Source organism: Eumetopias jubatus, unplaced genomic scaffold, assembly GCF_037043125.1.
Source record: "Eumetopias jubatus isolate StellerSeaLion01/CBP00866 unplaced genomic scaffold, mEumJub1_p1.0 scaffold_17, whole genome shotgun sequence".
NCBI lineage: Eukaryota > Metazoa > Chordata > Mammalia > Carnivora > Otariidae > Eumetopias > Eumetopias jubatus.
Window position 1 is genome coordinate 6,470 of NW_028274823.1, and position 141,928 is coordinate 148,397.

The 141,928-nt window shown below is 52.7% G+C and overlaps 5 protein-coding genes across 6 annotated transcripts; all 5 read right to left on the reverse strand.

The window, feature by feature from the left end:
* Window positions 1-21,753: 21,753 nt before the first annotated feature.
* On the reverse strand, window positions 21,754-38,558 carry LOC148162123 (voltage-dependent N-type calcium channel subunit alpha-1B-like). Its single transcript, XM_088020178.1, is given in 11 exon segments — window positions 21,754-24,934; window positions 24,937-25,066; window positions 25,471-25,715; window positions 25,951-26,158; window positions 27,543-27,659; window positions 27,892-27,964; window positions 29,320-29,447; window positions 30,453-30,565; window positions 31,070-31,177; window positions 37,104-37,212; window positions 38,469-38,558. Coding segments are annotated over 11 exon segments (1,638 nt in total). The 5' UTR covers window positions 38,478-38,558; the 3' UTR covers window positions 21,754-24,536.
* LOC148162124 (voltage-dependent N-type calcium channel subunit alpha-1B-like) lies at window positions 38,525-61,429 on the reverse strand. The gene is made up of 6 exons (XM_088020179.1): window positions 61,372-61,429; window positions 60,373-60,574; window positions 48,406-48,508; window positions 47,044-47,236; window positions 45,956-46,013; window positions 38,525-38,631 (listed from the first exon to the last, which is right to left on the reverse strand). The coding sequence occupies exons 3-6, from the start codon at window positions 48,477-48,479 to the stop codon at window positions 38,612-38,614; spliced, it is 345 nt and encodes a 114-aa protein (XP_087876305.1). The 5' UTR covers window positions 48,480-48,508; window positions 60,373-60,574; window positions 61,372-61,429; the 3' UTR covers window positions 38,525-38,611.
* LOC114203915 (histo-blood group ABO system transferase 2-like) lies at window positions 54,365-83,538 on the reverse strand. Its single transcript, XM_088020103.1, has 5 exons — window positions 83,351-83,538; window positions 83,061-83,194; window positions 82,683-82,801; window positions 82,518-82,582; window positions 54,365-54,419 (listed from the first exon to the last, which is right to left on the reverse strand). Exons 1-5 carry the CDS (start codon window positions 83,536-83,538, stop codon window positions 54,365-54,367), a joined length of 561 nt encoding a protein of 186 aa, XP_087876229.1.
* A 14,120-nt stretch (window positions 83,539-97,658) lies between these two features.
* On the reverse strand, window positions 97,659-110,791 carry LOC148162125 (voltage-dependent N-type calcium channel subunit alpha-1B-like). Its single transcript, XM_088019827.1, is given in 11 exon segments — window positions 97,659-98,056; window positions 98,059-98,189; window positions 98,598-98,838; window positions 99,074-99,281; window positions 100,667-100,783; window positions 100,833-100,850; window positions 100,971-101,088; window positions 102,444-102,571; window positions 103,576-103,688; window positions 104,193-104,300; window positions 110,188-110,791. Coding segments are annotated over 11 exon segments (1,677 nt in total). The 5' UTR covers window positions 110,285-110,791.
* Window positions 110,792-111,523: 732 nt separating this feature from the next.
* Window positions 111,524-134,898, reverse strand: LOC148162126 (uncharacterized). Of its 2 annotated transcripts, XM_088019826.1 has the most exons (7): window positions 134,740-134,898; window positions 133,741-133,942; window positions 132,849-132,965; window positions 121,770-121,872; window positions 120,408-120,600; window positions 119,320-119,447; window positions 111,524-111,714 (listed from the first exon to the last, which is right to left on the reverse strand). In XM_088019826.1, the coding sequence occupies exons 4-7, from the start codon at window positions 121,841-121,843 to the stop codon at window positions 111,588-111,590; spliced, it is 522 nt and encodes a 173-aa protein (XP_087875952.1). In that variant the 5' UTR covers window positions 121,844-121,872; window positions 132,849-132,965; window positions 133,741-133,942; window positions 134,740-134,898; the 3' UTR covers window positions 111,524-111,587. The 2 variants fall into 2 exon arrangements, with proteins under 2 accessions (XP_087875952.1, XP_087875951.1); XM_088019825.1 differs by lacking the exon at window positions 132,849-132,965.
* Between the last annotated feature and the right edge of the window lie 7,030 nt (window positions 134,899-141,928).

Sequence of the window (141,928 nt, forward strand, 5' to 3'; positions counted from 1 at the left end):
CAAAACCTTGAGGCTCCTACATCCAGAGCAGATAAGTGCTGTCAGGTGGGGATAAGTAGGTCCTCTGACCTATGGCCTGCACACCTGCTTCAATTTCTGGGAGAAGGGGAAACACACACTTGTTTTTTAAGTGGTCATTATTTTCATTCTAAAGTAGACCAATGACTTTGACCTTTTTGGAAAAGCGAAATTACTCTTCCAAATGAACACCTCAACTCATCTGTTCCTCATGCAACTTGAGTGCGATCTGGTTGACTCCAGCCTCCAGGCCCCCACCTGGAGGATCCTCCTGTACCATCTTGACAGCCCGTGACCAGCAGCCCCGGGGGCACAATGCTGAATTGGGGGGAGGCCTCTGGGGCTTCTTGCCACCGCACCTGTGCCTGGGGAAGCGGAAACCTGGAGGATCCTCCCAGATGATCTTGATGGACCATTACCACCATCCCTGAGGACATGGGGCACAATGCTGAAGTTGGAGGACTGCTCTGGGGCTTCTTGCCACCACACCTGTGCCTGGGGGGACCAGGAACCTGGAGGGCCCTCCCAGACAATCCCAACGGACCATTAGCACCATCCCTGGGGAACATGGGGCACAATGCTGAAATTGGGGGATGGCTCCGGGGCTTCTTACTACCGCACCTGTGCCTAGGGGAGCAGGAACCTGAAGGACCCTCCCAGACAATCATAACGGACCATTACCACCGTCCCCCTGAGGACATGGGGCACAATGAGGAAGTTGGAGGATGGCTCTGAGGCTTGTTGCCACCACACTTGTGCCTGGGGGAACAGGAATCTGGAGGACCCTCCCAGACGATCCTGATGGACCATGACCACCATCCCTGAGGACAGGGGGCACAATGCTAAGTTGGAGTCCCTTGGTCCTGAAACCAGCAGGAACGGAGCTCCAAGTGCAGAGAGGAGACTCCAGGAGGATTTCCATCCAGGGAAAGGGTGCCCACTGGAGGGCACAGAGGCAGCAAGCCCCACCGACCCGCAGGCCATTTGAACAGGATCGCCTCCTGCACTTACTTAGCACGTTGTCCGTCTTCGTGTGTGGACAGTGACTGGCCCACTCAGGGCTGGTGCACTTCCAGAGGAGGGCTAGAAACTTTTCAGTGCTTGCTCATGGGTCAGAGCACCAACGCCCAAAGAAGCAGAGGATATCCCTCTTTCTCTGGAGCTGGGGAAGGCAGCCACCATCCTGGGGCGGGACCGGGTCCAGGAGTGTGTTCTTTCTGAAGCCCCTGCCTTCCGTGGGTGTTGCTATGCCTAAAAAAGGCCCACTCAGCCCCAGAGTCAGGAGCAGTGACAGGCTGTCTCCAACCCAGGCCCAGGACCACGACCCGAAACCATCCTGTCTTTGGGAGGACAGGTCTCCTGCAGGAGCCAGGGAGAGGAGTGGCCCCTCTCCCCTCCCCAGGTCCAGGATGCCCGGGACCTGCAAGAGCTCTTCATCTGAGGAGGAGTCATGGAGAGCAAGTGTGTCTCATCAGCCCAGCAAGTGAAATAACCAAACCCCAATGCTCAGGTTCTAACACAAGCAGAATTTCAATGTACTGTTTGGGGGAAGCTTCCTTCCCTCTTATGTGGCCTTGGGGCACCCCAAGGAAAGCCTTCTTTGTTCTCCTTCCCTCAGAGAGAGAAGCTGGCCCCATGTCCCGGGGTCCCCACCGTGTCCCAGTGCTGAGGAAGAGCCACACGCAGGGGCCTGGTGTCAGGAGTGTGGTCGGCCACTGCTCCTGGGATCCCACCCAGGGGCCTGGCGGCTGCATGGAAGAGCTGAATTGCTTTTGGGGGAAGGAGTGCTCACTGCCCACACCGCTCACCATCCCCCTCTGCACTCTGCAATCCAGGCTCTGTGCCCAGCTTACGTCAATCACCAGCACTCCACATGTTCCTGCCATGGGAGGGATCATTCAGCATCACCCCATTGCACAGAGGAGGAGAGCGAGGCCCAGAGAGGGGAGGTAAATGGCTCCAGTCCCAGAGCTGGTCAGCAGAGAAGCTGGAAAGCCAGCCCTCCAGAACCCCTGCTAGACCAGCCAGAGACTCCCTGAGTAGAAAGTGAGCCCTCGCCTGCCTGACCAGATGCGCACTGGCCCCTGACCTTCATAATGGCCTGTTCTTGACCTTGAAGGTGAGCTGGCCGACTAGGAGGGGGAGTTCAGTTGGTGGGACAGGCTGTAGCTACAGGACAGAGTGACACATCTGAGCTAGCAGGAGCCACACTCTGGTCTCCCTCCCGGAGCCTGACCAGGAGCTGGAATCTGGGTGCCCTAGGGGCCAGCACACAACAGGGTCTGCACTGACCAGGGAGCCATGGCCCCCAGGGAGAGTCCACTCTGCCCTCTCCCCGCTCCTGCCTGGCCTCACCTCTCCTCACTGTGGGGCTGCAGGACCCGGAACCAGGCCCCATAGGGATGGCTCAGTTCCAGTTTATAATGATTTCGCAGCCTGTGGAGCCCCTGCGGCCGGAGGGAGGACTGGCTGTGTACCAGGACTGGGCTGGGGAGGATGCAGGGCCTTGAGGAGAGTGAAGGATGGGGCAGGGGCCGAGTCCTGGGGCCACGGCTCATGTCTAAAAAGGGCTGAAATCCCTGAATGTCCATGGGGCCCCTCATTACAGTAACGACCCCCTTCCCACTCAGGCATCCTGCTAGCGGGCCCCTCCTCCCCGGCCTCCTTCCCGCCCCTCTGACTCCAGCCGGGGCTGCCGCCAGGGACAGGCTGAACCTCTGTCCCGGCTCCTGCGAGGAAGACAAGGCAGAAGGAGGAGAGGAGAAGGGGAAGGGGCAGACTGATCTTCTCCCTGTCCTGAGTCGGCCTCCACTGATGCCTCCAGGTCCTCTGGCCCAGCCCTGCACTTAGCTGGACCCTGAGAGGGAGTCTGCATTCCAGGGCAGCTGGGTGGGAGGGGTATTCAATGACCTGTGCGTCCCCAGATGTCCTACCCACCTGGCCTTGCACCCTAAGGCCTGCCGCCCAGGGTGGGTGTGATTGCGGGGCCCAGTGGACTTTGGGGCCATAGAGCAGTTGGCTGTGGTGAGGGGATGTGGGGGACTGGTCAGGTGCAGAGCCATGGGGCTCATGTACATCCACTGCAGGGCTGGTTCACCATACAGGTGCTGCGTGCAGGTCTCCTTTACACACCTGGCCATGACACACCTGGCTGGCCCTCTCGGTGGGGAGGCCTGGGTGCCTGGTGCACCTGTCCCCCACCTACCCCTGGAGGAGCGGCCACGTTCAAGCGTTTCCATGTCCAACCCTCACGGACAGTTGGGAACCTGGGTCAAGAGAGGCAGGCACTGGCCCAGGACAACTGAGGGGTGCAGAGCCCAAGGAGCAGGGCTGCTCTCCAGTCCTGGGCCAGCCCCAACCCTCCCATGAGGGTCGCTTTGGGGGTGAGACCCCCTCAGATCCTCGAGGAGAGCTACCCACCATGTCCCATGTGGGGACATGACCTTGGCATCCCCAGGCATGTAGAGGCATGCGCACCTGCAAACCCACCCACACGCACCACTGTGACTGCCCAGCTGGGGGTCAGAAGGGGAGGACACCCCGGGAGCGAGGTGGGGAACAAGGGGGAAAGAAGAAAGAGGTTGGAGACAGCTGGGCCATGGGGCAGGGCATCAGGACTCCTGGCAAGGACCCGGATCCAGAGCATGGGGAGGGGAGACAGGCCAGGCTGATGGTCAGGGGTCCCCAAGAAGCCCGGGGGGTTGCCAGGGCACTGGGAAAAGACAGGGTCTGGGTTCCGGTGACCACCACCACCCTGGGCACTTGGGAATAGGAAGAGATACCCACCCCCAAGTCCAGAGGGCTATAGCACAAAAGGCCTCAGCTTCCTCTGCTGTCACTTGGGCTGCAGAGATGCAGTGTCCCAAGGGTCCCATGGGCTTGTAGAAGAGACTGTTGGCCTTGGATCTCCATCCCCGACCCCCTGTGATCCCAGTCTGGGGAAAATGTTTTCTACCCCCTCGAGGTCCTTCTCAGCAGAGGACAGACTCAGGGCTTGGGAGGCTGAGGACCTGGCTACGCAGAACGGGGCAGAGCACAGGGCCACCAGTCTGGATACCAAGGTCAGGGCCCTCCTTGTTGCAGCCTCAGGGTCCCCATGTGGAAGAGGATCCAGAATCACTGCTCTGGTCAGGGTGAGGAGGCCTTAGGAAGGACTGGAGCACCGGGACCGGAGAGGGAAATGGGGACAAGGGAGGCTTCTGAGGTTTCTCACATCGCTCATGGAACCCACAGATCCTGCTCCTGGGAGAGACACAGACACAGAGACAGAGAAGGAGACAGAGAATGAACACAGGACAGAGGGAACCAGGAGAAGTCATAGACTTTCCTCCACCAGCTTGGAAATGACATCCCGGCATTTTGTGCCATTCTATTCCGGAGAGCGCCGTCACATAGGCCATCCACCCTGGAGGGGAGGGGATTCCACAGGGATGTGTGACCAGGATTCAGGGGTATTAGGGGCCACTGTGGGGACTGCCCAGCACACGGGCATAGACGAGGCCCTGGGACCTGAGACTAACCCTAATGGGAGCCCCTGGAAGTCTGAGTTGTGAGAGGACAAGGTCAGAATCAGTTCATTACTACCTTCCCACGGGGGCTGGGACACAGGCAGGAGGGGGGTGGCTTTGCCTGGACCCCAGAGCACACCCAAGCCCCACTGAGCTGTGCCCCATGCCAAGCCCAGCTACTTGGCTCATCCTTGCATTGCCAAGTATGCACCAGCCTCCTGTGATAGCAGGCACGGAACATGTGTAGAGGTCCTACCCCTGATGGCATCCCTAGAACTAGAAGCCAGAATACCCCGATGTGCAGATGGGGAGCCTGGGGAGGCCCTGAGAGGCACGGGGTCTGTCCAGGGTCATAGCCCTGGGCATGCGCAGGAGTCTGGTCTGAACCCAGCTCTGTGTCCTCACAGCAGGGACACCGGCTGCACCCAGGCCTCCCGGGGCTGTGGGTGGGCTGTGAGGGTGTCACTGTATGGATGGGGCATGGGGGGAGGGTGAGCATTCCGCAGTGGGGGAGGGGGTCCCTCGGGGGGCTCTTGTGTGAGGAGGAAGTTGGGTAAGGGGACCCCAGGCAGTGGTGACCTCACTTCCCTGACAACAGAGCCCAACAGAATTTGGAACCCCGGTAACCAGGCACCCACATTCCACAGACAGCCCCCTGCCCAGCTCATTTCATTGGAGATCTTAATGGCAAAATGTTCACGTGTTGCCTGCCAAGGTCCCGAGGCTGCAGGTGGAAGAAGGCGCACCTTGAGGACGCTGTCCCCCGCTGGGGATTTCATGTCAGGACTCCCCACCGCCTCTGGCCATTTGGTCGGAAGGACAGAAAGGTGACAGCAGGAGGCCCAGAGCCGGCCACCCAGCCCCACTTGCTCTGATGACCTGTGTAGCCCCAGGTGCCCTCCCTGTGTGTGTGTGTGTGTGAGTGTGCACATGTGTGTGTGCGTGTGTATGTGAGTGTGTGTGTAAAGAGGGGTCATGGGGGTGGGGACTGGGTAGGAGGACAGTGCGGATGGCCGGGCAGGGCTGTGATGCCTTGGGGCCGGCTACCGGTCCCTGTCTTTGCAGAAGGCCACGGAGGACACGGAGAGGCAGCTGGCGGACGTGCCCTCCTCCCTGACAGAGGGGGTGACCCCAAAGGCATCCCAAGAAACAGGTGCTGGGGATTGCGAGGCAAGACCTCCGACACCACGCGGACCACCGTCCCAGGTGGTCGTCCACTGGACAGTGGTCCAGGAGCCGGAGCCCATGGAGGCCGAGGCCGAGGGTGAGAAGGGTGGGGCTGGGTGTTTGTGGTGTGTGGGGACGGGTCGGTGCAGCCCCACAAGGGAGGAGCTCCCAGAGGCTGGTGTGGGGCCACGAGCAACGACTGGGCACAGAGCACACAGCGGGTGGACTGCAGTTGGGGAGACGTCCCCGTGAAGGTTCCTTCCCGGCTGTGGCTTCTCTGGGAGACCCTGGGCTGGGCTCTCTCTCTGCAAAGGCCCACGGAGAGCAGGCATATGGGTGAGCTTTTCTCCTCTCACAGCTGCTCCACCACCTGAGGAGCCAGAGCCCGATCTGGAGGGAGGGCTGGTGCCTGCAGTGACTTCAGGAGGAGACCAGGAGCCGGCAGGTGACCCGGCACCTGCCCACGGAGAGCCTGGGGCTGTCCAGGAAGAACTGGCACCTGCTCCTGCCCCAGCCCCTGCCCCTGCCCCTGCTACAGTTCCTGCCACTCCCCCTTCCCCCACCCCAGCCCCTGCCCCTGCCTCGGACCTAGATCCTGACCTGGCTCCTGCCCCTTCCCTTACCCCTGCCTCTGCCCCTACCCCAGCCCCTGCCTGTGCTCTTGTTCCTGCCCCTGCCCCTGTTCCTGCTCCTGCCCCTGCCAGAGCCACTGTCCCTGACCCAGATCCTACCCTTGCTCCTGCCCTTGTCTGTACTCCTGCCAGAGCCACTGCCCCTTCCCCTGCCCCTGCCAGGGGTCCTGTTCCTCCCCCTGAGCCAGATCCTGTCCCTGCTCCTGCCCTGGATCCTGCACCTGCCACTACTGCTGACCCTGTCCCTCCCCTTGCCCCTGCCCCTGTCCCTGCCCCTATCCTGAGCCCTGCCCCTACTCCTGCTCCTGCAGGGCTCCCACAGCCACATCCAGAGCCCACAGCCCTGCAGGGAGAGCTCCTTGTACAATCACCCTTAGTTCCATCCCTGGAACCCGAGACCCCGCCCGATTGTTTCATCCCCTCCCCCTGTGTTCTTTCTCTCTGGTACATATTAACTGTTATTTTATCCTTCCATGTCCTATATACTGTTTATTATTTGTTTTAAATAAAATTACTTGTTTTCAATTGAACACGTCTTGAGCATTAAGTACATGCCCAACGCTGTGCCACCACACCCCAGAACATTGCCGCAGGATATCTCATTCCCCAAAGGAGTCCCCGAACCAGAAGCCCTCCCTGCCCATTTCTCCTGCAGCCCAGACCCCGGTGACCCCTAAGCTGCTTTCTCTCTCTGTTCCTTTACCTATTCCTGATGTTTCTGTAAGTGGAATCACACAATAGGGGCCTTTGTGTCTGCCCCCCTATTTTCAAAGGGGACTCGTTTTCTTCTGTGTTTATTTGTCATAAAATTTCCCTTATTTGATATTGAAATCCCCGAAGGATGACACATCAGATGGAATCATAGAGACCACTTTAGGAATTATGGGCACAATCTCGGGGCCGAGACCCCTGGTCCTGCTGGGACACCACAGCCTGAACCCAGACAGGACAGGGCTGGTTCCTCCTGAGACCCACACAGAAACCAGGGAAATGCAGAAAGCTGGAAGACACACCACAAAGGGCAAAAGCATTGCTCACAACCCAAGGCCAGAGAAAGGGTTCACCTGACTCTGGTCCAAACCACGCTCCAAGTCACTGGGTTCCACAGGGACGGAGACCAAACACATGCAAGTCCAAGGCGGAAGGATAGGCACGCAGGGAATATGGGTCAGAGATGCGGGAGCTCCTGGGGAAGGACTCCGGCAAAGGAAACCCTATGGAGGCAGCGCTGGTCACCCTCAGACTGGCAGGTGTCTGGTCTGGGGACCAGCAGCCCTGGGGAGAACATGAGGAAGTAGAGGTCCCCTGGAGAGAAGGGTGACGGGCACCCCTGTCTGGGAGAACAGTGAGCAGCACCCATCCCAGGCCACAGGTGCACCCATCCTCAGCCTCGGCCTCAGCCCCGGAAACTCTGCCTCGGTTTTTCACACACGTATTGTCAGGATTGTTCATCACAGCGGTGCTGGAGAGAGCAGGGAATGGAACAGCACTAATGCCCAAGGAGATGGATGGGATCCACGGTCCCAGTCCTCATGATAGAATGCCCTGCAGCTACTGTCCCGGTGTCATCCGGGGCACAGGATCCGGGAAGCCCCTCCTGAGACCCACCCCTCCCGCCACCCTGCCCCTGGGAACATTGGGAATTGTTTGAGGAGAAGGGGGAGAGGATCCAGGATGACAGCGGGTCCAAGCAGAAGGAAGGTCAGCACTGGGAGGACAGATGGACGTGCCCTGAGCCACCATCCAGGGCCCAGGCTGTGATGCCCTCGGACTTCACCCCAAATAAGGACTCCTGATTTATGGACCCAGCTTCTGTGGTTTTACTCCCTCCCTCATTCATTCTCTCCCTCATTCATTCCCCACCTCCAACTCTCCCCTCCCTCCCCCTCCCTCCCTCCCTCCTTCCTCCCTCATTCAGCAGAGGATCTGGGGTCCCTGCTGTGTACTGAGCACTGGGGCTTCATCAGTGAGCACCCCCCAACCCACATGGTCACGTCCACTGTGGGAGGTGACGGGGGCAGTCCTCAGGGCTAGCACTGGTGATGAGCACCAGGAATCTGCTCCTGAAAACACCGGCCAGTTGCACAAAGAATGGAGAGACCCATGCTTAGCACTTCCTCTAGAAAAATCTAGTCCTGAAAAGTGATGAAAAGTAAGTATATCCTAGACTTCATGCGATGTGAGTTCTAATGGCAGGTACCTACTGATTCCTAGAACCAACAAAGAGTAAATCATCCAGTGTGGACTGGGGTGTTGTGACCCAACTTTTCTGACCAAATGACACGTTTCAGCCAACATCTCCAGGGCCTCTGAGTTTTCCCAAGGGTCTCTGCGGTTCTCTGATCCTTCCATCAACCTCCTTGGGAAGCTCTATCCTGTCGTCTTCCTTGTCTCCTGCCTCTTCTGGGACCCTTCCATGGCCTCCCCACCAGGGCCACCCCCACCAGGACTCCCTGTGCCCCCTGGCCTGATGCCCACATCCCACGCTGGGTCCCGTGAGCCCAGTGCTTTTTGCAAGGACTGTGTGCTCCCTCTGGGGTCACTTGGCATCTCTCTTGCAGTGGCCTGCATCTTCCTGTGCTGGGTCTCCTCTGAGCAGTCTGTGAGGCCGGACTCTACCCATGTCACGGGCATGGAAGCGAGAGTCCAGAAGGTCCAGACGACCTGCTCCCAGTCCCAGCATGTGGAGCCGGGGTCAAGGATGGTCCGCGAGCAGAGGAAGACTTGGGCCCAGGGAGACTGAGGGAGGATGTGGCACAGTGAGCCTGCAGGAGGAGAGTGAGCACTATGTGGGCCTGGTGCTCAGACCTGCTGGGAGACCGCATCTCACCCACAGCAGCTCTGTCCCCAGGGCTGGAGGGTGTCAGGGTAGCCACCCTCCGAGGCTCTAGGCTGACAGTGACTGGCAGGAGAGGAGGTGCACCTGATGCAGGAGAGAACCCTCAGGCAGAGAGGAGGGGGCAGGTGCTTCCCCAGCAGCTGGAGGAACTCGGGGTAGCCACCCTCCCGGGGTGCAGGATGGCAGTGGCCAGCAGGGGAGGAGGCACCTGGTGCAGGAGAGAGCCCTCAGGCAGAGAGGAGGGGATAGGCTCTCCCCCAGCAGCAGGTGCACTGGGGCAGGCTGAGGGGGCATCCGTGGACAGCAGTGCCTGCAGCTGGGGTCTCCACACAGACCCCCTCCTCAGGCTCAGCACAAGCTTGTCTGGATGGCCTTTGTCCCCCAAATACAAAGTCTGGCCCAGGACCCTCCTCAAGCCCCGACTCCCAATCCTTTGACCTCAGCTCAAGTGACAAGAAATGGCCAATAGTTTAGGTGGGGTTGGGTGCACAGGGACATTTGCTTTTCTGGCCCATGCTGTAACATTGCTGGCATTTTAAACATCTCAGGGCTTTGATTCAAAAACGGCAGGATGCCGGGGACCCCAGTCGGCTTTCGGGAAACCTGCCTCTGGGCCTTGCAGCCCTCCCATCCCACCAGCTCTGCTCAGAATCCCTCCAGGTCACAGACCCACAGTCTTGGCTCCTCAGATGGCCCGGACGATGCACCTTCAAAAAGCGATCCCGGTGGGGCAGCAGGACACACTATGGATTCCAGCAAATACACCTCCCAGAAACTGAGGGTGCTGCTGGACGAGCTGTCTGAAAACAGCCATGTCAGGGTTCCAGGAAGATACCAGAGGCACAGGAGTAACTGAGGAGCATCTGAAGGTCAGGTAGGGGCAGTCAGAGCTTCCAGACCCTTCTTCCCTAAAGCTCCTCATTCCTCAGCCTTTCTTCCGGTGATTCTGCCTGGTTTCTATTTGCCCCAACTGTTATCCATTGCCTTAGGCAGCAGAGACTCACGTATGCCTTTAAATGTTTTGGACATTGAATGTCCTCCAGTAGCCACTTCACTACTGGGAAAGTTGGTAGCAAGCAAGAAGTCCCAGAGGACTCCAAGGGTCTGGACTTGGTGTTTCCCTCTCCTGAGATGGGGACACCTGTGGGAGGTGCAGGTGGTCAGCTGGGGGAGGGGGGCAGGCACCTGACGTGGACAGATGGGGCATAGGTGAGGCCCGAGGCCCCTGGGGTATGTGCCTGGCATCCGGACTGAACAGGTCTTCAGAGCTGCAGACTGGCTGGGATCATCTTCAGGCTGAGGAGGAAGGTGAGGGGAACAGAGGGGACTGAGGAGGTTCGGCTCAGAGAGGAGAGGGCTGAGCCACACTTTTGGGGGAAAAGCGGGGTCAGGTTCAGGCTCACAGGGACAGACCTTGAGGCCATTATGCCATGTGAAATAAGCCAGTCCCTAAAGGACCGACACTGGAGGACCCCACTTGTGAGGGATGGAGAGCATTCCCATCAGAGAGGTGGAAGGAGCTGCTGGGTGCCAGGGCTGGGGAAAGGGAATGGGGGGTTAGGGTCTCATGGGTAGAGGTTCAGTTGGGGATGATGAAAACATTGTGGCAATGGACCGGAAGTAGCCGGTGCAGAACAGGGAATATACTTATTGCCACTGAAACGCGCTTCATGGTATCAACTGTATGTCCATTATACCACAATACAAAAGAAGTGAGTCAGGACGTCGGGGCCGTCACAAACCCCTGGAGGGCCCAGGAGCAGGGAGCCTGTATCTTAGTTCTCGCTCTCACGCTCTGCCCCTTGTTGGGTGACTGAGCTCAGTAAGTGCTTGCTAAGACACAGTGCAGGCAGCTGGTCCAGAGAAAGTGCACAAGTGCAAACCCACTGGTGGGCACTGAGGAATCCCAAGGGGACGTGCATCCAGACGGAGCGAGTGCCCACATTTCACAAATACCAGCACGGAAATAGCAATTTTTTTTTTAAGATTTTATTTATTTATTTGAGAGAGAGGGAATGAGAGACAGAGAGCACGAGAGGGAAGAGGGTGAGAGGTAGAAGCAGACTCCCTGCTGAGCAGGGAGCCCGATGTGGGACTCGATCCTGGGACTCCAGGATCATGCCCTGAGCCGAAGGCCGTCGCTTAACCAACTGAGCCACCCAGGCGCCCAGAAATAGCCATTTAAAACCAAAGCAGGAACCTTATATAGCCCAGAGGGCTCCACGCTCCTGGAGGCCGAGCTAGTGGCCACGGCCAAGGCCTCTGGTAGTGAGGGCACTGGGGGGTCTGAGAGGTGGCTCGGCGCACCCTGACCCTGAAGCCCCATGGCTGCGGTGAGGTGTAAGGACTGGGAGGGAAGACCCGGCCAGCACCTGTTCTGACTCCATGGCTGCTACAGGGCTGCTCCCAGCCCCAACAGGCAATGTCTGTTTAGAACCAGAGAGAAAACCTTTTCCCTCAATTTTTCTTTTTAAAGATGGTTGCTCAGCATTGACACAAAAAAACCTCTGACATAAAACTGGAGCCGCTCACAGTTGCAAATGACCCCGAAATGATCAAAATGTAGTGACCACAAAGAGAAGAACGTGTGCCCCCAGGCAGGCCTCCTGTGCACAGGGGTGCCTGGGGCATTGGCGTGCCCGTGCAAGCAGTGCTGGGCTCCACAGTTTCCCTCAAGGGGACAGAAGTAGGAATCTGCTCTGACAGCTCCGCTCAAGGCAGCACCCCCTGATGGAGACGGGGGCAGCCCCTCGTGACTTCCAGATGTCCTGGTGATTCTTGGGCACAGCCATGGATCTCAGCTTCTTCGTGACCCAGGGAATGATGGGGGGCCAGCCCAGCAGCCTCGGGTCCCGCAGATCCTCCAGGGGACAGCCCAGCAGCCGCGGGTCCTGCATGGCCTCTGGGGGCAGCCCCTCATGAGTTCTGTGTGTCCTGGTGATTCTTGGGCATGGCCCGAATCTCAGCTTCTTCATGACAGGGGCCAGCCCAGCAGCCGCGGGTCCCACAGGTCCTTCAGGGGACAGCCCAATACCGTGTGTCCCATAGCTCCTCTGGGGACAGCGCCTCATGAGTTCTGGGTGTCCTGGTGATTCTTGGGCACAGCCATGGATCTCGGCTTCTTCATGACCCGGGGAATGATGGGGGCCAACCCAGCAGCCGTGGGTCCCACAGGTCCTCCGGGGAGAGCACTTTGGTGGGCTTGTGCAAGTCCCATGCGCTCCCTCTAGGGTCACTTGGCATCTCCCTTGCAGCGGCCTGTGTCTTCCTGCGCAGGGTCTCCTCTGAGCAGTCTGTGAGGCTGCACTGTGCCCATGTCACGGGCACGGAAGCGAGAGTCCAGAAGGTCCAGATGACCTGCTCCCAGTCTCACCATGTGGAGCCTGGGCAGGGAGTGGTCCCTGAGCAGAGGAGGACTTGGGCCCAGGGAGCCTGAGGGAGGATGTGGCACAGTGATCCCACAGGAGGAGAGTGAGCAATGTACGGGCCTGGTGCTCAGACCTGCTGGGAGACCACATCGCACTGGCTCTGTCCCCAGGGCTGGAGGTTGTCAGGGTATCCACCCTCCCAGGCTGCAGGCTGGCAGGGACTGGCAGGAGAGAAGGCCCCTGGTACAGGACAGAGCTCTCAGACAAAGAGGAGGGGGCAGGTGTTCCCCCAGCAGCTGGAGGAACTCTGGGTAGCCACCCTCCCAGGCTGCAGGCTGACAGTGACTCGCAGGAGGAGGCGCACCTGGTGCAGGAGTGAGCCCTCTGCAGAGAGGACGGGGCAGGTGCTCCCCCAGCAGCAGGGGCACTTGGACAGCCTGAGGGGGCATCAGTGGACAGCAGTGCCTGCAGCTGGGGTCTCCACACAGACCCCATCCTCAGGCTCAGCACAAGATTGTCTGATGGCCTTTGTCCCCCAAATACAAAGTCTGGCCCAGGATCCCCCCTCAAGCCCCAACTCCCAATCCTTTATACTCAGCTCAAGTGACAAGAAATGGCCAATAGTTTAGGTGGGGTGGGTGCACAGGGACATTTGTTTTTGTGGCCCATGCTGTACCGTGGCTGGCATTTTAAAGATCTCAGGGCTTTGATTCGAAAACGGTAGGATGCCGGGGACCCCAGACAGCTTTTGGAAACCTGCCTCTGGGCCTTGCAGCCCTCCCATCCCACCAGCGCTGCTCAGAATCCCTCCAGGCCACAGACCCACAGTCTTGGGTCCTCAGATGGCCCAGACGATGTGCCTTCAAAAAGCGATCCTGGTGGGGCTGCAGGACACACTGCAGATTCCACCAAATCCCCCTCCCAGAAAGTGAGGGTACGACTGGACCAGCTGCCGAAAACTGACAGGTCAGGATTCCAAGAAGACACCAGAGGCAGCATCTGAAGGCCAGGTAGGGACAGTGAGAATCTCCAGTTTTGCCTAGGGGCAGCTCCCGTCCCCCTAAACCCTCAGTGGGATGGCTTTACTGGGGGATTGGGGGGGACCATGCCTGGAGGACCCATGGCTCCACTGTTAGAGGTCGCCGACTTGATCAGTGCACAGGTGGGGAAACCTGGCCACACCCAAAGAATTTCTAGAAACAGTAGCCATCTCAGTGGTAGCTGACCTGGGAGGTCAACCTTCCAGCTGCCTGAGGTGGGATCGAGCCACAGACCAGCACACTAGCCAGAAATGGAAGAAGGAGAACAAGTTCTTCATTTCATAGTTTCTAAGTCACCGGTTTGTTCCTACGGTCAGTATACTTTGCATCCTGGGAAATCTCTGCCTGTCTAAGGTCATGAAAATGTTCTCCTCATGTTCTCTGCTGGAGTTCTTAAAAAATCTCTGGTTTATAGGTAAAAATCATCCGGAATTGACTTTGGTTGGCACAGCCATGCTGGGAAAAGGATGGATTTTCCCCAAAATACTAAAAATAGAACTCCTGTATGATCCCACTGTCAGGTAGACCTTTTGGCATCAGCACAGTGGGTCGGTCCTGAGGCCTTGGAACACCTGTCCTCGCCCCGGAGGAGGAGGGCTGAGCGCGCATGCCCCGCACGGGTCGCGGGGCGGGACTCGGGCGCCTCCCGGCGGGAGGTGGGGGCAGTGCAGGATGAGGTGCACTCAGTTGCGTGGAGGCACCTGTCCCTTCTGGGGTCCAGCTGAATCCATTACATTTGGGAAATTCGAACTGAAATGGAGTCCAATTATCCCCTGACTTCTCCAGAAATAGAAACTATTAATTAGAAACCGTACGGAATTAAGTGAAATGCAGACACAGGCTTTACAACTTACACCAAAATTCATTTAAAATTGTAGATAAATTTAAAATGTAAAACTATCAAAATAAAGGGGGCTCCTGGGTGGCTCAGTCGGTGAAGCGGCTGCCTGCGGCTCAGGTCGTGATCCCAGGGTCCTGGAATCAACCCTCCGTCGGGCTCCTTGCTCAGCAGGGAGCCTGCTTCTCCCCTGCCTGCTGTTCCCCCTGCTTGTGCTTGCTCTCTCTCTCTCTCTCTCTGTCAAATAAATAAATAAAATCTTTCAAAAAACAAAAAGTAAAAAAAAGAAAATCCACATGGTCTTGGGTTCAGTGATGAGCTTTAACACACAACACCAAAAGCCAATCCACAAATGAAAAAAATTGATAACATGAACTTCCTAAAATTAAAACTTTTGCGGGGCGCCTGGGTGGTTCAGTCGTTAAGCGTCTGCCTTCGGCTCAGGTCATGATCTCAGGGTCCTGGGATCGAGCCCTACATCGGGCTCCCTGCTCAGCAGGGAGCCCGCTTCTCCCTCTCCCACTCCCCCTGCTTGTGTTCCTTCTCCCACTCCCCCTGCTTGTGTTCCCTCTCTCACTGTGTCTCTCTCTGTCAAATAAATAAATAAAATCTTAAAAAAAAAAAAAACTTTTGCTCTGTGAAAGACCTTGCTCAGAAAACTAAAAGACAAGCCACGAACTGGGAGGAAATATTTGCAAAGCGCAAATCTGGTAAAAGATTTGTATTCAAAAAATACAAAAGACTATCAGAACTCAATGATAAGGAAACAAACATCCTAATTGATAATGGGTAAGGATCTGAACAGATGCCTGGACAAAGAAGATATTCAGATACAAAATAAGCATACAAAATTATGTTTGACATCATCATTAGGAAAGTACAAATTTAAACAACAGTGAGACAGCCAGTACTGCACACCTATCACAAATACTAAACTCCAAAAACAAGAACACCAATTGCTGGAAGGTGAGGAATGGCAGCAACTGTCCCTTCAGAAGACATTTTGGCCATTTTTTCCAAACCTAAGTTAGTCTCATGTTAAGATCCAACAATTGCACTTCTAGTATTTAGCAACTGCTTTGAAAAACTATTTCCGAACAAAAACTCACATGCAGTTATGCACGGTAGCTCCATTCATAATGGTTACAAACTTAAAGAAACCAGGATGTCCTTCCATTAGTGAATCCATAAGCAAACTAAGTGCATCCATGTGAAGGAAGCAGAATATGCCATGCAAAATATACCTCTTTTGCACAAGGGATATTTGCGCTGATTAATTTTAAGAAACGCCAGACATGGGAGAATCTCTGAAAACTGGGTAAAAGTTGCCATTTGGTGAGTGACATGTACACTTATAAAGGAACACCCCATTTGTAAGCCTGTCTCCCTCTGTATCAGGAACAGAATTACTAAATCTCAAGAAACGCTTACCAAAAGAGAAGGCACAGACTTAAAGCTGTGTAACAACCATACCCTCGTTTACTGTGCTCACCTGATAACATCCCTTAACTGGCCTTCCCACCACCCAAAATCTTTTGGTCTTTAGCTGAAGATAGCATTTAGGGTGAGGGCTGGGCCACTTCAAGGAATTACACCATTTTCCTGGGTATCTCCCATGAATACAGGACATATGCATGATATTAAACTTTGACTTGTTTTTCTCCTGTTAATCTATTCAGCAATAAAAAGAAATGAACCATCACTCCATACAATCACATGGATGAACGTTACATGTGTTTTTCTAAGTGAAAGAATCCAGTCTGAAAAGGCTGCACACTGAGTGACCCGATTTGTAGGAGATTCTGGAAAAGGCAAAACTAGAGATGATATAAGGATCTGGGAGTGAATTCCATGATATTTTCATGATTTATACCTGCCATTAAGCATTTGACAAAACCCAAACCTTTTGGGGCACCTGGCTGGCTCATTTGGTGGAGCGTGCAACTCTTGATCTTGGGGTTGTGAATTCGGGCCCCATGTTGGGTGTGGAGATTACTTAAAAATAAAATCTTTAAAAAATACAAACATTTCTACATCCCAAAGAGTAAATAATAATCTACAGAAAGTAAGTTGTTTAGGATGTGGGAGTGTCACAGGATGGTGTGGGGGCCAAGGGCAGGCTGCCCCAAATCTGCCACTTTGACATACAGATCATTTTAAATAAAAGTTACTTAAGAGACAGCCTATGCAATGAGGACACTTAGACCCTCCTCTGTCCCCCTGCAAAGGAAATCAATCTCCCATGTGAAGGTGTCCCTATACCAGGAGGTAAAGAGATTTTGACATCACCAGAGATGGGAGATTTGGAGCCCATAAGGCTGTATAAACAACCCTTGTTACTTTTTACTAATTTACGACCCCAGCCCAAATTTTGTTTAGAATTCCTTACTAATCGAAGCTCCCAAGGTTAAGTTTTCTTTGTCCTGTGATGTCTTCACAGGTGTAGTTACTCTTTGTCCAAAAAGTATAAAACCTGGCTTCCTTGGTCATTTCTTTAGACCTCAGGTTCATTATTGGGTCTCCATGTGCACAGTATTGCACTTTAGGTTTTTTTCTCCCACTTATCTGTTTCATGTCAATTTCTTTCCTCATCCCACGATAAGAACCTTGGACAAAGGAAAATTTCTTCCTCCCCTTCAATGGAATACAGAACGTGACACATAATCTAACTGTATTAGAAACATATGGGGGGAAAAAACCCTCACTGTAGGTTGTATGACAAAAGGTGCTGACCTAAGTAACTTTGGAAATGAATGGAATCTGTAGATTAAAGAAAAAATGTACTGTACGTACACAGTAGACTCCATTTGATAAAGTTCTCTGCCATCAGAGTGGTAGCTAACAGTTCTGAAAACACCACATCTGTAATCTGGAATGGAGCAATGAATTAAATAAAGGGCCGGTGGTGAGAGCCAGGTTTGTCACTGTTAGAGTAGGAAGTTACAGATCAGCAAAGGGAGTAGATCACAATCTCCATGTGGTGGCGGACCAGGTTGGAGACATCAGTATAAACTCATCCTTAGCTTAATATGGACGCAGACGGTTCCACACAGAAATCTTTATCATTAGATGTGTCGACATAGGTGGGAATACAGGCATATATTGCCTTGCATTGTCCGCTGAGCATGGACATTTAGCTCCCCCGTGTAAGACTTTAATACCGTTCTCTACTACCCAGAGCTCCTTAAAGAACTTGCTGATGCTAGAACTTGGACAGTAAGTATAGGAGCCAGGATAATCTTGACGTATCAGAAAGTAAGGAAGTACCAAGAAAAGAGCCACAGAGATGGAATGATGTCAATGGAAAGCAGGAGCCGATGGAAAGTGCTCTCCATCACCAAAGGAGGAATGAGCCAGCGACCAAACACTGAGGTGCTGGAACATAACCTACCCTGGTGTCCACGCTGGTAAAAATAAATGATTCTTTTTAAGATTTTTACTTATTTATTTGAGAGGGAGAGAGAGTGCATAAGCAGAGGGGAGAGACAGAGGGAGAGGGAGAAGCAGACCCCCCACTGAGCGGGGAGCCCGACGTGGGGCTCGATCCCAGGACTCTGAGATCATGACCTGAGCTGAAGGTAGACACTTAACTGACTGAGACACCCAGGTGCCCCCAAATAGACGATTTTTTAAAAAGAAACCACAGGGCCAAAATGGAGTCACTTACGTCAGGAGACCCAAGCCAGCAGACCAAGACTTACTACCTGACCTAACTGCAGTTCCACACACCCTCACCTCCACGTAAACTTTAACCGGTCAACCTGGAAAATGAACTGAATGGCCCCTTCTGTTCCCCTTAGGAGGGGGACATTGCCTAAAATAGTGCATCCTTTTCTAGTAATTTCTTTTTTTCAATGCCCTCTCTGCCTTTAAAATCCTTCCCCTCCCTGCAGCTCAAAGGAGCCCCTTTCTTTTTGCTAAATGGGATGCTGCCTGTTTCATGAATTGTTCAATGAAGCCAATGGGACTGGGATCTTTTAAATTACTTTGTTGCCTTTTTATTAACAAATTACATAGCTTTTTATAAGCGGGACTGCATAGACCTCTCCTATAAGAATTCCAACTAATAGATGTAGATAACCATTCATCAAGTAAATGGAGCTAACTCTCCTCTCCTAAAGTGGGGGCTCAGGGCAGTTGTCTTCCTGCACATGGGAAAGAGTAACTTCCTGGTGGGGAAGCCTGACCAATGCTGCCTCAGCCAGGTGACCAGCGTTACATGGACAGTGACAAGTGTTCCCTCGTTGTAAAGTAACGACAAAGCACTTTACCTCCCTGATCTGCTTCCTCAAAACCCATAACCCCAGTCTAATCAGGAGGAAAACAAGTAAATCCCAATGGGGGACTTTCTACAAAATGCCTGACCGGTCCTCCTCAACACTGCCAAGGTCACTGAAACAAAGCAAGACTGAGAAAGTGTCACAGCCAAGGAGAGCCTAAAGACACATGATGAGCACATGTCACGTGGTGCCCTGCATGGGATCCTGGAGCGAGAAAAGGTAGAACAGAGGGAACCTGAATAAAATACGGACTCCCGCTAAAAACAACATATCAATATTTGTTCACTAATTGTGACAATTTTGTAGAAAACTAGAAAAAGAGGAGAAATTAGGGGCACCTGGGTGGCTCAGTCAGTTAAGCGTCCGCCTTCGGCTCAGGTCATGATCCCGGGGTCCTGGGATCGAGCCCCACGTCGGGCCCCCTGCTCCGCGGGAGCCTGCTTCTCCCTCTCCCTTGCTGCTCACCCTGCTTGTGCTCTCTCTCTCGCTCGCTCGCAGTCAAATAAATAAATAAGATCTTTATTAAAAAAAACAGACATTAAAGGTCAAATAAGGGAAACCTATTGCATCGGACTGGAAGTCTAGAGGAAATGGGTGATTTCCTAATAAAAATGCACAATAATAAAATGGACGCTAAAATAAGGAAAAAACAGGCAGACCAATGAGCCATCCAGGGCCTCATCTTACTGCTGGTTCTCCTCTCACTGTTCTGGGGTTTTCCTCTCCTAGGACAGAAAAGGAACAGGGACAGAAGTGTTCTGGAGCTGCCCTTAGACCCGACCCCACTCACTGTCTTCCTCTCCCCCAGCCATACCCTGCTCAGCGAGGACACTATGCACAGGGAGTCTCAGGGATTGTGGATCCTGATGTGTCACCCAGTTCTTTTTTGGATGGCAAGGGACTGGACACACTTACTAAAGTAAAAGAAGTTAATATTTTTTAATGGTAGAAATACCTTAATACTTGCAAGAGACAAGAGTGGGTTTGGACCTGGCAGGCCCAAAGGCTCACACTCTCACAGTGTGACCTAGACACACTCCAACACTCCATCCTGCTAAGCGCTCTGGGGTGGCCCCATTCATAGGCACAGTCTCTCTCACTGCATCTGGGGCCTCCCACAACTCCAGGCTGACACCCACTCACCATCCATTCTACTGGGAAGGGTTTCTCTTTCCCTTGGGTTCCATGAAAAGTCATGGCTTTAACTGTCTTTGGCCCGGCTTGGGTCACACTCTCATCCTTGAAGCCATCAGAGCACCCAGAAAATAGAGCAAGGGGTTGGGTAGACTTGGATCATACACGCATCTCTGAAGTGGGTGGAAAGTGGGGTCTGCCCTCTGGAACTGTCTGGATGGTAGGCAGGTGACATGGGGTTCCCAAAGGCAAGCTGAGATGCTGGACTTGGACGTGAGAAGAGATGCCAGGCTGGGAAAGCAGCAGACTCCGCATCACTGGTGACTGACTGCACGGCTTTGGAATCTGAAGCCCAAGGAAGGAAGGGGTCACTTCATTAGGGTCACGGGCTGCAGCCGCCCATCCAGTGCTCTTGCTATTTTCCCATGACGGCAAGGCGCTCTCCTACTTGCTGAAAAAGCAACTTTGCTGTTGGTAGGAAACTCAAGGCTCCTGCCTTGGATATTGGGTCCTCACATCTCAGAGACTGGAAGGCACACAGACCTCACTCTTCTCCCTGGGAGGAAGGAGCCCCGGAGTCACACCTGCCCCCCACATTAATCGCTCCTCCCCAAAGAACAAACTGGCTCATTCTCCAGTCTCTTCTCTCTCCTTTATGAAGAACAGAGAGCAAATGTAAGGATGATAAGGAAAGTATCGCTCATTGAAACAGTGGGAGGCTCAAGGATTATTCCACACCACAAATCCACACATGGCAGACTTTCTGGGGGCCACAGTCCCTGAATCATGCATGTGACTCTCTGAAACCAGGCAGCCTCACTGAGAAACTGCCTGCTGGGAGGCACAGTTACTCCCATAACCTTAATTCTTAACAAATACGTATGTCAAAGGTTTACATCACAATCGGGAGGCCAAAGGACTGCAGGGTCAGTCTGCCGAATGGCTGTATGGCTGCTGTGGACAGGGCCACATCCAACACTTGGAGGGTTAAGAGACTGTGAAGGAGGAAGCCCTTGTCTCAACCACACAGACGTTGGGAATGGAAACATCCTGTGGGGCTGTCTACACTGCCCATGGGCCTGTTACACTGCCAGGAGCACAGTCAGCTCAGTAATGGCTGTGGGGGTTGTCAGGACCCTTTCTGGCCTGAGCTGGAGGGCCACAGATGGCTCCCTGGATGGTCAGAGGCCAAGGGCTGTCCTGTCTACTGCCTGTTTCCTGCCGATCACTCAGATGGGATGAAGGATCTAGCCAGCGCCAGGGGGGGGCCCCCCAACAGCCTGCAAGAAGGCTGTACATGGGGGCGGGCAGGCCACGGCAGTCAGTCCTATATGAATCCATTCGTGTCTACAGAGTGCCCTCGTGGGGTGGGGCCGTGCTGGAACTTGCGGCTGCCCAGGCAGAGTGGGGCCAGCAGCACCCTTCCCAGGTCGGAGGGTGGAAGAACCCTTTATAACCTCTGAGTCCCCCTATAACCCCTGACTGGGGATGAGTTGGATCTCAAACTGTCAGGAATCAGGTGGACATTTCACTTTTCTTCTGTCTGAGCCCAGGAGTGAAGGGCTGAAAACCAATGCTCCAGCTCACCTCTGACTCGTGTGTGACCCTGGGTGAGTCCTGTCCACCCTGGAGGCCCAGGGAGTTGGAGGAGGGGGAAGAAAGCCAATTATGCTTAAACCTAACCCCGATCCAGACCCTGGCCCTGACCCCAACCCATGACCCTCACCCCAACCCCACCCAGATTCTCAGGCTGATCCACACTTGCATCACGAACAGGCCCAAATCAGTTTTAGGGGGTTATTTTCTCCAGAGAGCTGCTCAGCTCTGCACTCCTGCCCACACGCCCATGGAGGTGGCCCTGCCTCCTGAGGACGCACAGGTTGCTGACTCCCACACCTCTTGCATACATCACCCAGCAGCATGGTGGGGTTTGTTTTGATTTTTTGCTAAGTTTTATTTTAATCCAAGGACTTTGATTCATACCAAATGTCATTGTAGAAACAATAGCAGAATCCAAAGTCTGGGTGATCAGTATTACTCAGGCAGCAAACTCGTCAATCACAGAATTGTTTTAAAGCAGGTCCCAGTTGTGTTGCATGGTTGGGACTTCTTTTTGGGTTTTTTTTTTTAACACTGTTCTTAAATATAAAGCTTTGCAACAAACCTTTGACTTATGTCAAATATAATTAAAAATTAACAAATGAGTACATTGTATCAAAAAGTACGAAGATATACATTTCATGCACATACTTGTATATATGTATATATGTATATATTTTACATGCACACATAACTTCATCAAACTACAGCCACTGCTTGACTGGTCCAGATGCAGACAACTGGTTAATGCATTTCAAATTTGGCAACTCACTATGAGATCTCAGTGGAAACATATGATAGCTGAGAAGAGACGATACAGAAACAAAACCCAAAGTCAGGAAAACAAGACACAGTATCTCTTCCCCCACTCCCTGTAGTTTTCACCAATTCCAGTGTCTAGAAGAATCCAGACAGACTGGTGAGGCCGTGTGGGGCTAGAACAGTGATTCTCCACCCAACATGGCCTGGGAAGCAGCTGCGGTTCTGCACAGAATGGATACATTCACAATAACGTGGGCCAGAGATGAAACATCAGTATCAAAATACACATCCTTCTGCTTTGCAACAGGAACAGAGCTATCTCATGCAGAGTCTGAGATACCATTCCAGTTATTATTTCCTATTGCATGTAAAATACTCTGTAATCTTAAAGTTTCAGAGTATTGTGCCTTCCAGTAAGGAGGTTCTATAAAATGGTTTGGTCACAATCATGCTGAAACCCTAGAACAGGTGGTGGTCTTACGTGATTTATTTCTATTGAATGTGTGTCCTTTGTTGCATAGCCCTGTGGGTTAACGACATCCACTCACTGGGACACACCTCCACACAGAGAAACACACACACACGTCACAGGCCAGGTTTCTTTAAGGTGAGTCATGGGGCAACAGCCAATGGGAACACTCAAATGATCCAGCGAAGAGATCATCTTACATTTCCAAACACGGAGGATGCACCAAAATCTAATCATCTAAATATTCCTTTTGTTCACAAAACAAAGGGTCTCCCGGCATTTTATGCACAGCCTCCTACCTACGGTGTTTCCCTTTTGACAGTGGCCATGAGGTTGGATTTCCCTTTCGCTTCCTGCTTTCCCGTGTCTTGTGCCACAGTGCTGGGCTTCAGATGGCTCCTACCTGAGCCTCAGTCGCCAAGCTTCTCCTTGCCCCATCGCTTCCTCTGAGTTTTGGCCTCATTTCAGTCGGGCCGTCCCAAGTGCCCACACCTGCACAGACACAGGCCCTCCCTCCTGCCCGCCGGGTCCATCTCCACTCCCCCACCTCTCCCTCTTCCCACGACCTCTCCCTCTCTCTGGCCTTATCTGAAAAGAAACTTTCACAACAGATACCATGCCCTCTTTGGCAGGCATCCTGTCCCTGAGATTCAGACGTAGAACAGACTGAAAACACCCCATACAAGGACACGCTCTACACTGCTCTGTGGCTTCCCAGGGAACCCTTCCACTTGTGGGAGGAAAACAGGGAAATGGTCACTTCGTTTCCAACTACAACCGTCCCACTGGATGTTATATGAGTGTTCTCCATGGACACCAGCTTTCTACTTGGTTGATATTTGGAACTGGAAACAGTTCCAAGGATTCACCCACGCTTCACACAGGCTTCACATCACCGCCCCCAGGAGCCTGGCACGAGAGGGCTCGGAAGTCAGGCACTTGGTCGAGAGCAGCAGAAGCCAGGGGAGCTGGGGGGCCACCCAGGCTGGACGCAAGAGCATCTCCTCGCACGAGAGAGAGAGAGAGAGAGAGAGAGAGACACCACCCCCCCCCCACAAAAAGCTGAGAGCTTCCTCCAGGTTGGATTTTTTTTAAGTTCTGTTACTATTTCCTTCCCCATTTTTCTGTTTTTCTCTTCTTTCTAGATCAAGTATATGGAATTGACAAAAGAGGGAAGGGTGTTTCAATTAAAAACCAAAACCAACAGCAAGAATGTTTTCCAGATTTGGTCCCTGTCAAGGTTGACAGCATCTGGGAGAGGACAGAGTGTGTGTGAGTGTATTTCTGGTGTCCACCTGCTGTTTCAGTACAAAGAGCCACGCTGGATGTGTTTGTGTTTGTGGGCGCCGACAAGAATGCACGGAGCCACAGGCCGGGCTCCTGAGGTTACTGCTGTTGACCATCCACTCTGTCTTATCTGGCCAGGCGTGTAAACATGCCGGGCTCCGTACCACACACGTGGATAAAGGATGGTCTCTACCAGATCCAGACCTCCTAAAAGTGGCCCAGGCACACCCCCCAGACGCTGGGAGCCATCACACAGGATTCAGACTGACAGGGTCCCACTCAGCACATGCAGTGACTTCCCGTGTAGGGTCTGTGGCACGAGACCCAGGCAGGCAGCATACAAGGGGACAGAGAGAGCCACGTCCCTCTCCGAAAGGGCTTTAGGAATTGGTCCAGCGTGAAAGAGAAGGTGGGGGCGGGGGGGTGGGGGGGAGCCACGGGGCCTCCCCTCAGCTGGCCCCAAAGGCGGGGTCGCTCCAACCAGGGGCTGCTGCCCCTGCCTCAGTGCCCCTGCGCGTCCCTGGGAGCCCAGCGTGGATGATAAAACTCATCGGCTGGAACGCGCCCACTGAGCAGGCATGAAGCGGAGGTGCGGCTAGCACCAGTGGTCTTGATCGGGGTGGTGGTAGCTATGCTGAACCCGGCCGCCCGAGCTGAGCCCCAGAGTGCAGTGGTAGCTGTTGGGCACGCGGCGGAGGGGGTGCGACTGGGAGGTCAGGGAGGACACATAGGAAGTCCGGGAGGAGCGGCCTGAGTTGGTGGCCACAGCCTCCTTGAAGGTAAGCGTGTCCTCAGGCTGGGTGCTGGCAGTGTCCTCACTGTCCAGACGCTGCCCCAAGTAAGGGTCAGAGCCGATCCTAGAGCCGGCGGCCAGGGGCTGGCTGAGGGGGTCTCTCTGGAGCAGAGCGTTGTGTTCGGAAAGGCCACGGCTAAGCCGGCCCGGGGAAAAGGTGGGGAGGCTGGTCTGTGCCCCAGCAAAGTGGACAAGCGAAGATTGGCCATCTTGTAGGTGACACTGGGAAGGGGGGTCAGCGAAGTCTGGGGGAGCTGCCTCCGCCCACCACGGCCAGGGGTGCTAGCACCGGATGTTGACAACAAGGGGCTCCCATTCACTGAACCACCACCCTACAAGAAAATAGAACAGAGAAAAAAAAATCAAAGTCCCAGACCAGAGGCCAATGCAGGTGAGAACCATGGAGGTGGGGGGTGAGGCATGGAGAGAGGCAGGCACCCTGGGAGGGGACCCGTAGGGTGTGTGGTGGAGGGGGGAAAGCCGCTGGTGCCGGTAGGCCTGGGGAGGTGGTTGGGGACCAGTGGGGAACAAAGGGACAGGCACAGCTCAGGGAGAAGGGAGACCAGAGGCCAGTCCAGGGCAGTTGGGAGGGGAGGATCGGGCTGGTGCGGGAGGAATGGAGCAAGGAGGGGGGGAGCACAGACTCGGGCCTGGGAACCAGGACATGAAGGAGGATTCAGAGCATGGTGGGGGGGGGGGCTCATAAGGAGGGACAGTGAGGGGGGTCCTGTCTTACCGGTCTTGGGGGTCCTGGCTCCTGCCCAGCTGTTGGTGACGTGGGGTGGCTGCTGAGGGAGGGTTTGGGCTGCGAGGGCTCCCGGCCCCCAAAGCGGTCACAGGAGTAGAAACGCTGCTTCTCTGAGGAAGAGGAAGAGGGCTGCCTCCGCTCTTGGGACCGGCCCCGCTCCTGTCTGCGCTCCGTCCGGCAGCCTGTGGGCCCCTCTTGTGGGGGTGGGCCTGGCCCTGCAGCACTGCTGGGTGCTGGCCAGGAAGAGGGGAAGTCAGCACAGCGAGCCAGGTGGGGAGACAGACCCCCAGCCCAGACCCAGTCCCCAGGGCCAGCAGGGGGACCCAGGGGGAGAGCTGAGGTGCGTGGGTGATCCTGCCTGGTCCCCAGACCTGGGCCTCACAGCCCCCTACTCAGGGCCGTTTGGATGGTGGAGGCACAGAAAGGAATGCCTCAGGCCCTGGCCATAGGAGGGACCCCCACACGCACCGCCATCTGTGTCTGCGGACAGGCTGGGCCCCTTCTCCAAGGACTTCTGCTTCCTCTCCCTGCGGCAATGGCAGCGGTGGTGGTGATGGGGCGCAGCCTGGCTGGCTGGGGCACGGTCCAGGGCAGCGCTGCAGAGATGAGCCGTGTGGGGACGCTGGGGCGCCAGTGTGGAGATGGAGCACTTCATGGGGCTGGCGTTGGGGGCCGGCTGCGGGTGGGATGTGGGTTGGCACACAGTCTGAGAGAGGGGCCTGGGGCAGGCTCCAGGGTGGCCCTGAAGGCCTGGGGCTCAGGAACCACCAGGCCCCTCCCTCTCCCCAGAAAGCTCTTCCCCACCCAGGCCCACCCTTTCTCCCAGAGCACGCTGCACAAGGTGCTGTCCGTCTCTGCCAGCGGGGCCCAGAGAGCTGTTGGCCTCAGTGTCCCTGGGGGACAGGGAGGATGCCAGGAAGAGGGAGGCTGCGGGCCTGGCTGGGAGAACCCTGAGGGGTGGCTGCGTGTGATGGCCCTGCTGGGCCAGGGCCATGGGGCTCCTGCCCTGGGCTGAAATCGGGACCTGCGGAAAGGGGCCCTCCCAGGGGAGCTGACCCACAGCCTCCACTCGGCGTCCTCAAGCTGGCCGCCCAGCGGGCCAGGCTCGGGAAGGGGAAGAGGGCGGGAGCCACCACCAATGGGAGGCAGAGACAAGTTTAGAGAATGAAGTCATTGGAATGTGCAGAACCAGGAACCACAAAAGGAGGCAGGGACAGGGCCAGCCCCAGGCAAACACTGAGGGTCCCCGGCTGGAGGACATGCCCCTCTAAAGCCCCTCACCATCCCAGGAAGTGAAAGCAGGGCCCCCTGACACAGCCTCAGGTCTGCAGGCCCCTCTCTGAGTCCTTGTGAATGGGCCCACAGCCCCCTTGCCCTGGAGCTTCCTGCTCGGTACTCAAAGCATCCCCGAAGGAGCAGGGGATGGAGGTGGTGCCGCCTCCAGAGTCCAGAGAAAGAACAGGGCAGGTCGGGCGCCTGGGTGGCTCAGTTGGTTAAGCAACTGCCTTCGGCTCAGGTCATGACCCTGGAGTTCCAGGATCGAGTCCCGCATTGGGCTCAGCAGGGAGTCTGCTTCTCCCTCTGACCCTCCCCCCTCTCATGTGCTCTCTCTCTCAAATAAAATAAATAAAATCTTTAAAAGAAAAAAAGAACAGGGCAGGTCCTCCCCAGAGCATCGATGGGGGAAAGGGAGGACCAAGCTGTGAGGCACCGTGTGCATGGCGGGGGGGCTGGGAGGGGCAATGCAGGCTGGCGTGAGGAGGGGTGTCCTAGAGAGAGGGAGAGTCTGGGTCAGGGACACTGGGCTGGGAGATGGAAGCCCCAGGGCCACCGCAGGAGGCTGAGCACCGGTGGGTGGTGGGGATTCCTGGCAGGCCTCCGAGGACTCTGGCTGCACCTCTTGAGACCATCGTCCTGGGAGCTCCCAACAGGGCTGACAGTGTCCAGGCCGCCGTGCAGGTAGGGAGCCCTCACGCGGGACACAAGCCCTCCCCAAGCCAGGACTCCTCATCCCCCACGCCCCCACCCTCCCATGACCCTGGCCCTCCCAGGCCACCCACCTGAGTCTCTGCAGCCGGGCGAGGCATGGAGGCCGTGCGTCCCTGGCTCTCCAGTCCGGGTTGGGGCTCCCCGTCCGGACCTCTCAGGGCCATGCTCTGCATCTGGACGTCCACAGCCTGGGCACACAGCAGCCCGCAGTCACACCGGCCCCCACCCCACTCTCACCTTCCCCCCCATCCTGGGCTCCCCGCCACACTCCTGCCATCTCCCACCATCCCTGTCTCACCCCAATCCTTATCTCATCCCCCATCCCCAGCCTGGCTCCCCAGCCCTGGGAGCCCTCCCCGGGTTTCCTGGCTGCACCACTGGGATCTCTGTAGAGTGGCCACGCTCCAGGGGTGTCCTTGCCTCATAGGGTACCTCCTGGGTCCTCTGAGTACCCCAGGAAACAGACTCCTTGATGCCACTCTCCTGGGTTTGTCTGTAGAGAAGAGAGGATTGTGCTGTTGGCTCAGAGGTCTGTGGGCCTTGGAAGGCCCACCAAGGACCTGGCTCCAACCTGCCAGGAACCTACACTGGCCCCTTCTACTCTGGGTTAGAAGCAGCCCAGATGCATGAGGCCCTTCAAGTACAGGCTCTCAAGTGGCCACAGAGCAAGGGATGTGGACCCAGTACCAGGGCTCAGAGCAGATGGGCAGAGAGGGCCCCGGACATGAGTCCGAGGGAGGTCTGGGCCCACCGCTTGCTGGTCTAGGGACACCCGGCAGGTTCCTCGGCCCTAGACAGGGCCTCCCAGGAGTAGTGGGAGGCCACATGTGCACAGCATGCATGACGCAGAGGGCAGACATCCTGTCTACGCTGGTGCACAGCAAGCCGTGACCACTACGTTAGGGGCAGTGTAGTACTCAGGAAAACCTACCTGATTAACAGTCCAAGACCCACAACCAGGCTGCAGAAAAGAACATCCAAACATGTACAGATGAGGAGGAAATCAGGAGCCCTAAACATGCATGCTGTGCCCAATCTGGTACCAGGCCCCACACCTTAGCCCTTGCTGGATGAGGCAGAGCACAGTCCCCCCTCTTTGGGCTCAGCCAGTGATTTCCTTTAGCCAATAAGGGTGTTAGCAGACCTGGGACCCTGCTGGCCCTGAGGGGGTGGCTGAGAGGAGCCTGCCTGCTACCACCCCCCAGCGACACACGGTACAAGACAGGTAGGTGACTGTTAGTTCGCAACACTTGGTTTTGGGTGGTTCATTACCAAGAATTATTGTGGCAAGAGTTAGGGGTTAGGTAACAAGGACGTTACCAATTTGTCTACAAAATACAATTGCTTCAGAAATCACTACTGGAGTGGAGATCTGAGGAAAAATGTCTTAGAGGAGTTAGGAAGACTAGACACACACAGGCCGTCAACAGAATGGGGTCGAAACAAATCATTTCTCAATGGGCAGTGAGGAAGCAGAGGCAGAGGCCCCTCACTGGAAAGGGAAATGGGCACGCACAATGGGAGGTGACAGTGGGAACCACCGACTGTCTAAATCCACTGACCTCAGTGCCATCAGAGGCACCCGTGTAACGTTTTGGGAATTAGCTTTGGAGTCCACCATGGACCGCTCCAGCAGCCCGCCTGGACTAGCTTTCAGGCAGCATCTGCGGGGAACCATTTGGGGGGAGGTGGGCACGGGGTGGAACAGAGAGGCCAGTCTCCCAAAGTGGTGATGGGACCTGAGGGCTCCATGTCCTGCAGCACAGCCTACAGGGAGCCCCTCTGGGAGGGGGAGAAACCAGGAGTCCTACCTCCTCCGTGCACCTCACACCCTGGCCAGGTACTGACACGGCCCCGCCGTTGCTGAGGGACGCAGAGCTCTTCTGCCGAAGGAAAACCCGGGCTCCTCGGAGCACAGCCGGCTGTGTCTGCTCCAGCGTGGCCTTCAGAGGGTGGAACAGGGACACAGGGCCCATCTGTAGAAGGGACGCAGGGAAGAGGAAGAGCTCTAAGGGCACAGACAGGTGTGCCAGAAAGCTGGCCTGACCCCACAGCATGGGTTGGTGCTCCTTCTGCCCTGCCCCAGCCCTACACAGGAGGTAGGCGGGGGCTTACTCCCAACCTGGCCTGTGAGTGACATCAGGAAAGTCATTTCACTTCTTGGAGCTTCAGTATCCCTACCTACAAAATCTGGGGACCTCATCCAATTAAAAATGGTAAAAGGTTTCATCTCATCATCAACTTGGATTGATGGGTAGAGGCTGCATGACCCCGGACTGAGCAGAATTCTAAGGACATTTCAGGGCTCGGGGGGTGGCGGGGGGGCACTAATCGGTGTCTGCAACAGAGAGGGGAATGGGGGATGTGGTGTGGGCATCAGATACTTCCCATCCCACGATGGGTGAATGTCCCTGTAAGCTCCGAACCAGGCAACTTTCTAGACAGAGTCTACGTATGGTCACTGATGGTTTGGCTGCATGGGAAAGTTGTTATCTTTGAAGGATGACGTCAGGAAGATGGGGCCCCAAACCAGCCCAGTCAGAGTCATGAGGGGAAGAAATCATGACCCTGGACCCATCAGTTTGATTCTCTCCGGTCCCTGCCAATGTGCACGGTAATCAGGTTCTCCTCGAACCTCCCCAAACAACCTCCTCAAATATTCTTCAAACTTCTTTCTTCTAACACTTAAAACAGTGGTATCTCCAGGGAACAGGTCCTCACCCCTTGTCTACTGCTCCTGAACACTAGGTCTCCAAGTCAGGGGGCCCCCAGTACCAGCAAGAGACCAGCCGTTGGAAAGCACTCAGGCTGTATGGGGTTTCTGACTTTGGGGTCGGAGAGTGAGGCTACAGTAGGAACCTCTCATCTTCCTTTTCCCGCCGTGCAATCCCCAGGAAGGATGTGGGTTTCCTCTGCCGTCAAAACAACTGATGCGTGCCAGAGTCTGAGGTTTACTTCTTGGAAATCCTGGAACTCGGTACCTGGGACAGGCCTCCCGTGGCCTGGTGAATCTGGTCTCTGGGGGTCTTGTTCTGTTTGTAGAAGTCAAGTATCATCAGAGCTGCATACACCTTTCCTACGGTCATCTCATCGGCTGGAGGGAGAGAAAACAGAGGGTGGGGTGTGGAGGAGGAAGGGGAGGTGGGGGGGCAAGGGAACAGCCTCCACCACAGGGACTCCTGGACACGCTCAGGGAAGGGCACAGGGCTTGGCCGAAGTTGCATCTGTGGACACTGAGCACGTGTCCTCTGGAGCTGTACTGACTCTCCACAGGGCCCTCCATCTCCTCCCAATGAAGTGGATGTGGGGTTTAATCTTTAAGCACCTCATCTCTAACTGTAGGAGTCTCCCTGCTGTTCTCTGGATTTTTTTAAGTATACACCCCCACCAGGAACGTGGGTGACTGTGGTCAACAGAATAAAGCCCAGGGAATCCCTTCCCACAGTCCCTATGCACCCACTGGTAAGACCGTTCTCCCTGCAGGTGGAAACTAAGTCTAGACTATTGACGAGGTCACCCTGGCCCAGGCCTCCCGGCTCTGCCTCTGGGTGGGACACAAAAGAGGGGTGAACAAGGAGAATTTCTTGCCCTCACTTACGTTTATGGGGTGGCACCAGTAAATCCAGGGTCTTCTGGGGCAGATTGGCCCACACAGAGGAAATCTCCTTCCTCAACTCTGCATCACACTGATGCTGCTTGGTGCCGGCTGGGGCAGGACAAGGGTGTGGAGGGGAAGAGAGATGTTAGGAGCTGTCTCACGGGCCCCCTGGGGGAGCCGGCAGGGAGAGGTGTGGTGTGAGGGGAAATGGGGCAAGGACCGTGCCAGGAGAAAGGGCAGAGCGGGGAGAAGCACGGCCACGGCGTCTGTCGGAGCGTCCCTGATGGGCACGTGCAGAGACAGAGGCCTGTGTGCGTGGGCCCTGGGAGTGGAGAAGGGATATGGTGGCGGTCCAGCTGTTCGTCCAGCCATTCAAAACTATCAAGAGAGCACCCTCCCGTGCCAGGGACTATTCTAGGTGATGGAACAAAAGCAAAGGAGCCGCCTTTGTGGCACCATGTGGCTTGACTCAACAATAAAGTGGCAGTAAGTTCAAAAGCTAGTGTGTTGGGTGCAGAAAAAGCTTAAGTAGGGAGGGATGAGAAATATTAGGAGGGCTGAAATTTTGGACAGGGGAGTCAGGAAAGGTCTCATGAGAAGGTGGTGTGTGTGTAAGACCCCGAAGGCAGAAAAGGACCAGGGGGTGCAAAGGCCTTGGTGTGTCACACAACCAGCCAGGAAGGCACGGCTCACTGAGCGGGGGGTGGGGGTGACGGGCTGCAGGGAGCAGATGTTGAGATAGGAAGCAGCAGAGCGTGATAAGCAGAGGGATAAAATACTCTGACCTTTTTTTAGCATCAGGTTTACTATGGTATAATGTACATACAACGAAATCCACCCTTTTCAGTTATCCCATTCTATGAACTTTGGTAAATCCATAAAGCCACACATCCACCCCACAATCGAGTCATGGTATATGGCCCCACTGCCAAAGTCCCTCTGTGCTCCCTTTGTAGCTGACCCCTTGGCCTCCTCTCACCCCGTCCCATCCCTAGTGTGTTTTCTGTCTCGGTCTGTTTTGCCTTCTCCAGAATGCCCCACAAACAACGTCATTGGGTGTATTGGCTTTTGAGTAGGACTTCTCCACTCATTGTGGTGCCTTTGAGATTCAGTCCACGTTGTTGAGTGTATAAGTAGCCTGTTTCTTTTGATTGCAGAGTACTACCTTGTGGTATGGATAGACCCCAATTTGTTTATCCATTCACCAGTTGTGAGCATTTGAGTTGCTTACATTTTGAGGAGATTATGAAATAAAGCTGTGAACATTTGCATATAGGTTTTTGTGCAGATGTATGTTTTCTTTTCTTCCCACTTGGGAGTGGGCTGGCTGGGCCGTACGGTAAGGAACTGCCAAACTAGGATCACAAGAATTCCATATTATGCATTCTCACCAGGACTTAATATTGTCATTTAGAAAAGTACTTTAACCGTATTAATAACCATGTAGTGTTATCTTACTATGGCTTCATTTTGGATTTCTCCCATCCAAGTACGAACCAGGCCCGACCCTGCTTAGCTTCCGAGATCAGACGAGATCGGGCGCGTTCAGGGTGGTATGGCCGTAGACTTCATTTTGGATTTCTCTAATGATTAATGATATTGAGCATCTTTATAGGTGTTTATTTGCCTTCCATATATATTTTTTGGTGACATGTCTATTTGAATCCTTTACCCATTTTTATTAGGTTGTTTACTTTCTTATTACTGAGTTGTGACAGACCTTTATCTATTCTGGAAACTGATCCTATATCAGATACATGGTTCAAAAATATCTTCACCAATGCTTTAGCTTTGTCTTTTCATTTTCTTAAATGTCTTTTTGAAGAGCAAAAGTTTTTAATGTTGATAAAGTTCAATTTTTCAATTTTTCTTTTATGGCTCATGCTTTTTGTGTCTTCAAAAATCTTTGCCAAACTCAAAATTGCCAAAATCTCTCTCCTGTGTTTCCTTCTAGAGGTTTTATAATTTTACATTTTACATTTATGTCTATGATCAATTTCAAGTTAATTTTTGTAGGAGGTAAAAGGTATGTGCTATGGACTGAATTGTGTGCTGCCCCCGTTCACATGCTGAAGCCGGAACCCTCATTGTGACTGTATAAGGCCGAGAAGGAGGCAATTAGGTGAAATGAGGTCAGAAGGATGGGACCCTGACCCAGAGAGTTAGTGTCCTTATGAGAAGAGACACCAGAAAATTCGTTCACTCTCTGTATGCACTCAGGGAAAGACCATGTGAGCACACAGTGAGAAGGTGACCACCCTACAAACCAAGAGAACAGGCCCAGGAATGAAACTTACCTTCCTGGCACCTTGATTTGGACTTTCAGCCTCCAGACTGTGAGAAATAAATTTCTGTGTTTAAGCCACTCAGTTGTGGTTCTTTGTTATTGGCAGCCCTAGCAGACTAAGACGCTAAATGTCAAGATTTTTCCCTTTTCTGGGTAGTTGTCTAAATTTTTCAAGTACCATTTGTTGAAAAAATTATCTTTTCTTCATTAATTGCCTTTACAACTTCATCAAAAATCCATTGGCAATGTAAGTACGAGTCTCTATTGTGTTCCACTGACCCATGTCTCTGTCCTGTCACCAACACGATACACCTCAATTGACGTGCTTTATAGAAAGTCTTTGATTCAGGTAGAGTAAGTTTTCTTTGTTCTCTTTTCAAAATTGTTTGTTATTCAAGTTCTTTTGCTTTTCTAGATACATTTTAGAATTTGTTTGTACATTTCTACCTAAAAACCTGTTGGGATTTTGATTGGGTGAACATTTATTCTATTGATGAATGTGGGAAGAATTGACATCATGACAATATGGAATCTTCCAATGCATGAAGATGATGCAGTGCTTAATTTTTAGATCTTCTTTGCTTCTTTCAATGTTTTGAAATTTGCAACATAGAGATCTCACATATATACTTTTTAGAGTTATCCAACAACAAAGAAGTACTTCATGTTTTTGGTGTGATTTTAATGGAACTTTTTCCCATTTCAATTGTTAATTGCTAATATACAGAAATACATTTGCTTCTTGCACACTGACCTTGTATCCTGTGACCTTGCTCTATACTTGGGGATGGTTTTAGTTACTTTTTTTAATGGCTTAAAACAACAGAAATTTATTATCTCAGTTCTGGAGGCCAGAAGCTCAAAATCAAGGTGTCCAGCATGACCGTGCCTCCTCCAAATGTTCTAGTGAAGAATTCTTCCTTGCCCGTTTCTAGATGTTGGTGGCTCCCAGCCATCCTTGGCGTTCCTTGGCCCGTAGATGCCTCCATTTTATTCACTTTTTCTTAGAGTCTTTCAGATTTTCTCCATAGATAATCATGTCAGTTGTGAATACAGGCAGTTTTATTTCTTCCTTTCCAATTGGTATGCCTATTTCTTTTTCTTAACTCATTACAATGGCTAGGACCTAACGTATGGTGTTGAACAAGAATGGTGACAGCAGACATCCTTCCTTTGTTCTTGATCTTAGGGAAAAAGGGGTTAGTCTTTCTTTGTTAAGTGTGTCATTCGCTGAAGGTTTTTCATAGATATCCTTGATCAGATTGAGGGGGCTTCCTTCAGTTTCTACTCTATGCAGAATTTTTAAAATCATGGATACTGAATTCTTGTGAAATGCTTTTTCTGCATCTATTGAGATGATCATATAGTTCTACTTCTTTGATATATTAAATTATATTGATTGTTTTTTTATACTTGAACTCAACTTGCATTCCTGGGATAAACCCTACTTTTGTCATCAAGCAAATAGATATATATACAGCCAGACTCAGTTTGAGAAAACTGGGTGGAATATTTTTGTGTCTACAGTCATGAGGGATACTGATCTGTCACTTTCTTTTCCTATAATGTCTTTGTCTCATCTTGGTGTAGGAGCAATGTCAGCACAATATGGTAAGTTGAGAAATGTCCTCTTTTTCTCTATTTTCTGGAAGAGTTTATACAGAGCTGGTATTATCTCCCCCTTAAATGTTTGGTGGACCTCACCTATGGAGCTAACTGGGCCGGGGATTTTCTTTGTTGGAAGGCTTTTAACTATAATTTAATTTCTTTAATAACTATAGTGCTACTCAGATTCTCTCTTCCTTTTTTTAACCCACTCAGGTTATCCATTCTTGAATGAGCTTGATATTTGGTGTCAAGGAATTTTTCCATTTCATTTAGGTTGTTGAAGTTATTGACAGAAAGTTGTTCATAAAATTTCCTTGTTATCCATTTAATGGCAGCAGGACCTGTAGTGGTGTTCTCTCTTTCATTCCTTATATTGGTTATTTCTATCTCTTTTTCTTGATTGGTCTAGCCAGAGGTTTATTAATTTTATTGCTTTGGTTTTTAACATGATCATTCTAGCTGTTCTGTTGCAGGCAGATAAGAACAGAGGCAGACCAGTCTGAAGCTACTCTAAGAATCGAGTCAAGACCCGAGAGAGGGGCTTGGACCAGGAGCTAGCAGTGGGAGAGGACATAGAAGTGACCATATTCTGGTATATTATGAAGGTGGAGTCAAGAGATATGACAGGAGATCATATATGGATCAAAACTGGGAAAAGGATTTTAAAAAAAGAAAGAAAGAAAGAGGAGGTAAGAATGACTCCAGAGGTTTTTGTCTTGAGTGACTAACTGGAAGAACAGAGTTTCCCCTGATGGAGACGGGAAAGATCATGGGGAACACGTGGCGATCAAGTTTGGGCAAGTGAACTTTGGAATGCTTCCTGGGCCTCCCAGTGGAGACAGTAAAAATTCACATGAGAATGCAGAATGCAGGTCTGGAGTTCAGGAGGAGGCCTGCACTAAAAACACAAAGTTGGAATTCCCAGTATTTAGAGCCATGAAAATAGGTGGAATGACGAACGTGGCAAAGGGAACAGTCTGAGGGGCACCGTGACATTCAGAGGATGGGAGACATGAGAAAACAGAACAGGAAACATCAAAGGGATTCAAGAAGAACTACACGACCACGGAGGAAGGGCCGAGCCGCGGGCGGACGCGGCCACGGAGGAAGGGCCGAGCCGCGGGCGGGCGCGGCCACGGAGGAAGGGCCGAGCCGCCGGCAGACGCGACCACGGAGGAAAGGCTGAGCTGTGGATTAGGTAAAATGAGGACCGAGCACACGGAGGTCGCCGAACAGCTCAGCAAGAGTGGCTCCAGCAGCATTGCAGTGGAAACCCACCTGCAGACTGAACAAGAGAGACCAGACAGACAATACAGACCAGTCTCTCGAGGAGTTGGTCGCGAGGAGGGGAAGAATAAACATAGGGAAGCCAATGGAGGGAGCAGAAAACCTTTTAAAGATGGGAGAAATCATAGCTTGTTTATATGTTGATACAAAGAATCCAATAGGGAGGAAAAACTGACAGGGCAAGAAGCAGGGTGCAGAATTTCTGGCATGACATCTGTGGGTAGATGATGAGAACGGGACCTAGAGGGCAAGGGGGGCAGGGTACGGGACTGGCCTCGACTCATCCGCTACAAACGAAATGGCTGAGCTCAAGGGCTCGAGTGCGGCCAGGAGGGTGGTGTGGTGGCAGAGACAGTGCAGATCCCCTCTGGTGGCTCTAATTTTTCTAATTTTCACAGGAGGGTGAAGGTGGAAAGGATACACTGGAGGTTTATTCTCTCCTAGATTTGGCACAGGCTATGCAGTCCTATCAGTCAGCTCAGGAGAGGACCTGACAGGGCCCGGGGCCACTACGGGGAGTGGACAGAAGGCACACAGACGCTGCACCCTGGAAGGGTGCTACCTCATGTGAACCTATGTTCTGCCGTCACATGCTCTGGGTAACCTGGACAGGTCATTTAACCTGCACCTCAGCTCCCGCACATGAAAATGGGATCATTACAAGGCTCAAAGGCAGGGCGGTTATCAGGGGATGAGGTCAGTGCCCAACAGAGGCGCCATGAGCAGCTGTCCTTGGTCGTCTCCAGACAAGCCTCCTCACCCCCCTTCCCTGCACACCCAACTGGGGGTGGCTCTGGACTGAGGACCGCCCGGTCCTGGCTTGGTGCCCTCCCCAGATGCTGCCTTGCTCACCTGGAGCCAGCTCGATCTCCAGTGCAGTCCGAATGAGGGCCATCAGCGTGGACGTGAAGTGGACGGTCATGTCCTCATTGGAGATGGGCATGTTCATGCGAACCAGGCGCTAGAGACAAGGGGAGCAGGTCAGGGCCAGGCCTACCAGGGTCCCTCCACCACAGGACTACAAGGGGCTGGAGGCCCCTAGAGGCTGGGCTTCGCCTCCTAGGGGTGCTTCTGCAGGCGCCCAGGCAAAGTTGGGTGGCTGGGAGTTTTGCCAGCATTCACACTCACCCTTGGACCACACCCCCCCCCTTGGAGCAGTCCCTCCTTCTCCTAGCTACGGAAAAATAGAAGTCCAGGTAAAGACTGTAGCATAGCACCAAGCCAGAAGCCTGGATCCCTCTGAAAGAACAGGCACATGCTTAGCCAGAAGGACCCCTGCCCAAGGCTGGAATAAGGGGCGTGGGGCCTGGGCTGAAGAGGGAGGGATCTGGGCTGCAGAACAGAGGCGAGGCACCCTGGGATGGCCCACAGACAGGAGGGAAGACCCCTGTCCTTACAGCTCTGCCCAACGTCTTCTCCTCCACCGGCAGCCTGGAGCACTGGACAAGGGGCAGGTTAGCCAAGAGCACAGCTCTGAGCTCCCACTCCCAGTGAGGCATCCCTTCACCCCAGGAAGGCTTCTGCCTCTCACCACCCAGCCAGGGGGCCTGGAAGAGGCAGCCAGCACCTTCCAGTCAGAAGGACCCAGAACAGATGGTACTGCACAGGGCCAGCGTGGAGGCTGGTAGGGAGAGGCTCAGGGCCATTGCACAGGAGTAAAAGTACTTCGGACCAGACTGGGAGCAGTGCCCTGCTGCTTTGCTCCCTGTTTCCGCATCAGGTGAACAGCCCCTTTTCTCTCCTCATTTTTCAAGGACAGAAGAGCGGGAGATAGATGTGTGTCTGTACCACAGACCTCCGGGTAGAGCCAGCAGCTGCCCAGAGCCTGAGGCTCTGAGAACTTAGGTGGTGTCCAGGAAGAAAAGTACCCTTGGTGTGTCTGGCATGGTCTCAGCCTGGGAGGTCACCTAGCTGACCAGGTAGAGCCCTAGGGGCACCGTGACCTACCTGTCTTCTCTCACCGTTCTCTTGTCGTCTACCATAAGACAGAGCTAGAGAAGGGGGCACAGGGCCCCTCCCCGGGTTGTGCCTGTCCTCTGCCAAGCCCACATCCCATGACAGAGCAGCCTCTCTTCCCCTCTAGGGGGGGCCCCCAGCCCAGCCCCCAGCCCTGCCCCCAGTGTCTGGGCCCTAGATCCAATCCTCGGCCTAGTAGAGACCGGGTGGCTAGAGACACGAGCCCAGACTCTGCCCCCCTGAATGCTGGTGAAGCCCCACCTGGCACATCGAATCGTGGTCCCAGGACCTCACACATCACCTTTGTGATGCACACCAGGAAAATCGGCTTTCCAGAGCACAGGGTCCCTGTAGACCAGCACCGATGGCAGGAGGAGAGGCAGAGGGATTCCTCTCTAGGGAAGTCAGGGAGTCGGGTCCCAGCCTGAAGGGGGAGCAAGCAGGTGATTTCCAAAAGAAGAGAGCTCTGTCCAGGGCACCTTCACCAGAGGCTCTCCTCTGCCTGTCCAGGCCCTAGAAGGGCAGGGATCTCTGGAAGTGGCAGAAGGACAAGGCCAGGGTAAACAGACAGGCATCTCTGCCCTGGGCCTAGGACCTCCTGGTCATAGCACCCTGAGCATCTCCTGGACCCTCCCCAGCTCCCCAAGCCCATCCATTCCTACCCACCCTGAGGCCTCCCCTGGTCTATTCATGACCAGAACCTTGGAACTGGCCAGCACAGCTGGGGAGGGGCCCTAAAGGCTAGCCCATCAGAGCCCTGCATGCCCAGCCTGGCCCCAGGTATCAGTGTGGACAGAACTCTCCTCCTTGGGAACAAAGCTACAGTCTTGCATGCAGGCCTCAGGCAGGCGCAACATGCATGCCAGGCAGGGGAGGGCTGAGGAGGACAGCAGAGGCATCTGCCGATGGCCTGAAGGAGCCACTTAGCTTCCAAAGGCTGTGCTGAGCCAGGTGACAGAGGGAGGCCCAGATTGAGAGCACAGAGACAGACAGCACAGACAGAACCAGAGAGAGGAAAGCTCTGCTGGGAAGCTCGCTCAGAGAGAGGGCGGTGGCACAGAGGCTGCAGACACATGCTGGTGGAGCTGCACGACTCAGGCTGGCTCTGTTTTCTGGGAGCAGTGGGAGCTGCAGCAGGGCTCTCTGTGTGGCGCGACGGGTGGGGGGTGGTGCTGGAGGGATGGGAGGTGCCTACACACCAAAGGGCACATGGGGCAGGTGGGAGCAGGCTTGGGGCTGGGCCATGTGACCTGCCCGCCCCCCAAGGAGGGAGGCCTGGAGATGTCCTTCAGTTTACCACCTCCTTGCCGCTCAGCCTCCTGGGCTCCTCAGCGATGGAGGGAGGGGGCGTGGGACTACCTGTCCTTACCCTGCAGCAGTCTCTGAAGCCCCAGGAATGACAGCAGAACGCCTCTCCCTGGCATCCTTTCCTTCTTAATGCCACAGCGCCTCCTTCCCGCTGTGGAACTTACAAAGCCCTAGGGATGCTGCCTCCCCAGGCTGACAGCAGCCCAGACCTGGGGAAGTTCTGCATGTGCGGAGCTGAGTGGGGGTTCCTCAGAAGTGCCAGAGGCCCTGCAGGCCCCTATTACCCCAGGCTCAGACCCAAAGGGCTGGATACCTCCACCCTCATCAGGTGCTTATGGGACAGAGAAGCTGAGTGCGGTCCTGAGCCCGGAACAAAAACAGCTTCTGTCTGAAAGGTGGTCTGTCCCCTCATTTCTGGGAAAGAGAAGGAAAGGAAAAAAGGCAGGTGGAGGGCTCCGGCTCCGTCTTCCTGAGCCTCTCAGGGGCTCTCAAGGGGGCACACCTGCGGGCACAAGGGGCAGGTGCAGACACCATCATGGTATCTGTGTCCCTCTGTCTGGGAAGGTAGAGGACATGGTTGGAGCAGAGAAAAGGAAGAAACAGTGAGACAGCAGAGCGGCAGACACACAGATGGACAAGCCCCGAGAGGAGACGGGAGACCAGCCCCAGCACAGCCAGCCTCGGGGTGCAGGGTCGGGGTCTACCTTGTATGCAACTCGAGCATGGCATTTCTCCCCCAGCCCCAGGGGTGGGGACATGTGTTTCAGCATCTCAAACATGTCATTGTACCTGATGCGCCCACTGGACACCCGGCCCAGGGAGGCAGAGGCAGGGTGGGGTCCACAGGAAGGGGTGCGGCGGGAGGGGGCCGGGGGGAGGAAGCAGACAAGAAAACAGATCCAGTTAACCAGCGTCCGATTACACGCCAAAAGTCAAAATACGTAAAATGAGGGACTTCTCTGCTTGACACGATCCCCTCCTTGCCCCTCCCAGCCTCACCTCCACACTCCAGCCCCACGCAGGGCAGCGGGCAGGGGTGACATCTGAGCTAATGAACATGGAGGGATGAGGAAGGGCTGCATCGGGGCGGCTTTGGGTTGTCAACTTCTGATTTTACACTTTTAGAAACCACAGATAATGCCAAATCAGAAGAGCTGCTTCACCATGCCGGGAGAGCCGGCAGACAGAATTACGTGACTGATGAGGCCGGCCTGAGAACCACGGCAGAAACATAGCTTTCCGTCACGCTCAATTTGCTTCCAAGTTAGCCTAGAGGCTAAAGAAGTGGAGAAAACTCTACAACAAGCCAGAAAACTAGAGCTGGGGGAGCCCCGAGGCTCTAGAGACAAACTTGACCGGTGAGTCCTGCTCCAAGCCCAGAGACACCCTAGGCCGCCCAGGGCGGGGCTGCTGCTGGGAGTCAGGGCTAGGCAGGAAATGGGAGATGGGGGGGGGGGTGGAGGGGGCAGGGGCGTGGTGGGCAGCTGGGGTGGGGTGTGGCTTGGAGCCACTCTTGCACCCTCCTGTCCACACCAGGGGCAGGGCTGGCCCCAACATACGGGACAAGGCTGCGGATCCAGGGAGGTGTCTGGGGGCCGATGACTGTGTCTTCCGAGGTAGACAGGCCACCAGGCCTGCAGCCTCACCTCCACCCCTGGGGACACCTGCCTATGGGACCTGCTTGGGGTCCCAGAGACGAGGTCGGGTTCAGGCCACCCAGGAGAGAAAGGCAACAGCTTTTTCCTGGCAGGCACAGCTGCCCCAGGGCCTGGCCCTCCTCCCAGGGTTCCCAGCCTTGGCTGAGTGGATCGATCCAGAGGTGAAGCAGGAGGGCCCGTCTTTGGGCCTCCACTGCCTCTGTCCTCGCCTCCCTCGGGGACCAGAAGCCCCTCGGTTGTCAGGCTCTTCAGACTGGGAGGGGCCGCTCCTCCTGGCCTGCTTGTGCCCATGCGCTCCTCCTCTGGGGCCCTTGGCCTCCAGCCTGTCTGACCATTAGCCCACCCTGCAGAGCCTGGAGGCAAAGCCGGGAAAGACAGCTGCTTCCTCGGGCACAGGCAGGGCCTGGCCCCCAGCTCCCACCCAGCAGCCGACCCCTGCCCTCCAGGCCCAGCCAGCAAGCTTCGTGTGCACCGCCTCAGAAGGCTGCCTCTCCCCAGCCAGCGGGAGGGGTCGGGAGATCAGATGGGGCACCAGAGCGTCCAGGAGGTTGGAGTGCGGCGCGGGGCAGGGCAGGAGGAAAGAGAGGTGAGGTGTCCTCATTCCCAAACCAGGCAGGGAGTGTGCGCTGTGTTTGCATTTTGGGCAGGGAAGGGTATGTCCCATGGAGGCTCTGAGTTGCAAACCTTGTAGGCCAACCTACGAGGGCAGTTCTTCCCTAAGCCGACGGGTGGCGCAATACAACGCAACAAACTGTACGTATCCTTACAATGAACCCGGCAAGTGGAAAGGAAATGTCACAGGTTATGGCAACCAGGGCACGATGAGCCCGTCCCGCCCGCCCACCCAGCCTGCGACAGGAAGAGGAGCCGGGCGGCTGGACAGGCAGCTCCCTGCAGGGAATCCTGGGGCTCAGAAAGCCCCGGGAGGCAGGGCAATCCCAAGACCATTTCCAGAGCCTGACGCGGGCAGGAGGCACACCATACAGAACCAGTGCTGGCCCCTGTCGCAAGCCCCCACTGTGCACGCACTGCAACCACTGGTCCGCCTCCCCCCGGGTCTTGTTCGCCCACCCTCTCTGGCAGCCCCTGCTCTCGCTCCCTGAGTTCTGGAGACCCCACGCCTGGCTCTCCTGACCGTCTCTACCTCCTGCATCTCCTGGAGTCTGCTGGCCCGGCTAAGGACCCCCTAGTCCCAGGGTGGGCACCCTGGCCCACACCGACGTTTCTCTTTCCTGTCCAGTCAGCTCCAAGTCATTTCTGCAAAAGAGGGAAGAAAGAGGAAGCCCCACTTTGGCCTCACCCAAGGTGCTTGCTACCTCACTGGACCTAAAGGATCATGACGAAGGGTCTGGAAGCATGGTGAAGCCCCCAGCCCCAATAATCACCCAACCCAATTCACAGCCTGTTCTCTGGCTCATCTTCTCTCTTCCACCATCGAATCCCTCACACGGCACCAGATGGAAAGTGGGGGCACCATACTGTCACTGCAATGCAAAAAACTGTCCTCGCTGTCTGTAAAGCAAAGTCAAAGCTCCTTGTTTATCCCAAATTTCAAGACCTTCTCAACCTGTCCCAGCCGCCCTTCCAGCCCCTTTGCAATGCGTTCTCTTCTGCATCAGACACAATCACAGCCCCTTCCCTTCAGCCCCGGCCCCAACCTCTTCTCTAGAGCTCAATCCATCCTGCCCTCTTCGGTTTGGCTCAAATGCCACCTCCTCTGATTCACCGGCCAGATGGGGTTTCTCCCTCCTCGAACACCCCGGGCTCACACTATGGCTCCTCTGTTCTCCCACAGTCCCGTTGGACTCAGCATCCCGAGAGCACGTGCTTGCTTCACCTACACACCCCTGGTCCCCAGCACACGGCGGATGCTCAGGAATGTTGACTGGGCAGACGGATGAACACAAAGATGAGTAGACAGATCGCTTACAGGTGTGATTGTGATTCTCCTCTCGACTCTCTACCCTTCACCAAGTGAGGCAACGGGGAAGATGGGAGAAGGCGGCACCATAAAGCAACAACCCCATGCCTTCTTCATCTCCCCACAGCAGGCATGTGTGCACGCACATGTGCACATACATACCCATGCACACCTGCGCTCACACACATGTGCACACACAAGCATGCACGCCCGTGTATACCCGTGCACACGCGCATTCACACACGTGCACACATGCACTGCACACACCTGCACACAATCACGTGTGCACGCGCGTACGCATATATACAAACCATGTGCGTGTGCGCACATGTACACATGTATGTCTGCTGCATATTCACACACGTGCACACAAGCACACACACGTGCACATATGCACCGCACTCACATTTGCACACACGCGTGCATGCTCATACGCGTACACACAAACCATGTGCACGTACACCCATGCACACACGCGTGCACACATGCACCGCACTCACACATTTGCACAATCACGTGTGCACACTCGTACGTGTACACACAAACCATGTGTGTGTGCGCACATGCACACATGTATGTCTGCTGCACACATGCATGTACGCATGCCACATGTGCACACAAACATACCCGTGCACATATGCAACACGCACCCACAGAGCCATACACACATATGAAAGCTTGGGAAATTTCACAAAGTTTTGTTGTTCTTTAAGTCTCTCCGAGAACGAGGAGACAGCAGAGTGGCCACCTGGGATATAAAGCGGACCACATCCCTACATCTGCCACGGAGGCTAGGAAGGGCTCAAAGCACCCTCGGTCCTGTGCCCAGGACTCAGTCTCCTCAGCTGCCTCTGCTGGGCCTTCCCCTATCCCCTGCCATCTGGAGGCAGGCTATGTTTTCAGCCCAGGCCACTTGGGAGCAGCAAGTCTGAGTGTTAGTTGCGGGTCACATTTATGCTACTTTTGGACCATGGTCTTGGGTGCTATTTCACAGATGCCACCTCTGGGGTGACGCTTATATTTGCTGTCTACTCTTCCACAGCACTTTCTTTACCCCACTCCCAATGGCCCCTGCCTTCCAGAGGCCCCATTTTCAGAACTCTGGATTTGGGAAACAGTCTGAGCCCCCTGTGCACCATCACAAAACCACAGTCTGGCCCAAGTCTGCCTCACTTGGAGTCTCTCCTGCTCTCTGACCTGACTGGGCCCTCCTGACCAGAGAACCCACACCTACCCCTGAGCCAGAACGACACTGGGCACTGCAGGGCCGATGTGCTGACGCATCAGCAAAATGACAGGACTCTCCGAGGCCACAAAAACGGTCACCTACACCATGAAACATAAATAAATCCATGCTTGTTCTGCACTGCGTGAAAATTATTCAGTTTTCACTACAATGGAAAACACCCGGAGACACTACAGGAATGGAAATGCCCTAGGGTTGCTGGTGCTACCAGTGGTTTCAGGACTTGCCCAGCCTGGGAAGGGTCTCATACAGCATCTTCTGGATCCTCACATGATGGGGTAGGGGCTCCGGGAAGGCTGGATGAGAGGAGGGTGGGGGAGCCCAGCCAAGCTCCCAGGGGCTTGAGGGTCAGAGAGCTCTGGAGCAATCCCCTTGCTGAGCTCCAATTTAGGGAAAAACTGTGGGCAGTAGGGTCCTCACCACGACGACACTGACCATCTCCTCCAGGCCTCTACCACGCAAGGGGTGACCAAACACAGAGCTGTGCGAGGGGGACACGGGCAGGCTGGGAGCCTCGGAGAGAGGAGGTGGGAAGTGGCTACACCCCATCTTCACAGTCTTCTCATTCCCTTCGAGCGTGGGAAGGGACGGATGCCCATCCGTTTACTGATGCACTTGGTTCATTCACATTCATGTCTGCTGAGCGCTCACCATGAGCGAGGCGATGAGCCGGCCTGTGCCTTCCCCAGCAGCCAGGTCTCTTGGCCCTTCCATGTCCTGTGTTGGCCTTGCAGAGAGCATGCCCTGAATAACTACTCAAGTATCCGCTTGAGAGAATGAATAAATGAATAAGCAAATGAAGAAGCGAGTGATGAAGGAACAAATGGGCAGATGGTGAGTCCATGCTGCTTTGCTAGCCCCGAGGATAAGAGTATGTGTCCTGGGTGCGCAGGACTCTCCCATGGATCACGGAACACCCTTCTAATGCAAGCCAGTCCCCTCATGACATACTTGCTCTGTCTGGAAACAAACTACCCCTCACTTAATGCAACACAGTAACCCTTTCCCACCATGACCAAAGGGTCTTCAACATACTAGACCCTTCCTGGTAGCTCCTTTAATTTCAGTGAAAGTTCACCAAGCGCCCGCTATTTGCAGCCTGGGCTGGGGACTCAGGTGCATGTTGGCTCCTGTTCCCAAGAGATGGCAGAGAGGGAGAGGCCTGAGCCCATGGGCGGGAAGAATGTCATTTCTGCCATGAAGGCCTCCAAGTTTCATGAGGATGGTGAGGCCCCAAGGGAAGGCCCTCCTGCTGTGTCCACACCCTCTCCCTTGAGCCCTCCACGCCCCTCATGTGACAGACCTGTGAGGAGACAGTACACTCCCGTTTGGCAAGAGACTTGAGCCTCACAGACCCCTTGGAACCTCCTAAGCCTGGACTAAGGGTCTCACAGAGCATTTCTCCGCCCAGGGAGCTGTGTAAGAGCACTGTGGGCATGAGAAGGAGCGTGCCACCTAGAAGGGGACCTGGCACCACCCTCTGCGGACCCCGCCAAAACCTGAAGGGGTTTGACAAAACCTGTGCCACATGACACAGGTCTGAAGCCACCCAGCCCTGTCCCGAGATCCGTGGCACGGACCACCCTGAGGACCACGGAACACGGGGGCCACTCACCACGCGGCCGGGTCGTACTCAGCCCAGACCCGGATGAACTCGTCCAGGGGGTGAGGCCCTAGGATGGAAGAGTCCCGTGTAAGGTACTCAAAATTGTCCATGATCACGGCCACAAAGGGGCTCAACATCTGCAGGACAGGAAGGAGAAGGGGTGACGTAGAGAGACCTCAGCCCGCCCTCTACCCTAGCCCTTACCCTCCAGCCAAAGTCTGTGCGAAACCATCATGGCAGCGGAGGCCACTCTGACTCAGCCAGAGCCCGTCCAGCCCTGCTCCCCCCAGCCTCTGGGCCTCCCCTGCACCACCACCACCACCAGCCCCCGCAGCAGCCAGCCTCCTACCCCGGGGTTCTGGTCCCGCAAACTAACCCAGGTCCCTCCCACTCCCTGCTTCTGCTGCCCTACCCTAATTCATGTTGGCACCCCTCCCGCCCCACCTCCCATCACCACCCTCTTCCCCACCTAGCCAGCCTTCAAGGAAAACAGTGACTTTGGAGTTAGTAGTTTGGACTCCAGAGGCCAAAAGCTCACCTTCTTTTTTGTTTAATTGAGTTGAAATTCACATAACATACATTTAATCATTTTGAAGAGTACAACTCGGTGGCTTTAGTGTATTCACAATATTATGCAACCACCTCTCTAGTTTCAAAAATTCTTTTTTTTTATTTTTTATTTTTTTTATTTTTTTTTAAAGATTTTATTTTATTTGACAGAGAGATAGAGAGCACAAGTAAGCAGAGAGGCAGGCAGAGAGGGAGAAGCAGGCTCTCCGCCGAGCAGGGAGCCTGACACGGGGCTTGATCCCAGGACCCCAGGATCATGACCTGAGCCGAAGGCAGCCGCTTAACCGACTGAGCCACCCAGGCGCCCCCCAAATTTTTTTTTTTTTAAGATTTTATTTATTTATTTGACAGAGAGAGACACAGCGAGAGAGGGAACACAAGCAGGGGGAGTGGGAGAGGGAGTTGCAGGCTTCCCACGGAGCAGGGAGCCCGATGTGGGACGCGATCCCAGGACCTGGGATCGTGACCTGAGCCGAAGGCAGACGCTTGACGACTGAGCCACTCAGGCAGTAGAGGGAGCCACCCACCTCGTTCTTCTCCAGGCTGCATTCAGACATCACCTGCTCCTCGAAGGTGATGATGATCAAGGCCACAAAGATGTTGACGAAGAAGAAGGGGAAGACCATGAAGTAGACCACATAGAAGATGGACAGCTCCATGCGGTACCCAGGGCCTGGGCCCTGCTCCTCATAGGTGGCGGCCACAGAGTGTTTCAGGACCCTGCACCAAGGGCAAACACCAAGTGTCAGGGGGACCCCTGAGGAAAGGGCCATGGGAAAGTCAAGACCTGTATCACAGGTGAGGCTTGCATATCTGAGCCCAGAGATGGCAAGAGGAAGGGGATGCTCAACACTGCGGGCCCCAGGCCGCTCCCCAGGACCGCAGTCTCCTGAGGTAGACTACCCTCCCTATAGGGCTTGTTCTCAGGGCTGTTGGAGGGCCATCAACGGGAGGTCTCCAGGGACCGGAGGTCCTAACCCCAGGACAGGTGGAGGCCCAGGAGTTCTGCCCTGCCTGCTTACTCCTGGCTCACACCTGCTCAGGCCCAGCTCACCAGTTCATACCCAGCTTCACCTGCCTTTAGAAAGCCCTGGGCTCCTGGCACAGCACTGAGCCTACCTTCTGAGCGGTGGTCCTCCCAGCCCCAAAGGAAGTCCCCAGTCATCCAGTGTGGCACTGAATACATACATCCCTCTGTCTACCCTTAACTGAGGCCAGAAGTGTAGCACAGGGAGACACCAAATAGACCCATCCTCCCTCTGGCCTTCAGCCACTCAAAAACGATTTTCAGGAGATCACTATGCTGTGTACTTTGTCTTAATCTCATCCTCTTTCCAGGTTGCCCGCCAGAAGGCAGAGCCATGTCTTACCTGGTAGGTGCAAGAGACTATGGTGTATTTGCTGGAAGACTAGAACACAAACAGAGGCAGAGTTTGGGACTCCCTGCCCAAGCTGCCCCTCTGCTATAGCATGATCTGCTACAATGAGCCAGTGAGCACTCACATGGGCCACCCTTCTCCTGTGGACACTGTGAACAGTGTCAGCAGAACCCAGAGCACCCGTACCCGAACCCTAACCCATACCTTAACCCGTACCCTAACCCATACCCTAACCCATACCCTTACCCCTAACCCCTAAACCCAAACCCTACACCCTAACCCTAGGCCCTAACACTAACCCTGGCCCTACCCTAGGCCCTAACCCTAACCTTAACCCTAGGCCCTACACCCTAACCCCTATGCCCTAACTGCTACGCGCTAACCCGTAGGCCCTAACCCCTACGCCCTAATCCCTACACTCTAACCCCTAGGCCCTAACCCCAACCCTAGGTTGGCTCCTGAGTGCTTTGTTCCCTCGGGCTCGCTCCAGAGCAACACCAGAGGACTCACCTTCCACCCAGAAAGAAAGCCCGCTGTTTGGAACTCCGGAAAGGATTCACAGCAGGAGAACGCGGCATGCCCATCCCAGCGAACTCACACTTTCGGCGGTTCCCTGGCCAAAAAGAAGAGCAAGACACTCACGCTGACCCACGCCCTTAACCCCCACCGCCGGGAACCTCGACGCAGCGCTGGCACATCAGGCCTCCCGTGTCCCTATGTCCTAACACTCAGTCGAGGTTGGCTTCTGAGGGGTCAGTCCCCAGAACCTGGCTACAAAGCCCCAAAGATTCGGGACACCCGAGCAGTATCGGGGACTCAGGCTGCCACCCAGAAAGTAAACGCACCATTTGCTCTCCTGAAAGCAATCAGAGCAGGAGGACTCTGAATGCCCATCCCAAGGAATGCACAAATTTTGCGCCCTCTAGCGGCAAACCCTGAGCCTCACAATCAACCTCACCCAGGCCCTCCAGACAAACCCCGGGGAAGCAGGCCACAGTGCTGGTACGTCGGGCCTGCCGTGCCCCTAGGCCCTAACCCTATCCCTCGCTGGCTTCTGAGGGCTCTGGCCCCAGAGGCCTGGCTCTAAAGCCACAGGGGTTGGGGGCACCTGAGCAATACCAGAGGATGCAGCCTGTCCCACAGGAGGAAGCCGCACCGCTGGGAACTCGGGGCAAAGCTTTCCGAGTAGGAGCACTCTGCGTGCCCATCCCGGCGAAATGCCACTTTCAATGGCCCCCTGCCCGCAAACCCTGAGCCTCACTCTCACCCTGACCCATGCCCCCCACTCAGATCCCCCGTCCCCCAAAGCTTGCCCCAGCGGGGGCAGATGAGGGCTGAAACGACCCTAGACCGTTAGCCTATCCCTAGGTTGGCTTCTCAGCTTCTGTCCCCAGAAGCCTGGCTCCAAAGCCCCAGGGATGGCAATAACTGAGCAACACCAGAGGACTCAGCTTCCCAAAAAGAATTCAAAAACACTACTTGCAACTCCGGAGAGCGTTCAGAATACAACTCTGAATGCCCATCCCAGCCAATTCACAAATCTGGCGCCCTCTGGCAGCTGACCCTGAGCCTGACACTCAACCTAACCCACGGCCTCAACTCAGACCCCGGGAAGGTCATCACAGCGCCAGCACATCAGGCCTGTCATGCCCCTAAGCCTAACCCTAGGTTGGCTTCTGAGTGCTCTGTCCCCAGAGCCTGTATCCAAAGCCCCAAGGATTCAGAACACCTGAGCCATTTCAATGGAGTCAGGCTGCCACCCAGAAGAAAAATGCGCCATTTGGAACTATGGAAAGGATTCAGAGCAGGAGACCTCAGCATGCTCAACCCAGTCATAACCCACATCTATTGGCCCCCTGGCAGCACACCCTGACCCTGCCACTCACCCTGAACAATGCCATCAACACAGACCTCTGGGAAGCTCTCCCCAGTGTGGACACGTACAGTTCGCCCTGACCCTAGGCCTTATAAACACAGGTTGGTTTCCTAGGGTTGTGTCTCCAGAGACCTGGCTCCTAAGCACTATAGATGGGGACATCTGAGCAATACAAGAGGACACAGCCGGCCACCCTGGAGGAAACCACGCCAATTGGAACCCCAGAAAGCATTCACAGCAGGAGATGTTTGCATGCCAATTCCAGCGAACCTCAACATTCAGAGGACACCCGGCCACCAACCCTGAGCTTGACACTCACCCTGATTCATGCCTTCAACTCAGACCCCAGCTCGCCACAGTGCTGGCACATCGACTGCCATGCCCCTACAGCCTAACCCTAATCCTAGGTAGGCTTCTGAGGTTTCTTTCCCCAGAGACCTGGCTCCAAAGCCTCAGGGATTCGGGACAGCAGTGCAATACGAGAGGACTCAACCTGCCACCCAGATGGATAACACACTATTTGGAACTCAAGAAAAGATTCAGAGTAGGAAAACTCTGCATGCCCATCCCAGCGTACCCCTACTTTCAGTGGCTGCAAACCCTGACCTTAATCTCACTGTGACCCACGTGGTCAACTCATGCCCCTGGGAAGCATTCCACGGCACAAGCCGATTGGACCTGCCACACCCATAGGCCCTAACCCTTACTCAGGGTTTGCTTCTGTGGGCTCTGTCTCCAGAGGCCTGGCAATAAAGCCCCAGGGATTGATGACACATGGGAAATACCAAAGAACTCAGCCTGCCACCCAGAAGGAAACTGTGCCATTTGGAAACCTGGAAAGCATTCAGAGCAGGAGAACCCTACTTGCCCATCCCAGCGAAACCCCACGTTCAGGGGTCCCCTGGCGGCATACCCTGAGCCTGACACTCACTCTGACCCATCCCCCAACTGAGAGCCCTGGGAAGCATGACACAGTGTTGGCAGATGTGGCTGAAATAACCCTACGCCATTATCCTAACCCTAGGTTGGCTTCTGAGGGATCCGTCCCCAGAGGCCTGGCTCCAAAGTCCCAGGAAATGGGACACCTGAGCAATACCAGGGGACTCAGGCTGTCACCCAGAAGGAAACCGCACCATTTGGACTGCGGGAAGCGTTCAGAGCAGGAGTGCACTGCACGCACATTAAAGCACACCTGCACTTTCATTGGCCCCCTTGCCGCAAACCATGAGCTTCACACTCACACCGACACACGGCCTCAACTCAGACCCCCGGGAGGCTAGCCATAGTGCCCGTAGATTCAGCCTGCCAAGCCCCTAAGGCCCTACCATAACCTAGGTTTGCTTCTCAGGAGTCGGTTCTCAGAGGCCTGTTTCCAAAGCCCCAGGAATTGGGACCACCTGAGAAGGACCAGAAGACTCAGCCTACACCCAGAAGGAAACCTCACCGTTTGGACTCCAGAAAGCATTCAGGGCAAGAGAAACCTGCAATTCCACCCCATCCATCTCCCACATTCAGGGGTCGGGCCTAAAATCCTGGGCATGGCACTCACCCTGACCCATGCCCACAATTCGGCTCCCTGAGAAGCTCACCACACTGTTGGTAGATCGGGCCTGCCACGCACATAAGCCCTAACCTTAACCCTATTTTGGCTTGTGAAGGGTCTGTCCCCAGAGGCCTTCCTCTAAACTCCAGGGATTGGGGACAACTGAGCAATACCAGAGGACTCCGACTGACACACAGAAGGAAACCTCGCCATTGGGAACTCCGGAGGCCCATCCCAGCAAACCCCACTTTCAGCGGCCCCCTGGCCAAAATCCCTGGCATGACATTCATCCTGATCCACACCCTCAAATCCATCCCCTGGAAAGCCTGCCACAGTGCTAGCAGATCGGGCCTGTCATGCCCGTAGTCCCGAGCCCTAACCCTGGCTTGGGTTCTGATGGGTTTTTCCCCAGAGTCCCGGCTACAAAGCTCCGGGCACTGGGGACACCTCAATAATAGGAGAGAACTCAGGCTGCCACCGAGAAGGATCCTGCGTCATTTGGAACTACGGAAAGGTGTCTGTCCTGGAGAAATCTGCACGCCTATCCCGGCGAACCCCCACATTCCGCTGTACCTCAACAAGAACACTTGACAGTTCAATATGCATTTATGATAAAAACTCTAAACCATCTGGGTATAGAGGGAACACACCTCAAAATAACAAAGTCCATATATGAAAAACTCACAGCTGACATCATACCCAAGGGTGAAAAGCTGAAAACATTTCCACTAAGATCAAAAACAAGACAAAGAGGGCGCCCGTGTGGCTCAGATGGTTAACCGTCTGCCTTTGGCTTGGGTCACAATCCCAGGGTCCTGGGATCGAGTCCTGCATCGGGCTTCCTGCTAGACGGGGAGCCTGCTTCTCTCTCTGCCTCTGCCTCTCTCTCTCTGACTCTCATGAATAAATATAAAACATATTATATAAAAGACAAAAAAACAAGACAAAGATGCCCACTCTCATCACTTTCATTCAACACAGTATTGAAAGACCTAGCCAAAGCATTCAGACAAAAAGAAAAGAAAGAAAGAAAGAAAAGACGAAATCCAAATAGGAAAACTGTCACTGTTTGCAAAGGACATACTATATATAGAATTCCATAGAGATTCCAACAAAACTGTTAGAATCAACAAAATCAGTAAAGCTGCAGGATACAAAGGCAATATACAGAGACCTGTTGCATTTCTTTTTTTAAAGACTTTATTTGACAGAGAGAGACAGGACAAGCAGGGTGAGCAGCAGAGGGAGAGGGAGATGCAGACTCCCCACTGAGCAGGAAGTCCACTGAGGGTCTCGATGACAGCACCCCGGGATGGTGACCTGAGCCAAAGACAGATGCTTAACCGACCGAGCCACACAGGTGTCCCAACTTGTTGCATTTCTGTGTACTGATGACAAACCTTCACAGAGAGAAAATAAGAAAGCAATGCCATTTACAATTGCATCAAGAAAAAAAAAACCTAGGAGAAAAGTAACCAAGAATGAGAAAGACCTGGTACACTGAACACATGTTGCAAAAGGAAGGAAAAACACATGCATGTTGAGGGGGCGTGTATGGGTCAAAGAAACAGAGGACGACACAAATAAACGGAAGCATTCGTCCTGCTCATTAACCGGAAGAGTTAATCATGTTCACATGTCCACAGCAACCAAAGCAATCTACAGATGTGATGAAATCCCGATCTGAATTCCAGTGCCATTATTCAAAGAAATAGAAGACAGTCCTAAAATTCATATGGAATCACAGAAGACACCAAATACCCAGAGCAACCTGGAGAAAGAAGAGAGCAGGAGTCACCACACGCCCGGATTTCAAGCTAGATTACAAAGCTGTGCTCATCAAAACTGTATGGTGCTGACATAGAAACAGACACACAGGTCAATGGAACCGAATAGAAAGCTCAGGAAATGATAATCACAGCACTTTGGGCAGAGTGTACTCATTAGAGTCAGTACATTAAAGGTATATTTAGACTTAGCTCTGATATAATTATTATTAACTCTGAACGAGAATTAATATTTATCTCCTGTTTCAACAGCTGATTCCAATAAATGCATTTCTTTAAACTTGTTTTATATAAACACATATTATTAAATAAGAGTGATTTAGAATCCACGTTTTTAAGAAATATTAAAATCACTTTAATAAACCTATCAGGGAAAAGAAACAGAGATATCAATCATCACAACTGACAGCATCACAAAAGACAATCAGACACAATCTCTGATCTGATGGAAGAATATAACATTTTGAGTAGTTCTGCCCAAATGTTAAACCTGTTGAAAGCTATAAATCCGGCAAGTCATTTACAAAAACACACGAGAGAAATGTCCTAACAAATAGTATGAACATGTAATCAATAAAGTCCACACTGCATATATTCCAACAGGAAAAAATACTTTCCCAAAAAATAAACTGTAAAACAAAAAAATGAAGGAGGAGGAGAAGGAAGAGGAAGAGGAGGAGAAGAAGAAGAAGAAGAAACCTGAGAAACTAACCCACACATGTATGGCCTTAACTTACGACACAGGAGCAGAAAATATACAACGGGGAAAGGACTGCCTCTTCAGTGAACGGTCCCGGAAAACCGCACACTACATGCAGAAGAATGGAGCTGGATCGCTTTCTGACAGCACACACAAAAATTTTAAATGGATGAATGACTTGAATACAAGACCGGAATCCATAAACCTCCGAGAACAAAACACAGGTAGTGAGTTTCTCGACATTGGTTTTGGCAAAGAGTCTTTTAGATCGGACACCAAAGGCAAAGGCAACAAATGCAAAAATAAACAAGGGGAACGACATCAAACTGAAATTTCTACATGGCAAAAGAAACCATCAAAACTTAAAAGGCAACCTACCCAATGAGAAAAAAAAATCTGCAAATCATATGTATGAGAAGAGGCTAATATCCAAAATATACAAAACACTCATACAAATCAAAACAGACAAAAAAACCTGTATAAAAAATGGGGAGAATATGTGAATACTTTCCAAAGATGGCACCCAGGTGGTCAAAAGACACAGAAAAAGTTGTTCAACATCACTAATCGTCGTCAGGGAAACCTAAGTCAAACCCATAATCCGCTATCTCCCCACACCTGTCGGGATGGCATTTGTCCCAGAGACAGACACCAGGTGTGGTCAAGGGTGTGTAGACAAGGGGACCCTGTGCACTGTTGGTGGGAATGTACATTGGTACAGCACCTGTGACAAAGAGTATGGAGGTTCCTGGAAAAATGAATACAACTACCACATGACCCAGTGATTGCTCTGGGTGGATTTATTTGGAGAACACAAAAACACTACCTCAAAAAGATAGATGCACTCCCATGTTCACTGCAGCATTCTTCACAGTAGCCAGACATGGAAACAGAGACCTTGGGAGCATTATGCTAAGTAACTCAGACACAGAAAGACAAATACCAGATGTTCATGGACGTTCCACATGGAAAAAAAAATACTGAATGCACAGATACTGAGAACAGATTGCTGGTTGCCAGATCCAGGGATGGGGGAGGAATGGGGGAAGGTGGTCAAAGGCACAATGTTTGGGCGCCTGGGTGGCTCAGTTGGTTAAGCGACTGCCTTTGGCTCAGGAGTCCCGGGATCGAGACCCACATCAGGCTCCCGGCTCAGCAGAGAGTCTGCTTCTCCCTCTGACCCTCTTCCCTCCCGTACTATCTCTCATTCTCTCTCTCTAATAAATAAATAAAATCTTAAAAAAAAAGGCAAAATGTTTGAGTGATAAAATGCATAAGTCATGGAACGTTCTGTGCAGCATGGAGACTAAAGCTAACCCTGCAGGATGGCGTACAGGTTCCCCCGCTATTTGAAAGTAGTTTCCTTCCTTCCTAGGAAGGAAACCTCTCACAGCAAGAATGGTGTAGACCAAAGGAGGAATTACCATTCATTTCTACAGAAAAAAATAGCGTGCTCAGGCTCCAAAAACGACTTCTCTTTGGCTTTTCCTAGGCCTCGGGACACGACTTCCTAACAGATGCCCAAAATAAATGGAGATGAAGCACAGCAGATGCTCACAGACACAATTCAAAGTGCTGGGGGCTGGACGTGGAGAGCGGTTCCCAGGAAAGACCTGGTTGAGGTGCACGCTGCCCCTGCAGTGGCTCCCCGCAAAACAGATGATGAACGCAATGCTCACTTTTCGACTTTTTTCATAAGAGCAAAATCCTCTTCAGGATTCCTCCTGTTATTGAAGCTGGGTAATGAAACAGATCTTTAAAAAAAAAAAAAAAAGCCATGTGTACCGTGAACTTTTAAAAAGTGGGGGATATTGTACTTGAAAGTCGCTGAGGGAGTAGATGTTAACTGTTCTCCTGGACACGCACATCAGCAGATCCACCGTGAAAGGCACCTTCCTGAGCATGCGGAACACAGACGACCTCCTACCCCCAGAAACCTCCTCCTTCTCCTCGCTCAGGACAACCAGCCACAGCTGGGAGTTACCCCAATTCCTCTTTCTCCCATTCCCAGTATCTAACCCATCAGCAAATCCGGTGAGCTCCTTCTTAAACGTACCCAGAATAGGACTGACCACTCCTTCCAAGGCCACCTATCTGGTCCACACTAGAGGCCATCTCTTGCCTGAGTTCCTGGAAAAGCTTCATCATGGACCTCCCCTGCCCATCCTCAATCCTCTGTCATCTATTCTCAACACTGTAGCCAGGATGGCCCAGTGAAACAGGGTCCCATGGGGTCACAGCACTGCAATGGCTTTCTGTCTCCCTCTGTCACCTCCCTGAGGTGATGTCCTAAGCTGTCTCCCGTGGCCACAGGGCCTTCTTGCTACTTCTGGACATACCTGGTACGCTCCTGCCCCGGGACTTATACACATGCTTTCCTTCCGTTTAGAATGCTCTTGATGTGATATCACTCACCTTCTTTAGATCTTGACTCAAGGATCACCTTCCCAGTGAAGTCCCACCTGGCTCTATGTGAATAGCAAGCACCACCCTTACCTCCCCTGCAGCACCCCAGCCCCGTCTCCTGCTCCGTATTTCCGTAGCAGTTATCACAGTCACCAGTCCATCTCGGCAGGGCAGAAACGAAGGCCTACACTGACGCTTTCACCACTGACTCCCTCCGATTTCCTGGTCCAAAGCCCCGGGGGAAAAGGTGCCCCAGGGCTCTGGCACAGCCAGGATGCCAAGGACCAGGGGTCCATCGACTGCACCCTGAACACTATCAGGAAAATGAGCCACACGAGGAATCCACCTGCCCATGAGACCTGAAGCCAGACACCTTCCTCAATTACAGGTGAGCATTCACACTTCCTCTCCTTGCCTGAGGTGCTCATCTGAGAAAGCTGAACAGAGACCCATCCCAGGATCCAACTCTCCCTCTGGCCAAGGTCCTGGGAAACAGACATCTCTCCTCCCTGCACCAACCACCTGGGATTGACGTCCGGAATACTCCGGCGGTCAGGCAGAGTGGTGCACCTGTCCCTCTTTCCTGCGATATCATCACAAACCAGGCTGTGCTGCACATTTTCCAGGAAGGAGCCTGCAGCGGCATCAACAGGCCGACCAGGCTCGGCCTCAGTCTCGCACATCAGGCCCCATGCAGAAGTAGAACTGCACGGATACTGGTGTCCTGTGTGGCCTCGGAACCTAACGGTAGGAGCTGAGATTTCAGTTCCAGATGAAAAGCGACCTCTTGCACACAGCACAGGAATGTGGAGAGGATTTCTCAGGGGTGGGGCTCTGGAAGAACTGCTTCTGCTGACTGAATTCACACACACCAGGCAGAGGACATCTGCTGTGCCTCCTCTGAGGAAGCAGGGGCACAATGGGCAAGAATCGATAATGCTGCCTGTGGGCTGCTTCCCACCAACCACCCTGCTGAGCCGAGGGCTCAAGCACTAAACAGGAAGCAACTCTCTCATCACATCTGCAGCAGGAGGGCTGGCCAGGGAGTACAGCCCAGTCCCTGTCCCTGTAGCAAGCTGGCCTGCCCATCATGAGCAATGGTCCACCACCACGGCATCACAACCTCCCAGCTATCTGATCCGACTACCCTGCCAGGCTCAGACCTGCTCACACAGTGAGTCATAAGACCCAGCGACGTCTTTCCACTGCAACTCAATGCTTCTCACAGAGAAGCAAACTCCAGCCTCACAAATGTGCTCACCATTAGCTCTGGAATTCCCTGGGTGGCGTCTACACTGGCCCACACAGGTGTCCCATCCAGACCACTCCACAAGTACCCTAGGGTTTCAAGCCACTTTCAAACTGCCCTTAGAAAGGCAGGAACTAGCTCGATTAGGCACACCAGCCAAGTGACTCGATGTGCTGGAAACTCGGACAACATCCTCGCTGAACACCAAGGCTTCCAAGTCCAAGCTTCAAACCTTCGCTCACTGGGCATTGAGCACCATGTCGGCATCAACACTGGTCTTGCAATTCACTTGTCTCCCATTCCTTAAAATCAGAAACCAAGCTCCAGTCACCACTCTATTTTCCCTCCAGAAAAAATAAGGCAAATGACAGAATAAAACACTATGTGTGCACAGCACACTTCTAATCGAAATATAATTCCTTGGTCTTTCTCATACGGGCAGCCCTACATTACCCATACTAATGAGAGAGGCCACGAGTTCAATCATTATATATATATATTTGATCTTGTGTTTTTCTTTACGATATTTGTATCTCAAAGTCAATGTCTATATTGTTTTCTCAAAATAATAATAATAATAATAATAATAATGACATGGTCACATAAGGGTCTGGATCTCCATAGCCATACAATATGGCTTGGTCCAGATAAGGATGAAGACACTACCTCAGCCCACGAAGTGAAGCCCTTTCCCTCAGGGATCCCGACACGCCTCACGGGATGATGAGTTCCTTTGCTACATGGAGTTGTCCGAGTACAAAGGATGCAGGCACGCTCCAGGATTCCTTCCATTTTCTTCACAAATTCCCCAGCTCAAGTCACAAGTGACTCACCGGGTCAAGCTTCCAGAGCCCAGGATGGGCCACCAGGTAAGCAGCCCCCTCAGGGAAGGCTAACAGGGGGCTCGATTTCCGTTGGGAGCACGATGCACCACTCCACGAGCTCCTGAAAAACCTACACTCCTTCTCCATGTGCCCCTCTCACAAAGGGCAGGGCACCTTGTTACAGCTCTGAGGCTGTGTTTTACTTTAAAACATGATTTCTAGTATCGGAATGTGGTTCATGGAAGAGGAAAACATGAACACCCACCAAGCATTCTCATAATATTTCGGAAGATTATTTTCCCACTGTTTAATTAAATCGAGATATAAAAACACACAGATAGCCCCTTCCACTAGCAGGTATGATTCACTTTGGTGATGGAAAGAAGAGCAGGAAATAAAAGAGTAACAGATGTTCCGATGACCCGTCATTTCCATAATCAAAATTTTGAAACTTCACACACACTCAAAGAAAGAAGCTCAAACAAACGTCTTGGCCTGGCACCTCTGAGACGTCTGAACTGGAGTGACAGGGACAGACGATGATGTCGTGTATGTTGGGTGAGGCTGGTGGCACAGAAGAAGGTGCTCGGCCAGCTCTCCACCTGGGCCTCACCTGTCCTCGGCCAGGAACCTCCTCATGGCCCTCCACCTGTCACCACTCTCACTTGGGAGACCCAAAGCCACCCCTGGAGCCCGCCCTGCCGACACCCTTCTGCTCGATGCACTCAGCTCTCCTCTGAGACCCCTGTCAGCTTTACCCAGACCTGGAACTCCCCCATCCGCTGCACAGCTCCAGGACTCCCCTCTTCTTCCAAAATGACACTGGCCCAAGGCTTTCATGAGAAAGGTGGAAGGCTACCCAATGAATGGTTCACTACTTTCCCCTTCTGTCGTATTTCTCTCCAATTACCTTCCTACCTGGGCAAACTGTAAGGAACGTATCAATGGAACATGGACATGCTATGAGACCTGCTTCTTTCATTGCAGCCTTCTGAGGACTCCTTGTACAATAAAACACCGTATCCTATGACGGGGGGGGTTAAAACCTTTATTCACAGAATAACACAGCCCAAATCACCTCATTTTTAATTGCTCTTCATCAGGCAGAACAGTTTCTGTGGAAAAAGCCTTTCCATAGATATTAGATGCCAGCAATTTCATAAGGAGTCAATGGAAGCTCTGTGGGATAACCTGACTCACCTAGGGTCAGGCAAGCAGTTCCAGAACTCAACCCAGTGCTCCTGACGCCAAGCCCCTTGATGCCACCAGCATCCAGAATTCTCAAAGACTCTCCTTCTGACTCCACCACCAAAGAAGCTACAGAGAAAATCAGCATGTCAAAATATCTAGATGACACATATAGAAAAACTAGAAAGTCAAGCTCAACTTTTTTTTTTTTAAAGATTTTATTTATTTATTTGACAGAGAGACACAGCGAGAGAGGGAACACAAGCGGGGGGAGTGGGAGAGGGAGAAGCAGGCTTCCCATGGAGCAGGGAGCCCGATGCGGGGCTCGATCCCAGGACCCCGGGATCATGACCTGAGCCGAAGGCAGACGCTTAATGACCGAGCCACCCAGGCGCCCCTCAAGCTCAACTTTTAAACAGTAAAAGGCTGCTTTGAATAATTTTGATTTTTCCCTCGACCCTAATTGTAACTCTTCTGATGAAAAGACTAATCAATTATGAAACATCACCTTTGACAAATGACAAGACATCATCCGAGTCTGTATCCTACGACAAAAAGCCAACTAACTCTAGATGCTGGCCACTCAACCATATCCTAGGCCCAAATGAATAAACGCTGTTAGATGAAGGAACAAATGATATGTTAAAAACACACAAAGAGTAAATTTCACCTTCCCTTTCTAATAAAGGTTACTTCTAGGAAACAGATAATCAGAATCTATTTTGTAAGCAGTAAGTGAATAGAGAAAATGGGATCCCCTGCACCTGCAATCTTCTACCTGCAGGGAAATTAACTAACTCCTGCACCAAATGGAGAATGCTGACAGCTACTGAAGTTTTACTTCATGGCTCAACTAGAGAAAAGAGGAAAGCCCAGGAGGTTTGGGGTTCACGAGAGGTTTTACCTCCTGTCCTGACATGATGATGACACTGTGCCAAATGGACCTGCTGCTTTCTCTGAACGCTGACATCCTGTGACAAGCTGCATCACTGACTCACATGCTGATGTTCAGAACTTCAGGTCTCCTGGAGCCAGAGCAGAGAAGTGCTGTCGGGTGGGGATGAGAAGGCACCTCCGACCTATGGCCTGCAAACCTGCTCCGGTTTCTGGGAGAAGGGGAAACACATGCTTGTTTTTTAAGTAGTCATTATCTTCATTCTAGTGTAGACCAATGACTTTGACATTTTTGGAAAAGCGAAATTACTCTTCCAAATGAACACCTCAACTCATCTGTTCCTCATGCCACTTGAGTGGAGTCTGGTTTACTCCAGCCTCCAGGCCGCCACCTGGAGGATCCTCCTGCACCACCCAGTCAGCCCATTACCACCATCCCCAGGGGACACGGGGCACAATGCTGAAGTTGGGGGATGACTCTGGGGCTTGTTGCCACCGCACCTGTGCCTGGGGGAGCAGGAACACGGAGGGCCCTCCCAGACGATCATAAGGGGCCATTACCACCATCCCCCTGAGGACATGGGGCACAATGCTGAAGTTGGGGGATGACTCTGGGGCTTGTTGCCACCGCAACTGTGCCTAGGGGAGCAGGGGACACCCTGCTGAACTCGGGGTGCTGCTCAAGGTCCATTACCTGCACTGTGCCAGGGGACAGGGGGCACCCCACTTGAAGTAGGGGACTGTGTGCGGTCCTTACGTGCACTCTTCCAGGGGAACGAGGCAAACCCTGAAATGTCCGCAACCCATCCCCCAAAAACTCGGGTGAGCGGGGCCCTGGAGTTCACGGGGCTGGGGGATACCGCCAGTTGAAGGGCTTTCAAGGGAAAAAGAAAACTCATCTGAGTTCGCGGGATTAGCTCGCTCCCCGCCGCCTTCGAGAACCCCCAACTCCCACCCAGGGCGCACCCTGCCCCCGGGACCCCCACCCCAGCCCACAGCGCGCTCTCACCCAGCCGCGAACGCCACAGGTGAACTCTCTGGGAGCGGGCCCAGCTGCCCGACCTCTGCAACCCCGGGGCAGCTCCGGGTCCTCCCGCAGAGGTAGCTCCACCCCCACGCGGTGACTGGTCGGGGAGGGTGGTGCCCCGAGCCCATTGGATGCCGCGCCTGCCTCTACCGGCCAACCCGCCCTCACGCCCGCGGCTCCCCGCGACCGCAGACGGTCCAGGAGGCCCCTCCTCAAGCCAGCACCTGGCTTGGCGGCGCAGGCATGGGCGGGGGTTATGGGCGGGGTCCGCCCCAGGCACACACCCGGCCCATTCCGCGGACGCCTCTGGCTACAGACACCCCCAGAGCCCTGCCCCTTCCCTTCCTGCACCAACCCTGCCTGCAGAGCTGTTCCTGGCCCCCCGCAAGGTCAGCCCCACTCGGACCTTCCGAGGCTTTGGGCTTTAGGAAATGCAATGGTTTCACGCATTTCCAAGGCAGTTTTAAACCCAAAAAGTAATTCTCTAGGCGGGAAGAGCTTCACTTTCTGGTCTCACCCATGGAGTGGATAGTGCTTCTTGGACCTTCAAAGCATCCTTGTAGGATGAGCCCGTTTATGCTGGAATATATATATACATATGCTTGGTTCTGCAGGGAAGCTCCAGGATGAAGAACAGCCGCCCTTCTGTGCTGTTGGAGTCGTGAACCAGGAACATTTATTTTTCACTTAAAATGAAAACGTATTGTTATTGTCGACACTAAATGAGCAAACCCTTTTAAACAGCTGAGAGAGAAAGGAAGAGAGTTTTATTCAAACCCACCGCAGGACAGCTGCCTGGGAGACACAATCTCCAGAAAGAAGGGAGTGCTCCGGGGAAGGAACATCTGGGGCAGGTTTATATATTTGTTCTGTGTTGTTTTACATACAGAGTTACACATCGTCATGAGGGAGAACGTTCCAGAAACTTATAGACTTCTTCCTATGCTTTCCGTTTGTGCAAGTCGGTATGACTTTAATCTTATGGGCGCCAGAGAGGTTCTTCCGTTTTTCTTATCTTTATGTTTGCAATGGCATTTTTGGGTTATCTTTTTCTTCTCAAACCAGATGTACAATATGTGCTTGGGACAGAAATAGGACCCACGCTCTGAGGTTTTGCCCATTCGGAACTTGGTAAAATGTTAAAGGATAGCTTCTCTGGGAGCCCAGGATCCGGGCCCATGGATGGTAAAAGATTAAAATTTCCATTATCATTAGAATTACTACTCAAGGGAGGAACTTGAGACAAAAGGACCTTTAACGATAGTACCAAGAAATCAAAATGATGCCTACAGAAGTTTACCTGTTCCATGGTCCACACGGGTAACAGAGGGGTTCAGAGACGCTGGGCTCCTCCCCTTCTCCTGCCCAAATCTCTGAAGCACACAGATAACTTAAAGTCAGAATTTTAGAACTACTAGACATCTTAGAGATGTCTGGCACCATTCCCTTAGACTACAGAATAAAACAGAGTAGCTCATTTTCACAGCACTAATGGAAACATGAAGTGCTCCTAAAGCTTGGATACACTGTCTCAGTTCTTTCCTTGCTGATTTTGACTAATGTAAGTCTTAGTCATACCATATAAACGCTACGATGGTTGGGAAGGAAATAATCGTAGCTAAGGGACTATTTCAGCTGTGTTTATAAGCACGGTCTCACTTTGTAGAAGAGGCTGAGCTGAGTGTTTTTAAATACTATTTCAGACCTCTCTTACGGTACACTCTGATCATACCAGAGCCTGAATCAACTAAAAAAAGATAGTTCTTTCAGTAACTGTAATATTAGAAAAATATTATAATGTCTCTATTCCTAGAGATCGTGGAGTATCTCACTCAAAGATCCTTCAATTACGATGGGCAGAGGTTAAAAGGCCAACTGAATTCATTCCAGTTGGCCACACAACATAAAATTCCTGATCCTTGATATGTTTCCAGATAGAGAAGACCAGAGATAAGAGGGAAATAGCAGGGCGCCTGGGTGGCTCAGTTGGTTAAGCGACTGCCCTCGGCTCAGGTCATGATCCTAGAGTCCCAGGATCGAGTCCCACATCAGGCTCCCTGCTCGGCGGGGGGTCTGCTTCTCCCTCTGACCCTCCCGCTCTTGCGCTCTGTCGTTCTCTCTCTCTCTCAAATAAATAAATAAAACCTTAAAAAAAAAAAGAGGGAAATAGTACCGTGTATGGAATAACAAAGGATTTGGAGTCAGTTTGGAGATCCCACTTAGGTCTCTGACACTCAAATCCTCTGTGACTCGTATCGTTTCTGAGCCCCTGACTTACCATCTAGAAAATGTGACTAATAATACCTACCTCATAGTTTAGAAGTTCAAGAGGGAGAATTCCACAAGAGCCAGTGTGATGGCGCTCAACGGCAGGTGCTCAGGAAGCCATAATTACTATTTGGATCTATTTCTTTTCCAGATAAATGAACACGTGTTGAAACCCTATTTCTAATAGATGACTCATAAGATGATTTTCAAACCTTAAGGAAGGTCAAGAAGCTGCTATTGTGTCATCTTTCACTCAGAAATCATGTTGTTGGACTGGTGAGGACAATACAATAGCACCATCGTCACTAGGAGTGTGGAGCTTCCCATTTCCACATGGCCATGTTGTCCCCCTTAGCTCAGGGCCACCAGAAAGGGCAGCTTGGGTGGGAGACACCATCATCACTAGGAGTGTGGAGCTTCCCATTTCCACATGGCCATGTTGTCCCCCTTAGCTCAGGGCCGCCAGAAAGGGCAGCCGGGGGCGACCACATACCAAGGCTGCCAGGTGTGGCTGAGGCAGGCAGAACTCGGACTTAAGCCTCAACTCCTGTCTACCTTATTTATAGTGCTCTTCATGGATAGAATGCCGTTGTCTGTGAGCTCTGATGTAGGAAAGATCGAGAATTTCCATTGTGATTCCCTCTCTGACCCTTAGGATATGTAGCAAAGTTACATTTAAGTTTTAAACATTGAGGGACTTCCTGGTTTTCTTTTCATTATGACTATGGCTCAATTCCCCTGTGGTCGAAGAATATAATCTAGTTAATTTCAGGCTTTTAAAATGTGTAGACTTGATTCACGGCCCAACGTATCGGCTATTTGGGTAAATATTCTAGGACCACTTGAAAATAATGTATTCTGCACTTACTATGTAATGTTCCATATATGTCAAATAGGTCACATTTCTTACCAATGTTTTGTCTGTTTTTCTATCGGATATTGCGAAAGGTATACTAAAATCTTCAAACAATGCTACTCTAGTCAACATTACTTTGGAGAATCTCCCAAGTGTTATAAGCCAAGAGAAACAAAAAGAATACCCATTGAGGAGATAATTGTGACTATTCACAGATAAGATGATGGTGTACATAGAAAATCCAAAGTAGTCTATAAATACACTATTAGAATTAAAAATGGAAAACTTGCAAATCTTAGAACCAAGGAAGCAATACAGAAAGCAGCCAGGGGGAAGAGATTTCTTACGTACGGAGGGAGGAACATCAGAATACTGTCAGAATAACACCAGGGAACTGGCAAGCCAGAAAGGGCTGGAAAGACAAGTACATGGTACTAAATGAGAACATGCAGCCAAGGATACATAGCCAGGAAAATGTTGCAAAAGAAAACCAAACTTGGGGCATCACAATGCCTGACTTCAATCTATATTACAAATCTGTGACAGGATGGTATTGGCACAAAAACACATAGATCAATGGAACAGAATAGAGACCCCAGAAATGGACCCTCAACTCTATGGTCAACCAATCTTTGACAGATCAGGAATGAATGTCCAATGGAAAAAAGACAGTCTCTCCAATAAATGGTGCTGGGAAAAGTGGACAGCCACATGCAGAAGATTGAAACTCGACCATTCTCTTACATCATTCACAAAGATAAACTCAAAATGGATGAAAGACCTCAAAGTGAGACAGGAGTCCATCAGACTCCTAGAGGAGAACAGAGGCAGTAACCTCCTCGACATCGGCCACAGCAACTTCTTTCAAGACATGTCTATAAAGGCAAGGGAAACAGAAGCAAAAATGAACTTTTGGGACGTCATCAAGATAAAAAGCCTCAGCACAGCAAACGAAACCGTCAACAAAACTAAGAGGCGACCCATGGAATGGGAGAAGATATTTGCAAATGACATTACAGTTGAAGGGCTGGTATCCGAGATCTATCAAGAACTCAAACTCAACACCCCAACAACAACAACAACAAAATAATAATAATCCAATAAGAAACGGGCAGAAGACATGAACAGACATTTCTCCAAAAAAGACATAAAAACGACTAACGTTTACCATCACTAGCCATCATGGAAATTCAAATCAAAACCACAATGAGATACCACCTCACACCAGTCAGAATGGCTAAAATTAACAAGTCAGGAAACGACAGATGTTGTGAGGATGTGGAGAAAGAGGAACCCTCCTTACACTGTTGGTGGGAATGCAAGCAGGTACAGTCACTCTGGAAAACAGTATGGAGGTTCCTCAACATGTTAAAAATAGAACTACCCTACTAACTAACAATTGCACTACTGGGTATTTCCCCAAAGATACAGACGTAGTGAAAAGAAGGGGCACCTGAACCCCAATGTTCATAGCAGCAATGTCTGCAATAGCCAAACTGTGGAAGGAGCCGAAATGCCCTTCAACAGATGAATGGATAAAGATGTGGTCCATATATACAAGGGAAGATTACTCAGCCATCAGAAAGGATACATACCTACAATTTGCACTGACGTGATTGAACTGGAGGGGATTATGCTAAGTGAAATAAGTCAAGCAGAGAAAGACAGCTATCATATGGTTTCACTCATATATGGAACATAAGGAATAGTGTGGAGGACCACAGCGGAAGGGAAGGAAAACTGAATGGGAAGAAATCAGAGAGGGAGACAAATCACGAGAGACTCTGGACTCCGGGAACCTAACTGAGAGTTACAGAAAGGAGGGAGGTGGGGAGATGGGGTATCTGGGGGTGATGGGTATTAAGGAGAGCACATGTTGTGATGAGCACTGGGTTATATGCAAATAATGAGTCATTGAACACTACATCAAAAACCAAAGATGTACTATATGTTGGCTAACTGAACCTAATTAAATAAGTAAATAAATAAATATGCTTTCTACATGAAAAACAAATAATAATGAGTACAGAATTTCAGACTTGCAAATGAAATGTTCTCAAGATATGTATCACAGCAGTGTAAATAGACTTCACACTACCGGACTTTATACTGAAAATGTTTGAAATGGCAAAATCAATGTTATGATTTTTACAATTTTTTCCTTTTTTTATTATGTTGTGTTAATCACCATATATTGCATCATGTTTCCCTTCCTACTATCTTCTTCTTTTTTCTTAACATATAATGTATTATTTGTTTCAGAGGTACAGGTCTGTGATTCAACAGTCTTACACGATTCACAGCGCTCACCATAGCACATACCCTCCCCAATGTCTATCACGCAGCCACCCCATCCCTCCCAACCCATCCCCACTCCAGGAACCCTCAGTTGGTTTCCTGAGATTAAGAATTCCTCATATCAGTGAGATCTTATGATAGATTTTTACCATTTTTTAAAAGTACATTCTGTATGATTCCATTTTTTTAAAGATTTTATTAATTTATTTTAGAGAAAGAGCGTGGCACGAGAGTGGTAGTAGACACAGGAGGTGGAAGAGAGAATCGTGAGCCCGCGCTGCCCTGAACACAGACCCTACGTGGGGCTCGATCCCACACCATGAGATCACATCCTGAGCCAAAATCAAGAGTCGGCGGCTTAACGGACTGAGCCACCATCCATCTCCTTGGGCATTAGTACTGGTGCATTGCCTGCTCTCTCCACCACCGCTGTGCTGAACACTCCTGAAAACACATCTGTGAAAAACCAGCCAGAGTTTCCGGGGGAGAGTCTGAGGCCAAGCACTGCCAGGTGATGGCTGCACCCGTGGCCTGGGATGGGTGCTGCTCACTGTTTTCCAGGCCTGGGGTGCCCAACACCCTTCTTTCCAGGGGACCTGCAGGGGACCCCAATGTCCTCAGGTACCTGAGGGCAACCCGGCCCAGGAATTCACCTTCTGTAGCAGAGGACAGATGGGACTTCTTTCTCTGGCCAGGAGTGTGAACCCTGATCCCGGGAAAGGAGAGCTCTCCTGGACTCCTCGCCCAGCCAGGCAGCTGTGGCCATGATGTATGTGACGGAGCCAGAGCGGCTGGGACTTGGAGGGAATGAGTGCCTTAAACCAGCCTTGTGCGGGGCATGCGGGAGCAACAGCCCCTGCTTCTTGGGGAGCAGTGATGTGTGCAAAAGGGAGGAGGCTGGGGTGGAGCCTTCCAAGCCACACCACAGTCTCTCCCTTGGTTCTGAAACCAGCAGGAAGGGACCTCCAACGGCAGAGACCAGACTCCAGGAGGATGCCTATCCAGGGAAAGGGGGTCCACTGGAGGGCACTGAAGCACCCAGCCCCACCGACCTGCAGGCCATTTGCACAGGATCACCTCCCACACTTCCTCAAAACGTTGTCCGTCTTCGTGTGTGGACAGTGACTGGCCCACTCAGGGCTGGTGCACTTCCAGAGGAGGACTAGAGACTTTTCAGGGCTTGCTCATGGGTCAGAGGACCACCGCCAAAGAAGCAGAGAATATCCCTCTTCCTCCGGAGCTGGGGAAGGCAGCCACCGTCCTGGGGCGGGACCAGTCCAGAAATGTGTTCTTTCTGAAGCCCCAGCCTTCCGTGGGCGTTGCTATGCCTGAGAAAGGCCCCCTCAGCCCCAGAGTCAGGAGCAGTGAGGAGCTGTCTCCAACCCTGGCCCAGGATCACGACCCGAAACCATCCTGTCTTTGGGAGGACAGGTCTCCTGCAGGAGCCAGGGAGGGGACTGGCCCCTCTCCCCTCCCCAGGTCCAGGACTCCCGGGACCTGCAAGAGCTCTTCATCTGAGGAGGAGTCATGGAGAGCAAGTGTGACTCGTCAGCCCAGCAAGTGAAATAACCAAACTCCAACGCTCAGGTTCTAACAGAAGCAGAATTTCAATGTACTGTTTGGGGGCAGCCTCCTCCCCTCTTAGGCCTACGGGGCCTTGTGGGACCCCAAGGAAAGTCTTTGTTCTCCTTCCCTCAGAGAGAGGAGCTGGCCCCGTGTGCCAGGGTCCCCACCGTGTTCCCAGTGCTGAGGAAGAGCCACACGCAGGGGCCTGGTGTCAGGAGTGTGGTCGGCCACTGCTCCTGGGCTCCCAGCCAGGGGCCTGGTGGCTGCATGGAAAAGCTGAATTGCTTTTGGGGGAAGGAGTGCTCACTGCCCACACCGCTCGCCATCCCCCTCTGCACTCTGCAATCCAGGCTCTGTGCCCAGCTTACGTCGATCACCAGCACTCCCCATGTTCCTGCCATGGGAGGGATCATTGAGCATCACCCCATTGCACAGAGGAGGAGAGCGAGGCCCAGAGAGGGGAGGTAAATGGCTCCAGTCCCAGAGCTGGTCAGCAGAGAAGCTGGAAAGCCAGCCCTCCAGAACCCCTGCTAGACCAGCCAGAGACTCCCTGAGTTGAAAGCGAGCCCTCCCCTGCCTGACAAGCCACGCACTGGCCCCTGACCTTCATGATGGCCTGTTCTTGACCGTGAAGGTGAGCTGGCCGACTAGGAGGGGGAGTCCAGCTGGTGCGACAGGCTGTAGCTACAGGACAAAGTGACACGTCTGAGCTAGCAGGATCCACACTCTGGTCTCCCTCCCGGAGCCTGCCTGGGAGCTGGCATCTGGGTGCCCTAGGGGCCAGCACACAACAGGGTCTGCACTGACCAGGGAGCCATGGCCCCCAGGGAGAGTCCACTCTGCCCTCTCCCCGCACCTGCCTGGCCTCACCTCTCCTAACTGTGGGGCTGCAGGACCCGGAACCAGGCCCCATAGGGATGGCTTGGTTCCAGCTTGTAATGATTTCACAGCCCGTGGAGCCCCTGGGGCCGGAGGGAGGACTGGCTGTGGACCAGGACTGGGCTGGGGAGGATGCAGGGCCTTGTGGAGAGTGAAGGATGGGGCAGGGGCCGAGTCCTGGGGCCACTGCTCATGTCTAGAAAGGGCTGAAATCCCTGAATGCCCATGGGGTCCCTCATTACAGTAACGACCCCCTTCCCACTCGGGCATCCTGCTGGTGGGCCCCTCCACCCCGGCCTCCTTCCCGCCCCTCTGACTCCAGCCGGGGCTGCAGCCAGAGACAGGCTGGACCTCTGTCCCGGATCCTGCCAGGAAGACAAGGCAGAAGGAGGAGAGGAGAAGGGGAAGGGGCAGACTGATCTTCTCCCTGTCCTGAGTCGGCCTCCACTGATGCCTCCAGGTCCTCTGGCCCAGCCCTGCACTTAGCTGGACCCTGAGAGGGAGTCTGCATTCCAGGCCAGCTGGGTGGGAGGGGTATTCAATGACCTGTGCGTCCCCAGATGTCCTACCCACCTGGCCTTGCACCCTAAGGCCTGCGGCCCAGGGTGGGTGTAATTGCGGGGCCCAGTGGACTTTGGGGCCACAGAGCAGTTGGCTGTGGTGAGGGAATGTGTGGGACCGGTCAGGTGCAGAGCCATGGGGCTCATGTACATGCGCTGCAGGGCTGGTTCACCGTACAGGTGCTGCGTGCAGGTCTCCTTTGCACACCTGGCCATGACACACCTGGCTGGCCCTCTCGGTGGGGAGGTCTGGGTGCCTGGTGCACCTGTCCCCCACCTACCCCTGGAGGAGCGGCCATGTTCAAGCGTTTCCATGTCCAACCCTCAGGGACAGTTGGGAACCTGGGTCAAGAGAGGCAGGGACTGGCCCAGGACAAATGAGGGGTGCAGAGCCCAAGGAGCAGGGCTGCTCTCCAGTCCTGGGCTAGCCCCAACCCTCCCATGAGGGTCGCTTTGGGGGTGAGACCCCCTCAGATCCTCGGGGAGAGCTACCCACCATGTCCCATGTGGGGACATGACCTTGGCATCCCCAGGCATGTAGAGGCATGCGCACCTGCAAACCCACCCCCACACACCACTCTGCCCAGCTGGGGGTCAGAAGGGGAGGACACCCTGGGAGCGAGGTGGGGGACAAGGGGGAAAGAAGAAAGAGGTTGGAGACAGCTGGGCCATGGGGCAGGGCATCAGGACTCCTGGCAAGGACCCAGATCCATAGCATGGGGAGGGGAGACAGGCCAGGCTGATGGTCAGGGGTCCCCAAGGGGCCCAGGGGGTTGCCAGGGCACTGGGAAAAGACAGGGTCTGGGTTCCAGTGTCCACCACCACCCTGGGCACTTGGGAGTAGGAAGAGATACCCACCCCCAAATCCAGAGCCCAAAAGGCCTCAGCTTCCTCTGCTATCACTTGGGCTGCAGAGATGCAGTGTCCCAAGGGTCCCACAGGCTTGTAGAAGAGCCTGTTGGCCTTGGATCTCCATCCCTGACCCTTTGTGATCCCAGTGCTGGGAAAATGCTTTGTACTCACTCTTGGTCCTTCTCAGCAGAGGACAGACTCGGGGCTTGGGAGGCTGAGGACCTGGCTACGCAGAACGTGGCAGAGCCCTGGGCCACCAGTCTGGAGACCAAGGTCAGGGCCCTCCTTGTTGCAGCCTCAGGGTCCCCATGTGGAAGAGGATCCAGAATCACTGCTCTGGTCAGGGGGAGGAGGCCTTAGGAAGGAATGGGGCACCAGGACCGGAGAGGGAAACGGGGACAAGGGAGGCTGCTGAGGTTTCTCACATCGCCCATGGATCCCACAGATCCTGCTCCTGGGAGAGACACAGACACAGAGACAGAGAAGGAGACAGAGAATGAACACAGGACAGAGGGAACCAGGAGAAGTCACAGACTTTCCTCCACCAGCTTGGAAATGACATCCCGGCATTTTGTGCCATTCTATTCCGGAGAGCGCCGTCACATAGGCCATCCACCCTGGAGGGGAGGGGATTCCACAGGGATGTGTGACCAGGATTCAGGGGTATTAGGGGCCACTGTGGGGACTGCCCAGCACACGGGCACAGACGAGGCCCTGGGACCTGAGCCTAACCCTAATGGGAGCCCCTGGAAGTCTGTGTTGTGAGAGGACAAGGTCAGAATCAGTTCATTCCTACCTTCCCACGGGGGCTGGGACACAGGCAGGAGGGGGGTGGCTTTGCCTGGACCCCAGAGCACACCCAAGCCCCTCTGAGCTGTGTTCCATGCCAAGCCCAGCTCCTTGGCTCATCCTTGCATTGCCAAGTATGCACCAGCCTCCTGTGATAGCAGGTATGGAACACGTGTAAGGTCCTACCCCTGATGGCGTCCCTAGAACTAGAAGCCAGAATACCCCGATGTGCAGATGGGGAGCCTGGGGAGGCCCTGAGAGGCACGGGGTCTGTCCAGGGTCATAGCCCTGGGCATGCGCAAGAGTCCGGTCTGAACCCAGCTCTGTGTCCTCACAGCAGGGACACCGGCTGCACCCAGGCCTCCCGGGGCTGTGGGTGGGCTGTGAGGGTGTCACTGTGTGGATGCGGCATGGGGGGAGGGTGAGCATTCCGCAGCGGGGGAGGGGGTCCCTCGGGGGGCTCTTGTGTGAGGAGGAAGTTGGGTAAGGGGACCCCAGGCAGTGGTGTCCTCACTTCCCTGACAACAGAGCCCAACAGAATTTGGAACCCCGGTAACCAGGCACCCACATTCCACAGACAGCCCCCTGCCCAGCTCATTTCATTGGAGATCTTAATGGCAAAATGTTCATGTGTTGCCTGCCAAGGTCCCGAGGCTGCAGGTGGAAGAAGGCGCGCCTTGAGGACGCTGTCCCCCGCTGGGGATTTCATGTCAGGACTCCCCACCGCCTCTGGCCATTTGGTCGGAAGGACAGAAAGGTGACAGCAGGAGGCCCAGAGCCGGCCACCCAGCCCCACTCGCTCTGATGACCTGTGTAGCCCCAGGTGCCCTCCCTGTGTGTGTGTGTGAGTGTGCACATGTGTGTGTGCGTGTGTATGTGAGTGTGTGTGTAAAGAGGGGTCATGGGGGTGGGGCCACCCCGAGCAGGAGCAGGCTGATGAGGGGTCAGATACCCAGTGGGCAGGTCATGTTCAAGGTCAAGGCTGGCTGTGTGGGATGGGGTGTGCGGGCGCTGCCCCTTCTGCCCAAAGTTTATCCCGATAGCACTGCAGGGATGGGTCACTGCATCCCGGGTGCAGGGCTGTGCACGCACAGGTGTGTGTCTGATCTGGGAGCAGCAGGGGGACTGGGCAGGAGGACAGTGCGGATGGCCGGGCAGGGCTGTGATTCCTCCGGGCCGGCTACCGGTCCCTGTCTTTGCAGAAGGCAACGGAGGACATGGAGAGGAGGCTGCTGGACACGCCCTCCGTCTCCTCGACAGAGGGGGTGACCCCACAGGGGTCCCCAGGAGCAGATGCTGGGGATTGTAGGGGAAGACCTCCTACACAACCCAGACCACTGTCCCAGGTGGTTGTCCACCGGTCAGTGGTCCAGGAGCCAGAGCCCACAGAGGCCAAGGCTGAGGGTGAGAAGGCTGGGGCTGGGTGTTTGTGGTGTGTGGGGATGGGTCGCTCCTGGCCCCACAGGGAGGAGCCCCCAGAGGCTGTTGTGGGGCCAGGAGCAAGACTGGGCTCAGAGCACACAGCGGGTGGACTGCAGTCGGGGAGATGTCCCTGTGAGGGTTCCTTCCCGGCTGTGGCTTCTCTGGGAGGCCCTGGGCTGGGCTCTGTCTCTGCAAAGGCCCATGGAGAATAGGCACAGAGGTGAGCTTTTCTCTTTTCACAGCTGCTCCACCCTCTGAGGACCTAGAGCTGGCTCCAACTCCATCAGCAGCTCTGGGGGGAGGGGTGGTGCCTACAGCGACTTCAGGAGCACACCAGGAGCCGGCAGGTAACCAAGCACCTGCCCACGGAGAGCCTGGCATGGACCAGGAAGAACTGGCACCTGCTCCTGCCCCAGCCCCTGCCACAGTTCCTGCCCCTGCCAGAGCCGCTCTCCCTGCCCCTGCCCCTGCCCTTGCCCCTGGCCCTGCTCTTACACCCAGCCCTGCCCCTATCCTAACCCCTGCCCGTACTCCTGCTCCTGCAGGGCTCCCAGAGCCACATCCAGAGCCCACAGCCCTGCAGGGAGAGCTCCTTGTACCATCGCCGGACCCCGACGCCTCACCAGAGTGTTTCATCCCCTTAGTTCCATTGCCGGACCCTGACGCCTCATCAGAGTGTTTCATCCCCTCCCCCGATGTTCTTTCTCTCTGGTTCATATTAACTGTTATTTTATCTTTTCATGTTCTGTATACTGTTTATTATTTGTTTTAAATAAAATTACTTGTTTTCAATTGAACATGTCATGAGTATTAAGTACATGCCCAACGCTGTGCCACCACACCCCAGAACATTGCTGCAGAATATCTCATTCCCCAAAGGAGTCCCCGAACCAGAAGGCCTCCCTGCCCATTTATCCCCCAGCGCAGACCCTGGCAACCCCTAAACTGCTTTCTCTCTCTCTGTTCTTTTACCTGTTCTGGATGATTCCATAAGTGGAATCACGCAGTAAGGGCCTTTGTGTCTGCCCACCTATTTTCAAAAGGGACTCGTTTTCTCCTGTGTTTACTTGACATAGAATTTCACTTATTTGATATTGAAATCCCGATGGATTGCACATCACATGTAATCATAGAGGCCACTTTAGGAATTATGGGCACAATCTCTGGGCCACCACAGCCTGACCCCAGACAGGAAACGCTGGTTCCTCCTGTGGCCCACACAGAAACCAGGGAAATGCAGAAAGCTGGAAGACACACCACAAAGGGCAAAAGCACTGCTCAGAACCCAAGGCCAGAGAAGGTTTTCACCTGACTCTGGTCCAAACCACGCTCCAAGTCACTGGGTTCCACAGGGACGGAGACCAAACACATGCAAGTCCAAGGCGGAAGGATAGGCACGCAGGGAATATGGGTCAGAGATGCGGGAGCTCCTGGGGAAGGGCTCCGGCAAAGGAAACCCTATGGAGGCAGCGCTGGTCACCCTCAGACCGGCAGGTGTCTGGTCTGGGGACCAGCAGCCCTGGGGAGAACGTGAGGAAGTAGAGGTCCCCTGGAGAGAACGGTGACAGGCACCCCTGTCTGGGAGAACAGTGAGCAGCACCCATTCCAGGCCACAGGTGCACCCATCACCTGGTATGCTCAGCCTCGGACTCACCCCCGGAAACTCTGGCTCGGTTTTCACAGATGTATTGTCAGGAGTGTTCATCACAGCGGTGCTGGAGAGAGCAGGGAATGGACCAAGACTAATGCCCAAGGAGATGGACGGGATCCACGGTCCCCGTCCTCATGATAGAATGCCCTGCAGCTACTGTCCCAGTGTCATCCGGGGCACAGGATCCGGGAAGCCCCTCCTGAGACCCCCCTTCCTGCCACGCTGTTCCTGGGAACATTGAGAATTGTTTGAGGAGGAGGGGGAGAGGATCCAGGATGACAGCGGGTGCAAGGAGAAGGAAGGTCAGCACTGGGAGGACAGATGGACGTGCCCTGAGCCACCATCCAGGGCCCGGGCTGTGATGCCCTTGGACCTTACCCCAAATAATGGCTCCTGAGGTATGGATCCAGCTTCTGTGGTTTCATTCCCTCCCTCCCTGCATCATTTATTCACTCCCTCATTCATTCCCCCCTCCCTCTCCTTCCCCTCCACCCCTCCCTCCCTCCCTGCCTCCCTGCCTCCCTCCCATTCTCCCTGCCTCCCTCCCTCCCTTCTACCCCTCCCGTCCTCCCTTCCCTCCTCCCTCTCTCTTTCCCTCTCTCCCATCCTCCCTCATTCAGCAGAGGATCTGGGGTCCCTGCTGTGTACTGAGCACTGGGGCTTCATCAGTGAGCACCCCACAAACCACATGGTCACGTCCACTGTGGGAGGTGACGGGGCAGTCCTCAGGGCTAGCACTGGTGATGAGCACCAGGAATCTGCTCCTGAAAACAGGTCAGTTGCACAAAGAATGGAGAGACCCATGCTTAGCACTTCCTCTAGAAAAATCTAGTCCTGAAAAGTGATGAAAAGTAAGTATATCCTAGACTTCATGCGATGTGAGTTCTACTGGCAGGTACCTACTGATTCCTAGAACCAACAAAGAGTAAATCATCCAGTGTCAACTGGGGTGTTGTGACCCAACTTTTCTGACCAAATGACACGTTTCAGCCAACATCTCCAGGGCCTCTGAGTTTTCCCAAGGGTCTCTGCGATTCTCTGCTCCTTCCATCAACCTCCTTGGGAAGCTCTATCCTGTCGTCTTCCTTGTCTCCTGCCTCTTCTGGGACCCTTCCATGGCCTCCCCACCAGTGCCACCCCCACCAGGACTCCCTGTGCCCCCTGGCCTGACGCCCACATCCCATGCTGGGTCCCGTGAGCCCAGTGCTTTTTGCAAGGACTGTGTGCTCCCTCTGGGTCACTTGGCATCTCTCTTGCAGTGGCCTGCATCTTCCTGTGCTGGGTCTCCTCTGAGCAGTCTGTGAGGCCAGACTGTACCCATGTCACGGGCATGGAAGCGAGAGTCCAGAAGGTCCAGACGACCTGCTCCCAGTCCCAGCGTGTGGAGCATGGGTCAAGGATGGTCCGCGAGCAGAGGAAGACTTGGGCCCAGGGAGACTGAGGGAGGATGTGGCACAGTGAGCCTGCAGGAGGAGAGTGAGCACTATGGGGGCCTGGTGCTCAGACCTGCTGGGAGACTGCATCTCACCCACAGCAGCTCTGTCCCCAGGGCTGGAGGGTGTCAGGGTAGCCACCCTCCGAGGCTCTAGGCTGACAGTGACTGGCAAGAGAGGAGGTGCACCTGATGCAGGAGAGAGCCCTCAGGCAGAGAGGAGGGGATAGGCTCTCCCCCAGCAGCAGGTGCACTGGGGCAGGCTGAGGGGCATCCGTGGACAGCAGTGCCTGCAGCTGGGGTCTCCACACAGACCCCCTCCTCAGGCTCAGCACAAGCTTGTCTGGATGGCCTTTGTCCCCCACATACAAAGTCTGGCCTCCTCAAGCCCTGACTCCCAATCCTTTGACCTCAGCTCAAGCGACAAGAAATGGCCAATAGTTTAGGTGGGGTTGGGTGCACAGGGACATTTGCTTTTCTGGCCCATGCTGTAACATTGCTGGCATTTTAAAGATCTCAGGGCTTTGATTCAAAAACGGTAGGATGCCGGGGACCCCAGTCGGCTTTCGGGAAACCTGCCTCTGGGCCTTGCAGCCCTCCCATCCCACCAGTTCTGCTCAGAATCCCTCCAGGTCACAGACCCCCAGTCTTGGCTCCTCAGATGGCCCGGACGATACACCTTCAAAAAGCGATCCCGGTGGGGCAGCAGGACACACTGTGGATTCCAGCAAATACACCTCCCAGAAACTGAGGGTGCTGCTGGACGAGCTGTCTGAAAACAGCCATGTCAGGGTTCCAGGAAGATACCAGAGGCACAGGAGTAACTGAGGAGCATCTGAAGGTCAGGTAGGGGCAGTCAGAGCTTCCAGACCCTTCTTCCCTAAAGCTCCTCATTCCTCAGCCTTTCTTCCGGTGATTCTGCCTGGTTTCTATTTGCCCCAACTGTTATCCATTGCCTTAGGCAGCAGAGACTCACGTATGCCTTTAAATGTTTTGGACATTGAATGTCCTCCAGTAGCCACTTCACTGCTGGGAGAGTTGGTAGCAAGCAAGAAGTCCCAGAGGACTCCAAGGGTCTGGACTTGGTGTTTCCCTCTTCTGAGACGGGGACACCTGTGGGAGGTGCAGGTGGTCAGCTGGGGGAAGGGGGCAGGCACCTGACGTGGACAGATGGGGCACAGGTGAGGCCCGAGGCCCCCGGGGTATGTGCCTGGCATCCGGACTGGACAGGTCTTCAGAGCTGCAGACTGGCTGGGATCATCTTCAGGCTGAGGAGGAAGGTGAGGGGAGCAGAGGGGACTGAGGAGGTTCGGCTCAGACAGGAGAGGGCTGAGCCACACTTTTGGGGGAAAAGCAGGGTCAGGTTCAGGCTCACAGGGACAGACCTTGAGGCCATTATGCCATGTGAAACAAGCCAGTCCCTAAAGGACCAACACTGGAGGACCCCACTTGTGAGGGATGGAGAGCACTCCCATCACAGAGGTGGAAGGAGCTGCTGGGTGCCGGGGCTGGGGAAAGGGAATGGGGGGTTAGGGTCTCGTGGGTAGAGGTTCAGTTGGGGATGATGAAAACATTGTGGCAATGGACCGGAAGTAGCCGGTGCAGAACAGGGAATATACTTATTGCCACTGAAACGCGCTTCATGGTATCAACTGTATGTCCATTATACCACAATACAAAAGAAATGAGTCAGGACGTCGGGGCCGTCGCAAATCCCTGGAGGGCCCAGGAGCAGGGAGCCTGTATCTTAGTTCTCGTTCTCACGCTCTGCCCCTTGTTGGGTGACTGAGCTCAGTAAGTGCTTGCTAAGACACAGTGCAGGCAGCTGGTCCAGAGAAAGTGCACAAGTGCAAACCCACTGGTGGGCACGGAGGAATCCCAAGGGGACGCGCATCCAGACAGAGCGAGTGCCCACATTTCACAAACACCAGCATAGAAATAGCCATTTATTTTTTTTAAAGATTTTATTTATTTATTTGAGAGAGAGGGAATGAGAGACAGAGAGCACGAGAGGGAAGAGGGTCAGAGGTAGAAGCAGACTCCCTGCTGAGCAGGGAGCCCGATGTGGGACTCGATCCTGGGACTCCAGGATCATGACCTGAGCCGAAGGCCGCCGCTTAACCAACTGAGCCACCCAGGCGCCCAGAAATAGCCATTTAAAACCAAGGCAGGAACCTTATATAGCCCAGAGGGCTCCACGCTCCTGGAGGTCGAGCTAGTGGCCACGGCCAAGGCCTCTGGTGGTGAGGGCACTGGGGGGTCTGAGAGGTGACTCGGCGCACCCTGACCCTGAAGCCCCATGGCTGCGGTGAGGTGTAAGGACTGGGAGGGAAGACCCGGCCAGCGCCTGTTCTGGCTCCATGGCTGCTACAGGGCTGCTCCCAGCCCCAACAGGCAATGTCTGTTTAGAACCAGAGAGAAAACCTTTTCCCTCAATCGTTCTTTTTAAAGATGGTTGCTCAGCATTGACACAGAAAAACCTCTGACATAAAACTGGAGCCGTTCACAGCTGCAAATGACCCCGAAATGATCAAAATGTAGTGACCACAAAGAGAGGAACGTGTGCCCCCAGGCAGGCCTCCTGTGCACAGGGGTGCCTGGGGCGTTGGCGTGCCCGTGCAAGCAGTGCTGGGCTCCACAGTTTCCCTCAAGGGGACAGAAGTAGGAATCTGCTCTGACAGCTCCGCTCAAGGCAGCACCCCCTGATGGAGACGGGGGCAGCCCCTCGTGACTTCCAGATGTCCTGGTGATTCTTGGGCACAGCCATGGATCTCAGCTTCTTCATGACCCAGGGAATGATGGGGGGCCAGCCCAGCAGCCTCGGGTCCCGCAGATCCTCCAGGGGACAGCCCAGCAGCCGCGGGTCCTGCATGGCCTCTGGGGGCAGCCCCTCATGAGTTCTGTGTGTCCTGGTGATTCTTGGGCATGGCCCGAATCTCAGCTTCTTCATGACAGGGGCCAGCCCAGCAGCCGCAGGTCCCACAGGTCCTTCAGGGGACAGCCCAATACCGTGGGTCCCATAGCTCCTCTGGGGACAGCGCCTCATGAGTTCTGGGGGTCCTGGTGATGCTTGGGCACAGCATGGATCTCAGCTTCTTCATGACCCGGGGAATGATGGGGGCCAGCCCAGCAGCCGTGGGTCCCACAGGTCCTCCGGGGACAGCACCTTGGTGGGCCTGTGCAAGTCCCGTGCGCTCCCACTGGGGTCACTTGGCATCTCCCTTGCAGCGGCCTGCGTCTTCCTGCGCTGGGTCTCCTCTGAGCAGTCTGTGAGGCTGCACTGTGCCCATGTCACAGGCACAGAAGCGAGAGTCCAAAAGGTCCAGATGACCTGCTCCCAGTCTCACCATGTGGAGCCTGGGCAGGGAGTGGTCCCTGAGCAGAGGAGGACTTGGGCCCAGGGAGCCTGAGGGAGGATGTGGCACAGTGATCCCACAGGAGGAGAGTGAGCAATGTACGGGCCTGGTGCTCAGACCTGCTGGGAGACCACATCGCACTGGCTCTGTCCCCAGGGCTGGAGGTTGTCAGGGTATCCACCCTCCCAGGCTGCAGGCTGGCAGGGACTGGCAGGAGAGAAGGCCCCTGGTACAGGACAGAGCTCTCAGACAAAGAGGAGGGGGCAGGTGTTCCCCCAGCAGCTGGAGGAACTCTGGGTAGCCACCCTCCCAGGCTGCAGGCTGACAGTGACTCGCAGGAGGAGGCGCACCTGGTGCAGGAGTGAGCCCTCTGCAGAGAGGACGGGGCAGGTGCTCCCCCAGCAGCAGGGGCACTTGGACAGCCTGAGGGGGCATCAGTGGACAGCAGTGCCTGCAGCTGGGGTCTCCACACAGACCCCATCCTCAGGCTCAGCACAAGATTGTCTGATGGCCTTTGTCCCCCAAATTCAAAGTCTGGCCCAGGATCCCCCCTCAAGCCCCAACTCCCAATCCTTTATACTCAGCTCAAGTGACAAGAAATGGCCAATAGTTTAGGTGGGGTGGGTGCACAGGGACATTTGTTTTTGTGGCCCATGCTGTACCGTGGCTGGCATTTTAAAGATCTCAGGGCTTTGATTCCAAAACGGTAGGATGCCGGGGACCCCAGACAGCTTTTGGAAACCTGCCTCTGGGCCTTACAGCCCTCCCATCCCACCAGCGCTGCTCAGAATCCCTCCAGGCCACAGACCCACAGTCTTGGGTCCTCAGATGGCCCAGACGATGTGCCTTCAAAAAGCGATCCTGGTGGGGCTGCAGGACACACTGCAGATTCCACCAAATCCCCCTCCCAGAAAGTGAGGGTACGACTGGACCAGCTGTCCGAAAACTGACAGGTCAGGGTTCCAAGAAGACACCAGAGGCAGCATCTGAAGGCCAGGTAGGGACAGTGAGAATCTCCAGTTTTGCCTAGGGGCAGCTCCCGTCCCCCTAAACCCTCAGTGGGATGGCTTTACTGGGAGATTGGGGGGGACCATGCCTGGAGGACCCATGCCTCCACTGTTAGAGGTCGCCGACTTGATCAGTGCACAGGTGGGGAAACCTGGCCACACCCAAAGAATTTCTAGAAACAGTAGCCATCTCAGTGGTAGCTGACCTGGGAGGTCAACCTTCCAGCTGCCTGAGGTGGGATCGAGCCACAGACCAGCACACTAGCCAGAAATGGAAGAAGGAGAACAAGTTCTTCATTTCATAGTTTCTAAGTCACCGGTTTGTTCCTACGGTCAGTATACTTTGCATCCTGGGAAATCTCTGCCTGTCTAAGGTCATGAAAATGTTCTCCTCATGTTCTCTGCTGGAGTTCTTGAAAAATCTCTGGTTTATAGGTAAAAATCATCCGGAATTGACTTTGGTTGGCACAGCCATGCTGGGAAAAGGATGGATTTTCCCCAAAATACTAAAAATAGAACTCCTGTATGATCCCACTGTCAGGTAGACCTTTTTAGGAAATGTAAGTCAGTTTCTCGAAGTAAGATCTGCACTCTCCCACCCAATCTCCCTGAGGAGGGGCGGCCACCCTTAGCAACCCTCCCCTTGAGGCAGGCGCCTCCCTGGACAAGGGGCTACCCCAGGGCTGGGAGGTCTCCACAGCAGCACACCCAATATCCTGGATACTAGGAGACAGAGTACAGCACCAGGCCAGTGAGGGTCAGGACACACTAACCCAAATATGGCACCTTGGCAAATTAAAGAGAGAAGCTAAAAGAACTTTTGCATAGAGCAGAAGCAAGAAGGTCTCTCTGACCCCCAGCCATCAGCCCTTCTTCCCTTAAGCAGGTCAGAAGACTCCCATGTGGAACTTTCTCTCCCCGGACCACAGGGATGACGTGCTTATCACCAGAGTCAAGGAATTTAGGACCACGGGGTCTATACGAACACACCTGGTTAAACGAACCCTTATCTTCCTAGTTAACTTCTTTACCGTTTACGAGCCCTAGTCCAAACCCCTGTGTCTGTCAATTCTTCACACACTTACTGCTTCTTTGTCTAAAAGGTAGAAGAGCTGTCTGCTCCAGTCACCTCTGCTGGTCGTCATGGTCTTGTGAGGTTCCCACCAAAACAATCAATACATTTTGCTTGCTTTTCTCCTGTCCATCTGTATTTGTCAATTTCCAGACTCAGCCAGGGACCTTCAAAGGGTTGAGGAAAACTTTTTCCTCTCTTGCAACACTGTGGGGCGGGGGGTGCGGAGTCAGAAAAACCCATCCCATCTTCCTGGCTTTGGTGAAAACGGACCTCTGCTGGGAAGCAGCACAGGACAGTGCATGGCTGGAGGAGCCAGGGAGAGAGGCACATGGAACATGTAGGAGCTATTGGCCCCCAGCCAGGGGACTTGGCCCCAGTGACAAGTCCAGGGTGTGATTATGATTATTATAATGGAAGCATCCCGAACATCAGACCTTCCCCACGCCAGGCTTCATGATTGCTGCTCGTTGTAGTTGCTACTGTTGGTTTAGTGACTTTTCTGAACTTACTTTGTCAAGTCTGTATTCTTTGCTGTGTGTATGGCTACTGAATCCCTGTGCTGTTAACTTGGTGGTCAGCCAGTGGCTGGGCAGAGAAGTCACCCCTGTTTCCGAGCTATGGGCTACAGATTGGAGGTCCCCACAACCTCTTCAGGTTTGAATAATCTGCTCCAGTGGCTCATGGAACTCAGAGAAACATGTTACTTACTAGATGACCAATTCATTGAAAGGACAGAACTCAGGGCCAGGCAGCCAGAAGCGATGAGCAGGGCAAGGTGTATAGAAGTAGCTCAGAGCTTCCCTGCTCTCTGAAAGAGGCCTTTGCCCACCTCCACTCTGACCTTCGTCTATACTTCCTAACTGAGGACGTCCTTCCTTCTGACTCATCTGTTAACTCGAGTGAAAGACCCGGTGGGCACCAAAACGACTCCTCAAGTACTAACCACTGCTGCCGTCCTGGTGATTCTTGGGCACAGCCATGAATCTCAGCTTCTTCATGATGGGGGGCAGCCCAGCAGCTGTGGGTCCCACAGGTCCTCTGGTGGCAGGCCAGCAGCTGTGGGTCCTACAGGTCCTCTGGGGACAACACCTTAATGGGCTTATGGCCCAGCAGGTACCTGTTCAGGTGGCTCTCGTCGTGCCACACAGCCTCAATCCCATTGGCCAGGTTGACCCCCATTGTCTGGTGACAGGCCAAGGTCAGTTGGTGAACCTCTACCACCGACCCCCCAGAAAAGGCCCCCTTGTAGTCAAAGTAGCCCTTGCCCCTGGGAAATGTGCACCTGGGACTGTGGCCAATGCTCGTAGCTGAAATCCTTGTGGGCCGCCTGGTAGAAACCGGGGCGCAGGGTGCCAAAGAGGGTCTCCATACTCACGTGGTCGCGGAACTTCATGTCCACCTCTGTGCACACCAGGTAGTCCACCTCACAGAGGAATTGTGGAGTTAATCTTAGAAAATATATTGTCAGCCCTAAGGAGTGATTGTGGAAGCAGCTGAAACGTCAGCAGCGTTCCTGTTCTCAGGCTACTGACCACAATGGCCCGGTAGGAGCAGGATCCCATGATCCCCAGGGGCAGGGCAAAGGTTAGGAGCCAGGAAAGAATGTAACCCTCCGTGCCCCCCTTCCTGCACCTGGTGTTTGCTAGCACAAACGTCCCACTCTTCCCCGATCCCATGACGGCCTCCCTGCGTGCCTGTGCGTAGAGGAGGGTGCAGGCCTGCTTCACAGCTTCAGCGTACTTGCCATCCCTTTGTCCTCCTTTCCCACGCTTTGAGGCATCTGCCTTTGCTTTTCTGGTAAAAAATGACGTAAAAGCGATATGCAGAACCCAGCTGCTGCTGCCCTACTTACAGAGGCAGCCCTGCATGGCCGCTCAGATTGGTGTCTGAGAACTTTATTTCAGCGCACGATGATGGGAAAAGCTGCTTACAGAAGCGGCGGATCATCACGTGCTCTGCATGGACGCGTCCTCCCAGCGCGGGGTGCCGGGAACCTCGAGCACCACCACCCTCCGGCCTTCCCGGAGGGGCACATGGGGCCCGGCGGGCAACTGATTGGTGAAGACGTAGTAGGTGACCCTGTGTCCCACCATGAACTGCTTCTCAACTCTCTGCAGGAACATCTCCAGGAAGACCATGTATCCACAGGGACAGGGGACAGGGCTAGAGGAGGGTCACTGCCAGAGGCTGGCAGCAGGACCCCAAAACTTGGGCCGTAAACGTGTGCACTTTCTTCAAGGGGGGCAGGCCCTGGGCTGCTTTAAGCAACAGCCACCCTCCTGGCCTGGCCTGAGCACGTCTGCTGGTGGGGCCTCCCTACCTTTGGCTCCCAGAGATGGGAGCCATCAGGACCCCATCTTACAAAGGGGAGCCTGAGGCTTAGAGGCTAGAAACCCATGCAGCTGATTCTACCCAGTCTGTAGGCCATAGAAACAAGGGCTGTGCCCAAAGGTGCTCAACTCATGGCAGGTGGGGACAGAACCTGCAGGGGGTCAGCCAGGGGAGGGGACGTGCAGGGTTTGCCGGGGAGCTCAGCACAGGGGGAGTGTTCCTGGCTCTAGCATGCTGACTGTCGGGCTTCATGGGTCACAGGGTCACCTACCCTAACCCTAACCCTTAACCCTAGCCCCTAACCCTAACCCCAACCCTAACTCTAATCAAACATCATGCTCAATTTTGAGGACTGACAGCTCTACTCTGAAATCAAAAACAAGTCCATCATGCTGGCTTTCACTCATTGCTCAGTATCGTACTGAAAGTTCTACCCAGAATGATAAGGCAAGAAATCCACATGTGGAAGAAAACAGTAGAACTAGGTCTATTCAGAGACCAGAGATGATATCATCTTATAGACAGAGCTTCCTAAACAATCCACAAATGATTACAGCCAGTTAATATCAATACACAAGAATCTCTCTTATTTGTATACATTAGCCATGAATCATCCAAAAAATAATTTAAGAAAACAATTCCATTTTAGGGAACATTATCGTTGACAAAATACTTAGGAATAGATGTAATCAAGGTGCAAGTCTTGTATGCTGAAAATTACAAAACATTGCTGAAAGAAAGGGAAACCTAAATAAATCTGAGGACCCCACGGTGATGAAAAGACATACTATTGATAAGATGGCAATAGTACACAATGCAATGTGGAAATTCAATGTGTTCCCAAGAAAATTCACAAAGGCCTTTGGAAAGAACTGCACAAGCTAATCCTAACAGTCATATGGAATTTCAAGGGACCACAAAATAGCCAAAACAATCTTGAAAAAGAAAATCAAAGGTGAAAGGTCATTCTTCCAAAGTTCAAATATTAATACAAAGCAACAGTAAATAAAACATTTTGATACTGTCATAAAGGTATGCATTCACCCTGAAAAAATAATACATATGTTAATTGAATTTAAATTTAAAACATTTTTAAAAATAAATAATTTTTTTAAAAAAGATATGCATACAGATCAGTGGAATTTAAGTGAGAGCCCAGAAATAAACCCCTTCATCTATGGTCCACTGAATTTTGACAAGGGTGGACAACATTACACTGGGGGAGAGAAGGGTTTTTTCAACAAAGGGTGCTAGACAATTGGCTATCCGTGTACAGAGGAATGAAACTGGACCCTTACCTCACACCACATATAAACATTAACTCAAAATACATTAAAGGCTTAAATGTAAGAGGTAACACTATAAACTCTAGAAGAAATAAGTGGGGATAAATCTTCATAACCTTGGATCTAGCAATGCTATCAGATCTGACACCAAAGCGTAAGAAAGCAAAGAAAAAAATAGATAAAATAATATCCTCAAAATTAAAAATCTCTTCTGGGTGCCTGGGTGGCTCAGTTGGTTAAGCGTCCGACTCTTAATTTTGACTCAGATCATGATCTCGGGGTCATGAGATCGAGCCCACGTCAGGCTCCACACTGAGTGTGGGGCCTGCTTAAGATTCTCTCTCCTTCTCCCTCTGCCCCTGACCACTCGCACACTCACTCACTCTTAAAAAAGAAATGTAAAAAAAAAAAAATTAAAAATCTTTGTACATCGTAAGATACTATCTGGAAAGTGAACAGATAGCCCGCCGAATGGAAGAAAATATTTGTACATTATGTATCTACTAAGAGTCTGTTGCCCAGAACATGTAAAGAGCGTTTACAACTCCTCAGCAAAAAGACGACCCATTTCTTAAAATAGACAAAAGACTTGGATAGACCTTTCTCCAAAGAAATCATACAAATGGTGAAGAGCACATGAGTAGATGTTAAACATCCTTAGTCTTTATGGAAATGAAGATTTAAACCAGTTAGGTGTCCTTTTACACACAAGAGAATCTCTATAATCAAGGAAACTAAAATAACAAATTTTGGAAAGGATGTTGAGAAACGGAAACCCTTACACCTTGCTTGTGACAAATGGTGCAGTCTACGTATAAAATATTTTGGCATTTAGGCAAATAGATCAAAGTAGAACGACCGTATGGTTCAACAATTATACTCCCAGATACATACCCCAAAATCGAAAGGAGAAGTACCCTTATTCAGCGCAGCATTTGTCACCGCAGCCAAAAGGGGGAAGCAACCCAAGTGTCCACTGACAGACGAATGGATAAACGAAACGCGGTGTACACACCACGGAGCACGATTCAGCCTTAAAAACGAAGGGGGCTCTGACACAGGCGACACCACGCACGAAGCGGGAAGTCATCACGCTGAGCGACATCGGCCAGTCACAGAAGGACAGACGCCCTGTGGTCCCACTTACCGGAAGTGTCCCGAGACACACAGTACAACGTGGCTGCCGGGGCCGAGGGGAAGGGGACGGGGAGCTGGCGTCTCCCGCAGACAGAGCCGCCCTCGGGGAGAAGGAAGAAGTTCTGGAGAACGACGTGCCCCCGCGAGACCCCAGCTACGGCCGGGAACTGCGCACCGGACACGTTCTGAGGGGTCACTGTGACTATGTTTAGTCCCAGTGAAAAAGGGAGGACCCGCAGGGCCGAGGCCCGGGGAGCGCGAGCGCCGCGGCGGGGGGCCGCTGCCGGACCGCAGCCCGGCTGCGGGGCCCCGGAACCGAATCCGAGGGCCGCGTGAACACAGACCCCGGGGCCCCCGAGCGGATCCGAGCCCAGGAAGGGGAGACCGACAGCCCCGCGCACAGCACCGCGCGGACCCCGCGTCACCGCGCACAGAGCCCCGGCGTCTACACAGCGCGCCCCTCCTCCGCGGGGTCCTGCGAGCTCGCACCCCCGCCGCAGTCCCCGCTCAGGCGGCTTCTCCTCACCTCCTCCTCCCTCGGCGAGTCCTGAGGAGGCCGGCTCCCGACAGCGTGGACGCGGCCCCACGTCCTCCACAGCGGGTCCTGAGGGGGCCCGGCTCCCGTCAGCGTGGACGCGGCCCCACGTCCTCCACAGCGGGTCCTGAGGGGGCCCGGCTCCCGTCAGCGTGGACGCGGCCCCACGTCCTCCACAGCGGGTCCTGAGGAGGCCCGCTCCCGTCAGCGTGGACGCGGACCCACATCCTCCACAGCGGGTCCTGAGGGGGCCCGGCTCCCGTCAGCGTGGACGCGGCCCCACGTCCTCCCGAAGTCTCCACAGCGGGTCCTGAGGGGGCCGGCTCCCGTCAGCGTGGACGCGGCCCCACGTCCTCCACAGCAGGTCCTGAGGGGGCCGGTTCCCGTCAGCGTGGACGCGGACCCACGTCCTCCCGAAGTCTCCAAGCGGGTCCTGAGGGGCCGGCTCCCGTCAGCGTGGACGCGGCCCCACGTCCTCCCGAAGTCTCCACAGCGGGTCCTGAGGGGCCCGGCTCCTGACCGTGGCTGAGGCCCCAAGTCCTCCCGAAGCCTGGGCGTCAGCACAGCGGGTCGGTCCTGAGGCCTTGGAACACCTGTCCTCGCCCGGGAGGAGGAGGGCTGAGCGCGCATGCCCCGCACGGGTCGCGGGGCGGGACTCGGGCGCCCCCTGCGGGAGGTGGGGGCAGTGCAGGATGCGGTGCACTCAGTTCCGTGGAGGCACCTGTCCCTTCTGGGGTCCAGCTGAATCCATTACATTTGGGAAATTCGAACTGAAATGGAGTCCAATTATCCCCTGACTTCTCCAGAAATAGAAACTATTAATTAGAAACCGTACGGAATTAAGTGAAATGCAGACACAGGCTTTACAACTTACACCAAAATTCATTTAAAATTGTAGATAAATTTAAAATGTAGAACTATCAAAATAAAGGGGGCTCCTGGGTGGCTCAGTCGGTGAAGCGGCTGCCTGCGGCTCAGGTCGTGATCCCAGGGTCCTGGAATCAACCCTCCGTCGGGCTCCTTGCTCAGCAGGGAGCCTGCTTCTCCCCTGCCTGCTGTTCCCCCTGCTTGTGCTTGCTCTCTCTCTTTCTCTCTCTCTCTGTCAAATAAATAAATAAAATCTTTCAAAAAACAAAAAACAAAAAGTAAAAAAAAGAAAATCCACATGGTCTTGGGTTCAGTGATGAGCTTTAACACACAACACCAAAAGCCAATCCACAAATGAAAAAAATTGATAACATGAACTTCCTAAAATTAAAACTTTTCCGGGGCGCCTGGGTGGTTCAGTCGTTAAGCGTCTGCCTTCGGCTCAGGTCATGATCTCAGGGTCCTGGGATCGAGCCCTACATCGGGCTCCCTGCTCAGCGGGGAGCCCGCTTCTCCCTCTCCCACTCCCGCTGCTTGTGTTCCCTCTCTCGCTGTGTCTCTCTCTGTCAAATAAATAAATAAAATCTTAAAAAAAAAAAATTTTGCTCTGTGAAAGACCTTGCTCAGAAAACTAAAAGACAAGTCACGAACTGGGAGGAAATATTTGCAAAGCGCAAATCTGGTAAAAGATTTGTATTCAAAAAATACAAAAGACTATCAGAACTCAATGATAAGGAAACAAACATCCTAATTGATAATGGGTAAGGATCTGAACAGATGCCTGGACAAAGAAGATATTCAGATACAAAATAAGCATACAAAATTATGTTTGACATCATCATTAGGAAAGTACAAATTTAAACAACAGTGAGACAGCCAGTACTGCACACCTATCACAAATACTAAACTCCAAAAACAAGAACACCAATTGCTGGAAGGTGAGGAATGGCAGCAACTGTCCCTTCAGAAGACATTTTGGCCATTTTTTCCAAACCTAAGTTAGTCTCATGTTAAGATCCAACAATTGCACTTCTAGTATTTAGCAACTGCTTTGAAAAACTATTTCCGAACAAAAACTCACATGCAGTTATGCACGGTAGCTCCATTCATAATGGTTACAAACTTAAAGAAACCAGGATGTCCTTCCATTAATGAATCCATAAGCAAACTAAGTGCATCCATGTGAAGGAAGCAGAATATGCCATGCAAAATATACCTCTTTGGCACAAGGGATATTTGGGCTGATTAATTTTAAGAAACGCCAGACATGGGAGAATCTCTGAAAACTGGGTAAAAGTTGCCATTTGGTGAGTGAAATGTACACTTATAAAGGAACGCCCCATTTGTACGCCTGTCTCCCTCTGTATCAGGAACAGAATTACTAAATCTCAAGAAACTCTTACCAAAAGAGAAGGCACAGACTTAAAGCTGTGTAACAACCATACCCTCGTTTACTGTGCTCACCTGATAACATCCCTTAACTGGCCTTCCCACCACCCAAAATCTTTTGGTCTTTAGCTGAAGATAGCATTTAGGGTGAGGGCTGGGCCACTCAAGGAATTACACCATTTTCCTGGGTATCTCCCATGAATACAGGACATATGCATGATATTAAACTTTGACTTGTTTTTCTCCTGTTAATCTATTCAGCAATAAAAAGAAATGAACCATCACCCCATACAATCACATGGATGAACTTTACATGTATTTTTCTAAGTGAAAGAATCCAGTCTGAAAAGCCTGCACACTGAGTGACCCGATTTGTAGGAGATTCTGGAAAAGGCAAAACTAGAGATGATATAAGGATCTGGGAGTGAATTCCATGATATTTTCATGATTTATACCTGCCACTATGCATTTGTCTAAACCCAAACCTTTTGGGGCACCTGGCTGACTCAGTCGGTGGAGCGTGCAACTCTTGATCTTGGGGTTGTGAATTCGGGCCCCATGTTGGGTGTGGAGATTACTTAAAAATAAAATCTTTAAAAAATACAAACATTTCTACATCCCAAAGAGTAAATAATAATCTACTGAAAGTAAGTTGTTTAGGATGTGGGAGTGTCACAGAATGGTGTGGGGGCCAAGGGCAGGCTGCCCCAAATCTGCCACTTTGACATACAGATCATTTTAAATAAAAGTTACTTAAGAGACAGCCTATGCAATGAGGACACTTAGACCCTCCTCTGTCCCCCTGGAAAGGAAATCAATTTCCCACGTGAAGATGTCCCTGTACCAGGAGGTAAAGAGATTTTGACATCACCAGAGACGGGAGATTTGGAGCCCATAAGGCTGTATAAACAACCCTTGTTCCTTTTTACTAATTTATGACCCCAGCCCAAATTTTGTTTAGAATTCCTTACTAATTGAAGTTCCCAAGGTTAAGTTTTCTTTCTCCTGTGATTTCATCACAGGTGTAGTTTCTCTTTGTCCAAAAAGTATAAAACCTGGCTTCCTTGGTCATTTCTTTAGACCTCAGGTTCATTATTGGGTCTCCATGTGCACATCATTGCACTTTAGGTTTTTTTCTCCTATTTATCTGTCTCACGTCAATTTCTTTCTTCATCCCGCAGTAAGAACCTTGGACCAAGGACAATTTCGTCCTCCCCTTCAATGGAATACAGAACGTGACACATAATCTAACTGTATTAGAAACATATGGGGGAAAAAAACCCTCACTGTAGGTTGTATGACAAAAGGTGCTGACCTAAGTAACTTTGGAAATGAATGGAATCCGTAGATTAAAGAAAAAATGTACTGTATGTATACAGTGGACTCTATTTGATAAAGTTCTCTGCCATCAGAGTGGTAGCTAACAGTTCTGAAAACACCACATCTGTAATCTGGAATGGAGCAATGAATTAAATAAAGGGCCGGGGGTGAGAGCCAGGTTTGTCACTGTTAGAGTAGGAAGTTACAGATCAGCAAAGGGAGAAGATCACAATCTCCATGTGGTGGCAGACCAGGTTGGAGACAGCAGTATAAACTCATCCTTAGCTTAATATGGACGCAGACGGTTCCACACAGAAATCTTTATCATTAGGTGTGTCGACATAGGTGGGAATACAGGCATATATTGCCTTGCATTGTCCGCTGAGCATGGACATTTAGCTCCCCCGTGTAAGACTTTAATACCGTTCTCTACTGCCCAGAGCTCCTTAAAGAACTTGCTGATGCTAGAACTTGGACAGTAAGTATAGGAGCCAGGACAATCTTGACGTATCAGAAAGTAAGGAAGTACCAAGAAAAGAGCCACAGAGATGGAATGATGTCAATGGAAAGCAGGAGCCAATGGAAAGTGCTCTCCGTCACCAAAGGAGGAATGAGCCAGCGACCAAACACTGAGGTGCTGGAACATAACCTACCCTGGTGTCCGTGCTGGTAAAAATAAATGATTCTTTTTAAGATTTTACTTATTTATTTGAGAGGGAGAGAGAGTGCATAAGCAGAGGGGAGAGACAGAGGGAGAGGGAGAAGCAGACCCCCCACCGAGCAGGGAGCCCGACGTGGGGCTTGATCCCAGGACTCTGAGATCATGACCTGAGCTGAAGGTAGACACTTAACTGACTGAGCCACCCAGGTGCCCCCAAATAAACGATTTTTTAAAAAGAAACCACAGGGCCAAAATGGAGTCACTTACGTCAGGAGACCCAAGCCAGCAAACCAAGACTTACTACCTGACCTAACTGCAGTTCCACACACCCTCACCTCCACGTAAACTTTAACCGGTCAACCTGGAAAATGAACTGAATGGCCCCTTCTGTTCCCCTTAGGAGGGGGACATTGCCTAAAATAGTGCATCCTTTTCTAGTAATTTATTTTTTTCAATGCCCTCTCTGCCTTTAAAATCCTTCCCCTCCCTGCAGCTCAAAGGAGCCCCTTTCTTTTTGCTAAACGGGATGCTGCCTGTTTCATGAATTGGTCAATGAAGCCAATGGGATTGGGATCTTTTAAATTACTTTGTTGCCTTTTTATTAACAAATTACATAGCTTTTTATAAGCGGGATTGAATAGACCTCTCCTATAAGAATTCCAACTAATAGATGTAGATAACCATTCATCAAGTAAATGGAGCTAACTCTCCTCTCCTAAAGTGGGGGCTCAGGGCAGTTGTCTTCCTGCACATGGGAAAGAGTAACTTCCTGGTGGGGAAGCCTGACCAATGCTGCCTCAGCCAGGTGACCAGCGTTACATGGACAGTGACAAGTGTTCCCTTGTTGTAAAGTAACGACAAAGCACTTTACCTCCCTGATCTGCTTCCTCCAAACCCATAACCCCAGTCTAATCAGGAGGAAAACAAGTAAATCCCAATGCGGGACTTTCTACAAAATGCCTGACCGGTTCTCCTCAACACTGCCAAGGTCACTGAAACAAAGCAAGTCTGAGAAACTGTCACAGCCAAGGAGAGCCTAAAGACACATGGTGAGCACATGTCACGTGGTGCCCTGCATGGGATCCTGGAGCGAGAAAAGGTAGAACAGAGGGAACCTGAATAAAATACGGACTCCCGCTAAAAATAACATATCAATATTTGTTCACTAATTGTGACAATTTTGTAGAAAACTAGAAAAAGAGGAGAAATCAGGGGCACCTGGGTGGCTCAGTCAGTTAAGCGTCTGCCTTCGGCTCAGGTCATGATCCCGGGGTCCCGGGATCGAGCCCCACGTCGGGCTCCCTGCTCCGCGGGAGCCTGCGTCTCCCTCTCCCTGCTGCTCACCCTGCTTGTGCTCTCCCTCTCACTTGCTCGCTCTGTCAAATAAATAAATAAGATCTTAAAAAAAAAAAAACAGACATTAAAGGTCAAATAAGGGAAACCTATTGCATCAGACTGGAAGCCTAGAGGAAATGGGTGATTTCCTAATAAAAATGCACAATAATAAAATGGACCCTGAAATAAGGAAAAAACAGGCAGATCAATTAGCCATCCAGGGCCTCATCCTCCTGCTGGTTCTCCTCTCACTGTTCTGGGGTTTTCCTCTCCTAGGACAGAAAAGGAACAGGGACAGAACTGTTCTGGAGCTGCCCTTAGACCCGACCCCACTCACTATCTTCCTCTCCCCCAGCCATACCCTGCTCAGCGAGGACACTGTGCACGGGGAGTCTCAGGGATTGTTGATCCTGATGTGTTACCCAGTTCTTTTTTGGATGGCAAGGGACTGGACACACTTACTACAGTAAAAGAAGTTAATATTTTTTAATGGTAGAAACACCTTAATACCTGCAAGAGACAAGAGTGGGTTTGGACCTGGCAGGCCCAAAGGCTCACACTCTCACAGTGTGACCTAGACCCTCTCCAACCCTCCATCCTGCTAAGTGCCCTGGGGTGCCCCATTCATAGGCGCAGTCTCTCACTGCATCTGGGGCCTCCCACAATTCCAGGCTGACACCCACTCACCATCCATTCTACTGGGAAGGGTTTCTTTTTCCCTTGGGTTCCATGAAGTCATGGCTTTAAGTGTCTTTGGCCCGGCTTGGGTCACACTCTCATCCTTGAAGCCATCAGAGCACCCAGAAATAGAGCAAGGGGTTGGGTAGACTTGGATCATACACGCATCTCTGAAGTGGGTGGAAAGTGGGGTCTGCCCTCTGGAACTGTCTGGATGGTAGGCAGGTGACATGGGGTTCCCAAAGGCAAGCTGAGATGCTGGACTTGGACGTGAGAAGAGATGCCAGGCTGGGAAAGCAGCAGATTCCGCATCACTGGTGACTGACTGCACGGCTTTGGAATCTGAAGCCCAAGGAAGGAAGGGGTCACTTCGTTAGGGTCACGGGCTGCAGCCGCCCATCCAGTGCTCTTGCTATTTTCCCATGACGGCAAGGCGCTCTCCCACTTGCTGAAGAAGCAATTTTGCTGTTGGTTGGAAACTCAAGGCTCCTGCCTTGGATATTGGGTCCTCACATCTCAGAGACTGGAAGGCACACAGACCTCACTCTTCTCCCTGGGAGGAAGGAGCCCCGGAGTCACACCTGCCCCCCACATTAATCGCTCCTCCCCAAAGAGCAAACTGGCTCATTCTCCAGTCTCTTCTCTCTCCTTTATGAAGAACAGAGAGCAAATGTGAGGATGATAAGGAAAGTATCTCTCACTGAAACAGTGGGAGGCTCAAGGATTATTCCACACCACAAATCCACACATGGCAGAATTTCTGGGGGCCACAGTCCCTGAATCATGCATGTGACTCTCTGAAACCAGGCAGCCTCACTGAGAAACTGCCTGCTGGGAGGCACAGTTACTCCCATAACCTTAATTCTTAGCAAATACGTATGTCAAATGTTTACATCACAATCGGGAGGCCAAAGGACTGCAGCGTCAGTCTGCCGAATGGCTGTATGGCTGCTGTGGACAGGGCCACATCCAACATTTGGAGGGTTAAGAGACTGTGAAGGAGGAAGCCCTTGTCTCAACCACACAGACGTTGGGAATGGAAACATCCTGTGGGGCTGTCTACACTGCCCATGGGCCTGTTACACTGCCAGGAGCACAGTCAGCTCAGTAATGGCTGTGGGGGTTGTCAGGAGCCTTTCTGGCCTGAGCTGGAGGGCCACAGATGCCTCCCTGGATGGTCAGAGGCCAAGGGCTGTCCTGTCTATCCTGCCGATCACTCAGATGGGACGAAGGATCTAGCCAGTGCCAGGGGGGCCCCCCAACAGCCTGCAAGAAGGCTGTACATGGGGGCGGGCAGGCCACGGCAGTCAGTCCTATATGAATCCATTCGTGTCTACAGAGTGCCCTCGTGGGGTGGGGCCGTGCTGGAACTTGCGGCTGCCCAGGCAGAGTGGGGCCAGCAGCACCCTTCCCAGGTGGGAGGGCGGAAGAACCCTGTATAACCTCTGAGGCCCCCTATAACCCCTGACTGAGGATGAGTTGGATCTCAAACTGTCAGGAATCAGGTGGACATTTCACTTTTCTTCTGTCTGAGCCCAGGAGTGAAGGGCTGAAAACCAATGCTCCAGCTCACCTCTGACTCGTGTGTGACCCTGGGTGAGTCCTGTCTACCCTGGAGGCCCAGGGAGTTGGAGGAGGGGGACGAAAGCCAATTATGCTTAAACCTAACCCTGATCCAGACCCTGGCCCTGACCCCAACCCATGACCCTCACCCCAACCCCACCCAGATTCTCAGGCTGATCCACACTTGCATCATGAACAGGCCCAAATCAGTTTTAGGGGGTTATTTTCTCCAGAGAGCTGCTCAGCTCTGCACTCCTGCCCAGACGCCCGTGGAGGTGGCCCTGCCTTCTGAAGACGCACAGGTTGCTGACTCCCACACCTCTTGCATACATCACCCAGCAGCATGGTGGGGTTTGTTTTGATTTTTTGCTAAGTTTTATTTTAATCCAAGGACTTTGATTCATACAAAATGTCATTGTAGAAACAATAGCAGAATCCAAAGTCTGGGTGATCAATATTACTCAGACAGCAAACTCGTCAATCACAGGATTGTTTTAAAGCAGGTCCCAGTTGTGTTGCATGGTTGGGACTTCTTTTTAGGTTTTTTTTTTTTTTTAACACTGTTCTTAAATATAAAGTTTTGCAACAAACCTTTGATTTATATCAAATATAATTAAAAATTAGCAAATGAGTACATTGTATCAAAAAGTACGAAGATATACATTTCATGCACATACTTGTATATATGTATATATGTATGTATTTTACATGCACACATAACTTCTTCAAACTACAGCCACTGCTTGACTGGTCCAGATGCAGACAACTGGTTAATGCATTTCAAATTTGGCAACTCACTATGAGATCTCAGTGGAAACATATGATAGCTGAAAAGAGAGGATACAGAAACAAAATCCAAAGTCAGGAAAATGAGACACAGTATCTCTTCCCCCACTCCCTGTAGTTTTCACCAATTCCAGTGTCTAGAAGAATCCAGACAGACTGGTGAGGCTGTGTGGGGCTAGAACAGTGATTCTCCACCCAACATGGCCTGGGAAGCAGCTGCGGTTCTGCACAGAATGGATACATTCACAATAACATGGGCCAGAGATGAAACATCAGTATCAAAATACACATCCTTCTGCTTTGCAACAGGAACAGAGCTATCTCATGCAGAGTCTGAGATACCATTCCAATTATTATTTCCTATTGCAGTAAAATACTCAGTAATCTTAAAGTTTCAGAGTGTTGTGCCTTCCAGTAAGGAGGTTCTATAAAATGGTTTGGTCACAATCATGCTGAAACCCTAGAACAGGTGGTGGTCTTACGTGATTTATTTCTACTGAATGTGTGTCTTTTGTTGCATAGCCCTGTGGGTTAACGACATCCACTCACTGGGACACACCTCCACACAGAGAAACACACACACACATCACAGGCCAAGTTTCTTTAAGGTGAGTCATGGGGTAACAGCCAATGGGAACACTCAAATGATCCAGCGAAGAGATCATCTGACATTTCCAAACATGGAGGATGCACCAAAATCTAATCATCTAAATATTCCTTTTGTTCATGAAACAAAGGGTCTCCCGACATTTTATGCACAGTCTCCTACCTACGGCGTTTCCCTTTTGACAGTGGCCATGAGGTTGGATTTCCCTTTCGCTTCCTGCTTTCCCGTGTCTTGCGCCACAGTGCTGGGCTTCAGATGGCTCCTACCTGAGCCTCAGTCACCAAGCTTCTCCTTGCCCCATCGCTTCCTCCGAGTTTTGGCCTCATTTCAGTCGGGGCATCCCAAGTGCCCGCACCTGCACAGACACAGGCCCTCCCTCCTGCCCGCCGGGTCCATCTCCACTCCCCCACCTCTCCCTCTTCCCACGACCTCTCCCTCTCTCTGGCCTTATCTGAAAAGAAACTTTCATGACCACAGATACCACGCCCTCTTTGGCAGGCATCCCGTCCCTGAGATTCAGACATAGAACAGACTGAAAATACCCCATACAAGGACACGCTCTACACTGCTCTGTGGCTTCCCAGGAAACCCTTCCACTTGTGGGAGGAAAACAGGGAAATGGTCGCTTCGTTTCCAACTACAACCGTCCCACTGGATGTCATATGAGTGTTCTCCATGGACACCAGCTTTCTACTTGGTTGATATTTGGAACTGGAAACAGTTCCAAGGATTCACCCACGCTTCACACAGGCTTCACGTCACCGCCCCCAGGAGCCTGGCACGAGAGGGCTCAGAAGTCAGGCACTTGGTCAAGAGCAGCAGAAGCCAGGGGAGCTGGGGGGCCACCCAGGCTGGACGCAAGAGCATCTCCTCGCACAAGCCACACACACACACACACACACACACACAAACACACACACACACACACGCACACCAAGGAGCTGAGAGCTTCCTACAGCTTCCTACAGTTGGCTTTTTTTAAAGTTCTGTTACTATTTCCTTCCCCATTTTTCTGTTTTTCTTCTTTCTAGATCAGGTATATGGAATTGACAAAAGAGGGAAGGGTGTTTCAATTAAAAACCAAAACCAACAGCAAGAATGTTTTCCAGATTTGGTCCCTGTCAAGGTTGACAGCATCTGGGAGAGGACAGAGAGTGTGTGAGTGTATTTCTGGTGTCCACCTGCTGTTTCAGGTACAAAGAGCCACACTGGATGTGTTTGTGGGCGCTGACAAGAATACACGGAGCCACAGGCCGGGCTCCCGAGGCTACTGCTGTTGACCATCCACTCTGTCTTATCTGGCCAGGCGTGTAAACATGGCGGGCTCCGTACAACACACGGGGATAAAGGATGGTCTCTACCAGATCCAGACCTCCTAAAAGTGGCCCGGGCACACCCTCCAGATGCTGGGAGCCATCACACAGGATTCAGACTGACAGGGTCCCACTCAGCACATGCAGCAACTTCCCGTGTAGGGTCTGTGGTATGAGACCCAGGCAGGCAGCATACAAGGGACAGAGAGAGCCACGTCCCTCTCCGAAAGGGCTTTCGGAATTGGTCCAGCGCGAAAGAGGAGGTGGGGGTGGGGGACGTGGGGGGGAGCCACAGGGCCTCCCCCCAGCTGGCCCCAAAGGCGGGGCCCCTACTCCCAGGGGCTGCTGCCCCTGCCTGGGTGCCCCTGCGCGTCCTTGGGAGCCCAGCATGGATGATAAAACTCATGGACTGGAAAGCGCCCACTGAGCCAGCACGCGGCGGAGGTGCGGCTAGCACCAGTGGTCTTGATCGGGGTGGTGGTAGCTATGCCGAACCCGGCCGCCCGAGCTGAGCCCCAGAGTGCAGTGGTAGCCGTTGGGCACGCGGCGGAGGGGGTGCGACTGGGAGGTCAGGGAGGACACATAGGAAATCCGGGAGGAGCGGCCTGAGTTGGTGGCCACAGCCTCCTTGAAGGTAAGCGTGTCCTCAGGCTGGGTGCGGGCAGTGTCCTCACTGTCCAGACACTGCCCCAAGTAAGGGTCAGAGCCGATCCTAGAGCCGGCGGCCAGGGGCTGGCTGAGGGGGTCTCTCTGGAGCAGAGCGTTGTGTTCGGAAAGGCCACGGCTAAGCCGGCCTAGGGAAAAGGTGGGGAGGCTGGTCTGTGCCCCAGCAAAGTGGACAGGCGAAGATTGGCCATCTTGTAGGTGACACTGGGAAGGGGGGTCAGCGAAGTCTGGGGGAGCTGCCTCCGCCCACCACGGCCAGGGGTGCTAGCACCGGATGTTGGCAACAAGGGGCTCCCATTCACTGAACCACCACCCAACAAGAAAATAGAACAGAGAAAAAAAAAAAAATCAAAGTCCCAGACCAGAGGCCAATGCAGGTGAAAACCATGGAGGTGGGGGGTGAGGCATGGAGAGAGGCAGGCACCCTGGGAGGGGACCCGTAGGGTGTGTGGTGGAGGGGGGAAAGCCGCTGGTGCCGGTAGGCCTGGGGAGGTGGTTGGGGACCAGTGGGGAACAAAGGGACAGGCACAGCTCAGGGAGAAGGGAGACCAGAGGCCAGTCCAGGGCAGTTGGGAGGGGAGGATCGGGCTGGTGCGGGAGGAATGGAGCAAGGAGGGGGGGAGCGCAGACTCGGGCCTGGGAACCAGGACATGAAGGAGGATTCGGAGCATGGTGGGGGGGGCTCGTAAGGAGGGGCAGTGAGGGGGGTCCTGTCTTACCGGTCTTGGGGGTCCTGGCTCCTGCCCAGCTGTTGGTGACGTGGGGTGGCTGCTGAGGGAGGGTTTGGGCTGCGAGGGCTCCCGGCCCCCAAAGCGGTCACAGGAGTAGAAACGCTGCTTCTCCGAGGAAGAGGAAGAGGGCTGCCTCCGCTCTTGGGACCGGCCCCGCTCCTGTCTGCGCTTCCTCCAGCAGCCTGTGGGCCCCTCTCCCGGGGGTGGGCCTGGCCCTGCAGCACTGCCGGGTGCTGGCCAGGAAGAGGGGAACTCAGCACAATGAGCCAGGTGGGAAGACAGACCCCCAGCCCAGACCCGGTCCCCAGGGCCAGCAGGGGGACCCAGGGGGAGAGCTGAGGTGCATGGGTGATCCTGCCTGGTCCCCAGACCTGGGACTCACAGCCCCCTACTCAGGGCCGTTTGGATGGTGGAGGCACAGAAAGGAATGCCTCAGGCCCTGGCCATAGGAGGGACCCCCGCACGCACCGCCATCTGTGTCTGCGGACAGGCTGAGCCCCTTCTCCAAGGACTTCGGCTTCCTGTCCCTGCGGCGATGGCAGCGGTGGTGGTGATGGGGCGCAGCCTGGCTGGCTGGGGCACGGTCCAGGGCAGCGCTGCAGAGATGAGCCACGTGGGGACGCTGGGGCGCCAGTGTGGAGATGGAGCGCTTCATGGGGCTGGCGTTGGGGGCCGGCTGTGGGTGGGATGTGGGTTGGCACACAGTCTGAGAGAGGGGCCTGGGGCAGGCTCCAGGGCGGCACTGCAGGCCTGGGGTTCAGGAACCACCAGGCCCCTCCCTCTCCCCAGAAAGCTCTTCCCCACCCAGGCCCACCCTTTCTCCCAGAGCACGCTGCACAAGGTGCTGTCCATCTCTGCCAGCGGGGCCCAGAGAGCTGTTGGCCTCAGTGTCCCTGGGGGACAGGGAGGATGCCAGGAAGAGGGAGGCTGCGCGCCTGGCTGGGAGAACCCTGAGGGGTGGCTGCGTGTGATGGCTGTGCTCGGCCAGGGCCATGGGGCTCCTGCCCTGGGCTGAAATCGGGACCTGCAGACAGGGGCCCTCCAAGGGGAGCTGACCCACAGCCTCCACTTGGCGTCCTCAAGCTGGCCGCCCAGCGGGCCAGGCTCAGGAAGGGGAAGAGGGCTGGAGCCACCACCAATGGGAGGCAGAGACAAGTTTAGAGAATGAAGTCATTTGGAATGTGCAGAACCAGGAACCACAAAAGGAGGCAGGGACAGGGCCAGCCCCAGGCAAACATTGAAGGTCCCCGGCTGGAGGACATGCCCCTCTAAAGCCCCTCACCATCCCAGGAAGTGAAAGCAGGGCCCCCTGACACAGCCTCAGGTCTGCAGGCCCCTCTCTGAGTCCTTGTGAATGGGCCCACAGCTCCCTTGCCCTGGAGCTTCCTGCTCGGTACTCAAAGCATCCCCGAAGGAGCAGGGGATGGAGGTGGTGCCGCCTCCAGAGTCCAGAGAAAGAACAGGGCAGGTCGGGCGCCTGGGTGGCTCAGTTGGTTAAGCGACTGCCTTCGGCTCAGGTCATGACCCTGGAGTTCCAGGATCGAGTCCCGCATTGGGCTCAGCAGGGAGTCTGCTTCTCCCTCTGACCCTCCCCCCTCTCATGTGCTCTCTCTCTCAAATAAAATAAATAAAATCTTTAAAAGAAAAAAAGAACAGGGCAGGTCCTCCCCAGAGCATCCATGGGGGAAAGGGAGGACCAAGCTGTGACGCACCGTGTGCATGGCGGGGGGGCCGGGGGGGCAATGCAGGCTGGCGTGGGAGAGGGGTGTCCTAGAGAGAGGGAGAGTCTGAGTCAGGGACACTGGGCTGGGAGATGGAAGCCCCAGGGCCACCACAGGAGGCTGAGCACCGGTGGGTGGTGGGGATTCCTGGCAGGCCTCCGAGGACTCTGGCTGCACCTCTTGAGACCATCGTCCTGGGAGCTCCCAACGGGGCTGACAGTGTCCAGGCCGCAGTGCAGGTAGGGAGCCCTCACGCGGGACACAAGCCCTCCCCAAGCCAGGGCTCCTCATCCCCCACGCCCCCACCCTCCCATGACCCTGGCCCTCCCAGGCCACCCACCTGAGTCTCTGCAGCCGGGCGAGGCATGGAGGCCGCGCATCCCTGGCTCTCCAGTCCGGGTTGGGGCTCCCCGTCAGGACCTCTCAGGGCCATGCTCTGCATCTGGACGTCCACAGCCTGGGCATACAGCAGCCCGCAGTCACACCGGCCCCCACCCCACTCTCACCTTCCCCCCCATCCTGGGCTCCCCGCCACACTCCTGCCATCTCCCACCATCCCTGTCTCACCCCAATCCTTGTCTCATCCCCCATCCCCAGCCTGGCTCCCCAGCCCTGGGGGCCCTCCCCGGTTTTCCTGGCTGCACCACTGGGATCTCTGTAGAGTGGCCACGCTCCAGGGGTGTCCTTGCCTCATAGGGTACCTCCTGGGTCCTCTGAGTACCCCAGGAAACAGACTCCTTGATGCCACTCTCCTGGGTTTGTCTGTAGAGAAGAGAGGATTGTGCTGTTGGCTCAGAGGTCTGTGGGCCTTGGAAGGCCCACCAAGGACCTGGCTCCAACCTGCCAGGAACCTATACTGGCCCCTTCTACTCTGGGTGAGAAGCAGCCCAGACGCATGAGGCCCTTCAAGTACAAGCTCTCAAGTGGCCACACAGCAAGGGATGTGGACCCAGTACCAGGGCTCAGAGCAGATGGGCAGAGAGGGCCCCCGGACATGAGTCCAAGGGAGGTCTGGGCCCACCGCTTGCTGGTCTAGGGACACCCGGCAGGTTCCTCGGCCCTAGACAGGGCCTCCCAGGAGTAGTGGGAGGCCACATGTGCACAGCATGCATGACGCAGAGGGCGGACATCCTGTCTACGCTGGTGCACAGCAGGCCCTGACCACTACGTTAGGGGCAGTGTAGTACTCAGGAAAACCTACCTGATTAACAGTCCAAGACCCACAACCAGGCTGCAGAAAAGAACGTCCAAACATGTACAGATGAAGAGGAAATCAGGAGCCCTAAACATGCATGCTGTGCCCAGCCTGGTACCAGGCCCCACACCCTAGCCCTTGCTGGATGAGGCAGAGCACAGGCCCCCCTCTTTGGGCTCAGCCAATGATTTCCTTTAGCCAATAGGGTGTTAGCAGACCTGGGACCCTGCCGGCCCTGAGGGGGGTGGCTGAGAGGAGCCTGCCTGCTACCACGCCCCAGCGACACACGGTGCAAGACAGGTAGGTGATTGTTAGTTCGCAACACTTGGTTTTGGGTGGTTCATTACCAAGAATTATTGTGGCAAGAGTTAGGGGTTAGGTAACAAGGACGTTACCAATTTGTCTACAAAATACAGTTGCTTCAGAAATCACTACTGGAGTGGAGATCTGAGGAAAAATGTCTTAGAGGAGTTAGGAAGACTAGACACACTCAGGCCGTCAACAGAATGGGGTCGAAACAAATCATTTCTCAACGGACAGTGAGGAAGCGGAGGCAGAGGCCCCTCACCGGAAAGGGAAATGGGCACGCACAATGGGATGTGACAGTGGGAACCACCGACTGTCTAAATCCACTGACCTCAACGCCATCACATGCACCGTGTAACGTTTCGGGAATTAGCTTTGGAGTCCACCATGGACCGCTCCAGCAGCCCGCCTGGACTAGCTTTCAGGCAGCATCCGCGGGGAACCATTCGGGGGGAGGTGGGCACGGGGTGGAACAGAGAGGCCAGTCTCCCAAAGTGGTGATGGGACCTGAGGGCTCCATGTCCTGCAGCACAGCCTACAGGGAGCCCCTCTGGGAGGGGGAGAAACCAGGAGTCCTGCCTCCTCCGTGCACCTCGCACCCTGGCCAGGTACTCACACGGCCCCGCCGTTGCTGAGGGACGCAGAGCTCTTCTGCTGAAGGAAAACCCGGGCTCCTCGGAGCACAGCCGGCTGTGTCTGCTCCAGCGTGGCCTTCAGAGGGTGGAACAGGGACACAGGGCCCATCTGTAGAAGGGACGCAGGGAAGACGAAGAGCTCTAAGGGCAGAGACAGGTGTGCCGGAAAGCTGGCCTGACCCCACAGCATGGGTTGGTGCTCCTTCTGCCCTGCCCCAGCCCTACACAGGAGGTAGGCGGGGGCTTACTCCCAACCTGGCCTGTGAGTGACATCAGGAAAGTCATTTCACTTCTTGGAGCTTCAGTTTCCCTACCTACAATCTGGGGACCTCATCCAATTACAAATGGTAAAAAGATTTCATCTCATCATCAACTTGGATTGATGGGTAGAGGCTGCATGAGCCCGGAATGAGCAGAATTCTAAGGACATTTCAGGGCTCAGGGGGTGGCGGGGGGGCACTGATGGGTGTCTGCAACAGACAGGGGAATGGGGGATGTGGTGTGGGCATCAGATACTTCCCATCCCACAATGGGTGAATGTCCCTGTAAGCTCCGAACACCAGGCAACTTTCTAGACAGAGTCTACGTATGCCAGGATGGTTTGCCTGCGTGGGAAAGTTGTTATCTTTGAAGGATAACATCGGGAATATGGGGCCCCAAACCAGCCCAGTCAGAGTCATGAGTGGAAGAAATCATGACCCTGGACCCATCAGTTTGAATTTCTCCGGTCCCTGCCAATGTGCACGGTAATCAGGTTCTCCTCAAACCTCCCCAAACAACCTCCTCAAATATTCTTCAAACTTCTTTCTTCTACCACTTAAAACAGTGGGATCTCCAGGGAACAGGTCCTCACCCCTTGTCTACTGCTCCTGAACACTAGGTCTCCAAGTCAGGGGGGCCCCCAGTACCAGCAGGAGACCAGCCGTTGGAAAGCACGCAGGCTGTATGGGGTTTCTGACTTTGGGGCCGGAGAGTGAGGCTACAGTAGGAACCTCTCACCTTCTTTTTCCCGCCGTGCAATCCCCAGGAAGGATGTGGGTTTCCTCTGCCGTCAGAACAACTGACGGTGCCAGAGTCTGAGGTTTCCTTCTTGGAAATCCTGGAACTCGGTACCTGGGACAGGCCTCCCGTGGCCTGGTGAATCTGGTCTCTAGGGGTCTTGTTCTGTTTGTAGAAGTCAAGTATCATCAGAGTTGCGTACACCTTCCCTACGGTCATCTCATCGGCTGGAGGGAGAGAAAACAGAGGGTGGGGTGTGGAGGAGGAAGGGGAGGTGGGGGGGCAAGGGAACAGCCTCCACCACAGGGACTCCTGGACATGCTCAGGGAAGGGCACAGGGCTTGGCCGAAGTGGCATCTTTGGGCACTGAGCACGTGTCATCTGGAGCTGTACTGACTCTCCACAGGGCCCTCCATCTCCTCCCAGTGAAGTGGATGTGGGGTTTAATCTTTAAGCACCTCATCTCTAACTGTAGGAGTCTCCCTGCTGTTCTCTGGATTTTTTTAAGTATACACCCCCACCAGGGACGTGGGTGACTGTGGTCAACAGAATAAAGCCCAGGGAATCCCTTCCCACAGTCCCTACGCACCCACTGGTAAGACCGTTCTCCCTGCAGGTGGAAACTAAGTCTAGACTATTGACGAGGTCACCCTGGCCCAGGCCTCCTGGCTCTGCCTCTGGGTGGGACACAAAAGGGGGGTGAACAAGGAGAATTTCTTGCCCTCACTTACGTTTATGGGGTGGCACCAGTAAATCCAGGGTCTTCTGGGGCAGATTGGCCCACACAGAGGAAATCTCCTTCCTCAACTCTGCATCACACTGATGCTACTTGGTGCCGGCTGGGGCAGGACAAGGGTGTGGAGGGGAAGAGAGATGTTAGGAGCTGTCTCACGGGCCCCCTGGGGGAGCCGGCAGGGAGAGGTGTGGTGTGAGGGGAAATGGGGCAAGGACAGTGCCAGGAGAAAGGGCAGAGCGGGGAGAAGCATGGCCACGGCGGCTGTCGGAGCGTCCCTGATGGGCACGTGCAGACACAGAGGCCTGTGTGCGTGGGCCCTGGGAGTGGAGAACGGATAGGGTGGCGGTCCAGCTGTTCATCCAGCCATTCAAAACTATCAAGAGAGCACCCTCCCGTGCCAGGGACTATTCTAGGTGATGGAACAAAAGCAAAGGAGCCGCCTTTGTGGCACCATGTGGCTTGACTCAACAATAAAGTGGCAGTAAGTTCAAAACCTAGTGTGTTGGGTGCAGAAAAAGCTTAAGTAGGGAGGGATGAGAAATATTAGGAGGGCTGAAATTTTGGACAGGGTAGTCAGGAAAGGTCTCATGAGAAGGTGGTGTGTGTGTAAGACCCCAAAGGCAGAAAAGGACCAGGGGTTGCAAAGGCCTTGGTGTGTCACACAACCAGCCAGGAAGGCAAGGCTCACTGAGCGGGGGGTGGGGGTGACGGGCTGCAGGGAGCAGATGTTGAGATAGGAAGCAGCAGAGCGTGATAAGCAGAGGGATAAAATACTCTGACCTTTTTTTAGCATCAGGTTTACTATGGTATAATGTACATACAACGAAATCCGCCCTTTTCAGTTATCCCATTCTATGAACTTTGGTAAATCCATAAAGCCACACATCCACCCCACAATCGAGTCATGGTATATGGCCCCACTGCCAAAGTCCCTCTGTGCTCCCTTTGTAGCTGACCCCTTGGCCTCCTCTCACCCCGTCCCATCCCTAGTGTGTTTTCTGTCTCGGTCTGTTTTGCCTTCTCCAGAATGCCACACAAACAACGTCATCGGGTGTATTGGCTTTTGAGTAGGACTTCTCCACTCAGCGTGGTGCCTTTGAGATTCAGTCCATGTTGTTGAGTGTATAAGTAGCCTGTTTCTTTTGATTGCAGAGTACTACCTTGTGGTATGGATAGACCCCAATTTGTTTATCCATTCACCAGTTGTGAGCATTTGAGTTGCTTACATTTTGAGGAGATTATGAAATAAAGCTGTGAACATTTGCATATAGGTTTTTGTGCAGATGTATGTTTTCTTTTCTTCCCACTTGGGAGTGGGCTGGCTGGGCCGTACGGTAAGGAACTGCCAAACTAGGATCACAAGAATTCCATATTATGCATTCTCACCAGGACTTAATATTGTCATTTAGAAAAGTACTTTAGTCGTATTAATAACCATGTAGTGTTATCTTACTATGGCTTCATTTTGGATTTCTCCCATCCAAGTACGAACCAGGCCCGACCCTGCTTAGCTTCCGAGATCAGACGAGATCGGGCGCGTTCAGGGTGGTATGGCCGTAGACTTCATTTTGGATTTCTCTAATGATTAATGATATTGAGCATCTTTATAGGTGTTTATTTGCCTTCCATATATATTTTTTGGTGACATGTCTATTCGAATCCTTTACCCATTTTTATTAGGTTGTTTATTTTCTTATTACTGAGTTGTGACAGACCTTTATCTATTCTGAAAACTGATCCTATATCAGATACATGGTTCAAAAATATCTTCACCAATGCTTTAGCTTTGTCTTTTCATTTTCTTAAATGTCTTTTTGAAGAGCAAAAGTTTTTAATGTTGATAAAGTTCAATTTCTCAATTTTTCTTTTATGGCTCATGCTTTTTGTGTCTTCAAAAATCTTTGCCAAACTCAAAATTGCCAAAATCTCTCTCCTGTGTTTCCTTCTAGAGGTTTTATAATTTTACATTTTACATTTATGTCTATGATCAATTTCAAGTTAATTTTTGTAGGAGGTAAAAGGTATGTGCTATGGACTGAATTGTGTGCTGCCCCCGTTCACATGCTGAAGCCGGAACCCTCATTGTGACTGTATAAGGCCGAGAAGGAGGCAATTAGGTGAAATGAGGTCAGAAGGGTGGGACCCTGACCCAGAGAGTTAGTGTCCTTATGAGAAGAGACACCAGAAAATTCATTCACTCTCTGTATGCACTCAGGGAAAGACCATGTGAGCACACAGTGAGAAGGTGACCACCCTACAAACCAAGAGAACAGGCCCAGGAATGAAACTTACCTTCCTGGCACCTTGATTTGGACTTTCAGCCTCCAGACTGTGAGAAATAAATTTCTGTGTTTAAGCCACTCAGTTGTGGTTCTTTGTTATTGGCAGCCCTAGCAGACTAAGACACTAAATGTCAAGATTTTTCCCTTTTCTGGATAGTTGTCTAAATTTTTCAAGTACCATTTGTTGAAAAAATTATCTTTTCTTCATTAATTGCCTTTACAACTTCATCAAAAATCCATTGGCAATGTAAGTATGAGTCTCTATTGTGTTCCACTGACCCATGTCTCTGTCCTGTCACCAACACGATACACCTCAATTGACGTGCTTTATAGAAAGTCTTTGATTCAGGTAGAGTAAGTTTTCTTTGTTCTCTTTTCAAAATTGTTTGTTATTCAAGTTCTTTTGCTTTTCTAGATACATTTTAGAATTTGTTTGTACATTTCTACCTAAAAACCTGTTGGGATTTTGATTGGGTGAACATTTATTCTATTGATGAATGTGGGAAGAACTGACATCATGACAATATGGAATCTTTCAATGCATGAAGATGATGCAGTGCTTAATTTTTAGATCTTCTTTGCTTCTTTCAATGTTTTGAAATTTGCAACATAGAGATCTCACATATATACTTTTTAGAGTTATCCAACAACAGAGAAGTACTTCATGTTTTTGGTGTGATTTTAATGGAACTTTTTCCCATTTCAATTGTTAATTGCTAATATATAGAAATACATTTGCTTCTTGCACACTGACCTTGTATCCTGTGACCTTGCTCTATACTTGGGGATGGTTTTAGTTACTTTTTTTAATGGCTTAAAACAACAGAAATTTATTATCTCAGTTCTGGAGGCCAGAAGCTCAAAATCAAGGTGTCCAGCATGACCGTGCCTCCTCCAAATGTTCTAGTGAAGAATTCTTCCTCGCCCGTTTCTAGATGTTGGTGGCTCCCAGCCATCCTTGGCATTCCTTGGCCCATAGATGCCTCCATTTTATTCACTTTTTCTTAGAGTCTTTCAGATTTTCTCCATAGATAATCATGTCAGTTGTGAATACAGGCAGTTTTATTTCTTCCTTTCCAATTGGTATGCCTATTTCTTTTTCTTAACTCATTACAATGGCTAGGACCTAATGTATGGTGTTGAACAAGAATGGTGACAGCAGACATCCTTTGTTCTTGATCTTAGGGAAAAAGGGGTTAGTCTTTCTTTGTTAAGTGTGTCATTCGCTGAAGGTTTTTCATAGATATCCTTGATCAGATTGAGGGGGCTTCCTTCAGTTTCTACTCTATGCAGAATTTTTAAAATCATGGATACTGAATTCTTGTGAAATGCTTTTTCTGCATCTATTGAGATGATCATATAGTTCTACTTCTTTGATATATTAAATTATATTGATTGATTTTTTATACTTGAACTCAGCTTGCATTCCTGGGATAAACCCTACTTTTGTCATCAAGCAAATAGATATATATACAGCCAGACTCAGTTTGAGAAAACTGGGTGGAATATTTTTGTGTCTACGGTCATGAGGGATACTGATCTGTCACTTTCTTTTCCTATAATGTCTTTGTCTCATCTTGGTGTAGGAGCAATGTCAGCACAATATGGTAAGTTGAGAAATGTCCTCTTTTTCTCTATTTTCTGGAAGAGTTTATATAGAGCTGGTATTATCTCCCCCTTAAATGTTTGGTGGACCTCACCTATGGAGCTAACTGGGCCGGGGATTTTCTTTGTTGGAAGGCTTTTAACTATAATTTAATTTCTTTAATAACTATAGTGCTACTCAGATTCTCTCTTCCTTTTTTTAACCCACTCAGGTTATCCATTCTTGAATGAGCTTGATATTTGGTGTCAAGGAATTTTTCCATTTCATTTAAGTTGTTGAAGTTATTGACAGAAAGTTGTTCATAAAATATCCTTGTTATCCATTTAATGGCAGCAGGACCTGTAGTGGTGTTCTCTCTTTCATTCCTTATATTCGTTATTTCTATCTCTTTTTCTTGATTGGTCTAGCCAGAGGTTTATTAATTTTATTGCTTTGGTTTTTAACATGATCATTCTAGCTGTTCTGTTGCAGGCAGATAAGAACAGAGGCAGACCAGTCTGAAGCTACTCTAAGAATCGAGTCAAGACCCGAGAGAGGGGCTTGGACCAGGAGCTAGCAGTGGGAGAGGACATAGAAGTGACCATATTCTGGTATATTATGAAGGTGGAGTCAAGAGATATGACAGGAGATCATATATGGATCAAAACTGGGAAAAGGATTTTAAAAAAAAGAAAGAAAGAAAGAGGAGGTAAGAATGACTCCAGAGGTTTTTGTCTTGAGTGACTAACTGGAAGAACAGAGTTTCCACTGATGGAGACGGGAAAGATCATGGGGAACACGTGGCGATCAAGTTTGGGCAAGTGAACTTTGGAATGCTTCCTGGGCCTCCCAGTGGAGACAGTAAAAATTCACATGAGAATGCAGAATGCAGGTCTGGAGTTCAGGAGGAGGCCTGCACTAAAAACACAAAGTTGGAATTCCCAGTATTTAGAGCCATGAAAATAGGTGGAATGATGAACGTGGCAAAGGGAACAGTCTGAGGGGCACCGTGACATTCAGAGGATGGGAGACATGAGAAAACAGAACAGGAAACATCAAAGGGATTCAAGAAGAACTACACGACCACGGAGGAAGGGCCGAGCCGCGGGCGGACGCGGCCACGGAGGAAGGGCCGAGCCGCCGGCGGACGCGACCACGGAGGAAAGGCTGAGCTGTGGATTAGGTAAAATGAGGACCGAGCACACGGAGGTCGCCGAACAGCTCAGCAAGAGTGGCTCCAGCAGCATTGCAGTGGAAACCCACCTGCAGACCGGACAAGAGAGACCAGACAGACAATACAGACCAGTCTCTCGAGGAGTTGGTCGCGAGGAGGGGAAGAATAAACATAGGGAAGCCAATGGAGGGAGAAGAAAACCTTTTAAAGACGGGAGAGATCATAGCTTGTTTATAAGTTGATACAAAGAATCCAATAGGGAGGAAAAACTGACAGGCAAGAAGCAGGGTGCAGAATTTCTGGCATGACATCTTTGGGTAGATGATGAGAACGGGACCTAGAGGGCAAGGGGGGCAGGGTACGGGACTGGCCTTGACTCATCCGCTACAAACGAAATGGCTGAGCTCAAGGGCTCGAGTGCGGCCAGGAGGGTGGTGTGGGGGCAGAGACAGTGCAGATCCCCTCTGGTGGCTCTAATTTTTCTAATTTTCACAGGAGGGTGAAGGTGGAAAGGATACACTGGAGGTTTATTCTCTCCTAGATTTGGCACAGGCTATGCAGTCCTATCAGTCAGCTCAGGAGAGGACCGGACAGGGCCCGGGGTCACTACGGGGAGCGGACAGAAGGCACACAGACACTGCACCCTGGAAGGGTGCTACCTCATGTGAACCTATGCTCTGCCGTCCCATGCTCTGGGTAACCTGGACAGGTCATTTAACCTGCACCTCAGCTCCCGCACATGAAAATGGGATCATTACAAGGCTCAAAGGCAGGGCGGTTATCAGGGGATGAGGTCAGTGCCCAACAGAGGCGCCATGAGCAGCTGTCCTTGGTCGTCTCCAGACAAGCCTCCTCACCCCCCTTCCCTGCACACCCACCTGGGGGTGGCTCTGGACTGAGGACCGCCCGGTCCTGGCTTGGTGCCCTCCCCAGATGCTGCCTTGCTCACCTGGAGCCAGCTCGATCTCCAGTGCAGTCCGAATGAGGGCCATCAGCGTGGACGTGAAGTGGACGGTCATGTCCTCATTGGAGATGGGCATGTTCATGCGAACCAGGCGCTAGAGACAAGGGGAGCAGGTCAGGGCCAGGCCTACCAGGGTCCCTCCACCACAGGACTACAAGGGGCTGGAGGCCCCTAGAGGCTGGGCTTCGCCTCCTAGGGGTGCTTCTGCAGGCGCCCAGGCAAAGTTGGGTGGCTGGGAGTTTTGCCAGCATTCACACTCACCCTTGGACCACACCCCCCCCTTGGAGCAGTCCCTCCTTCTCCTAGCTACGGAAAAATAGAAGTCCAGGTAAAGACTGTAGCATAGCACCAAGCCAGAAGCCTGGATCCCTCTGAAAGAACAGGCACATGCTTAGCCAGAAGGACCCCTGCCCAAGGCTGGAATAAGGGGCGTGGGGCCTGGGCTGAAGAGGGAGGGATCTGGGCTGCAGAACAGAGGCGAGGCACCCTGGGATGGCCCACAGACAGGAGGGAAGACCCCTGTCCTTACAGCTCTGCCCAACGTCTTCTCCTCCACCGGCAGCCTGGAGCACTGGACAAGGGGCAGGTTAGCCAAGAGCACAGCTCTGAGCTCCCACTCCCAGGGAGGCATCCCTTCACCCCAGGAAGGCTTCTGCCTCTCACCACCCAGCCAGGGGGCCTGGAAGAGGCAGCCAGCACCTTCCAGTCAGAAGGACCCAGAACAGATGGTACTGCACAGGGCCAGCGTGGAGGCTGGTAGGGAGAGGCTCAGGGCCATTGCACAGGAGCAAAAGTACTTCGGACCAGACTGGGAGCAGTGCCCTGCTGCTTTGCTCCCTGTTTCCCCATCAGGTGAACAGCCCCTTTTCTCTCCTCATTTTTCAAGGACAGAAGAGCGGGAGACAGATGTGTGTCTGTACCACAGACCTCCGGGTAGAGCCAGCAGCTGCCCAGAGCCTGAGGCTCTGAGAACTTAGGTGGTGTCCAGGAAGAAAAGTACCCTTGGTGTGTCTGGCATGGTCTCAGCCTGGGAGGTCACCTAGCTGACCAGGTAGAGCCCTAGGGGCACCGTGACCTACCTGTCTTCTCTCACCGCTCTCTTGTCGTCTACCATAAGACAGAGCTAGAGAAGGGGGCACAGGGCCCCTCCCCGGGTTGTGCCTGTCCTCTGCCAAGCCCACATCCCATGACAGAGCAGCCTCTCTTCCCCTCTAGGGGGGGCCCCCAGCCCGGCCCCCAGCCCTGCCCCCAGTGTCTGGGCCCTAGATCCAATCCTCAGCCTAGTAGAGACCGGGTGGCTAGAGACACGAGCCCAGACTCTGCCCCCCTGAATGCTGGTGAAGCCCCACCTGGCACATCCAATCGTGGTCCCAGGACCTCACACATCACCTTTGTGATGCACACCAGGAAAATCGGCTTTCCAGAGCACAGCGTCCCTGTAGACCAGCACCGATGGCAGGAGGAGAGGCAGAGGGATTCCTCTCTAGGGAAGTCAGGGAGTCGGGTCCCAGCCTGAAGGGGGAGCAAGCAGGTGATTTCCAAAAGAAGAGAGCTCTGTCCAGGGCACCTTCACCAGAGGCTCTCCTCTGCCTGTCCAGGCCCTAGAAGGGCAGGGATCTCAGGAAGCGGCAGAAGGACAAGGCCAGGGTAAACAGACAGGCATCTCTGCCCTGGGCCTAGGACCTCCTGGTCATAGCACCCTGAGCATCTCCTGGACCCTCCCCAGCTCCCCAAGCCCATCCATTCCTACCCACCCTGAGGCCTCCCCTGGTCTATTCATGACCAGAACCTTGGAACTGGCCAGCACAGCTGGGGAGGGGCCCTAAAGGCTAGCCCATCAGAGCCCTGCATGCCCAGCCTGGCCCCAGGTATCAGTGTGGACAGAACTCTCCTCCTTGGGAACAAAGCTACAGTCTTGCATGCAGGCCTCAGGCAGGCGCAACATGCATGCCAGGCAGGGGAGGGCTGAGGAGGACAGCAGAGGCATCTGCCGATGGCCTGAAGGAGCCACTTAGCTTCCAAAGGCTGTGCTGAGCCAGGTGACAGAGGGAGGCCCAGATTGAGAGCACAGAGACAGACAGCACGGACAGAACCAGAGAGAGGAAAGCTCTGCTGGGAAGCTCGTTCAGAGAGAGGGCGGTGGCAGAGAGGCTCCAGACACATGCTGGTGGAGCCGCACGACTCGGGCTGGCTCTGTTTTCTGGGAGCAATGGGAGCTGCAGCAGGGCTCTCGGTGTGGCGCGACGGGTGGGGGGTGGGGCTGGAGGGATGGGAGGTGCCTACACACCAAAGGGCACATGGGGCAGGTGGGAGCAGGCTTGGGGCTGGGCCATGTGACCTGCCCACCCCCCAAGGAGGGAGGCCTGGAGATGTCCTTCAGTTTACCACCTCCTTGCCGCTCAGCCTCCTGGGCTCCTCAGCGATGGAGGGAGGGGGCGTGGGACTACCTGTCCTTACCCTGCAGCAGTCTCTGAAGCCCCAGGAATGACAGCAGAACGCCTCTCCCTGGCATCCTTTCCTTCTTAATGCCACAGCGCCTCCTTCCCGCTGTGGAACTTACAAATCCCTGGGGATGCTGCCTCCCCAGGCTGACAGGAGCCCAGACCTGGGGAAGTTCTGCATGTGTGGAGCTGAGTGGGGGTTCCTCAGAAGTGCCAGAGGCCCTGCAGGCCCCTATTACCCCAGGCTCAGACCCAAAGGGCTGGATACCTCCACCCTCATCAGGTGCTTATGGGACAGAGAAGCTGAGTGCGGTCCTGAGCCCGGAACAAAAACAGCTTCTGTCTGAAAGGTGGTCTGTCCCCTCATTTCTGGGAAAGAGAAGGAAAGGAAAAAAGGCAGGTGGAGGGCTCCGGCTCCGTCTTCCTGAGCCTCTCAGGGGCTCTCAAGGGGGCACACCTGCGGGCACAAGGGGCAGGTGCAGACACCATCATGGTATCTGTGTCCCTCTGTCTGGGAAGGTAGAGGACATGGCTGGAGCAGAGAAAAGGAAGAAACAGTGAGACAGCAGAGCGGCAGACAGACAGACGGACAAGCCCCGAGAGGAGACGGGAGACCAGCCCCAGCACAGCCAGCCTCGGGGTGCAGGGTCGGGGTCTACCTTGTATGCAACTCGAGCACGGCATTTCTCCCCCAGCCCCAGGGGTGGGGACATGTGTTTCAGCATCTCAAACATGTCATTGTAACTGATGCGCCCACTGGACACCCGGCCCAGGGAGGCAGAGGCAGGGTGGGGTCCACAGGAAGGGGTGCGGCGGGAGGGGGTGGGGGGAGGAAGCAGACAAGAAAACAGATCCAGTTAACCAGCGTCCGATTACACGCCAAAAGTCAAAATACGTAAAATGAGGGACTTCTCTGCTTGACCCGATCCCCTCCTTGCCCCTCCCAGCCTCACCTCCACACTCCAGCCCCACGCAGGGCAGCGGGCAGGGGTGACATCTGAGCTAATGAACATGGAGGGATGAGGAAGGGCTGCATCGGGGCGGCTTTGGGTTGTCAACTTCTGATTTCACACTTTTAGAAACCACAGATAATGCCAAATCAGAAGAGCTGCTTCACCATGCCAGGAGAGCCGGCAGACAGAATTACGTGACTGATGAGGCCGGCCCGAGAACCACGGCAGAAACATAGCTTTCCGTCACGCTCAATTTGCTTCCAAGTTAGCCTAGAGGCTAAAGAAGTGGAGAAAACTCTACAACAAGCCAGAAAACTAGAGCTGGGGGAGCCCCGAGGCTCTAGAGACAAACTTGACCAGTGAGTCCTGCTCCAAGCCCAGAGACACCCTAGGCCGCCCAGGGCGGGGCTGCTGCGGGGAGTCAGGGCTAGGCAGGAAATGGGAGATGGGGGGGGGTGGAGGGGGCAGGGGCGTGGTGGGCAGCTGGGGTGGGGTGTGGCTTGGAGCCACTTGCACCCTCCTGTCCACACCAGGGGCAGGGCTGGCCCCAACACACGGGACAAGGCTGCGGATCCAGGGAGGTGTCTGGGGGCCGATGACTGTCTTCCAAGGTAGACAGGCCACCAGGCCTGCAGCCTCACCTCCACCCCTGGGGACACCTGCCTATGGGACCTGCTTGGGGTCCCAGAGACGAGGTCGGGTTCAGGCCACCCAGGAGAGAAAGGCGACAGCTTTTTCCTGGCAGGCACAGCTGCCCCAGGGCCTGGCCCTCCTCTCAGGGTTCCCAGCCTTGGCTGAGTGGATCGATCCAGAGGTGAAGCAGGAGGGCCCGTCTTTGGGCCTCCACTGCCTCTGTCCTCGCCTCCCTCGGGGACCAGAAGCCCCTCGGTTGTCAGGCTCTTCAGACTGGGAGGGGCCGCTCCTCCTGGCCTGCTTGTGTCCATGCGCTCCTCCTCTGGGGCCCTTGGCCTCCAGCCTGTCTGACCATTAGCCCACCCTGCAGAGCCTGGAGGCAAAGCCGGGAAAGACAGCTGCTTCCTCGGGCACAGGCAGGGCCTGGCCCCCAGCTCCCACCCAGCAGCCGACCCCTGCCCTCCAGGCCCAGCCAGCAAGCTTCGTGTGCACCGCCTCAGAAGGCTGCCTCTCCCCAGCCAGCGGGAGGGGTCGGGAGATCAGATGGGGCACCAGAGCGTCCAGGAGGTTGGAGTGCGGGGCGGGGCAGGGCAGGAGGAAAGAGAGGTGAGGTGTCCTCATTCCCAAACCAGGCAGGGAGTGTGCGCTGTGTTTGCATTTTGGGCAGGGAAGGGTATGTCCCATGGAGGCTCTGAGTTGCAAACCTTGTAGGCCAACCTACGAGGGCAGTTCTTCCCTAAGCCGACGGGTGGCGCAATACAACGCAACAAACTGTACGTATCCTTACAATGAACCCGGCAAGTGGAAAGGAAATGTCACAGGTTATGGCAACCAGGGCACGATGAGCCCGTCCCGCCCGCCCACCCAGCCTGCGACAGGAAGAGGAGCCGGGCGGCTGGACAGGCAGCTCCCTGCAGGGAATCCTGGGGCTCAGAAAGCCCCGGGAGGCAGGGCAATCCCAAGACCATTTCCAGAGCCTGACGCGGGCAGGAGGCACACCATACAGAACCAGTGCTGGCCCCTGTCGCAAGCCCCCACTGTGCACGCACTGCAACCACTGGTCCGCCTCCCCCCGGGTCTTGTTCGCCCACCCTCTCTGGCAGCCCCTGCTCTCGCTCCCTGAGTTCTGGAGACCCCACGCCTGGCTCTCCTGACCGTCTCTACCTCCTGCATCTCCTGGAGTCTGCTGGCCCAGCTAAGGACCCCCTAGTCCCAGGGTGGGCACCCTGGCCCACACCGACGTTTCTCTTTCCTGTCCAGTCAGCTCCAAGTCATTTCTGCAAAAGAGGGAAGAAAGAGGAAGCCCCACTTTGGCCTCACCCAAGGTGCTTGCTACCTCACTGGACCTAAAGGATCATGACGAAGGGTCTGGAAGCATGGTGAAGCCCCCAGCCCCAATAATCACCCAACCCAATTCACAGCCTGTTCTCTGGCTCATCTTCTCTCTTCCACCATCGAATCCCTCACACGGCACCAGATGGAAAGTGGGGGCACCATACTGTCACTGCAATGCAAAAAACTGTCCTCGCTGTCTGTAAAGCAAAGTCAAAGCTCCTTGTTTATCCCAAATTTCAAGACCTTCTCAACCTGTCCCAGCCGCCCTTCCAGCCCCTTTGCAATGCGTTCTCTTCTGCATCAGACACAATCACAGCCCCTTCCCTTCAGCCCCGGCCCCAACCTCTTCTCTAGAGCTCAATCCATCCTGCCCTCTTCGGTTTGGCTCAAATGCCACCTCCTCTGACTCACCGGCCAGATGGGGTTTCTCCCTCCTCGAACACCCCGGGCTCACACTATGGCTCCTCTGTTCTCCCACAGTCCCGTTGGACTCAGCATCCCGAGAGCACGTGCTTGCTTCACCTACACACCCCTGGTCCCCAGCACACGGCGGATGCTCAGGAATGTTGACTGGGCAGATGGATGAACACAAAGATGAGTAGACAGATCGCTTACAGGTGTGATTGTGATTCTCCTCTCGACTCTCTACCCTTCACCAAGTGAAGCAACGGGGAAGATGGGAGAAGGCGGCACCATAAAGCAACAACCCCACGCCTTCTTCATCTCCCCACAGCAGGCATGTGTGCACGCACATGTGCACATACATACCCATGCACACCTGCGCTCACACACATGTGCACATACAAGCATGCACGCCCGTGTATACCCGTGCACACGCGCATTCACACACGTGCACACATGCACTGCACACACCTGCACACAATCACGTGTGCACGCGCGTACGCATATATACAAACCATGTGCATGTGCGCACATGTACACATGTATGTCTGCTGCATATTCACACACGTGCACACAAGCACACACACGTGCACATATGCACCGCACTCACATTTGCACACACGCGTGCACGCTCATACGCGTACACACAAACCATGTGCATGTACACCCATGCACACACGCACCGCACTCACACATTTGCACAATCACGTGTGCACACTCGTACGTGTACACACAAACCGTGTGCGTGTGCACACATGCACACATGTATGTCTGCTGCACACATGCATGTACGCATGCCACATGTGCACACAAACACACCCGTGCACATATGCAACACGCACCCACAGAGCCATACACACATATGAAAGCTTGGGAAATTTCACAAAGTTTTGTTGTTCTTTAAGTCTCTCCAAGAACGAGGAGACAGCAGAGTGGCCACCTGGGATATAAAGCAGACCACATCCCTACATCTGCCACGGAGGCTAGGAAGGGCTCAAAGCACCCTCGGTCCTGTGCCCAGGACTCAGTCTCCTCAGCTGCCTCTGCTGGGCCTTCCCCTATCCCCTGCCATCTGGAGGCAGGCTATGTTTTCAGCCCAGGCCACTTGGGAGCAGCAAGTCTGAGTGTTAGTTGCGGGTCACATTTTTGCTACTTTTGGACCATGGTCTTGGGTGCTATTTCACAGATGCCACCTCTGGGGTGACGCTTATATTTGCTGTCTACTCTTCCACAGCACTTTCTTTACCCCACTCCCAATGGCCCCTGCCTTCCAGAGGCCCCATTTTCAGAACTCTGGATTTGGGAAACAGTCTGAGCCCCCTGTGCACCATCACAAAACCACAGTCTGGCCCAAGTCCATTCCCTGTATGTCCAAATTCTGCTCCACCTGTGGCTGGACTAGGGGAAGCCCTGGGTCTACAGTTCATAAAGATTGGGGGGAAGTCCTCCCCTCTCACAGGCCTGCACTGACTTGCCTTTGTCGTGCACCTATGAACATACTGCCCATACAGCATCTCTGCTTCCCTGCAACACACCCTTTAGAAACAACGTGCCCGGTCCTCCCTTCGGCAGCACATATACTGGAAACAATGTGCCCAGAAACAGCAGCATCTCTTGAGACCACAGTGCAGATGACCCTCCTAGAATGAGCCTCAAGCCTGCCTCACTTGGAGTCTCTCCTGCTCTCTGACCTGACTGGGCCCTCCTGACCAGAGAACCCACACCTACCCCTGAGCCAGAACGACACTGGGCACTGCAGGGCCGATGTGCTGACGCATCAGCAAAATGACAGGACTCTCCGAGGCCACAAAAACGGTCACCTACACCATGAAACATAAATAAATCCATGCTTGTTCTGCACTGCGTGAAAATTATTCAGTTTTCACTACAATGGAAAACACCCGGAGACACTACAGGAATGGAAATGCCCTAGGGTTGCTGGTGCTACCAGTGGTTTCAGGACTTGCCCAGCCTGGGAAGGGTCTCATACAGCCTCTTCTGGATCCTCACATGATGGGGTAGGGGCTCCGGGAAGGCTGGATGAGAGGAGGGTGGGGGAGCCCAGCCAAGCTCCCAGGGGCTTGAGGGTCAGAGAGCTCTGGAGCAATCCCCTTGCTGAGCTCCAATTTAGGGAAAAACTGTGGGCAGTAGGGTCCTCCCCACGACGACACTGACCATCTCCTCCAGGCCTCTACCACGCAAGGGGTGACCAAACACAGAGCTGTGCGAAGGGGACATGGGCAGGCTGGGAGCCTCGGAGAGAGGAGGCGGGAAGTGGCTACACCCCATCTTCACAGTCTTCTCATTCCCTTCGAGCGTGGGAAGGGACGGATGCCCATCCGTTTACTGATGCACTGTTCATTCACATTCATGTCTGCTGAGCGCTCACCATGAGCGAGGCGATGAGCCGGCCTGTGCCTTCCCCAGCAGCCAGGTGTCTTGGCCCTTCCATGTCCTGTGTTGGCCTTGCAGAGAGCATGCCCTGAATAACTACTCAAGTATCCGCTTGAGAGAATGAATAAATGAATAAGCAAATGAAGAAGCGAGTGATGAAGGAACAAATGGGCAGATGGTGAGTCCATGCTGCTTTGCTAGCCCCGAGGATAAGAGTATGTGTCCTGGGTGTGCAGGACTCTCCCATGGATCACGGAACACCCTTCTAATGCAAGCCAGTCCCCTCATGACATACTTGCTCTGTCTGGAAACAAACTACCCCTCACTTAATGCAACACAGTAACCCTTTCCCACCATGACCAAAGGGTCTTCAACATACTAGACCCTTCCTGGTAGCTCCTTTAATTTCAGTGAAAGTTCACCAAGCGCCCACTATTTGCAGCCTGGGCTGGGGACACAGGTGCATGTTGGCTCCTGTTCCCAAGAGATGGCAGAGAGGGAGAGGCCTGAGCCCATTGGCGGGAAGAATGTCATTTCTGCCATGAAGGCCTCCAAGCTTCATGAGGACGGTGAGGCCCCAAGGGAAGGCCCTCCTGTTGTGTCCACACCCTCTCCCTTGAGCCCTCCACACCCCTCATGTGACAGACCTGTGAGGAGACAGTACACTCCCATTTGGCAAGAGACCCGAGCCTCACAGACCCCTTGGAACCTCCTAAGCCTGGACTAAGGGTCTCACAGAGCATTTCTCCGCCCAGGGAGCTGTGTAAGAGCACTGTGGGCATGAGAAGGAGCGTGCCACCTAGAAGGGGACCTGGCACCACCCTCTGCGGACCCCGCCAAAACCTGAAGGGGTTTGACAAAACCTGTGCCACATGACACAGGTCTGAAGCCACCCAGCCCTGTCCCGAGATCCGTGGCACGGACCACCCTGAGGACCACGGAACACGGGGGCCACTCACCACGCGGCCGGGTCGTACTCAGCCCAGACCCGGATGAACTCGTCCAGGTGGTGAGGCCCTAGGATGGAAGAGTCCCGTGTAAGGTACTCAAAATTGTCCATGATCACGGCCACAAAGGGGCTCAACATCTGCAGGACAGGAAGGAGAAGGGGTGACGTAGAGAGACCTCAGCCCGCCCTCTACCCTAGCCCTTACCCTCCAGCCAAAGTCTGTGCGAAACCATCATGGCAGCGGAGGCCACTCTGACTCAGCCAGAGCCCGTCCAGCCCTGCTCCCCCCAGCCTCTGGGCCTCCCCTGCACCACCACCACCACCAGCCCCCGCAGCAGCCAGCCTCCTACCCCGGGGTTCTGGTCCCGCAAACTAACCCAGGTCCCTCCCACTCCCTGCTTCTGCTGCCCTACCCTAATTCATGTTGGCACCCCTCCCGCCCCACCTCCCATCACCACCCTCTTCCCCACCTAGCCAGCCTTCAAGGAAAACAGTGACTTTGGAGTTAGTAGTTTGGACTCCAGAGGCCAAAAGCTCACCTTCTTTTTTGTTTAATTGAGTTGAAATTCACATAACATACATTTAATCATTTTGAAGAGTACAACTCGGTGGCTTTAGTGTATTCACAATATTATGCAACCACCTCTCTAGTTTCAAAAATTCTTTTTTTTTATTTTTTATTTTTTTTATTTTTTTTTAAAGATTTTATTTTATTTGACAGAGAGATAGAGAGCACAAGTAAGCAGAGAGGCAGGCAGAGAGGGAGAAGCAGGCTCTCCGCCGAGCAGGGAGCCTGACACGGGGCTTGATCCCAGGACCCCAGGATCATGACCTGAGCCGAAGGCAGCCGCTTAACCGACTGAGCCACCCAGGCGCCCCCCAAATTTTTTTTTTTTTAAGATTTTATTTATTTATTTGACAGAGAGAGACACAGCGAGAGAGGGAACACAAGCAGGGGGAGTGGGAGAGGGAGTTGCAGGCTTCCCACGGAGCAGGGAGCCCGATGTGGGACGCGATCCCAGGACCTGGGATCGTGACCTGAGCCGAAGGCAGACGCTTGACGACTGAGCCACTCAGGCAGTAGAGGGAGCCACCCACCTCGTTCTTCTCCAGGCTGCATTCAGACATCACCTGCTCCTCGAAGGTGATGATGATCAAGGCCACAAAGATGTTGACGAAGAAGAAGGGGAAGACCATGAAGTAGACCACATAGAAGATGGACAGCTCCATGCGGTACCCAGGGCCTGGGCCCTGCTCCTCATAGGTGGCGGCCACAGAGTGTTTCAGGACCCTGCACCAAGGGCAAACACCAAGTGTCAGGGGGACCCCTGAGGAAAGGGCCATGGGAAAGTCAAGACCTGTATCACAGGTGAGGCTTGCATATCTGAGCCCAGAGATGGCAAGAGGAAGGGGATGCTCAACACTGCGGGCCCCAGGCCGCTCCCCAGGACCGCAGTCTCCTGAGGTAGACTACCCTCCCTATAGGGCTTGTTCTCAGGGCTGTTGGAGGGCCATCAACGGGAGGTCTCCAGGGACCGGAGGTCCTAACCCCAGGACAGGTGGAGGCCCAGGAGTTCTGCCCTGCCTGCTTCCTCCTGGCTCACACCTGCTCAGGCCCAGCTCACCAGTTCATACCCAGCTTCACCTGCCTTTAGAAAGCCCTGGGCTCCTGGCACAGCATTGAGCCTACCTTCTGAGCGGTGGTCCTCCCAGCCCCAAAGGAAGTCCCCAGTCATCCAGTGTGGCACTGAATACATACATCCCTCTGTCTACCCTTAACTGAGGCCAGAAGGGTAGCACAGGGAGACACCAAATAGACCCATCCTCCCTCTGGCCTTCAGCCACTCAAAAACGATTTTCAGGAGATCACTATGCTGTGTACTTTGTCTTAATCTCATCCTCTTTCCAGGTTGCCCGCCAGAAGGCAGAGCCATGTCTTACCTGGTAGGTGTAAGAGACTATGGTGTATTTGCTGGAAGACTAGAACACAAACAGAGGCAGAGTTTGGGACTCCCTGCCCAAGCTGCCCCTCTGCTATAGCATGATCTGCTACAATGAGCCAGTGAGCACTCACATGGGCCACCCTTCTCCTGTGGACACTGTGAACAGTGTCAGCAGAACCCAGAGCACCCGTACCCGAACCCTAACCCATACCTTAACCCGTACCCTAACCCATACCCTAACCCATACCCTTACCCCTAACCCCTAAACCCAAACCCTACACCCTAACCCTAGGCCCTAACACTAACCCTGGCCCTACCCTAGGCCCTAACCCTAACCTTAACCCTAGGCCCTACACCCTAACCCCTATGCCCTAACTGCTACGCGCTAACCCGTAGGCCCTAACCCCTACACCCTAATCCCTACACTCTAACCCCTAGGCCCTAACCCCAACCCTAGGTTGGCTCCTGAGTGCTTTGTTCCCTCGGGCTCGCTCCAGAGCAACACCAGAGGACTCACCTTCCACCCAGAAAGAAAGCCCGCCGTTTGGAACTCCGGAAAGGATTCACAGCAGGAGAACGCGGCATGCCCATCCCAGCGAACTCACACTTTCAGCGGTTCCCTGGCCAAAAAGAAGAGCAAGACACTCACGCTGACCCACGCCCTTAACCCCCACCGCCGGGAACCTCGACGCAGCGCTGGCACATCAGGCCTCCCGTGTCCCTATGTCCTAACACTCAGTCGAGGTTGGCTTCTGAGGGGTCAGTCCCCAGAACCTGGCTACAAAGCCCCAAAGATTCGGGACACCCGAGCAGTATCGGGGACTCAGGCTGCCACCCAGAAAGTAAACGCACCATTTGCTCTCCTGAAAGCAATCAGAGCAGGAGGACTCTGAATGCCCATCCCAAGGAATGCACAAATTTTGCGCCCTCTAGCGGCAAACCCTGAGCCTCACAATCAACCTCACCCAGGCCCTCCAGACAAACCCCGGGGAAGCAGGCCACAGTGCTGGTACGTCGGGCCTGCCGTGCCCCTAGGCCCTAACCCTATCCCTCGCTGGCTTCTGAGGGCTCTGGCCCCAGAGGCCTGGCTCTAAAGCCACAGGGGTTGGGGGCACCTGAGCAATACCAGAGGATGCAGCCTGTCCCACAGGAGGAAGCCGCACCGCTGGGAACTCGGGGCAAAGCTTTCCGAGTAGGAGCACTCTGCGTGCCCATCCCGGCGAAATGCCACTTTCAATGGCCCCCTGCCCGCAAACCCTGAGCCTCACTCTCACCCTGACCCATGCCCCCCACTCAGATCCCCCGTCCCCCAAAGCTTGCCCCAGCGGGGGCAGATGAGGGCTGAAACGACCCTAGACCGTTAGCCTATCCCTAGGTTGGCTTCTCAGCTTCTGTCCCCAGAAGCCTGGCTCCAAAGCCCCAGGGATGGCAATAACTGAGCAACACCAGAGGACTCAGCTTCCCAAAAAGAATTCAAAAACACTACTTGCAACTCCGGAGAGCGTTCAGAATACAACTCTGAATGCCCATCCCAGCCAATTCACAAATCTGGCGCCCTCTGGCAGCTGACCCTGAGCCTGACACTCAACCTAACCCACGGCCTCAACTCAGACCCCGGGAAGGTCATCACAGCGCCAGCACATCAGGCCTGTCATGCCCCTAAGCCTAACCCTAGGTTGGCTTCTGAGTGCTCTGTCCCCAGAGCCTGTATCCAAAGCCCCAAGGATTCAGAACACCTGAGCCATTTCAATGGAGTCAGGCTGCCACCCAGAAGAAAAATGCGCCATTTGGAACTATGGAAAGGATTCAGAGCAGGAGACCTCAGCATGCTCAACCCAGTCATAACCCACATCTATTGGCCCCCTGGCAGCAGACCCTGACCCTGCCACTCACCCTGAACAATGCCATCAACACAGACCTCTGGGAAGCTCTCCCCAGTGTGGACACGTACAGTTCGCCCTGACCCTAGGCCTTATAAACACAGGTTGGTTTCCTAGGGTTGTGTCTCCAGAGACCTGGCTCCTAAGCACTATAGATGGGGACATCTGAGCAATACAAGAGGACACAGCCGGCCACCCTGGAGGAAACCACGCCAATTGGAACCCCAGAAAGCATTCACAGCAGGAGATGTTTGCATGCCAATTCCAGCGAACCTCAACATTCAGAGGACACCCGGCCACCAACCCTGAGCTTGACACTCACCCTGATTCATGCCTTCAACTCAGACCCCAGCTCGCCACAGTGCTGGCACATCGACTGCCATGCCCCTACAGCCTAACCCTAATCCTAGGTAGGCTTCTGAGGTTTCTTTCCCCAGAGACCTGGCTCCAAAGCCTCAGGGATTCGGGACAGCAGTGCAATACGAGAGGACTCAACCTGCCACCCAGATGGATAACACACTATTTGGAACTCAAGAAAGCATTCAGAGTAGGAAAACTCTGCATGCCCATCCCAGCGTACCCCTGCTTTCAGTGGCTGCAAACCCTGACCTTAATCTCACTGTGACCCACGTGGTCAACTCATGCCCCTGGGAAGCATTCCACGGCACAAGCCGATTGGACCTGCCACACCCATAGGCCCTAACCCTTACTCAGGGTTTGCTTCTGTGGGCTCTGTCTCCAGAGGCCTGGCAATAAAGCCCCAGGGATTGATGACACATGGGAAATACCAAAGAACTCAGCCTGCCACCCAGAGGAAACTCTGCCATTTGGAAACCTGGAAAGCATTCAGAGCAGGAGAACCCTACTTGCCCATCCCAGCGAAACCCCACGTTCAGGGGTCCCCTGGCGGCATACCCTGAGCCTGACACTCACTCTGACCCATCCCCCAACTGAGAGCCCTGGGAAGCATGACACAGTGTTGGCAGATGTGGCTGAAATAACCCTACGCCATTATCCTAACCCTAGGTTGGCTTCTGAGGGATCCGTCCCCAGAGGCCTGGCTCCAAAGTCCCAGGAAATGGGACACCTGAGCAATACCAGGGGACTCAGGCTGTCACCCAGAAGGAAACCGCACCATTTGGACTGCGGGAAGCGTTCAGAGCAGGAGTGCACTGCACGCACATTAAAGCACACCTGCACTTTCATTGGCCCCCTTGCCGCAAACCATGAGCTTCACACTCACACCGACACACGGCCTCAACTCAGACCCCCGGGAAGCTAGCCATAGTGCCCGTAGATTCAGCCTGCCAAGCCCCTAAGGCCCTACCATAACCTAGGTTTGCTTCTCAGGAGTCGGTTCTCAGAGGCCTGTTTCCAAAGCCCCAGGAATTGGGACCACCTGAGAAGGACCAGAAGACTCAGCCTACACCCAGAAGGAAACCTCACCGTTTGGACTCCAGAAAGCATTCAGGGCAAGAGAAACCTGCATGTCCACCCCATCCATCTCCCACATTCAGGGGTCGGGCCTAAAATCCTGGGCATGGCACTCACCCTGACCCATGCCCACAATTCGGCTCCCTGAGAAGCTCACCACACTGTTGGTAGATCGGGCCTGCCACGCACATAAGCCCTAACCTTAACCCTATTTTGGCTTGTGAAGGGTCTGTCCCCAGAGGCCTTCCTCTAAACTCCAGGGATTGGGGACAACTGAGCAATACCAGAGGACTCCGACTGACACACAGAAGGAAACCTCGCCATTGGGAACTCCGGAGGCCCATCCTAGCAAACCCCCACTTTCAGCGGCCCCCTGGCCAAAATCCCTGGCATGACATTCATCCTGATCCACACCCTCAAATCCATCCCCTGGAAAGCCTGCCACAGTGCTAGCAGATCGGGCCTGTCATGCCCGTAGTCCCGAGCCCTAACCCTGGCTTGGGTTCTGATGGGTTTTTCCCCAGAGTCCCGGCTACAAAGCTCCGGGCACTGGGGACACCTCAATAATAGGAGAGAACTCAGGCTGCCACCGAGAAGGATCCTGCGTCATTTGGAACTACGGAAAGGTGTCTGTCCTGGAGAAATCTGCACGCCTATCCCGGCGAACCCCCACATTCCGCTGTACCTCAACAAGAACACTTGACAGTTCAATATGCATTTATGATAAAAACTCTAAACCATCTGGGTATAGAGGGAACACACCTCAAAATAACAAAGTCCATATATGAAAAACTCACAGCTGACATCATACCCAAGGGTGAAAAGCTGAAAACATTTCCACTAAGATCAAAAACAAGACAAAGAGGGCGCCCGTGTGGCTCAGATGGTTAACCGTCTGCCTTTGGCTTGGGTCACAATCCCAGGGTCCTGGGATCGAGTCCTGCATCGGGCTCTCTGCTAGACGGGGAGCCTGCTTCTCTCTCTGCCTCTGCCTCTCTCTCTCTGACTCTCATGAATAAATATAAAACATATAAAAGACAAAAAAACAAGACAAAGATGCCCACTCTCATCACTTTCATTCAACACAGTATTGAAAGACCTAGCCAAAGCATTCAGACAAAAAGAAAAGAAAGAAAGAAAGAATAGACGAAATCCAAATAGGAAAACTGTCACTGTTTGCAAAGGACATACTATATATAGAATTCCATAGAGATTCCAACAAAACTGTTAGAATCAACAAAATCAGTAAAGCTGCAGGATACAAAGGCAATATACAGAGACCTGTTGCATTTCTTTTTTTAAAGACTTTATTTGACAGAGAGAGACAGGACAAGCAGGGTGAGCAGCAGAGGGAGAGGGAGATGCAGACTCCCCACTGAGCAGGAAGTCCACTGAGGGTCTCGATGACAGCACCCCGGGATGGTGACCTGAGCCAAAGACAGATGCTTAACCGACCGAGCCACACAGGTGTCCCAACTTGTTGCATTTCTGTGTACTGATGACAAACCTTCACAGAGAGAAAATAAGAAAGCAATGCCATTTACAATTGCATCAAGAAAAAAAAAACCTAGGAGAAAAGTAACCAAGAATGAGAAAGACCTGGTACACTGAACACATGTTGCAAAAGGAAGGAAAAACACATGCATGTTGAGGGGGCGTGTATGGGTCAAAGAAACAGAGGACGACACAAATAAACGGAAGCATTCGTCCTGCTCATTAACCGGAAGAGTTAATCATGTTCACACGTCCACAGCAACCAAAGCAATCTACAGATGTGATGAAATCCCGATCTGAATTCCAGTGCCATTATTCAAAGAAATAGAAGACAGTCCTAAAATTCATATGGAATCACAGAAGACACCAAATACCCAGAGCAACCTGGAGAAAGAAGAGAGCAGGAGTCACCACACGCCCGGATTTCAAGCTAGATTACAAAGCTGTGCTCATCAAAACTGTATGGTGCTGACATAGAAACAGACACACAGGTCAATGGAACCGAATAGAAAGCTCAGGAAATGATAATCACAGCACTTTGGGCAAAGTGTACTCATTAGAGTCAGTACATTAAAGGTATATTTAGACTTAGCTCTGATATAATTATTATTAACTCTGAACGAGAATTAATATTTATCTCCTGTTTCAACAGCTGATTCCAATAAATGCATTTCTTTAAACTTGTTTTATATAAACACATATTATTAAATAAGAGTGATTTAGAATCCACGTTTTTAAGAAATATTAAAATCACTTTAATAAACCTATCAGGGAAAAGAAACAGAGATATCAATCATCACAACTGACAGCATCACAAAAGACAATCAGACACAATCTCTGATCTGATGGAAGAATATAACATTTTGAGTAGTTCTGCCCAAATGTTAAACCTGTTGAAAGCTATAAATCCGGCAAGTCATTTACAAAAACACACGAGAGAAATGTCCTAACAAATAGTATGAACATGTAATCAATAAAGTCCACACTGCATATATTCCAACAGGAAAAAATACTTTCCCAAAAAATAAACTGTAAAACAAAAAAATGAAGGAGGAGGAGAAGGAAGAGGAAGAGGAGGAGAAGAAGAAGAAGAAGAAACCTGAGAAACTAACCCACACATGTATGGCCTTAACTTACGACACAGGAGCAGAAAATATACAACGGGGAAAGGACTGCCTCTTCAGTGAACGGTCCCGGAAAACCGCACACTACATGCAGAAGAATGGAGCTGGGTCGCTTTCTGACAGCACACACAAAAATTTTAAATGGATGAATGACTTGAATACAAGACCGGAATCCATAAACCTCCGAGAACAAAACACAGGTAGTGAGTTTCTCGACACGGGGGTTTTGGCAAAGAGTCTTTTAGATCGGACACCAAAGGCAAAGGCAACAAATGCAAAAATAAACAAGGGGAACGACATCAAACTGAAATTTCTACATGGCAAAAGAAACCATCAAAACTTAAAAGGCAACCTACCCAATGAGAAAAAAAAATCTGCAAATCATATGTATGAGAAGAGGCTAATATCCAAAATATACAAAACACTCATACAAATCAAAACAGACAAAAAAACCTGTATAAAAAATGGGGAGAATATGTGAATACTTTCCAAAGATGGCACCCAGGTGGTCAAAAGACACAGAAAAAGTTGTTCAACATCACTAATCATCGTCAGGGAAACCTAAGTCAAACCCATAATCCGCTATCTCCCCACACCTGTCGGGATGGCATTTGTCCCAGAGACAGACACCAGGTGTGGTCAAGGGTGTGTAGACAAGGGGACCCTGTGCACTGTTGGTGGGAATGTACATTGGTACAGCACCTGTGACAAAGAGTATGGAGGTTCCTGGAAAAATGAATACAACTACCACATGACCCAGTGATTGCTCTGGGTGGATTTATTTGGAGAACACAAAAACACTACCTCAAAAAGATAGATGCACTCCCATGTTCACTGCAGCATTCTTCACAGTAGCCAGACATGGAAACAGAGACCTTGGGAGCATTATGCTAAGTAACTCAGACACAGAAAGACAAATACCAGATGTTCATGGACGTTCCACATGGAAAAAAAAATACTGAATGCACAGATACTGAGAACAGATTGCTGGTTGCCAGATCCAGGGATGGGGGAGGAATGGGGGAAGGTGGTCAAAGGCACAATGTTTGGGCGCCTGGGTGGCTCAGTTGGTTAAGCGACTGCCTTTGGCTCAGGAGTCCCGGGATCGAGACCCACATCAGGCTCCCGGCTCAGCAGAGAGTCTGCTTCTCCCTCTGACCCTCTTCCCTCCCGTACTATCTCTCATTCTCTCTCTCTAATAAATAAATAAAATCTTAAAAAAAAAGGCAAAATGTTTGAGTGATAAAATGCATAAGTCATGGAACGTTCTGTGCAGCATGGAGACTAAAGCTAACCCTGCAGGATGGCGTACAGGTTCCCCCGCTATTTGAAAGTAGTTTCCTTCCTTCCTAGGAAGGAAACCTCTCACAGCAAGAATGGTGTAGACCAAAGGAGGAATTACCATTCATTTCTACAGAAAAAAATAGCGTGCTCAGGCTCCAAAAACGACTTCTCTTTGGCTTTTCCTAGGCCTCGGGACACGACTTCCTAACAGATGCCCAAAATAAATGGAGATGAAGCACAGCAGATGCTCACAGACACAATTCAAAGTGCTGGGGGCTGGACGTGGAGAGCGGTTCCCAGGAAAGACCTGGTTGAGGTGCACGCTGCCCCTGCAGTGGCTCCCCGCAAAACAGATGATGAACGCAATGCTCACTTTTCGACTTTTTTCATAAGAGCAAAATCCTCTTCAGGATTCCTCCTGTTATTGAAGCTGGGTAATGAAACAGATCTTTAAAAAAAAAAAAAAAAAAAAAGCCATGTGTACCGTGAACTTTTAAAAAGTGGGGGATATTGTACTTGAAAGTCGCTGAGGGAGTAGATGTTAACTGTTCTCCTGGACACGCACATCAGCAGATCCACCGTGAAAGGCACCTTCCTGAGCATGCGGAACACAGACGACCTCCTACCCCCAGAAACCTCCTCCTTCTCCTCGCTCAGGACAACCAGCCACAGCTGGGAGTTACCCCAATTCCTCTTTCTCCCATTCCCAGTATCTAACCCACCAGCAAATCCGGTGAGCTCCTTCTTAAACGTACCCAGAATAGGACTGACCACTCCTTCCAAGGCCACCTATCTGGTCCACACTAGAGGCCATCTCTTGCCTGAGTTCCTGGAAAAGCTTCATCATGGACCTCCCCTGCCCATCCTCAATCCTCTGTCATCTATTCTCAACACTGTAGCCAGGATGGCCCAGTGAAACAGGGTCCCATGGGGTCACAGCACTGCAATGGCTTTCTGTCTCCCTCTGTCACCTCCCTGAGGTGATGTCCTAAGCTGTCTCCCGTGGCCACAGGGCCTTCTTGCTACTTCTGGACATACCTGGTACGCTCCTGCCCCGGGACTTATACACATGCTTTCCTTCCGTTTAGAATGCTCTTGATGTGATATCACTCACCTTCTTTAGATCTTGACTCAAGGATCACCTTCCCAGTGAAGTCCCACCTGGCTCTATGTGAATAGCAAGCACCACCCTTACCTCCCCTGCAGCACCCCAGCCCCGTCTCCTGCTCCGTATTTCCGTAGCAGTTATCACAGTCACCAGTCCATCTCGGCAGGGCAGAAACGAAGGCCTACACTGACGCTTTCACCACTGACTCCCTCCGATTTCCTGGTCCAAAGCCCCGGGGGAAAAGGTGCCCCAGGGCTCTGGCACAGCCAGGATACCAAGGACCAGGGGTCCATCGACTGCACCCTGAACACTATCAGGAAAATGAGCCACACGAGGAATCCACCTGCCCATGAGACCTGAAGCCAGACACCTTCCTCAATTACAGGTGAGCATTCACACTTCCTCTCCTTGCCTGAGGTGCTCATCTGAGAAAGCTGAACAGAGACCCATCCCAGGATCCAACTCTCCCTCTGGCCAAGGTCCTGGGAAACAGACATCTCTCCTCCCTGCACCAACCACCTGGGATTGACGTCCGGAATACTCCGGCGGTCAGGCAGAGTGGTGCACCTGTCCCTCTTTCCTGCAATATCATCACAAACCAGGCTGTGCTGCACATTTTCCAGGAAGGAGCCTGCAGCGGCATCAACAGGCCGACCAGGCTCGGCCTCAGTCTCGCACATCAGGCCCCATGCAGAAGTAGAACTGCACGGATACTGGTGTCCTGTGTGGCCTCGGAACCTAACGGCAGGAGCTGAGATTTCAGTTCCAGATGAAAAGCGACCTCTTGCACACAGCACAGGAATGTGGAGAGGATTTCTCAGGGGTGGGGCTCTGGAAGAACTGCTTCTGCTGACTGAATTCACACACACCAGGCAGAGGACATCTGCTGTGCCTCCTCTGAGGAAGCAGGGGCACAATGGGCAAGAATCGATAATGCTGCCTGTGGGCTGCTTCCCACCAACCACCCTGCTGAGCCGAGGGCTCAAGCACTAAACAGGAAGCAACTCTCTCATCACATCTGCAGCAGGAGGGCTGGCCAGGGAGTACAGCCCAGTCCCTGTCCCTGTAGCAAGCTGGCCTGCCCATCATGAGCAATGGTCCACCACCACGGCATCACAACCTCCCAGCTATCTGATCCGACTACCCTGCCAGGCTCAGACCTGCTCACACAGTGAGTCATAAGACCCAGCGACGTCTTTCCACTGCAACTCAATGCTTCTCACAGAGAAGCAAACTCCAGCCTCACAAATGTGCTCACCATTAGCTCTGGAATTCCCTGGGTGGCGTCTACACTGGCCCACACAGGTGTCCCATCCAGACCACTCCACAAGTACCCTAGGGTTTCAAGCCACTTTCAAACTGCCCTTAGAAAGGCAGGAACTAGCTCGATTAGGCACACCAGCCAGGTGACTCGATGTGCTGGAAACTCGGACAACATCCTCGCCGAACACCAAGGCTTCCAAGTCCAAGCTTCAAACCTTCGCTCACTGGGCATTGAGCACCATGTCGGCATCAACACTGGTCTTGCAATTCACTTGTCTCCCATTCCTTAAAATCAGAAACCAAGCTCCAGTCACCACTCTATTTTCCCTCCAGAAAAAATAAGGCAAATGACAGAATAAAACACTATGTGTGCACAACACACTTCTAATCGAAATATAATTCCTTGGTCTTTCTCATACGGGCAGCCCTACATTACCCATACTAATGAGAGAGGCCACGAGTTCAATCATTTTATATATATATATTTGATCTTGTGTTTTTCTTTACGATATTTGTATCTCAAAGTCAATGTCTATATTGTTTTCTCAAAATAATAATAATAATAATAATAATAATGACATGGTCACATAAGGGTCTGGATCTCCATAGCCACACAACATGGCTTGGTCCAGATAAGGATGAAGACACTACCTCAGCCCACGAAGTGAAGCCCTTTCCCTCAGGGATCCCGACACGCCTCACGGGATGATGAGTTCCTTTGCTACGTGGAGTTGTCCGAGTACAAAGGATGCAGGCACCCTCCAGGATTCCTTCCATTTTCTTCACAAATTCCCCAGCTCAAGTCACAAGTGACTCACCGGGTCAAGCTTCCAGAGCCCAGGATGGGCCACCAGGTAAGCAGCCCCCTCAGGGAAGGCTAACAGGGGGCTCGATTTCCGTTGGGAGCACGATGCACCACTCCACGAGCTCCTGAAAAACCTACACTCCTTCTCCATGTGCCCCTCTCACAAAGGGCAGGGCACCTTGTTACAGCTCTGAGGCTGTGTTTTACTTTAAAACATGATTTCTAGTATCGGAATGTGGTTCATGGAAGAGGAAAACATGAACACCCACCAAGCATTCTCATAATATTTCGGAAGATTATTTTCCCACTGTTTAATTAAATCGAGATATAAAAACACACAGATAGCCCCTTCCACTAGCAGGTATGATTCACTTTGGTGATGGAAAGAAGAGCAGGAAATAAAAGAGTAACAGATGTTCCGATGACCCGTCATTTCCATAATCAAAATTTTGAAACTTCACACACACTCAAAGAAAGAAGCTCAAACAAACGTCTTGGCCTGGCACCTCTGAGACGTCTGAACTGGAGTGACAGGGACAGACGATGATGTCGTGTATGTTGGGTGAGGCTGGTGGCACAGAAGAAGGTGCTCGGCCAGCTCTCCACCTGGGCCTCACCTGTCCTCGGCCAGGAACCTCCTCATGGCCCTCCACCTGTCACCACTCTCACTTGGGAGACCCAAAGCCACCCCTGGAGCCCGCCCTGCCGACACCCTTCTGCTCGATGCACTCAGCTCTCCTCTGAGACCCCTGTCAGCTTTACCCAGACCTGGAACTCCCCCATCCGCTGCACAGCTCCAGGACTCCCCTCTTCTTCCAAAATGACACTGGCCCAAGGCTTTCATGAGAAAGGTGGAAGGCTACCCAATGAATGGTTCACTACTTTCCCCTTCTGTCGTATTTCTCTCCAATTACCTTCCTACCTGGGCAAACTGTAAGGAACGTATCAATGGAACATGGACATGCTATGAGACCTGCTTCTTTCATTGCAGCCTTCTGAGGACTCCTTGTACAATAAAACACCGTATCCTATGACGGGGGGGGTTAAAACCTTTATTCACAGAATAACACAGCCCAAATCACCTCATTTTTAATTGCTCTTCATCAGGCAGAACAGTTTCTGTGGAAAAAGCCTTTCCATAGATATTAGATGCCAGCAATTTCATAAGGAGTCAATGGAAGCTCTGTGGGATAACCTGACTCACCTAGGGTCAGGCAAGCAGTTCCAGAACTCAACCCAGTGCTCCTGACGCCAAGCCCCTTGATGCCACCAGCATCCAGAATTCTCAAAGACTCTCCTTCTGACTCCACCACCAAAGAAGCTACAGAGAAAATCAGCATGTCAAAATATCTAGATGACACATATAGAAAAACTAGAAAGTCAAGCTCAACTTTTTTTTTTTTAAAGATTTTATTTATTTATTTGACAGAGAGAGACACAGCGAGAGAGGGAACACAAGCGGGGGGAGTGGGAGAGGGAGAAGCAGGCTTCCCACGGAGCAGGGAGCCCGATGCGGGGCTCGATCCCAGGACCCCGGGATCATGACCTGAGCCGAAGGCAGACGCTTAATGACCGAGCCACCCAGGCGCCCCTCAAGCTCAACTTTTAAACAGTAAAAGGCTGCTTTGAATAATTTTGATTTTTCCCTCGACCCTAATTGTAACTCTTCTGATGAAAAGACTAATCAATTATGAAACATCACCTTTGACAAATGACAAGACATCATCCGAGTCTGTATCCTACGACAAAAAGCCAACTAACTCTAGATGCTGGCCACTCAACCATATCCTAGGCCCAAATGAATAAACGCTGTTAGATGAAGGAACAAATGATATGTTAAAAACACACAGAGTAAATTTCACCTTCCCTTTCTAATAAAGGTTACTTCTAGGAAACAGATAATCAGAATCTATTTTGTAAGCAGTAAGTGAATAGAGAAAATGGGATCCCCTGCACCTGCAATCTTCTACCTGCAGGGAAATTAACTAACTCCTGCACCAAATGGAGAATGCTGACAGCTACTGAAGTTTTACTTCATGGCTCAACTAGAGAAAAGAGGAAAGCCCAGGAGGTTTGGGGTTCACGAGAGGTTTTACCTCCTGTCCTGACATGATGATGACACTGTGCCAAATGGACCTGCTGCTTTCTCTGAACGCTGACATCCTGTGACAAGCTGCATCACTGACTCACATGCTGATGTTCAGAACTTCAGGTCTCCTGGAGCCAGAGCAGAGAAGTGCTGTCGGGTGGGGATGAGAAGGCACCTCCGACCTATGGCCTGCAAACCTGCTCCGGTTTCTGGGAGAAGGGGAAACACATGCTTGTTTTTTAAGTAGTCATTATCTTCATTCTAGTGTAGACCAATGACTTTGACATTTTTGGAAAAGCGAAATTACTCTTCCAAATGAACACCTCAACTCATCTGTTTCTCATGCAACTTGAGTGGAGTCTGGTTTACTCCAGCCTCCAGGCCGCCACCTGGAGGATCCTCCTGCACCACCCAGTCAGCCCATTACCACCATCCCCAGGGGACACGGGGCACAATGCTGAAGTTGGGGGATGACTCTGGGGCTTGTTGCCACCGCACCTGTGCCTGGGGGAGCAGGAACACGGAGGGCCCTCCCAGACGATCATAAGGGGCCATTACCACCATCCCCCTGAGGACACGGGGCACAATGCTGAAGTTGGGGGACGGCTCTGGGGCTTGTTACCACCACACCTGTGCCTGGGGGAACAGGGGACACCCTGCTGAACTCGGGGTGCTGCTCAAGGTCCATTACCTGCACTGTGCCAGGGGACAGGGGGCACCCCACTTGAAGTTGGGGACTGTGTGCGGTCCTTACGTGCACTCTTCCAGGGGAACGAGGCAAACCCTGAAATGTCCGCAACCCATCCCACAAAAACTCGGGTGAGCGGGGCCCTGGAGTTCACGGGGCTGGGGGATACCGCCAGTTGAAGGGCTTTCAAGGGAAAAAGAAAACTCATCTGAGTTCGCGGGATTAGCTCGCTCCCCGCCGCCTTCGAGAACCCCCAACTCCCATCCAGGGCGCACCCTGCCCCCGGGACCCCCACCCCAGCCCACAGCGCGCTCTCACCCAGCCGCGAACGCCACAGGTGTACTCTCTGGGAGCGGGCCCAGCTGCCAGACCTCTGCAACCCCCGGGCAGCTCCGGGTCCTCCCGCAGAGGTAGCTCCACCCCCACGCGGTGACTGGTCGGGGAGGGTGGTGCCCCGAGCCCATTGGATGCCGCGCCTGCCTCTACCGGCCAACCCGCCCTCACGCCCGCGGCTCCCCGCGACCGCAGGTGGTCCAGGAGGCCCCTCCTCAAGCCAGCACCTGGCTTGGCGGCGCAGGCATGGGCGGGGGTTATGGGCGGGGTCCGCCCCAGGCACACACCCGGCCCATTCCGCGGACGCCTCGGGCTTCAGACCACCCCAAGAGCCCTGCCCCTTCCCTTCCTGCACCAACCCTGCCTGCCGAGCTGTTCCTGGCCCCCCGCAAGGTCAGCCACACTCGGACCTTCCGAGGCTTTGGGCTTTAGGAAATGCAATGGTTTCACGCATTTCCAAGGCAGTTTTAAACCCAAAAAGTAGTTCTCTAGGCGGGAAGAGCTTCACTGTCTGGTCTCACCCATGGAGTGGATAGTGCTTCTTGGACCTTCAAAGCATCCTTGTAGGATGAGCCCGTTTATGCTGGAATATATATATACATATGCTTGGTTCTGCAGGGAAGCTCCAGGATGAAGAACAGCCGCCCTTCTGTGCTGTTGGAGTCGTGAACCAGGAACATTTATTTTTCACTTAAAATGAAAACGTATTGTTATTGTCGACACTAAATGAGCAAACCCTTTTAAACAGCTGAGAGAGAAAGGAAGAGAGTTTTATTCAAACCCACCGCAGGACAGCTGCCTGGGAGACACAATCTCCAGAAAGAAGGGAGTGCTCCGGGGAAGGAACATCTGGGGCAGGTTTATATATTTGTTCTGTGTTGTTTTACATACAGAGTTACACATCGTCATGAGGGAGAACGTTCCAGAAACTTATAGACTTCTTCCTATGCTTTCCGTTTGTGCAAGTCGGTATGACTTTAATCTTATGGGCGCCAGAGAGGTTCTTCCGTTTTTCTTATCTTTATGTTTGCAATGGCATTTTTGGGTTATCTTTTTCTTCTCAAACCAGATGTACAATATGTGCTTGGGACAGAAATAGGACCCACGCTCTGAGGTTTTGCCCATTCGGAACTTGGTAAAATGTTAAAGGATAGCTTCTCTGGGAGCCCAGGATCCGGGCCCATGGATGGTAAAAGATTAAAATTTCCATTATCATTAGAATTACTACTCAAGGGAGGAACTTGAGACAAAAGTACCTTTAACGATAGTACCAAGAAATCAAAATGATGCCTACAGAAGTTTACCTGTTCCATGGTCCACACGGGTAACAGAGGGGTTCAGAGACGCTGGGCTCCTCCCCTTCTCCTGCCCAAATCTCTGAAGCACACAGATAACTTAAAGTCAGAATTTTAGAACTACTAGACATCTTAGAGATGTCTGGCACCATTCCCTTAGACTACAGAATAAAACAGAGTAGCTCATTTTCACAGCACTAATGGAAACATGAAGTGCTCCTAAAGCTTGGATACACTGTCTCAGTTCTTTCCTTGCTGATTTTGACTAATGTAAGTCTTAGTCATACCATATAAACGCTACGATGGTTGGGAAGGAAATAATCGTAGCTAAGGGACTATTTCAGCTGTGTTTATAAGCACGGTCTCACTTTGTAGAAGAGGCTGAGCTGAGTGTTTTTAAATACTATTTCAGACCTCTCTTACGGTACACTCTGATCATACCAGAGCCTGAATCAACTAAAAAAAGATAGTTCTTTCAGTAACTGTAATATTAGAAAAATATTATAATGTCTCTATTCCTAGAGATCGTGGAGTATCTCACTCAAAGATCCTTCAATTACGATGGGCAGAGGTTAAAAGGCCAACTGAATTCATTCCAGTTGGCCACACAACATAAAATTCCTGATCCTTGATATGTTTCCAGATAGAGAAGACCAGAGATAAGAGGGAAATAGCAGGGCGCCTGGGTGGCTCAGTTGGTTAAGCGACTGCCCTCGGCTCAGGTCATGATCCTAGAGTCCCAGGATCGAGTCCCACATCAGGCTCCCTGCTCGGCGGGGGGTCTGCTTCTCCCTCTGACCCTCCCGCTCTTGCGCTCTGTCGTTCTCTCTCTCTCTCAAATAAATAAATAAAACCTTAAAAAAAAAAAGAGGGAAATAGTACCGTGTATGGAATAACAAAGGATTTGGAGTCAGTTTGGAGATCCCACTTAGGTCTCTGACACTCAAATCCTCTGTGACTCGTATCGTTTCTGAGCCCCTGACTTACCATCTAGAAAATGTGACTAATAATACCTACCTCATAGTTTAGAAGTTCAAGAGGGAGAATTCCACAAGAGCCAGTGTGATGGCGCTCAACGGCAGGTGCTCAGGAAGCCATAATTACTATTTGGATCTATTTCTTTTCCAGATAAATGAACACGTGTTGAAACCCTATTTCTAATAGATGACTCACAAGATGATTTTCAAACCTTAAGGAAGGTCAAGAAGCTGCTATTGTGTCATCTTTCACTCAGAAATCATGTTGTTGGACTGGTGAGGACAATACAATAGCACCATCGTCACTAGGAGTGTGGAGCTTCCCATTTCCACATGGCCATGTTGTCCCCCTTAGCTCAGGGCCACCAGAAAGGGCAGCTTGGGTGGGAGACACCATCATCACTAGGAGTGTGGAGCTTCCCATTTCCACATGGCCATGTTGTCCCCCTTAGCTCAGGGCCGCCAGAAAGGGCAGCCGGGGGCGACCACATACCAAGGCTGCCAGGTGTGGCTGAGGCAGGCAGAACTCGGACTTAAGCCTCAACTCCTGTCTACCTTATTTATAGTGCTCTTCATGGATAGAATGCCGTTGTCTGTGAGCTCTGATGTAGGAAAGATCGAGAATTTCCATTGTGATTCCCTCTCTGACCCTTAGGATATGTAGCAAAGTTACATTTAAGTTTTAAACATTGAGGGACTTCCTGGTTTTCTTTTCATTATGACTATGGCTCAATTCCCCTGTGGTCGAAGAATATAATCTAGTTAATTTCAGGCTTTTAAAATGTGTAGACTTGATTCACGGCCCAACGTATCGGCTATTTGGGTAAATATTCTAGGACCACTTGAAAATAATGTATTCTGCACTTACTATGTAATGTTCCATATATGTCAAATAGGTCACATTTCTTACCAATGTTTTGTCTGTTTTTCTATCGGATATTGCGAAAGGTATACTAAAATCTTCAAACAATGCTACTCTAGTCAACATTACTTTGGAGAATCTCCCAAGTGTTATAAGCCAAGAGAAACAAAAAGAATACCCATTGAGGAGATAATTGTGACTATTCACAGATAAGATGATGGTGTACATAGAAAATCCAAAGTAGTCTATAAATACACTATTAGAATTAAAAATGGAAAACTTGCAAATCTTAGAACCAAGGAAGCAATACAGAAAGCAGCCAGGGGGAAGAGATTTCTTACGTACGGAGGGAGGAACATCAGAATACTGTCAGAATAACACCAGGGAACTGGCAAGCCAGAAAGGGCTGGAAAGACAAGTACATGGTACTAAATGAGAACATGCAGCCAAGGATACATAGCCAGGAAAATGTTGCAAAAGAAAACCAAACTTGGGGCATCACAATGCCTGACTTCAATCTATATTACAAATCTGTGACAGGATGGTATTGGCACAAAAACACATAGATCAATGGAACAGAATAGAGACCCCAGAAATGGACCCTCAACTCTATGGTCAACCAATCTTTGACAGATCAGGAATGAATGTCCAATGGAAAAAAGACAGTCTCTCCAATAAATGGTGCTGGGAAAAGTGGACAGCCACATGCAGAAGATTGAAACTCGACCATTCTCTTACATCATTCACAAAGATAAACTCAAAATGGATGAAAGACCTCAAAGTGAGACAGGAGTCCATCAGACTCCTAGAGGAGAACAGAGGCAGTAACCTCCTCGACATCGGCCACAGCAACTTCTTTCAAGACATGTCTATAAAGGCAAGGGAAACAGAAGCAAAAATGAACTTTTGGGACGTCATCAAGATAAAAAGCCTCAGCACAGCAAACGAAACCGTCAACAAAACTAAGAGGCGACCCATGGAATGGGAGAAGATATTTGCAAATGACATTACAGTTGAAGGGCTGGTATCCGAGATCTATCAAGAACTCAAACTCAACACCCCAACAACAACAACAACAAAATAATAATAATCCAATAAGAAACGGGCAGAAGACATGAACAGACATTTCTCCAAAAAAGACATAAAAACGACTAACGTTTACCATCACTAGCCATCATGGAAATTCAAATCAAAACCACAATGAGATACCACCTCACACCAGTCAGAATGGCTAAAATTAACAAGTCAGGAAACGACAGATGTTGTGAGGATGTGGAGAAAGAGGAACCCTCCTTACACTGTTGGTGGGAATGCAAGCAGGTACAGTCACTCTGGAAAACAGTATGGAGGTTCCTCAACATGTTAAAAATAGAACTACCCTACTAACTAACAATTGCACTACTGGGTATTTCCCCAAAGATACAGACGTAGTGAAAAGAAGGGGCACCTGAACCCCAATGTTCATAGCAGCAATGTCTGCAATAGCCAAACTGTGGAAGGAGCCGAAATGCCCTTCAACAGATGAATGGATAAAGATGTGGTCCATATATACAAGGGAAGATTACTCAGCCATCAGAAAGGATACATACCTACAATTTGCACTGACGTGATTGAACTGGAGGGGATTATGCTAAGTGAAATAAGTCAAGCAGAGAAAGACAGCTATCATATGGTTTCACTCATATATGGAACATAAGGAATAGTGTGGAGGACCACAGCGGAAGGGAAGGAAAACTGAATGGGAAGAAATCAGAGAGGGAGACAAATCACGAGAGACTCTGGACTCCGGGAACCTAACTGAGAGTTACAGAAAGGAGGGAGGTGGGGAGATGGGGTATCTGGGGGTGATGGGTATTAAGGAGAGCACATGTTGTGATGAGCACTGGGTTATATGCAAATAATGAGTCATTGAACACTACATCAAAAACCAAAGATGTACTATATGTTGGCTAACTGAACCTAATTAAATAAGTAAATAAATAAATATGCTTTCTACATGAAAAACAAATAATAATGAGTACAGAATTTCAGACTTGCAAATGAAATGTTCTCAAGATATGTATCACAGCAGTGTAAATAGACTTCACACTACCGGACTTTATACTGAAAATGTTTGAAATGGCAAAATCAATGTTATGATTTTTACAATTTTTTCCTTTTTTTATTATGTTGTGTTAATCACCATATATTGCATCATGTTTCCCTTCCTACTATCTTCTTCTTTTTTCTTAACATATAATGTATTATTTGTTTCAGAGGTACAGGTCTGTGATTCAACAGTCTTACACGATTCACAGCGCTCACCATAGCACATACCCTCCCCAATGTCTATCACGCAGCCACCCCATCCCTCCCAACCCATCCCCACTCCAGGAACCCTCAGTTGGTTTCCTGAGATTAAGAATTCCTCATATCAGTGAGATCTTATGATAGATTTTTACCATTTTTTAAAAGTACATTCTGTATGATTCCATTTTTATAAAGATTTTATTAATTTATTTTAGAGAAAGAGCGTGGCACGAGAGTGGTAGTAGACACAGGAGGTGGAAGAGAGAATCGTGAGCCCGCGCTGCCCTGAACACAGACCCTACGTGGGGCTCGATCCCACACCATGCGATCACATCCTGAGCCAAAATCAAGAGTCGGCGGCTTAACGGACTGAGCCACCATCCATCTCCTTGGGCATTAGTACTGGTGCATTGCCTGCTCTCTCCACCACCGCTGTGCTGAACACTCCTGAAAACACATCTGTGAAAAACCAGCCAGAGTTTCCGGGGGAGAGTCTGAGGCCAAGCACTGCCAGGTGATGGCTGCACCCGTGGCCTGGGATGGGTGCTGCTCACTGTTTTCCAGGCCTGGGGTGCCCAACACCCTTCTTTCCAGGGGACCTGCAGGGGACCCCAATGTCCTCAGGTACCTGAGGGCAACCCGGCCCAGGAATTCACCTTCTGTAGCAGAGGACAGATGGGACTTCTTTCTCTGGCCAGGAGTGTGAACCCTGATCCCGGGAAAGGAGAGCTCTCCTGGACTCCTCGCCCAGCCAGGCAGCTGTGGCCATGATGTATGTGACGGAGCCAGAGCGGCTGGGACTTGGAGGGAATGAGTGCCTTAAACCAGCCTTGTGCGGGGCATGCGGGAGCAACAGCCCCTGCTTCTTGGGGAGCAGTGATGTGTGCAAAAGGGAGGAGGCTGGGGTGGAGCCTTCCAAGCCACACCACAGTCTCTCCCTTGGTTCTGAAACCAGCAGGAAGGGACCTCCAACGGCAGAGACCAGACTCCAGGAGGATGCCTATCCAGGGAAAGGGGGTCCACTGGAGGGCACTGAAGCACCCAGCCCCACCGACCTGCAGGCCATTTGCACAGGATCACCTCCCACACTTCCTCAAAACGTTGTCCGTCTTCGTGTGTGGACAGTGACTGGCCCACTCAGGGCTGGTGCACTTCCAGAGGAGGACTAGAGACTTTTCAGGGCTTGCTCATGGGTCAGAGGACCACCGCCAAAGAAGCAGAGAATATCCCTCTTCCTCCGGAGCTGGGGAAGGCAGCCACCGTCCTGGGGCGGGACCAGTCCAGAAATGTGTTCTTTCTGAAGCCCCAGCCTTCCGTGGGCGTTGCTATGCCTGAGAAAGGCCCCCTCAGCCCCAGAGTCAGGAGCAGTGAGGAGCTGTCTCCAACCCTGGCCCAGGATCACGACCCGAAACCATCCTGTCTTTGGGAGGACAGGTCTCCTGCAGGAGCCAGGGAGGGGACTGGCCCCTCTCCCCACCCCAGTTCCAGGACTCCCGGGACCTGCAAGAGCTCTTCATCTGAGGAGGAGTCATGGAGAGCAAGTGTGTCTCGTCAGCCCAGCAAGTGAAAGAACCAAACTCCAACGCTCAGGTTCTAACAGAAGCAGAATTTCAATGTACTGTTTGGGGGCAGCCTCCTCCCCTCTTAGGCCTACGGGGCCTTGTGGGACCCCAAGGAAAGTCTTTGTTCTCCTTCCCTCAGAGAGAGGAGCTGGCCCCGTGTGCCAGGGTCCCCACCGTGTTCCCAGTGCT

Excerpts from the sequence above, each read along its gene's own strand:
- LOC114203915 (XM_088020103.1), bottom strand. The coding sequence starts at position 83,538 with ATGGTCTTCCTGGAGATGTTCCTGCAGAGAGTTGAGAAGCAGTTCATG. Across the intron at positions 83,195-83,350 it reads GACGCGTCCATGCAGAGCAC|AAAAGCAAAGGCAGATGCCT; the intron begins GTGATGATCCGC and ends ATTTTTTACCAG. Across the intron at positions 82,802-83,060 it reads CGTCATGGGATCGGGGAAGA|AGGTGGACATGAAGTTCCGC; the intron begins GTGGGACGTTTG and ends TGGTGTGCACAG.
- LOC148162126 (XM_088019825.1), bottom strand. The coding sequence starts at position 121,843 with ATGGGCATGCCGCGTTCTCCTGCTGTGAATCCTTTCCGGAGTTCCAAA. Across the intron at positions 120,601-121,769 it reads GCTTTCTTTCTGGGTGGAAG|GGTCCTGAAACACTCTGTGG; the intron begins GTGAGTCCTCTG and ends CCCTTGGTGCAG. Across the intron at positions 119,448-120,407 it reads GCAGCCTGGAGAAGAACGAG|ATGTTGAGCCCCTTTGTGGC; the intron begins GTGGGTGGCTCC and ends CCTGTCCTGCAG.
- LOC148162124 (XM_088020179.1), bottom strand. The coding sequence starts at position 48,479 with ATGGGCATGCCGCGTTCTCCTGCTGTGAATCCTTTCCGGAGTTCCAAA. Across the intron at positions 47,237-48,405 it reads GCTTTCTTTCTGGGTGGAAG|GGTCCTGAAACACTCTGTGG; the intron begins GTGAGTCCTCTG and ends CCCTTGGTGCAG. Across the intron at positions 38,632-45,955 it reads GAGTACGACCCGGCCGCGTG|GCTGGGACCCGACTCCCTGA; the intron begins GTGAGTGGCCCC and ends CTCCCCCTTCAG.